Genomic DNA, 144,179 nt, shown 5'->3' on the forward strand with positions numbered 1-144,179 from the left:
CGCAGTCTTTAACACTGGTAGCATGCCGCGACAGCGTGGACGTGAACCGTATGTGCAGTTGACGGACTTTGAGCGAGGGCGTATTGTGGGCATGCGGGAGGCCGGGTGGACGTACCGCCGAATTGCTCAACACGTGGGGCGTGAGGTCTCCACAGTACATCGATGTTGTCGCCAGTGGTCGGCGGAAGGTGCACGTGCCCGTCGACCTGGGACCGGACCGCAGCGACTCACGGATGCACGCCAAGACCGTAGGATCCTACGCAGTGCCGTAGGGGACCGCACCGCCACTTCCCAGCAAATTAGGGACACTGTTGCTCCTGGGGTATCGGCGAGGACCATTCGCAACCGTCTCCATGAAGCTGGGCTACGGTCCCGCACACCGTTAGGCCGTCTTCCGCTCACGCCCCAACATCGTGCAGCCCGCCTCCAGTGGTGTCGCGACAGGCGTGAATGGAGGGACGAATGGAGACGTGTCGTCTTCAGCGATGAGAGTCGCTTCTGCCTTGGTGCCAATGATGGTCGTATGCGTGTTTGGCGCCGTGCAGGTGAGCGCCACAATCAGGACTGCATACGACCGAGGCACACAGGGCCAACACCCGGCATCATGGTGTGGGGAGTGATCTCCTACACTGGCCGTACACCACTGGTGATCGTCGAGGGGACACTGAATAGTGCACGGTACATCCAAACCGTCATCGAACCCATCGTTCTACCATTCCTAGACCGGCAAGGGAACTTGCTGTTCCAACAGGACAATGCACGTCCGCATGTATCCCGTGCCACCCAACGTGCTCTAGAAGGTGTAAGTCAACTACCCTGGCCAGCAAGATCACCGGATCTGTCCCCCATTGAGCATGTTTGGGACTGGATGAAGCGTCGTCTCACGCGGTCTGCACGTCCAGCACGAACACTGGTCCAACTGAGGCGCCAGGTGGAAATGGCATGGCAAGCCGTTCCACAGGACTACATCCAGCATCTCTACGATCGTCTCCATGGGAGAATAGCAGCCTGCATTGCTGCGAAAGGTGGATATACACTGTACTAGTGCCGACATTGTGCATGCTCTGTTGCCTGTGTCTATGTGCCTGTGGTTCTGTCAGTGTGATCATGTGATGTATCTGACCCCAGGAATGTGTCAATAAAGTTTCCCCTTCCTGGGACAATGAATTCACGGTGTTCTTATTTCAATTTTCAGGAGTGTATTTTAGCGCAAACACATTTTTCGTTCCATCTCTTGCGGGAATCAGGCAACGCTGAGAGCAACGAGGATAGTGGACAGGGCACACTGCATCTGTAGCGTGTGACATGTGAGAATTTGGATTAGACGGGAAGTGTGCTCGGATAACCGATGTTATCACATTCCGGCTGCGCGCGTCAGTGTAATAGGTAGTCCTTTAGTTTTCATGGATTATTGTAACAATGGTAGTTTCAAAGGAATCAAAATTGATGAGAAGACAATGACATAACCTGCGATGACGTATTAGCTGTGGTCTTTTCTTCTGATTTTTACCGAGTTCCTAGTCATTACCGTATCGCCGTGTGTCTTTCTTGTTTCCATTGTGCCGTGTGAGCACCTGAGCACGTTGTGCTGTTTGTCATCTAGTGTCTGAATTTTGTGCAGGCCTTTCGGATGCGGTGTTGTCTTACGCCATGATGTCCAACACGCTTCCCATGTCTGTTCCAGGTACAGGAACTGTTAGCTTCAGTTTTGAAAAATCCACGCGGTACTTACTGCCCGGCTCCTTTAGAGACACACGACTGGTTGGTAAACATGATCAAGGTTACTACAGATCAACTGCATACTGCGTACGTCGATTTGGAATTTTGTATGTGCGCTTTTTTTTTTCTTTTTTTAATTTCTTGATCCCTTTACTTGTCGCGATGGTTCCACTAGCATGATTCTTTTGATGAATGCAGAAGCAGTCTATACAAATGTGCAGGATTTTAATGTAGACGACAGTTTTCTGAGGTCCCTCCTGCTCCCTTGTGGGGATATAGGACACGTTTGAAGGGAACGCTGGTTTGCTCAGCACCGCTTACACTTCTATAGTACGGTCGGTAGAAATGGTGATTAAAAAAGATATTCCCTCTCAGTTGCAGATATGTGTTTAACGGGTTCATATTACTTATACTGGTTTATTTGCAATCAGAGCCACAACTTCCGTACCAAATTTCGACGTTGTGTAGTGGTATTAAAACCCGCTTACGATCAGTGTATAAGACTGATTTCAGCGGATCTTCTCCCACGGGATTCTGCAGCTGAGCCAACCCGATTATTGAGGCTCAAAGTGAATTTTTCAGAGATAATGCTCGTGATTTTCCCCCGGTACCCACGAGCAGGAACGCTAACGCCATCACTCACGCCATCCCGGCCGCAATTATTCGAAATAAGAGTAGCAGAACACAAGACGTTGAAGCAGTTGAGGGGCCTTTTCCTTCGGCTCACTCCCTAGAGAGAGCTCTGTTGAAGAATCCTCTTCTCCGGCCTCAGTTTGTAAGCGAGAAAACCATGGGTTCTTCAGCACATGATGAGGTGGTTGGTGATAAGTCACATGGCGATTCTCCTATCATCCAGGTCGCATCGTCGGTGCCATATGTTAAGGAATCTGGTTCAGGACCCCACTTGTCTCTCCCGGCTCTGTCAGATACCTCTCAGGTTGTCTCATCTTCCCACACTACTTCTGATTCTCCTGTCGTGGTCTCCACGTCACAATCTCTTGGTTCCCAAGGATAGGAGTGCCGCGCCGTTAATGGACAAATCTCCATGTGTGAGTCCCTATCCGTCGACCAGAGGGGTGAGGAGATCTCTCCCTCTCTGTCTGAAACTGATCTTTTGCATGATCCACCCACACAACTGCATGAAGTAATGGCATTGCCAAGGAGCCCCAGTAAACAACGTATCAAGCCTGAGAGAGTCGCATCATGGAAGAAGAAAATACTGTTGGAAGATGGGGGAGATCTTCACACTTCTTCTCCCTCTGCTTCATCAATTTGAAACAACGGTCTTTAATTATTTTTATCATCTTAAACACTGACCTACAAAATTTTCCCCGACAAAGAAAACTCAGACTTGACCTATTCCTTTACTACCCACAATATACAAGCCCAACGCAATCTGACTGCTATACAGTGACAGCATGACTTCCAATAACTAACACAAAAGAATGGTCCTGAATTGCAAGACATCCTGACAGTAATAAATATCCAAAAACTATGAAATTAAAGAAATGTGAAACTACCTCCAACTCTGTTAATTGCCTAAACTCATTTCAATCACGAATCCCATTTTTTTAATAAGTAACTTACCTCACAGAAAATCTTCATAACACGAACTACAGCATTTATAGCAAGCAGCAATTACAGCCAACTAAAAAAAAAAAAATTCTAACTGCTCTACACTCTGACTACGAGGTGGCATATGGCTTGCTAAAGAAAGATTTTGTTGCAGAGCAAACAATGTATTTATAAAATTTTACCTCATTCATGTGACATCCAGTTCTAAAAATGATATAGTTGTCAATAACTCCACAACCCAAACATTACCAACAACATCTATCCACATTTTACATTTCCTTGCTTTTCACTTTACAATGCATTTCCTACCAACACAGAGTTTAAGCTAAGAAAAACATTACCATACGCTTCTCTGTCCATTCGTTAATAGTCCGTCCAACCACAGAATCTCTTGCCTAGGGCACAGTGCTGTCAGCAATATTAACACAGTCTATAGCGCTGCCAGCATACTTAGATAGCATCCTGTTCCCTTCAAAAAATTTTGCAAAGTGTTTTGGGCAGTGGCCAAGACTAAGTTGTTAAAATTTGTATATTAAAAATATCAAATAGAGCAGATGCACACAAAGGTTAAGTAATGTGCTGTTAGTCAATAAAGTAAAAATTCTCCTCACAGTCCCTAAAGACAGTCCTAATATTTCATCAGAAGAGGAGTCTACGCCAGTTTTACGCACAAATGTTGAGCAGTATATGAAAACGCACAAGTAAGTAGTGGAAAACAAAGCAGTCTTGAAGAAGTAGTGTTGTCCTCTCCACGGAAACATAGTGCAGACTCTTGAATTGAAGACTTCAGGTGGTATCGTACAATTGCTAATGGGCCACAACAGCGCAGACCAACAGCAGTGTCAGTCGAAGTCTTCAAGAATAATGGTAGAAATGGTGGGTCACCACAAAGCGGACCCACTGTAGTTCATGTAGAGATTATGATAGCAGTGGGCCACCAAAGGTGCAGACCCACTGTAGTCCATATAGAGACTATGACAGTAGTGGGCTACCAAAAATGGAGACCCACTGTCGTCCTTGTAGAGATGGTCAGCAGCCATCAGCTGCGACTGTGTGGGTGCACGATCACAATTGAAGAGTCTTGAGGATAACATAGCAATCCCATGAACCACTACTGTGTACTCAGTACTGATGCATGTTACAAGACCCTAAACAATCTCTTGTGCACTCACTAATTTTTTTTGCAATATTCTTACAATCAACAATGCTGTTAACCAGTCCCTTGTTGAATTATCAACACACGTGCAAGCACTAACACAGTCATATAGTGTCTGAGAGTTGATACATGTAGTATGACCAACAGACAAATGTGTGCAGCAGAAATAATCCCTACCATTTACCTAACTTGAAAAACTGGTGTCTATACAATTACAATATTACAGAATAAGAATACAATTACAAATATAAAGAAAGCATCATTATAGTTAAGAACATGATAATACAAATAACATTTGTAGTAATACAGGCTTTACAAATGAGTATTATAGGAATTACAACATAGTAAATAAATGAAAAATGAGAATATCAGTAGAAGCATAACAGAATAAGTAATGTCTGCACATATTCCTAATGTAAAGAAAATGGTACAAAAATAGAGATTAAGTTTGAAGATAACAGCATTCCTTATCATGGAGAATGCAGCCTAGTATTAGAAGGAGAAAAATTCTACCGAATTTATCTTATTAGGTAAACACAAATAGATAGGAAGAACACAAAGACACAAGGGTACACATAAAAATAGTAGAATAACACAAAAGGAAAGGACAGGATCTGTCTTCAAGTGTAAATGTGTCAAAGTGTAAGTGTAACATTTTATACTACAGTACTTGTGGTGAGCATTTTATGCCTCTGTTTCATTTTTCTCATCTCAAGAATATCTATCATGCGCATATCTCCTTTACTTTCAACCTAAACTACTTCATTTCCAAGCAAAACTTCGTTTAATTCTCGCAGATCTCTCTTACTTCCAACATTTGTTTCCACAAAAAAAAAACCCTATCTAAGCATGATATCTGTATTTATACTTTCAACTAGTGCTTATACTTCCACATTTTTCTTACCTTATCATTCATTTCCAAGAAAATCCTACCTAAACCTGTTGTCACTACAACCTACTTATATCTGTTCATTTCCTCTTTCAAAATAATTGTTCCTCATTATACAATATTCTTTGCCCTGAACTTTTCCTTATAACTTCTCAATGCAGTTCTTCCCAACTCATCACAAGTCATTTTCTTATATAGCATACCCCCTCTTAAGCTAACTGAAATCTACTGAGCTCAGATACATAAACTAGAGAGTGAGGCAATGCAGCAACACAAAAAACACAAACAAAAATAACAAAAATGCAAGTTGGCAAAGCAAGTAGCAGCATATCTAAATTAGCAAAGCAAATGCAACATTACAACTCATATAAGGCAATACGCACCAAAGAAGAAAAGCAAGTCAGTGGTAAAACTGGCTTAGCACAATAATACAAAGAAAAATTCAGTAGGACATTGCCTGACAAATAGCTGCAGCAAATGCGACAACTTATACCTAAACATCACAAAGCACAAGTAGAAAAATATTACAGTAAAGACAGCAACACAGATAACAGAAATATATGTGTAAGCTTACAATGAAGATCTGTGATCATCAAAAATATGCAATGCACCAGCACAAGCAACACGATCTATACTATCCCCTATGTGAAATGCAATGATTCTATGTCACATCTTAAGACTAAAGTGATGCACCACAACAACTTATTCAACCAAAAAAATTACCAAGTCCTTGAAAAGAAAATTATGTATGCAGTTCCTGTTACTAGTCCCTTTTCCTTCTTATTGTTCTTTCCTTCCCAAGAGCTCTTTTCTAAGAATGTGGATCACAAAAATTTATTTAATGGATCTGTTCACATTAGCAAACGAAATGAATTTTATTTTATAAAACCAATGCTGCACCACAGCTAGAAATCAGATTTAAAAAAAGCAAATATGTCCAAAGCAAAACATAAAAACATCACCCCATAGCCATTTGGCATTTCATAAGTCAGTATAAATTCTCTCAACTCTCGCAGAGAGACACTTGTCATAATGAGGTGTTTAAACGTAAGAATATTTCTCATCAACTCATAAGCATTTCAGTAAGTAGCACAAAGTTCAAACTCCAAAGTGTAATAGTGTATGTTGTGTTTGTGGTGTGTTCTGCAAGAAATGACAATAGCGATGTGAATGGCCTCTCTGTTCTACAGCTAAGCGAGTGCTTGCAGGAGTGCAGCGAGCTTCGAAGCGTCTTGAGCGGCACCAGCTAAGTTGAAAGACAATACAACAATGTGTATATTTCAAGGAGGCTAGTGTGCAGCCCAGCACAGCAGAGCATTACGTCAAGGTCATATATCACAATAGTTCCAAAAATACGTGTGAACACTTCACAAAATGCAGACAAAGTACAATTTCATAAGTGCAAAGTAATCCATCTGCGTAGTTACGTAGACATGTGTCACGGACGTAAAATCCTCACCGTTAAATGACCAGATAGCTATGCAATTCTGTGTTAGAGAAATATGGTACCTATGCATAAAACTGTATAAGCAAATACCATATTAGCTAGAGCTCCTTGTGTTTGCCACATGCACGTTACACATTGCAGGTGTACCCCCATGAGGGATAATGTAATTATACCACAGATCTCACAGATTAAAATTGCGGAATGAAATGTATCACCAAAAACCTTCTATGTATCATTGTCGTTCAAAAATATTTCTAATAATGTTTCAAGTACAAAAGGTAATCACACAAATGTGTGTTATGTAGCGCTAAACTGTAATTCTTACTGCCAGTCGGGGTGGCCGAGCGGTTCTACGCGCTACAGTCTGGAACCGCGCGACCGCTACAGTCGCAGGTTCGAATCCTGCCTCGGGCATGGGTGTGTGTGATGTCCTTAGCTTAGTTAGGTTTAAGTATTTCTAAGTTCTAGGGACTGATGATCTCAGAAGTTAAGTCCCATAGTGCTCAGAGCCAGCCACTGTAATTCTTACTGTAAGAACATTTCTGTCATTACTTAACGATAAACATGTACCAAGTGTTGTAGTTATCTGTAGTTGTCTGTTCCCTACAAAAGTGTATTCATAAAATTACTGTCTTAATACGTTCCGTAGGTTCTTGACTGGATAGTTGACTCCAAAACATCGCTGCATGCTAACAGTTTATAAATCTGACGACGCGTAATAGTAAGTTGAAGAGAAAAAAATTTTATAGCAAAAACTAAGTCAGAAAGCAAATTATTTCTCAATAAACCGTTTCACGTTAGAAATGTGGTGTAACCCTTTACTTTTGTTATAATGCAGAGTTTCAGCTTCAATGCAATTATATTGTGGTATACGTCGTACCATATAAGGATCAGAAGGAATTTGTGACTCAAATGTTTCTTCTTATGTGACAATGAATGGGTTTTAATAAGAACTTTTTGACCAATGTGTAGTTTCTTTGCATTTGTCTTACCGTGTAGTTCTCCTTTTGTTTGCAGCAGAATTTATATTTTTAATAGCAATTCAATTATGTCTTTATGTCGAAGTTTACGTGTGCTCTTAAAGGTACAAGCTCTCTGATTCTGTTTGGTGGTTCCTCAATCTTCAGTACAAGAATAGGTGGTAAAGCAGTGGAGTCATGAGGCATTTCAATCTGTACATTTTGGAATAAATGTAAGTATCTGTCCCAATACTGATGCTTCCTGTGACAGTAAAGTCTGCAAAGCTTATTAATTTCTTTCATAATGCGTTCAGACGGGTTGCAAAATGGGGAGTACAACGAAACAAAAACGGGTTTGATATTACGATTCCGAAGCATTCGTGACCAAACAGCGGATCTGACGTCCCAGTGGCTTTGCGTAACGGTGTGAAATAAATTTTGAAGTAAGTTCAACAGCGACAAGAACGTACGAAAATCCATTCAGTGTTTTAGAAAGTGGTCCCAGAAGTCAGCAGCAGCTAATTCTTTCAATCTAGTAGGAATAATTCGAAACAATGGAGCACGATGTGAGATGGTAGACGGTTTAGCTTTTTGACAATGTTTGCAACGGACAAGACTCTCCTAATTCTGTTTTCCAAGTTGCTAAAATAATAAGTCGTCCGAAGAATATGACAGCATTTTCGTGGGCTAAAATGTGCGTAGCTGAAATGAATGAACCAGATGAGCTTATTAACAAAATCGTCAGCATAGCTTGTTATCAACAGTGTAACGTTTGAAGAGTATGTTATTTCTAAGCAGATAATAATGACGAATCTGCATGTTTATCTTTTCACGCCCCTTACTTTTAATATCTTTCTAAATCGGATCCTTGTCTTGCTCACGAGCAATGTCCTTTAAAGATGCAGGGACGAAGTTTTCAAAAGCTACTTTTTGAATGTAAATAATACTGACTTTTTTTCAAGGTTAGCTTCTGTGTTGCTTTTCACAAGGCCAGCCGGTGCACACGTGGAAGTGCGTCCGCAACAATGTTTTCCGTGCCAGGAATGTGGACTATCGTGAAGTGGAATTCTTGCTAAACAATGCCCAACGTCTCAACCTGTCAAGATTTAATTTTGAAGACATAATAAATTGCAATGCTCGATAATCACTATAAAATTTTATAAGCATGCCAGACAGACAGAAAATAAATTTGTAAAACGCCCAAACGATAGCTAAAGTTTCCAATTCAGTGACGGAATAATTTTTCTCAGATTTTGTTAGCACGCGGCTAGTAAAAGCGATGGTTTTCTGAACAGTAATGTCATTTTCTGTAGCTTCTTGAAATAAATGCGCACGAAGACCAACTTCAGAAGAATCCATATCAAGACAAAAATCCTGTGACAGATCTGGGGGAGTTAAAATTGGCGCGTTAAGTAGCGCATCTTTCAGAGAATCAAATTCCAAATGTGCCTGTTCATCCCAGTTCCAAACAATGTTTTTGCTAGTGAGAGATCAAAGTTTTGGAGTTACTAGAATTTGCATATTTAGGAAACGACGGTATAAATTCACGAGATCTAGAAAACTACGAACATTTATTTATTTATTGTGAATGGAACAGGAATAGCTCAGATTGCTTCCAACTTGTCAGGATCCGGCTGAATACCAACAGGAGAAATAATGTAACTCAAAAACTTCACCTTTGACCTGCCGAATTCAGATTTTTCCATGTTAAGTGTAATTTCAGAGTCATCAAATATACGTAACTAACAGTTGAGAATATGATTATGTTGTTCCCAAGAGGCTTCTGCTATTTTTTATATCGTCCACGTACGAGGTGATGTGTCGTTTTAAAAACTCAGGTAATATGTACTTTAGCCCAATAAATGAATGCTGCCGAAGAGATGTTCAAACCAAAAGGAAGTTCCCGAAATTGACAACAAACGCCGAAACAAAGAAAAGCCGTCCGTATATTTTCTACATTCTGGATGAAGTTCAATTTGATAAAAGCTGGATCTGAGATCAACAGAAGACGACACTTTTACGCCATTTTTGAAGAAGTTCTTCCAACGTTTGCGGCCTGTCTGTTTCAGGAATGATTATGATATTTATTTGTCTGGAATCTACGACAAGCCTAATCGTTCCGTTTTTCTTCTCAACACCCTGTAATGGATCATTGTATGAACTTATCGCTGGGTCAATATTGCCCTCGTCAAGCATAGGTTGTATTTCCGTTCTAACAAGGTCCGTATAATGTGTCACTAAGAAAAACATGTCCACACTCTTCTCCATCCACTTGGTAACTGCTAGTCCGTCCAACCACAGAATTCTTGCCGCGGGCGCAGAGCGCTGTCAGCGATATTGACACAGTCTATAGCGCTGCCAAGATACAAACAGGCTAAAGACACACTGACTCTGCCGTGGATAGTGGTACATAATTCCTTTCGAAGATGGTTTTATAATTTTGCAGTTTTTGTTCCAGTTCAGTTGTCTATGCAAGCATTTACTTTGACACTTTGAATGTAAAAACGATTGGTTCGGAACTCCGGCTCGCCGCTTTGCGACAGTTTGTATATGACTCTGACGCAGACGTAATATTTGTACAGGAAGTATTATTTGTCCCGTTTGCAATTCCTAGGTTCTCGTCCTTTCTTAATGGGGCTTCCGAACTTTCTAGGGTCACTGCCTTCTTTTATAGGGAAGGAATTCCATTATGAGATTTCGAAGGTCTCTGTGATGGTAGGAGTACAGGATGCATCTTTTGTGATCTCATTTTCATTCTTCTCTGTGCTCCTTCTGGCTCTGGTCGTTCTGTGGAACGTTTCCGTTCCTAGAAAGAGGAAATCATTTACCTTTGTCGTAAATCCCCTACAAAGATTCTATTGGGTGATGACTTTATTGTGTTCTCTGGCGGATGGATTAGTCTCCTACTCTTAGTTTTATTCGATGACATGGTGGGTTTCTCCGTATGCTGTACGATACACCTATTTTACTGCCACCTCTAGCAGTTGGTTTTATCACTTTTTTTCTTTCTGGTTCCTCGTGCGGGCAGCTTTTGGACGTTCATTTGATACCCACCTGTTTTACTAACGATTGTGCTGTAACTGTCACATTTACTTATGAATATCAGCCAGTAAAATTGTATTCCCTGGATGCTCAATCTAGCCTATCTACAAGACCATTCCCTTGGTGTTGTCAATCAGGAAGTATGGGCCCGTTGCTCTCGTAGTGTATAACGGTAGTCGTCTATTGTGGAATGGTGGACACTGCATGGCAAGTCACAAATTCGTAAGGCTCTCATGCGGTTTGGTTCCGTAAAGGCGATAGACGTCCGGCGGACTCAAATATTTCATTACTCCGTCTTGCATCAACTTTACGATAGCGATAGGCAAGCTCCCTTACGGATTATTGATGTACGGCGAATTAAAGTAAAACTCCCAGAGTTAAAACAATTTCAGATGGAAGAACACGGGACAAATTCGCAACCACATTTCGTTTTAGAAGATGAACTGACTTCACTATACCATCTTACCAGTATCTATTCACCTGCCTCGAGATGACTGGGTGTTTGTGTTGTCCTCATCATTTCATCAGCATTCATGAAAGTGACGAGATTGGGCTGAGCAAAGGTTGGGAATTTGTACGGGCGCTGATAACCGCGTAGTTGAGCGCTCCACAAACCAAACATCATCATCATCATCATCATCTTACCAGTATCTAGGTGCGCATGAAACGCGTTTGTATTGCGTTCCTCGCTAACGCCGTTGGTCGAATGTCAACGCCCCACCGTGACATTTTCAACTTCATTTTTAACTACTTCGCTGAATTTTAGGAGGCCCACATTCTGGCTGAAAATTTTCCTGATGACTTTTCCCCTTTTCTGGAATGCGTCGACACCACTGTGACTTTTTTGAGTGATTCTCACAAGGACGATATATATGATGTTACCGGGTCTCAGTCACGCAAATCACCTGGATTGGATGGTATTTCTAAAGAATTTTATCTTCATTCTTGGCCTCTCATAGGTGACACAATAACGTCGATAGTCGATGAAGTGATACGGGATGTCTCGCTTCCTACTCCTTTCAAGGAAGGTAAAATGGTCCTCGTCCCGAAAAACAATCTGATCTTGACTCTCTTCGTCCGATTACTCTGCTAAACTTCGACTGTAAAATTGTCGCTCGAGCTATAAATATAGGTGTCTCAAAGTTGCTCGGCAAAACCATTGCCGCTCACCAAAGCTGTGTGCCTGAAGGCATAGTACTAACTTCTATTATCGAACATCGAGATGTCGTATCGGTGGCTGCGGCCACTAATGTCTCGAGGGCCTTGCGCTTTCTCGACTTCCGCAAGTCATTTGACGGTGTCTGTCACAGTTTTTTAATGAGCGTCTTAACCGCTTTGTGTTTTACTCCAAGCGCATGCCAGGTCCCAAGCCAATCTTTTCATTGCTATCCATGTCTCACTGAACGGTCACCTTACTCCCCGGATTTCGATCCGAATGAATCTTCCCGAGAAGAAAAACATGATCCTGGTATAGAATGTATCAGATATGTTTCTGGTCGAAGTCACAGTTCTAGGGAGACTGGGAGAACACTTCTCAACCGTATTCGCGCATCTTTCCGGTTACAACATCTCTTAAAGTGCTGCAAGCGTAGCCCACCCTCAAGAAACTAGATCTGTGTTCAGTGCACCATTTTGTTCAGTTTTCTCGTGAGTTCAGTATAATGAAATGAGGTGTCTTTGTTCACATGGAACTATGTCAGTCAAGATGATTCCTTGGCGATGATTAAGGGAATGTGATCACTTGTTTGACTGAACTCATCGTAACGTTTCTGGTTGGTGGGAAAACAAACCTCGCCACTGGTTAGGATTAAACTACAGCTGAAGTGCCCACAATAAACAGTCGAGCACTGAGGCCTCCATCTTTCAGATGTGTTTCTCTTTTTTAAATCATTAGGAAGAATTCGGAATTTGGATGGTGGTGGAAAACCTGTCACCTCAGACTGTTCTTCAGATGCCACATGACGGTTCTCTTCATGACCATCTATTGCAAGTTTTAAAATTCCTTCCTCTGTTAAAGTTTTCAGCCTTCCTGATCTGGGATCATTGCTTATTCTCTTATTACCAACAACAAAATGATTAGACCAGCGATAAATTGTAGTACAGTCAATTCCCTACAACCTTTACTTTGACCATATTGACTTACGTTGCGCCTTTGCCTCGTAAATTTTCGATCTTAATATTTGGTATTTCATATTCAAAAGTCTCATCATCCAAGATTTCTGAAATTTTTATGTCGTCTATGTTGTTGTTGTTGTGGTCTTCAGTCCAGAGACTGGTTTGATGCAGCTCTCCATGCTACTCTATCCTGTGCAAGCTTCTTCATCTCCCAGTACCTACTGCAACCTACATCCTTCTGAATCTGCTTAGTGTATTCATCTCTTGGTCTCCCCCTACGATTTTTACCCTCCACGCTGCCCTCCAATACTAAATTGGTGATCCCTTGATGCCTCAGAACATGTCCTACCAACCGATCCCTTCTTCTGGTCAAGTTGTGCCACAAACTTCTCTTCTCCCCAATCCTATTCAATACCTCCTCATTAGTTACGTGATCTACCCATCTAATCTTCAGCATTCTTCTGTAGCACCACATTTCAAAAGCTTCTATTCTCTTCTTGTCCAAACTATTTACCGTCCATGTTTCACTTCCATACATGGCTACACTCCATACAAATACTTTCAGAAATGACTTCCTGACACTTAAATCTATACTCGATGTTAACAAATTTCTCTTCCTCAGAAACGCTTTCCTTCCCATTGCCAGTCTACATTTTATATCCTCTCTACTTCGACCATCATCAGTTATTTTGCTCCCCAAATAGCAAAACTCCTTTACTACTTTAAGTGTCTCATTTCCTAATCTAATACCCTCAACATCACCCGACTTAATTCGACTACATTCCATTATCCTCGTTTTGCTTTTGTTGATGTTCATCTTATATCCTCCCTTCAAGACACCATCCATTCCGTTCAACTGCTCTTCCAAGTCCTTTGCTGTCTCTGACAGAATTACAATGTCATCGGCGAACCTCAAAGTTTTTATTTCTTCTCCATGGATTTTAATTCCTACTCCAAATTTTTCTTTTGTTTCCTTCACTGCTTGCTCAATATACAGATTGAATAACATCGGGGATAGGCTACAACCCTGTCTCACTCCCTTCCATACCACTGCTTCCTTTTCATGCCCCTCGACTCTTATAACTGCCATCTGGTTTCTGTACAAATTGTAAATAGCCTTTCGCTCCCTGTATTTTACCCCTGCCACCTTTAGGATTTGAAAGAGAGTATTCCAGTCAACATTGTCAAAAGCTTTCTCTAAGTCTACAAATGCTAGAAACGTAGGTTTGCCTTTCCTTAATCTTTCTTCTAAGATAAGTCGTAAGGTCAGTATTGCCTCACGTGTTCCAGTATTTCTACGGAATCCAAACTGATCTTCCCCGAGGTCGGCTTCTACTAGTTTTTCCATTCGCCTGTAAAGAATTCGTGTCAGTACTTTGCAGCTGTGGCTTATTAAACTGATTGTTCGGTAATTTTCACATCTGTCAACACCTGCTTTCTTTGGGATTGGAATTATTATATTCTTCTTGAGGTCTGAGGGTATTTCGCCTGTTTCATACATCTTGCTCACCAGATGGTAGAGTTTTGTCAGGACTGGCTGATGCTGAAATATAGAGGACGCTGTGGACGAAACGAAATGCTCGCTTCTTCCTCGAGCTTTAAACTGAAACTTGCTCATTACTGTTACAAATGCAACCTCTGTATTGCCAAACTGCACATTATTTATGAAATAATCCTTGCATATTTCTAGGCACTGGGGGATACCAAATGGACTTGTGTGTTGAAGTCGCCACCTAGAGGTCCACAGTTCGGAGCTGTCGAAGGCACCTAAGATATCAGTGATGGAACAACGCTTTACAAGAGGTGTGCGTTCAATATTCATAGTGTTGCAGGTATGAGGAGCATTTATGTACGGGCAACATATTCTGATAAGTTGTTAATATAGCATTTCTGTGGCACTACACCATTAACAGCAACTTCTATATTGTTGAAACCGCTTGCCTATTGCGTGCTCCACTTCTGTCTATACCAGATAAAGGCTTACATAAATTTTTGAAGGCAAAGTCTATTTGCTCACCTTCGAGATGCTGTTGTTCTAAAAACGCTGACCCCTACGTCGCGCGATAAAAGGATCTTGATCTGAGAACAAATTTACTGCAACTCATGCAAGACGTGACTCACGATACCGATTACAGAGGCTGAAGTGGCACTTCCTGTGTAGATAACTATCTGATTCCTGCCAAATAAGTGGGAGATTTCAGGAGAAATTTCAAACATACATCGTGAGTCACGTCTATCGTGAGTTACAATACACTTACCTTTAGATCAAAGTTCCTTTATTGCACGACGTGAATCGGCGTTTTACGAACAAGGGCGTCTCGACGGGGGACATATAGAGTCTTCAAACATTCATGTAAGCGGTTAGAGTCTTCAAACATTCATGTAAGCCGTTCGACATCATACAATGTTGCACAATCTTGGCAATAGTACGATGGCATAGCGTGTCCTCCCAAAGTATCTGGTTCATTCCAAGAATTCTTGCTGGACATCGACAACTGCATAATAATGCATTGTGAGTGTGTACACTATTGTTGTTGTGGTCTTCAGTCCTGAGACTGGTTTGATGCAGCTCTCCATGCTACTCTACCCTGTGCAAGCTTCTTCATCTCCCAGTACCTACTGCAACCTATATCCTTCTGAATCTGCTTAGTGTATTCATCTCTTGGTCTCCCCCTACGATTTTTACCCTCCACGCTGCCCTCCAATACTAAATTGGTGATCCCTTGATGCTTAGTGTATTCATCTCTTGGTCTCCCTCTACGATTTTTACCCTCCACGCTGCCCTCCAATACTAAATTGGTGATCCCTTGATGCCTCAGAACATGTCCTACCAACCGATCCCTTCTTCTAGTCAAGTTGTGCCACGAACTCCTCTTCTCCCCAATTATATTCAATACCTCAAGCATTCTTCTGTAGCACCACGTTTCGAAAGCTTGTATTCTCTTCTTGTCCAAACTATTTATCGTCCATGTTTCACATCCATACATGGCTACACTCCATACAAATACTTTCAGAAACGACTTCCTGACATTTAAATCTATACTCGATGTTAAGAAATTTCTCTTCTTCAGAAACGCCTTCCTTGACATTGCCAGTCTACATTTTACATCCTCTCTACTTCTACCATCATCAGTTATTTTGCTTCCCAAATAGCAAAACTCATTTACTACTTTAAGTGTCTCATTTCCTAATCTAATTCCCTCAGCATCACCCGACTTAATTCGACTACATTCCATTATCCTCGTTTCGCTTTTCTTGATGTTCATCTTATATCCTCATTTCAAAACACTGTCCATCCCGTTAAACTGCTCTTCCAAGTCCTTTGCTGTCTCTGACAGAATTACAATGTTATTGGCGAACCTCAAAGTTTTTATTTTTTCTACATGGATTTTAATACCTACTCCGAATTTTTCTTTTTGTTTCCTTCACTGCTTGCTCAATATACAGATTGAATAACATCGGGGATAGGCTACAGCCCTGTCTCACTCCCTTCCCAGTCACTGCTTCCCTTTCATGTCCCTCGACTCTTATAATTGGCATCTGGTTTCTGTACAAATAATAAATAGCCTTTCGCTCCCTGTATTTTACCCCTGCCACCTTCAGAATTTGAAAGAGAGTATTCCAGTCAACATTGTGAAAAGCTTTCTCTAAGTCTACAAATGCTAGAAAAGTAGGTCCGCCTTTCCTTAATCTATCTTCTAAGATAAGTCATAGGGTCAGTATTGCATTGCTCTGTGTCTACTAGAAACAAATTATACATTCTCCAAGGATTCGCTAACAGACTAGCAATATTATCAACCTACAAACCAATTTATTGAATTTATTGGACAGAATAACATTGTGAGCATTGCGTGTGACTGTACACAACGGTAAGGAGAGTTGGGCGACAGAATAGTACTGCAACTCTCGTGGTAGGAAAGCTGGACACATGAAATGATAAGCGAACAAGGTAGGACAGTCTGTACTAAGGACGAAAGATGGCGTCGTAGCGATGAGGTTCCAAGTGCGTTGAGTGGACGCCACAGGCCATCCTGTATTGTGGTGGCAGAGGGCGCTCGTAGTACAGAGCAGAACCGCTAGAGGCGTGACGCAGTGGGCGCGCACCATTGGATCCGCCACATCCCGTGCGACCGCTATCGGCGTCTAACGGAAACTTGCAATTCCGTTACCAACTGTAGAATGTCACTGGGGTGGTATTGACACATAACACCACAGTGAGCTTATTCACTAGAGACGCTATAATCCCTAGGAAGAAATTCTCTCTCAATATTTTTTACTGAATTTTCAGTACCTTAAACAAAGAACAAATCTTTCACTCCCCCCACTTCCATCCTGTTTTTCCCCACCTACTGTGTCTCTGCCTCCCTTCTCTCACCCGAGTCTTTTTTGCTCTCCCATTGCCTACCTTTCCCACTCTTTCTCGCGGCCGCCCAGCCCCCCTTTTCTATGTCCCCTCCCTCTATCGGCTCCCCCTTTCTTTTCTCTCCTCCCCCCTTTCTTCCCCCTCTTAGGTCCGGCTCCCCCCACCCGAACTGCCCCCATGTGTCGCCTGTATAATGCTGTTATAAGTGAGTGTTCAGTGTCGTACGTCCCCTGCCAGTGTTGCCAACAGCCACCACACTGTCACTAGTTGTGTTTCTTATCTCGTGCGAACAGAAACCAGACTGTCGCCATGTTTTTTAAATGAGCCTGTCTCCTTCTTGTGTGCCTTCATCCGCATCGTCACCGCAGCGTTTTTTTATGTTTTAAATTCCACAACTTTCCGCCATTTCAAAATTTTTACAATGTGACCGTTTTATCGCCTGTTTCTCTTGTTTGTTTATGTTCTCATTATGTTTCTTAAATTTTTCTGTAGGCTGTAGAGCAGAATATTACGCTAATGCCAGCCCACCCCCACTCGAGGGGGGAAGGAAGGAAATTTGTAATCCAATAAAGAAAAAAAAAACTTTCACTCCACTGTAGAGAGATAGTTTCCTTGCCTTACATACAGAAGCTTTTTCTAAAATTAAAATTATCGAGAGACGATAATTTTGTATCGATTACGATGTTTCCACTGAATAAGATGTCATTCCTGCTTATTCTGCAAAGAGAAAGATTCATTCTGGAAACAGTCTGCCAGCCCATCTCTAGGCCATTTCTCCACAACATCTGTTCTTCCAAGAGTGCTATTCCAGCAAGGCTAGCAGGAGAGCTTCTGTGAAGAACGGAATGTAGCAGAGAGGTGAAACTTCCTGACAGTTTAAAACTGTGTGCGTGACTGGGACTGGAAGCTAAGACCTTTGCCTTTGGCAGCCAAGTGTTCTACCAACAGAGATATCCGAGCACAACTCACGATCCACCTTCACGGCTTTACTTCCACCAGTGCCTCATCTCCTACTTTCCAAACTTCCCAGATTCTCCTGCATATCTCGAAGGAGTAGCACTCCTGGAAAAATGGGTAAAGTGGAGACGTGACTTGGCCTGGGGGAGGGGAGATTGTTTTTGTCAAATCCTGCCTAGTCGTCGAAGATTGGGTGTCTAGTAATCCTGCTTTCTCGGATCGCTAGACAACACTCAATCTAATGGTATTAATGAGTTTTATTACAAAAAGGTAAATGATAATACTTAACTTTGAATATTACAGAGCTGTGTCGCAAGCAAAGGGCGACAGACAAAATAAACAAGCTTCTTCAGTATATACCATTTGTAAGTGCCTGATCTTGATGATGCTGTACAACTGCCCAAGACAGTAGGGCGCGGCGCTTATGTCCCCTTCGCATAGAAACCGCCGAGAGGGGTCGGTCAGCGTGCTATTGACTGACCTCTTCTCACAGCCCTCTCTGTTCTATCGTTCCCGGCTGGCCTGCCGGCGCTTGACTTTAGGCCGTAACAGTTTTCAGCACCAATTCATTATAGGAGAAATGTACTGGCAAAGTAAAATCACTGAGTGGGAAACACGAATCGTGCCTGGATAGCTCAGTTGATAAACTCATTGCCCACAAACGCCGTATTTAGAGGTAGGGGTGTAAATGTGGAAACCCAGTTTGTTTTTGCTGTATAAAAGAAATGTATACTTCTCTTTCAGTTTCAAAAATTAGACAAAGCTAATTCATAATGTTTTAGCAATGAATGTAATATCAGGAAACACAAAAACTAAATATATTAAAAACTAAATATGTTAAAAATTAAAAAAACATTTTGTGCTTGCACAACAACTCACAAATTTTTCAAGAAGTGCGGGTAATGTGGAAACGCCTTAAAACTGTGGGAAACGGACTACTACAAACGAAAACTATTGAAAATGTTAGAAACTATTTTATTTTATATTATATTTAAATTACACAAAAATATTTTTAAACGCAACTGTATTAGAAAAATGCTTCATAAACGAAGTTCACTTGCAAAAGTCGCATATGTAAATATCTCCTTCATTTCCGGCACACAAAGAGTGACTCCACTCCTCACACACTACACACTTAATCCACAATTCTCTCTGAATGTCTTTGGAAAATGCGCCTTCACAAAAAATACAAATTGCATCTTCTTCAGTAGGTTTTTCTTCACCAACTGCGAGATCCAAATGTGACTCACCGGAGAAGACAGTTGGTGCAATGTGCTCTTCATCTGAATCTTCAGATAACTTAAGCCGTTTTTTGCACGGTTTTCTAGGAGGAGCTTCACGTTTTTTCTTGCTTTTGGCAGATGCCTTAGGAAGCTTCTGTTTACCCTCTAGTAAGGAGTCTTCGAGGCGTGTTTTAGAAGGCGAAGATGTCCAAACAGCTGATGAACCTGGCTTATGACCTCTGTTGGAAACCATCCTCTTTAGAGGAGGTACTGGCATGATATCTTGTGGAGACACACAGGTATTTGCTGAGGTTTGTGACAACGATGTTGACCTGTTTTATCCATTTCAGCGAGAGCATCAGTGGAAACGTCCAAGTCTCAAAGAAACACATTCTTCAGGTGACATATCACTATGCACAAACCTTTGAAGTGTCGTCTGAGGTACAATGAAAGCTTTTACTGCTCTTCTTAACCCCACCTGCTTTCCCTTGAGGCTATTATAGCCTTAATCATGTTTTCAGCATCCCACTTCTTCACAATAGCTCTTGGTTTCCGATCAGTTAGCTTTCGTGGCATCTAGAAACAGACGCAAAACGTATTAGACATAATTTATTTGATGTTGGTATTGTGGAAACGTTTCCACAATGCCATCGTATGTATGCTTCCACATTATCTACACAATGGCCATTTTAAATTTCGGTAGATTACATTAAGCAACTATCCATTTAAGGTTGACAAAGGACTGCTAAAACCATCTATGCACCTCCCTTTATAAGCTATCAGACGTAAAGAAAGATAACTAGAAAGTATATAGATAAATATAATAGCACAACTTACCTCGAAAAAATGCGCGAACGTAAACTGCATCACTGTCACGGCGTCTGTTGCTCAACTGACTTCTAACCCTCTACCGTGACAAAAAGGAACTATTGCAACAATTTCTGGCTGCCCCACTACAGTGCAGCACTCTGCAGACCAGATACTAGACATTCCCACATTACCCACACGCTTCCACATTTACACCCCTACCTCTATAGGTTCGAGTCTACCCCTGCACAATTTTAATCTACACTTGGTGTCTGCTCGCCTTGTACGAATACGCATAAACACGAGGCAAAATCTTGTAGCTCCTGTTTACAGTATTTGTCAATTCTGTAGTGAGTTGGAATCATGGCTGTGGAAGATGTCTGAGTCCCTAGTGCCTTGTCGTTGAGGAGAGGAGCTTAGTGGTCTAACCTCCGCGACTACAGTCTTTTGTACTAATGACTGCATTAAATCTCAAGTCCTCCACAACGTGCTATGGAGTGAGAGCTTCTGATACTGTTGATAGTGATAGACGGTTTCACAGTCATTTCTTTGCCTTTTCTATAACCACTCTCATCAACACAAATATAACACTACTTGACAAAAGCTAACAGCAAAGGAATTCTCATGAAACAGATTCACCTGACTCACTACACTGAGACACGAAGAGAGGTTCTAGCTCAATAATTCGGTGTATTTAGCAACAACTACGAAAACTGGACACAGCGTCTGGGTCTCAACGAGAGCGTAGTTCCTCACGCACGTACATCAACGATATCACAGCGGGCAGATTAGTTTATTTGCGTAGATGCATTGTGGTTTAATAGACGGCATAGCTTGTGCCAACTATACAGCCTGAGCTACCGCCATCCTCTTCTTACCATACTAACAACAACGAATTGGGCGATGTGTTGTATGTACTCATGCACTGACAACGCTGTCCATGGCCATTAATAGTTATTGAACTCCTTCGTCATAAAAGACCCCCAACCTTGCATAGAGATGACTAAGGGGGCACAAAGTTGATTTCTCACGCCGGTCTGCACTGATTCACTCGGCTGGACTTCAACTACTCTTATCTAGATAGGAAGCGACTTGCTTTGCAGCTGGTTATTTCGAGAACTCGCTGAGCACATTAGGCAGATAGCTGTAAATGGGAATTATCACTGAACAGTGTCTATTTTTAATGATAATGCAATTATTTTAAATAATAGTTTACTCAAGATTTACCACTGTAGAAGGTAGAAATAATCTACCGTTGTTGGGAGATTTCGGAACAACACGGAACATCAGTGAGTTTCAGTTTTAGTTCGAACTGAGTCTTTCTGGAACAAATCAGCAATACCGCGAGATGCAGAGACAAGCGTTAACATTCTCAATGTCATCCACGGTACCAATTTTTTGCGAAGGCTTCCAAAGTGATTCGTCTTTATCTAACTGCAATGGGTATCCGAAAACACCCTATTTCCCTCATGACATCATAAAACAGAGGAAATATTGTTTTTCAATTTGGTAAATGGAAATTCTGACTCGAGAATGTTTCAAACGTCCGCAGTGATTCAGCTCGAAGACAAGGGTCGTAGCCGGACGAAGACCTAGCACAGGGCTGCTCAGGTGCGAACGATTTAGACGCCTCTGAATGTGGAGTGTTCTGCAACACCGCCGCCAACTTGAAAGGCCCACAACGAAACCCGGACCTTACCGCACCAGACAACTCGTGGGAAGAAATCAAGTCCCATAGGGTTCAACATCGATACAAGACATGAAGAACTGAAGTGTTGAGGAAACCTTCTGAAGCATTACTCTTGCGATGCTCCACGAGATGTCAAGGTCATGGACAGGTATAGATCTCTTTCTAAGGCACTATGGCTCACATACAGATCATACGGACAGGTTACATAGTTTAATATGTATGTACTCTAATATACGACATCGTGTTTTGGTTCAGGGGTACTGCAACCTCTCGGACACACTGTACATTCTGCTCCACGAAGAACCAGTATAATTTGAATACAAATTTTTCTATGCAACCATAGTTCGTCAAAATTAGCAGCTCAGGCATTTCCTTCGTGGTAACTCGTGCGTCATTTAGAATAAACAACATGGCACATCGTTTGCAAAGACAAAATAAATGCCACCCCTATCAACACAGAATATATTTCGCGAAGAATAAAGAATTCTGTTTCGCGTTATTCATTACTGACTCACTGAAAATAAAAAGATTAGTTCTGAACTGCTGAAACATCCCCTTAGGAAAATTTATATTTTACTGTGCCGGAAAACGTCTACGTTATTTGATTTTCAAACAGCTGAGGAGAACTGAACGTACTCAGACATTTTGCTCTTTACTTATTCTGATCAACACTAAACTGACACACAATATTTTTAGCGCAACGCAATCTGACTTTCAATAATCCCTACAAAAGAATGGCCCTGACTAACAATAACCTATACCTTTCATGAATCACTTACCTCAGAAAAATCTTCGTTACTCGAACTACGGCAATAAGCGAGCGCCAATACTGCCAGCTAAATAAAAGATTCTAACTACTGAAGGCACTAACTACTGATAGGCATAGTTAGCAAATGAAAGATTTTGATAGAGAACAAACAATGTATTTACCTTAATAATGTTTAAAAGTCATAATATATATATATATATATATATATCAGTTCATGATATCCAGTATTACAAATTTACATTTTCTGATGGACACACGTCCAGATCGTCCGCTCTCAAAATTCTGCCATCTCTCCCCCCACATCCACCACTGCTGGCGGCTCACCTCCAACTGCACAACGCTACGCGCTGTTCACATCCAACTCGCCAACACTACAATAGCAAATATTCCAACAATGCAAACCAGCCACAGATTGCACACAGCACAGTCAGTTATTTTCATACAGAGCGCTACGTGGCGTTACCAACATAAAAACCTAAACAGTCTACTCACATAAGAGCACTACGTGGCGTTACCAACATAAAAACCTAAACAGCCTACTTACACTGCCTTATCTAGAAAACTGGGATGAAGAAACAGTAAAAACACGACAGTGACTAGAAACAGTTTAGCGAACTAAATTTAGGAACAAATTATGCCGGGAACAGTGTGTGAACGACACGCATGCAATGTGAGAGAACACTGCCTCCCCATCTCCATTTTTAACCTTCCCCGCCCGTTCCCCTTATTCCCACGCACCAACTATATCCTCCATAGACGGAGTAAGAGATGAAGTCCCATACTCCTTGACAGAGCGTAGGGGACGATGCGGGAGACCCGCACCGCCGTACTAGGCAAGGTCATAGCGGGGGAGGTTGACCATTGCCTTCCTCCGACCGTAATGGGGATGAATGATGATGATGATGATGACGACGACGACACAATACCCAGTCATCTCGAGGCAGGTGAAAATCCCTTACCACGCCGGGAATCGAACCTGGGATCCCGTTCTCGGGCAGCGAGAACGCTACCGCGTAAAGGAGAGGTCAAATGGAAAATGAATTCCGTCATCCATTGTTGTAAACGAAAAAAAAGGGGCCTTATTGCTTCCAACTAAAAAGGAACATTCTTGACCTCCTGTACAGAATAATCGTCAAAACGTTGTGAAGGAGGTAAACGAATTACACATCTTCGCCCGCTTGTGGTCTGAATAATTATCCGAAGAATTAAAAACTTTTCTTATAGACACATAATATGGGTTAGTTTGACACAGTCCCTCCGCCACTTCGTCTCTAGTGTCAAACGATTCAGTTTTATCAGCTCCTCAACCGAATATACTTGATTGGCGGTGAGTGAGAAGCGTTTTCTTTACCCTGGAACAGGCTTGTTCCTTGTGTAACTCACAGGCTCTGGTTGGTAGATCGAAAGGACGTCCATTTTAATCTGAAGGTAGCTCTTGTACAACCGTGTGAACCTGAGAACTGTTTACTTTTAGGGGTAACTGTTGTGAATCATACACTCCTGGAAATTTGAAATAAGAACACCGTGAATTCATTGTCCCAGGAAGGGGAAACTTTATTGACACGTTCCTGGGGTCAGATACATCACATGATCATACTGACAGAACCACAGGCACATAGACACAGGCAACAGAGCATGCACAATGTCGGCACTAGTACAGTGTATATCCACCTTTCGCAGCAATGAAGGCTGCTATTCTCCCATGGAGACGATCGTAGAGATGCTGGATGTAGTCCTGTGGAACGGCTTGCCATGCCATTTCCACCTGGCGCCTCAGTTGGACCAGCGTTCGTGCTGGACGTGCAGACCGCGTGAGACGACGCTTCATCCAGTCCCAAACATGCTCAATGGGGGACAGATCCGGAGATCTTGCTGGCCAGGGTAGTTGACTTACACCTTCTAGAGCACGTTGGGTGGCACGGGATACATGCGGACGTGCATTGTCCTGTTGGAACAGCAAGTTCCCTTGCCGGTCTAGGAATGGTAGAACGATGGATTCGATGACGGTTTGGATGTACCGTGCACTATTCAGTGTCCCCTCGACGATCACCAGTGGTGTACGGCCAGTGTAGGAGATCGCTCCCCACACCATGATGCCGGGTGTCGGCCCTGTGTGCCTCGGTCGTATGCAGTCCTGATTGTGGCGCTCACCTGCACGGCGCCAAACACGCATACGACCATCATTGGCACCAAGGCAGAAGCGACTCTCATCGCTGAAGACGACACGTCTCCATTCGTCCCTCCATTCACGCCTGTCGCGACACCACTGGAGGCGGGCTGCACGATGTTGGGGCGTGAGCGGAAGACGGCCTAACGGTGTGCGGGACCGTAGCCCAGCTCCATGGAGACGGTTGCGAATGGTCCTCGCCGATACCCCAGGAGCAACAGTGTCCCTAATTTGCTGGGAAGTGGCGGTGCGGTCCCCTACGGCACTGCGTAGGATCCTACGGTCTTGGCGTGCATCCGTGCGTCGCTGCGGTCCGGTCCCAGGTCGACGGGCACGTGCACCTTCCGCCGACCACTGGCGACAACATCGATGTACTGTGGAGACCTCACGCCCCACGTGTTGAGCAATTCGGCGGTACGTCCACCCGGCCTCCCGCATGCCCACTATACGCCCTCGTTCAAAGTCCGTCAACTGCACATACGGTTCACGTCCACGCTGTCGCGGCATGCTACCAGTGTTAAAGACTGCGATGGAGCTCCGTATGCCACGGCAAACTGGCTGACACTGACGGCGGCGGTGCACAAATGCTGCGCAGCTAGCGCAATTCGACGGCCAACACCGCTGTTCCTGGTGTGTCCGCTGTGCCGTGCGTGTGATCATTGCTTGTACAGCCCTCTCGCAGTGTCCGGAGCAAGTATGGTGGGTCTGACACACCGGTGTCAATGTGTTCTTTTTTCCATTTCCAGGAGTGTATTTAACACCTGTCAGGTGAGCATTTTTCGGTATTTCCGGACACGAGCTACTTTGCAGGAAGGCTGTGCCAGTCATATGTTTCAGTGTTGACGGAGGGGCTCATTTGGCACGAGAATGTAGTGAATGTAGATGGGCTCTGTAGTGTAAATCTGGTGTCAATCACTTTTGTACTATATGTTTCCTTTTTTTTTTTTTTGGCAATATTCTATACAAGATGCCGGTGCTGTGTACCAAGGTGTAGCACGTAGTAGCCCAGGGGCGTCCAGCCTCCCAATTTATCTCTACCACATTGGAAGAAGACGAGTATGGGCTGTACATATTATACGTAACAGTAACAATAACCGCTGAGGAAAATAAAAAAAAGAAAAGATGAACCAGTAGTTGCAGACTGAAAATATTGAATTTATCATAGGTTATCAATCAGTCCACACACTTTCCCAACTGAAATACGTGTGTGTTTCACACATTAGTATTGCGACCTGAGAGATATTGTGTAGTCCACTAAGAAGGGAGTTTTTGTGGAGATCGCGTAGTGAACAAATTGACCGAAGAGCCAAATGTGACAATTGGTGTTTGCTTCGAGGTATAGGTTATGTTCGGGTTTGATTATATGCCTTCTACCTATCGTTGATTCGGTTGTCCTGTTTAGGACTGCAAATTTCTTCCTCATCCAGCTCCAAATTTCCCTTTAGTTTCTGCAGATCAGATGATTCAAATGACTCTGAGCACTATGGGACTTAACATTTGAGGTCATCAGTGCCCTAGAACTTAGAACTACTTAGACCTAACTAGCCTAAGGACATAACACACATCCATGCCCGAGGCAGGATTCGAACCTGCGACCGTAGCGGTCGCGCGGTTCCAGACTGTAGCGCCGAGAACCGCTCGGCCACACCGGCCGGCTCTGGAGATCGGTGCATGTACAAATGTGTCTACCAAGTGACATTGCATGCAATACGGAGCAGTTATTTATTTCATGTAGCTTTTCTCTCCTCTGGGTATCGTTTCGTTGAAAATATCGTACCGTAATGCATGTATCCTGGTTCCTAGAGCTGGAGTGTGGATATATTCCCAGATTTGTTTCAAGTTATGGCGCGGCTATTTTATATTTGGTTCTGTTCATGAGCCATAGTGAGCGCTCCGAAAAGTTTAACATTAGTGCAGATAGGTTTGTGGGGATAATGTGCTGGATTACAGATCAATTCTAAGTTGACTTTTCGTACATGAAATAGATCCGAGTTAACTGTCCTATATTTATCGGTACATCCCGTACTGGAGGTGCTAAGCACATAACAACAAGTTGGTAATAGTATATTGATTATCTTGTAATATTCTTAAACGTTCTGCCGATTAAAAAAGTAGTGCATTATGATTGTACATCCTTGCTTCCTGATCCTCTTAGTGCCGTGCTAACTCCACGGTTTTGAGGGGTACCGGTACTGTGAAAATGTTCTCCCTCCAAATGTACCAGCCTGCACACGCTAAAACACTTTTAGCAACGTCACTAGGTATATATACGAGTATAATTATGTAGTAATTGCACTTATTGCGTGCGGTCTAAATTTCTTCCTGCGTGTTCTTTGAACGCGGTGCGTACTGCATTGAGTTATTCTTACTAATTGCGCCTCATCACTGATTTGACGTCTGCTGTGATAATCAAGCCTAATTGTTTTCTTGCGTCCGTTTGTTGCAGCGAACTGATTTGACTGTGCGGAGAGTGGACATCCTTGTGCTATTGTTCTTTATATGTTGACAGGATTCGTTAACTGGCCATTAACTTTGCATTTAGAGTGTGTTCTGCATATGCATTTTTGTATTATTTGCAGAAAGGCATAGTTAAATCCCATTCGTTTCATCACCTGCAGCAAGAAATCGTGATGCAATCTATCGAACGCGTTATTGAAATCAAGAAATTCAACAGCTGTTATGGTCTTGCATACTCGCGTGATGTGCGTGATGTCTCAGTACCCTGCTAGTGCAGTTAGCATTCAGCGTCCGATCACAGCACTGGATTGATAAAGCCCAGTCACTTGCCAGAGTATAGGTTTTGTCCTATTATTCATTACGTGCGTAAATAATTTGAAATATGAATTCAACAGAGTGATTGGTCAATAGTTTTACAGGGTGGTGGAGCGAGGCTTTTTGGCGTAAGCACTATTAAACCTTCTGTGAACTCCGGAGGAAAACTTTGGTTGGATAGTAATTCGTTGAACATCTTTGTAAGTTCTGCACCAGAGATGTGCCAGCAATGAGCATGGAATTCAATTGGCAGCCCTTCTAAGTCAGCCGCTCTTTGATTTGGAGGACCGGCAATTACATATGTCCTCTATTTCCGCGGACGTTACACTTGCAACCAATATCGCATTGTCCACAGGCGTAATGGTTGTCGCTACGCTACATAACATATTATGATGTGCGATGTCACTAGTTTCTGGATCTGTAAAAAACTCAGTAAAATACTCTTAATTGACATTATAGTCTCTGTTAGCGGCCTGGGTGTTATATACTTTATTCTGTGGGTCCGTAAGTTTGGTAACTGCTTTCTGTTTAGCTCGTTTAGTTTCGCGGGTAATGTGACATATGGAGGTCGGTTCATTAGAAACATCACTTAAATGTCGTGCCCTAACTTGGATGCCACCCAAGGATTGTCTAGCAAGTACAATTAATTTGGCTTTAGTACGCTTAATCTTTTTATATTTAAATTCGTTTCATCCTTGTACAGGTCTCGAAATAGTGCAAAATAATACTCTTGTATATGTCGCCTCCAGGGCGATTCTGTTTTGCAAAGCTCTCAATGCATTTTTGTTGGCTTGGTTCAGTTAGCTGCGTCCACCGTATTATACGAGAGGTATATGTTGGTAGTCGACGGATTGATATGTTCCAAATTACTTCCACTGCCAGAGTCAGAGAAGCATCTTTTAAGAAGGAGACATTCATGTGCCACACGTCCCTCCCAATAAAAATATTTTATCGGCGAGTTTCAGAGATATATGATAGACACTGCGGTCGGAGGAACTAATTTGCCCTACCTCACAACTGGTAACTTGACTTGTGAAGTCTTTATGAACATAAAACCTGTCGAGTCTGCTGGCGGATTCATGGCTGGCATACGTAGAACTGTGTGTGTTTGGCTAGAGGTGTATGCAAGAGTCTTTTAGTTGAAGGCCTTCGACATGTGGTTGTAACTCGTAGCAGTAATTGAAATTGGGGATTTGATCCAATTAATTTAACACACAATTAAAATCTTCCCAAATTAGTATGGTAGTGTGTGGTCTGATAAAAAAAAAACACTTTTTTCGTCTTGGAAAAATGATCTTCTACTCGTATGTCTTCGTCCAATACTTCCCGAGGGTGCATACACGTTCACCAACAAAATTTCCTGGAAAACCATTGAGATTCCTCTGCCTGAAAGTAAAAGTGCTTCTGTTTTGGTTTCTATGGCTTGCATGAATAAAAAATCTGTGCCACTTCCAGTTCTTATATCTAAAACCGCGTTGAATCCTACGATATAGAAAATTTTATAGGTCACCACTTCCTGGATAAAGCTGATGTTCTAATCCGCAACATACAGGTAATCTGTTAATTCTCTATTTTTAATACACAACTCGATTCTATTAACATTTATCTTCGCAATTTTGTAATCCTACATGATGTTAACTCAGCTGTTTAGTGAAGCCATAAAGGAATAAACGACACGTAGCTACGTAATGGGCATTGATTTTCATCAACGGGGAAAGTTGAAGCACGCCACCTGTCGGACCCAAATTCTCAACTTGTCCACACACTACTGACATAGTGCCCCTGTCCGCTAATCACATTACTCGCGGTTTTTCGCCGATTCCCATAAGAGTTAGAACGTGGTGTGCGTCTGCACAGAAGGGATCTTTGGCCGTCACGCCTTCCTTATGTATGTCGTGAGCGAATGAACGGACACCACATGCATATATTTGTATGTCCATCCTTTTGACTGGAGGTCTCTGGGACCACGGCCGTTCACTATTGTAAGAAAATGATACGGCTACAGGCGTCCTTATGATCTTATTTAGTGTGTAGCTACCAGTTTCGGCGCTTCAAAGCGTCATCTTCAGGCCGTTGTTGATGCTGAAGGGATTAACATGATCCATCTATACCCGGATGAATCGGCAATATAACTAGTTTACGCAGACTATCTGTAAACTTTGGTGGATAAGTTGAGAATTCGGGTCCGACTGGAGGTGTGCTAGGGTAGTCCGTACAGTGGCTCAAAATGGTTTTGAGCACTGTGGGACTTAACATCTGAGGTCATCAGTCCCCTAGAACTTAAAACTACTTAAACCTAACTAACCTAAGGACATCACACACATTCATGCTCGAGGCAGGATTCGAACCTACGACCGTAGCAGTCGCGCGGTCCCGGACTGAAGCGCCAAGAACCGCTCGGTCACAGCGGCCGGCGGTACAGTTGCGCTGAGAACTGTGTCCGGGTGGCTTAGTGGTCAGAACATCTGCCCAGTAAGCACGACTGAGTTAGTTGTCAGTTAAAGGTTGGAGTGCCGACACCAAAATTTACAAATAGTCTGCGTAAACCAGTTATGTTGGCCACTGATGAGGGTATATATGGATCGTGTTAACCCCTTCAGCATCAACTACGGCCTGAAGATAGAGGATTGAAGCACCGAAACTGGTAACTACTCAATAAATAAGATCATAAGGACGGCTGCAAGCGTTCTATTTTCTTAAATGCAGATTTAGTGAAGTTGTTTATCCTCCAATGTCCTCAGACCAATTCTGGATAGTGCGTCCGAGTCAGTCGTTGCAATTTTCTCGGTTTCCTGTCCGTCGACGATCGCAGCGTCGTTCTCATCGTCCGTATTTTGGTAATGCCTCACGTCCTTTTTTCCGTGTGACGTTGCCCACCTTTTTCAGAATTTTACTTGTCCGTTGTAATTTATTGTCTATGGTAAGTCTTGCAACTCATCGAGCGTTTGGTAGCGCGCATTTCGTTTTGGTCTTTTACATTCTGAGATGTGTTGTGATTTCTTCATCGGTGACGTTTTTGGCTTCATCTGTTGGTATGGCATCTTTTGATGTTGCCGTGGTAATCGATCTCGTTGTTACTTGTGTTTGAGACTCTTGAGGAACGTCGGTAAGCAGTCTGACAGACCTGTTTTCGGGTTCCTCTGGAACGAGTTTTGTGAGTACAGCCAGGGAGAGGGGTGTTGTACTTTTTCTGGTTCGCACTCGGACGCACGCATTACGCCGTCCACTGTTCATATAGAAATTTCAATTACTGGGCCAACCGGAAGCGTCCCAGCACTTGCAGGCCGGAGTGGCCGAGCGGTTCTAGGCGCTACAGTCTGGAACCGCGCGACCGCTACTGTCGCAGGTTCGAATCCTGCCTCGGGCATGGATGTGTGTGATGTCCTTAGGTTAGTTAGGTTTAAGTAGTTCTAAGTTCTAGGGGACTGATGACCTCAGATGTTAAGTCCCACGGTGCTCGGAGCCATTCGTCCCAGCACTTGTTGTTAAGGTATTTGTTTGTACCAGAGCTACTACCTGTTGTTCCGGAGTGGTGATAGTCACTTTGCTGACCTCTCCGTTTGTATGCATAAAGTCCGCAGTTCGTTGTGTACTATCCACAATTCTAGCATAGGTTTCGTCATCACATATTTTAACATATGGGCCATTTGATACAAAATCATACTAAAAACCAAGCAGTTCATTGTCACACAAACCGATCTTTTCGTCAAAACACTAATGTAATAGGGACAAAAATGGCTCTGAGCACTATGGGACTAACTAACCTAAGGACATCACACACATCCATGCAGTAATAGGGACAGTTTTGGAAGTTCAAAACCGTATGAGAATGCAAGCTTCAAGTGGCATATGAAAATACTGGATTCCATGGTCTTATCAATCAATGTACTGACAATAACACTTCCGCTGTGCAGTAAACTCTGGCGGCGAGGGCGCTGGAGAGCTCGTTAACACAGCCTTCCTCGGCCGCGCCAGCGACGGAACTGTAGCGGAGCTAACCAGGCACGACTCACGACTTGCTCTCATAGCTTTTCTTCTGCCAGTATCTCGTCTCTTACCTTCTAGACTTCACAGAAGCTCTCCTACGAAACTTGCGAGATTAGCGGTTTTAATCTGCCAGCAAGTTTCATATCAGTGCACACTCCGCTGCAGAGAGACTATTTCGTTCTGGGAACATCCTCCAGGCTGTGGCTAAGCCATGTCTCCGCTACGTCCTTCTTCCCAAAAGCACTAGTCCCGCAAAGCTATGAGAACGGGTCGTAAGTCGTGCTTGGGTAGTTCAGTTTATAGAGCACCTGTCTGCCAAAGGCAAAAATCTCGAGTTCGAGTCTCGGCCCAGCTTACGGTTTTAATCTGCCAGGAAGTTTCAGTCAGGCAGTCAGCTGAATGTTAATGACTGCAGTATCGAAAGCAGAACAGCACTCTCTTTTTCGGGGAGAACTTGAGTAAGTCGACGCAGATGTATAACGAGTCCGTTGAATCATTCACGGACAGCATCCGAAAGATCAAAGTCCAAACTGATGTGGAATTTGGAAAGAAGCAAGAATACGGCTCTCGAACCTTTTTTATGCGGCATTCCCGCTGAAATGTCCCGTAGAATTAGGATGGAGAACCCATGTGGCTTTGCCACAGCTACTAGGATTGCCACACAGTTGGAAGAGACTGCCATGTTTTTGCTTCAGTTACAAAATGTCACAGTATGGAAATGAGGTTCACATCTAACAACGCTGTCATCAGCCGGAATGCTACGAGTGTGGACAAGAGGGTCACGTAGCACGAGAGCGCAGGAGTAAGAACCGGGAAAATGTGTGTCAGCGCAAGCGTTCCAGAAACGCCAACGGGAATCTGTCAGCCATCGGAAAAAGTTCCCATTAAAGTGTAGTACCGCATGGACAGATGCAGACACGGAATGCTGCTTGTTGAATTTGGTTAATGGCAAGGAACATAGGTTTTTAGAAGATACAGAGTTACATGTATCAGTTGTCGTGTTTGATCTCTTCGGTAGATAGAGACTGGGGTCTCCACATTACAGGTTGCGTGGAGTTGGTAATAATGAAATACGCCCATTGGGGACAACACTGCTCAAGTTTAACATTGGGGCGAAGACTTTTTCTGAGTAAAGGAAGTGTTGCCACAGGTTGCTGAATGGTATTCTCGAATTCTCGGGTTTCATTTGCTTACTAAACATCATGCTAAACTTGATCTTTCGCGACATACCGTTGAGATTGGATTGACTTTGTTTCCACTGGTAACACCGTTACAAGCAAAGAAGTGTCACAAAACATACTGACCATAAAGCTGTTGCCGTTTGCTCTGTCGACACACACACGCACACTAAAGATGGGTACCCATGTTATGTAGTGCCACATACACAGAAATTAGTTTGGGTCTCTGTGAAAGTAACGAGAATTTGGGTACAGCGCACTGCTTTGTAGGCACAAGTCTAGCATTTATATGTAACGTGGTTACTGAAAGTTGGTTTCACTTAACCTGGACAATTTCGATGTGGAATACGCGAACCTACCGAAGGGTTTAATGATCATCACATTGGATATTGTTGGTGAAGAGGCTATATAGATAGGTCAAGCGCTGACCACAGCCATAAGCATACTGTCGACGATTCTGCATATGTGAAACAGTGGGTCCTTCGTAGGCAGTGAGCAGAGAGCTATAGAAGCACTACTTTCATAATTGTTTAATGCACAGGGTCCATTATCTATGACCCTGATTACCCTACACCACACTCTGACTGGAAATAATGTCCCAGTTTGTGGGAACCATACTGTATACCAAACAATTGCAACCACACATGGAAGAATTCATCATTTGACAGCTGGTAGATGGCGTCATAGAACCTAATGATAATCCCTGGTGGACACCCGTGGTCCTGGTCCTGAAAGAACTGACAGATGACACAAAGAGATATCACTTTTGTTACGAATGTAGGTACCTGAAAGCTGGAACAACCACCGAGGTCTATCCAATACCTAATATCACAGACACACTTGTTAACTTAGCAGATGCAAATACTTCTTCACATTGGATTTATGCAGTGGTTACCACCACTTGGATGTACTGCCAGAGGACAAATCTAAACAACTTCTTCAGTTCCTTGGGGGCAGTTTCAATATTTCAGGATGCCATTTGAGCTTAAAAGTGCACCAGCCAGATTCCGAGGATTGCTATGTGGGTTTTAGCGTCTCCTAAAATCTGGAAAATGTATGGTATATCTCGATGACATTATAGGTTTTTGGAGGATATCAATGGACATGTAAAACTGTTGGAGGAAGTGTTCCATAGACCATGGGAAGCACACCTGACGCTAAGTATTGAAAAATGAAATTTTGCACAGACTTAGATCAAGTATGTGGGCCATGTTATTAGTGAAGGGATGTATGAACCGACCCCTGTTTAGTGTCAGCGATATCTGAATTTTCAACCCATCACACAACGAAACAGTTACAGGCTTTTCTGGGGCTCTGTAACCATTACCAAAAATTTGTCACAATCCTGGCATAAATTGGTCATCCATATTAAATAGATCGCTGAAAAATGACATTAAATTTGAATATGAGTGTGCCTTTCAGATACTGCTAAAAGCATTAACCAAAGACACTGTGGTGGTGTTTCCTAATATCTGACAAAGATTTCATCCTTTCCTGTGATCCTAGCAATAATGCTCTTGTTTGCATTCTCAGTCAGAATACATATGGTAAAGAACATCCTGTAGCATACGCATCTCAACAGCAAAACAGAGCAGAATGCAATTACTGGACCACAAAGAAGGAAATGTTGGCAGTCATCTATCATCTATGGGATCACTTACTTTCGGCTTTACCTGTACAGGCAGAAATTTTAATTCGCAACAGTCCACACTTCACTTAAATAGCTATTGCGTTTAAAGGATCCCTCTAACAGGTTGACAAGATGTGTTCTTAAGTTGAGTGTCTTCTACTACCAAGCTACTCATAAACCTGTGAAGAAACACAGAATCGCAGATACTTTGAACTGCAAGGTCGCAGTGCCACGAGCATTTGGGAAGAGTGTGAGTGAGTCGCAGACAGAGCAGACAGATGACTCGGACTGTCGGGAATTTAGGTCGCAGCCACAGTTCCTAATGCATGATGGCTTGCTGTGCAAGTCAACAAATTGACTGACTGACTAGACTAAACATAGCGGTTCCGTTGTTGCTGAGGAATAAAGTGTTGCAACAGGCACATGACCATATGTTATCAGGTCATAGTGACTGAAGAGCGACGGATAAATACAGTTTTCCATAATTCCTTCAGGAAAGAAGACGAAGTAAATATTCCATAATTCGAAACCAGAACATCTGTTAGTATGGGTGACATAAAAGTAGATATCTTCGGTGTTGCGAAACAAATCACTTAAGAAAGTCAATTCTTCCAGTCCCGATGGTATACCAATCAGGTTTCTTTCAGAGTATGCAGACAAAATAGCGCCCTTCTTACCAATGATATGCAACCGCTCACTTGACGAAAGGTCTGTTCCTAAAGACTGGAAAGTAAACAGGTCACACCAATATTCAAGAAAGGAAATAGTAGTCCACTGAATTACAGACCCATATCACTGACCTCAATTTGCAGTAGGATTTTGGGGCATATACTGTACTTGAACATTATGAACGACCTTGAAAAAAAATGACTTATTGATACATAACCAACACGGATTCAGAAAATATCGTTCTTGTGCAACACAGCTAGCTCTTTAGTCCCATGAAGTAATGAGTGCTGTCGATAAGGGACCTCAGATCGACTCCATATTCCTAGATTTCCAGAAGGCTTATGATACCGTTCCTCACAAGAAACTATTAATCAAATTGCGTGCATATGGTAAATCATCGAGTAGAGCAGAAATGATATCTGGCGTTCCGCAAGGTAGTGTCATAGACCCTCTGCTGTTCCTGATTTATATAAATGATCTGAGCAGCCACCATAGATTGTTTGCAGATGACGCTGTAATTTACCGTCTAGTAAAATGATCAGACGATCAATTCGAATTACAAAATGATCTAGAGAGAACTTCTGTATGGTGCGAAAAGTGGCAATTAGCACTAAACAAAAAAAAAATTCCGAGGTCATCCACATGGTTACTAAAAGAAATCCGATAAATTTTGGGTATACGATAAATCGCACAATTCTAAGGGCTGTCAATTCGACTAAATACCTAGGAGTTACAATTACGGCAACTTAAATTGGAAAGACCACATAGATAATACTGTGGGGAAGGCGAAACAAAGACTGCGCTTTGTTGGCAGAACACTTAGAAGATGCGACATCGACAAACCCACTAAAGAGACAGCCTACATTACACTTGTCCGTCCTCTGCTGGAATATTGCTGCGCGGTATGGGATCCTTACCAGGTAGGATTGACGGAGGTCATCGAAAAAGTGCAAAGAAGGGCAGCTCGTTTCATGTTATCGCGCAATAGGGGTGAGAGTGTTACTGATAGTGGGGGTGGCAGTCACTGAAACAAAGGCGGTTTTCTTTGCGGCGAGATCTATTTACGAAATTTCAATCACCAACTTTCTCTTCCGAATGCGTAAATATCTTGTATGGAGAACTGATCATCACAATAAAATAAGAGAAATCAGAGCTCGAACGGAAAGATTTAGGTGTTCCTTTTTCCCACGCGTATTCAAGAGTGGAATGGTAGAGAAGTAGAATGAAAATTGTTCGATGAACCCTTTGCCAGGCACTTAAGTGTGAATTGCTGAGTAACCATATAGATGTAGATGTAGATTTAGAAGAAAATTTTGTTGGCAGATGAGAAAACATTATGTGGATCAGTGTGTGCGAAACTATAGACCATATACACAAAGAGCCAGTCCTAGCTATAAAGAAAAATCCCCTCCAAATGTTGCCAGTGGCGTCAAAACCTTAACTGCTAATGATCCACTTCACACATCATGATTCTGATTAAGGCCGGTGTTACACTATCATATTTCTTTCTTAGATGTTCGCGAAATGTCTTTGACAAAGATCGTTGACGTGGCGCTAAATTGGTGTATTACACTGTCGTCATACTTTTCGTCAAATTTCAACAACTTGTGTGTTATGCGCCGCAGTTACTAATACCACAATTGCATTGTGTGTGTACTTGGAAGACAAGCGGCGGAAAAAAGGAAATATGCTTCGATTAACCCATAGGTATTACTTCGACATAACAAAAGCATTAAGCAAAATTTGATTCGAGAGCTGCAAGTGGAGGAAGTCAAGTCTTAATATATAAATTACTTATGAATGGATGAGAGGGTATTTCAGTATTTGCTCAATAAAGTGGTTTCTCTTATTACAAAACAGAATACTCTCTTGAGAAATGATGTATGTGCAAAAGATCAGCAAACTGTAACACTACTATTTCTAAATACAGGAGAGAGATACTCTAATTTACAACACAGCTTTCGAATATCACATTGCACATTAACCAAAAGAATTCCAGAAACGTGCGAAATGATTTATAAAGCACTAAAGGGGGACTATGTGAAGGCAAATAAATGTTTAGTACACCATATGGCCAATAAGAACTAATTTTATTTTTGAATAATTTAATTAATGGAATTAGTGTTCCAACAACTAAAAAAATTAATAAAAAGTATGAAACAGATGAAGCGCTTTTCAACTTGTTGCATTCAGGGTTTAAACATAGACAAAGTAGAATGGAAAGTGTAACATCCACGAGATAAATTTTAGCTACACTGCGACGAGAGGAAATTACGCGACGAGAGGAAATTACGCCTGTAACAGCTATAAACATTATCTATCCGACATATAAAAAAAAACCCAGTGAAAACAATGTTAAATATTAATTATTTATATAATATTTTGTGATGTAATTGGACATATCGATGTGTATCATACAAAGACAATGATCATTGTAAATTCCTTTCATGATCTGCGTTTGTCTTCCTTTGTTTTTACCTTTTGTTGGTTTGCTTTTGTAGGTTGCGGACGCAAGACGCATATCAAACTGAGATCTGAATTGTAATCATTTGTTAATTATTACTTGAGAATAGAGCTCATTATTATTATAAATATGAGTGAATAATTATTTGTAACTTTAATTTCTCTCTCAATAAGCATTATCAGTGTTAATTACTTCTTTCCGCTGCAAAGAGCGCAGCCATTGATGATAGCGATTTGTATCGCGTTTTTATATGTGTTTCTTACGAAAGAATCAAAGGTTTGCTTGATGAAAATTAATCTATGTAGTGCACAGTATGAATGTAAAGTTTAATAAGCATTTCAAATACTTATCCTGTTAAAACGAAATTTGCTCTAACAATAGAAAGTCTTTATTAATTGTCTGCCACCATCCTAACAATTATCTCAGCGGCAAATTCAAATTACGCAACTCTGCAGACATAAATGCTGAAGGTAATAAAAATGTGTAAAAATAAATGTGCATCGGTGGTTCCGAACTCATTTTAATGAAAATAACTCGAATCAGATTGGTTCTTTAAAAAACAGTGCTCATAGCACGATCCATATCATAAACTTTTCTTGCTGATGTCTGGAGCCGAAATTAATTACGCACGAGTTGCGAAGAATATTGTTTCAGGTAACATACGTCAGTGTTGTGCGAGGCTGATATTCGGTGGTTTTAATGATCATTTTGCTGAAGATAACTGTCTCCATCATAATCAATAGTTGTATAGAATCAGTTGTATGAACTGTGATTTAGTGATACTTACACAACTTACAGACAACACTTTAACACAACGTTAACTTGGAGTTCTTTAGCAACTTGACCAAATCTTTAGCAGGGAGAAAAATTATTTAGTAATTACTCTCTGTAATAAAATAAGATTATAATTTTCATTTACAAATTAGTTAAACACCAAACCACTGAATAACACAGCGAACGCCACAAAAGCTAAGAAAGAATTTTTTATTTTAGAGTGTGACCACCTCCCATATTCTGGCTAGTTGAAAAGAGCTGCCAGGATGTTTCCAGATGTAGAGGTGGATGGCTGTAGCTGTGATTGTGGACATGAAGTCGCCTGCAGAATATTCCACCTGCCTAACAACACACAATTAATACCATGCGCAGTGCCCTTTGCTCACCCTCCACCTTAGTCGAAACGAGTTTATTTAGTAAGAGTCGAAGGAATACACCAACTTTGAAGCCATGTTTACAAAAACACTACAGAGACATCAAATAGCTGTAGCGGCGCCAGCGCTGTGAACGAATTTTATGATCACATCTACGACGAGGCCCTAGATTTGATCATATTTATTTGACGACAGGCGAGATTTGACAAAGTTCTCTATTACACCATCAAATTTATTTGACATAAATATTTGACATATCAACTTTGACAAAAAAATATGATAGTGTAATATTGGCTGTAATGACACATTCCAACGCAGAGACATGCAATACCTTAAAGGCTGCGCCAAAGATTAAATTGAGAGGCATGTAGGTTATAATCTTTGTAATGTTCACATTGGATTCTCTTTTGTTTCATACTCCAAGAAGGAGCTAAGGGACACTTTCGATTGTTGCCTCGTGGAGGATGGACGTAATTTTTGGTGTCTGCGGAAAGGCAGCCATATTGTTAGTAATTATGGTTTGTGCGACGAGCAGAGCAAGTCTTATTGTCTTGTGAATAAAAAAAATAGTGAGAAGTATCGAAGTGTTACGAAAATTATTTAAAGCAACGTAGCATTGTTTTCCTTGGTTTCCACCGTCTTCGTGAAGTGAACCGATGCCGACTTAGGAAGATACACACGGTCAACAAAGAGAAGAACTTCGATGGCGACTGATGAATTAATATTGTGGCAGAAGGACTAATTCTACGTCTAAGGTGAGAACTCTGATTAAATCAACAATGACGTAGAATTCAAAATGTAATTAATCGGAATGGTAAATTATATTACAGGCATATTTCACGCAGCACTGTATTTGTCCGCATTCAAGCCGGTCAATACAATCCGTAAAAAAGCCTTTCAAAAATTCTATAGTTAAAAAACACAATAATTTGACAAATATTTTTTTATTTATTTCGCCACACGGCCTAAGATCCACATTTTCTTTCCTCTGCAACGCACAGGCCAGTTTTGATGATTTAACATTGACAAGAATACGGTGTATACTACCTTCCATAGTACTGTGGATGTCTGAGACTTTGTGTGTGAGCTTATGTGCACCCAAACTGTGGCCACCGACCCAGCCAATCACGAATAATGATGATTTATACTGTTGCCGTTGGTCCGCAGCTCGTGGTCGTGCGGTAGCGTTCTCGCTTCCCGCGCCCGGGTTCGATTCCCGGCGGGGTTTGGGATTTTCTCTGCCTCGTGATGACTGGGTGTTGTGTGATGTCCTTAGGTTAGTTAGGTTTAAGTAGTTCTAAGTTCTAGGGGATTGATGACCATAGCTGTTAAGTCCCATAGTGCTCAGAGCCATTTTTTGTTGCCGTTGCGGAAGCATAGTGTTAGGATTTTATGTGTGTTCCACGTTTAATGCAGTTCAGGAGTATGAACCAATTTGTTAATAAATGTCCCCTTAGTTTCAATTTAGTTAATTAAATTTTTCCCATGTGCATATTCACATGCCAGTGTTCCTCCTATGATCGCGACTTCATGTATCTGTAAGAGAGAATGACTAGGATGCACTTAGTGAAATTCAATCATTGATCAGTCGCTCTGGAACCTGGTAGTCAGATTTTCGTTAGACGTTTCTTTCTTGGTGTAGAAGCCACAGCTAAAGTCCGCTAATATTTCTGAGACTTCAAACGACTCGGCACTCAGGGTAAGGTAGAAATTGTAAAGCACTGTATTTCTTCATTAGGAAACACACAGCTACGGAAAGGCCCTGTTATAGGGCGAAAAATCGTCCCACGAAGAATTAACGAACAATATTTAGATGCTTTCTATAGTTAAGAAGCAGTGGGCATCATTGGATGTTACTAGCTATGTTGCACAACAGTGTCACAACGAAAACTCCGGCATTCATTGTTAGTTTGAAGGAGGTAATATATGATAGGATGCCAAGTAAACACAAGCGATAAAAAACCTTACCTACTGTTACCCCTTTTTCATGGCGACATTTAATGTTGTTAATTATAATAAAGCAATAACTAATAATTAAAATGGCATAAAAGCAATTATTTCTACAATTAGGAATTTATTTTAAAAAAGGTAACATAAAACTGTATCGTTTCAATCACAAATATGGAAATCGTGCAGATTCACATACAAATTACGGATACGTTTAACATATCTAAAAAAAAGGCAGTTTAACAAAGTTCCAGTTTCTTGTTTTCAAATATACTGTTTGTATGTTTTAGAAAAGATTATAAGCATCTGCAACTGGACATGTGAAAAACAAAGCTGGACCAGTAATTCTAGGGAGATTTCAAAGAGAACTAAAGTGAACTGTTTAGCTTTTGAAGGCGATTTTGCAATATTTTTGGAAAATCTGACAGAGGTAGAAACTCGAATATTCTAGATAAAATAGCCAATAGAAGAACTGCTCTCAGAATTTCAGCTAAAAAGAAACAAATTACATAATGAATATAAAAAGTGTACAAAAATTAACATTAACAGATGCAGATAAAATAGAATGAATTAATGAATTTCCATATCTTGGAGAAACGACACCACAGAATGGACAAGAAGGATTTGCAATAGATGAAAGAATCAGAAAATGGAAGAAGAATATACTTTAACTAATAATATCTACCGGTACTTCAAGAAATGCATCTCTATAAATAAAAAGCTAAAGCGCTATAGCATAACGTAAGACCAAAACGTTTATGTACTTAACAATTGTCTACAGCCCAGACAGAACAGATGCACTTGAAAGACATATAGCTAAAAAGTTAACAGGTGCAATAAAAGGAGTGAATCGGCCAAAAAAAATATTCGTCCTATTTCATGGAAAAAAAAGTCAACAATGGCACGGATTGCAGAAAGAACTAGGGAGAAACAAAATCAGAGAACTGTAAAAAAAGAAACAAAAGAAAAAATACAGGGTGACACAGAATAATGGGAATGTTTGAGATGAGTTGTGGCAGCTGTGGACAGGTGGCAGCACTGCACGTTCGTGACAGCGAGTAAACAGTACGCTATTTCAGTAATCATGGATCAGTGGAGCGGAGAACAGCGTGTGTTAGCCATAAAAATGTTTTATAAAAACAATGATAGTGCTGGCGCAGAGGGAGTTACGACATTTTTATAATTTAGGACGTCTGATGCTATTCCGTCGAAACACGCAACAAAATTTTGGATTAAAAACTTTGAAGAGACTGGATCTGCCCTCAAGAAAAAACCAACAGGACGACTAAGAAATGTGCGTTCTCCAGCGAACATTGATGTTGTACGCGTGTCTGTCTGAACGGATCCCACGACATTCATTTATAAAGAAAGCAGCAGTGATTGGAATGTCCCAGGTGACTGTCCACAGAATTCTTCTTGATTTAAAATTTCATCTGTACCAACTACAGATGATGCAACAGTTGAAAGACAACGATTACCGGTTACGATTAGGATTCTGCCGACAAACGATAATAAAAATAAACAATGATGAAGAATTTCTAAACAAGTTGTGGATGTCAGATGCACATTTTCATCTCACAGGTATGTGGATAAACAGAACTACCGTTACTGGGCAAACACAAATCACAATGACGTTTTGAGCGCCCTTGATACGCTAGTAAAGTGACATCATATAGGATTATCGGACCGTATTTTTCGCAAATGAACAGGGAAACACAATAACCGTCAATGCCGATCGTTACGTGGAGATGTTACGAACTTTCGTTACACGTGCATTGAAGAACTTTCCAAACGTTCAAGAAGCCTGGTTTCAACAGGACGGAGCGACATCACACACTGCACCGCAATCAATGGCATATGTGCGAGAATTGTTTGGCAACCGTGTGATCTCACGATTCGGTAACATCCCCTGCCCCCCTGGTTACCTCAAGAGCAAAGTTTACACGACTCGACCAAGAACCCCGAATGAGTTAAAACAGAGAATTCTGGATGCAATTCACAGTATCCCAGCTGAGATGTTGCAGCGGTCAATGAGGAATCTCAACAGTAGATTTCATGAATGTATTCGTACAGGAGTACGCCGTCTAAAAGACGTAATTTTAACAAAATGATAAATGCCATCAATGTTTCGTAAATGGCACAGTTGTATGGTTTCAATTACTATGAATGAAATTTCTTTGCTTCATCATTTCTAGTTTTATTGTGGAAATGTTCCCGGTTTTCTGTGTCACCCTGTACTTAGTTTGCAAGGCTTTCAACACAGAAGTAAGAAAACTCAGATAATATGGACGGAAGAAAGAAAAATATAACGTGAGGAGAAGATGAAGGATTACTGCGAGAACATGGATAAGTGCTGAAAAAATAGGAAACATTAAAGAAAGAGGAGACATTAAATCTGTGACGTAATCCCAATCACTCAACACGAAGATAAAGAAAAGTAGCAGATACTTAGTATGAACGAGTTAAGAGCAGATTGTTTTGGAGAAGTGCTTCCTACTTCATTTTTGTGTGTTTGCTTACAGCCTGCCTAAGCACAAGACAGTATACAGCAGTTTAACAACAGTTTAATGTTAACACAATTAGCTCCTTTCTAGTATTTCTCTCCATCAATATTTACCTTCAGGTATCTCTCATCTGAGTTATCCTCCAATAATGAGATCCACAGAATACAATTTAGTAGGATAGTATCAATTCGCAACCGCTGAAAATGAGCAACAGTACTGTGCTGTGTAGTAATTTCAAAACTGAGATTTCTTACTTAGGCAAGAATTTTCATCTGAAAATTCTTGCCTAAGTAAGAAAACTCGTAAAAGAATCAAGGAGAAAGTACGCAGACAATTATGTTATCGGATCACAAACGAAATTACATGTCACGAAAAGGTGTCGAGAGTACACTGCTGTGAATCATTTGCACCGGAAGTTTATGGTTTAATTACCAACGCTGCTCAATCTTGATACCCTGCGTTTCTGTCGATTATCTTATCAGGATCTCTTCTTATGCGCAATTACGTTTTTCACGCAGTATTTACGGACGCGCCTTATCAGATGCTGTTGCTTATAAGAGAGGGGACGACAACGACAGGTACCAGAGTGGTTGGCCTCTTCGCCATCGGCTACAGAGGTAAGAAAATTTCCTACACATATTTGCAGTGGTCGCTGACATACCGTAATGTCGCTATACTGCTGATACTGTTGTCATGAGGTGGCACTAAGTTGGGTAGAATACAGTAAAACATGTCAGCAATCACACTTTCTAAACCAGAATAGAAAAATTTGTGCTCTGGGAACGTGCACATGCCTACATTCTCTCATAGGGTATTGTTCTGAAACGATGTTTTGTCAGAAATATCGTGGACTGTCTCTGTTAAATCTGTACAGTTAGTTGTAATGCAAATACCTATTAGGTAAGGAGATACAGATTATTTCTAGCTTTACGTTTGGGAGCCTGGAAACGTTGCGTACTGGTGGCATATATTCGTACTTGGCTTCGTAGGTAAGATATGAATCGGTGCATCAGGAGAGCTTAGTTTAATTGCACTGGCCTTTTTGAAGGTAAATACTTCCGTAATTAATCATTAAGTTATGTTCTGAAAAATACGGGGGTGGGAACTTTAATTGTGGCAACTATTTATTTACAGATTGTACAAAATAGATACGTGTTTCAAAGTTTCACTGACCTTCATATTGGTCACCAGCATTGTGTATAACCCGTTGCCAGCGATGTGGATGTCGTAGAATACTTTTAGCAGTGCCAGTTGAGTTGACAGTTCGAGCGGCGCGGTCTTTGCCCGACGAATTTGTAGTAGTTCTGAAGCGAATGCCGTGAAGTGTTTACTTCAGTTTAGAAATCGAGGTGAACTCACGAGGGCTTAAGTCAGGGGAGGGCAGTAGATGGTAATCCACTTAGCAACCCTATCAGTCAAACAAATCAGTAACAGCTTGCACTGTACGTCCTTGAGCATTGTCCTGCAAAATGATGGTCATGTCCTGCATAAAGTGTCATCACTCGTAAGCTGGTCGTAGGTTGTGTTTCAAAAATGAACAGCATACAGTGTAGAAAATGATTTCATCATACGAAATTTTATCACCGGTTTAAAAAAAAAAACAGTGATTTTTTATGGCTTTCGGAGGAGGGGCAGCGAGAGATGATTAGAAATTAATACTGGAGGCAGTGTTGTCAAATAAGCTTTTTAGGTCTAGCCCTAGCTTCTTTCTGATACCATTTAGCTGGCAAATAAGTGATTTAGCTAGCATCCGGAAGTGTTGCTTTTTCTAGAGTTATTTCTTGACCATAGGAAAGAATTAAAATCCATGTTTATTAAAGGAAAATTGTTTGCATTGGACTAAGAGTTCAAAACACACTTCAGTATTTTATCAATATATATTATTAGACTGCTGACATCAGCAAAGTATCGCAAGTCAGATGTTCTAAGCACAGCAGCAAAACTGAATTACATTCCTGATATGAGTAAATGTGGGTAAATTATATTGCAGGATCATGATTCCAAAGAAAGAAAGTCCCATCAAACAAATTCCATTGTTGATTACATTTTGGCTTGTCTGTGTATAACATTTGATCCAACTGTTCTTCATAAAAACGGACTTATCTAACAATATCTACCTTATCGTTTTTTCGTATACAATCCCTATCCCTCCTCTTCTTAAATTCCTCGCACGGTATAATCATTGCAAAAATAAATCAGCACAATTTATACCCTTTTTTCATTCCAGCTTTTGCGTGGCTTTTTTGTAGACACATTTAGCTTATTTCATTTTGGAGAGTTGTCAACATTAACTGGAGGGCTCCCTAGTTTTGGACTGGCAGAAGTCTGTAAAAGTTGGTCGCCTTTGGCCCCCTCATGTTTTGTCTCCAGCCACTGCCAATCACAGTGACGTGTTACAGAGCCTGCGCACATAGCTGTTGCAAAGTGATTGTGTGACTTATAGTGTTGTGTCGCAAATTAATACATCTCTTGATGAATGGCGAAGAGTTTTCTGGTTCATCGTGGGCAGCACCAGAAACCTTTTCACTCTCCTAAGAAGGACAAGGAGTACTACTTTACGGAGTATACCTAGAAAAAAGACCAAAGATGTCGCTGAATGCTGCGAACAGGAGACCAAAATTGCAGAGTTGCTCCACCTCTCTTAGTCGATGAGACTGACAATAGCGTACACAAGAGCGAGCTTCAGCACATGAGAATAATTCGGAATCTTGCAATTTGGAATTTGATTGCGATGTGACTAAATGTCATCCACTTTCGTGGTCCTCGAACTTTTCTTTTCGCTGATACGGCCCCCATGCATTTGAAGTCGACCACTGGGGTTCGATACAGACCTCTTTGGTAATCGCTGGCTTAGACGATGCTGCATGCGGAGTCACTGTAGAGTCATTCTAGTTTATTACATTCAAAATATATTCGTCAGTTATTTAAACTGCACAGATCATTTCAACAATAAAGTATTTCAACTTCGTTTTTGGCAAAATATTAAATTCCTCACGTACCACAAAGTAATGATTTTGACATGACAGCGGAATCACAGTACTCTCTGCTGAAATCAGTTCATGAAAAGTGAAGTGCGTGACGTAAATAGGTTTGGAGAAGATGGCGCTGACCACTGAAAACAATTGTCACAGGTTGCTCAATTAATGGCAGTTGTGAATCCTCCATATTACGTCTACGTTCAATAAATCCCTCTGAAGATGGAAGTCAAATTTTCCGAAAAGCTTACTACGAAAAGTAAATAAGAACGCCAGATGTTTGTGCATTTCAGTTGCTAGTCGAAAGTCAAAACTAGGCCTTACCTGATATTTTTGCATTCGGTCAGAGTTCCTGTGAATGCCACTGCTGTAATTAGTGTGCTAAACTACCTTCTGTGTAAATCGTTGGTAACATGAAATATTGCCGTCAGGCAACATATGCACCGTAAGTAATTATATTTGTTTTGATGCTGTCTATCTCCTGAATTAATTTGAACGAATAGTTTCTGGACCTTTGCACAATCTGAGGTGTTTGTGATTAGTCCAAAGGCTCTGAGAATATAATAATCCAGGTACAAAATCTTCATTTGTGTTACAAGTCACAACACGCCAAATTATTCCTTATAGTCTCTGCGGCGCCTATACTATCACTTAAGCCTTCCAGTCTTCTCCAAACACCTTTCTAAGGACGATTTAACCGTCTCCCACCCATTTTTCACGGGACTAGTCCTGAGATACATCCGCTGTATCAGCTGTAATCTGCACCATGTGTTCATACCTTGTCAAGGCTGCAACCCAAGCTCTTCCTGCCCGACTGATATCTCACCATCTCTTAATTCCCAATTCTCAACGATCCAGCCCCCACATACATGCTACACCATAATGGATGTAGTCAAATACCAAATAAATCAGTAAAAAATAAAGTCCAGTGCTGGCAGGTAATAAATTATAATAGTCACACTGAGGGTTTGTCTCCGCTACCAACGCCCCCTTATTTTACAGTACAAAGTAGTCCTGTACTAACCAGGGATTGCAATCAGCACCTCCTCACTTCTATTCCGTAATATTACGGCAGAGAAAATCTCTTCTGCCACCTCCTACCGAAACGAGTCTGGAAAGCCTTAGGTTGGAACAACTAATTCACAGAAAATGAATATAGGTAGGCTTAAACACCTAATGGTGTAGTGTATTACTTTCAGTTTCTTTGTTTTGCTTGTGCTTCAACAGATCGGTTGGAAATTTCCGACGACTACCAGATAACCCTAGTTGTGGATAAGCTCGGTCTTGCCATGGGCCTGTTTCTGGAATCATGGCTGAGTGAATTCCTGGCCGTAGCCCTGGTGGCGGCGGCGGCTGTCTACTCTTGGTACTCTCACCGCTACAGCTACTGGACCAAGAAGGGCGTATCGCAGGCACCAACTGTGATCCCATTTGGCAATATAGCGAGAGTGTTTCTTGGACTGACTCGTCTGGAATTCATCTTCCAAGAGCTCTACAAGCGTTTCGGAGGTATTATGGAGCAATACCTGTCTGAACTGCCTTTTCTTTGTATTGTTTACAATTTTAATTGTAACTTTATTTGATAATACAGAATATATTTTCACCCACTGTTAATGTCTCATACATTTCAGATCAGAGATACGTGGGAGTATATCTCTTCAGCAAACCAGCTCTGTTGCTGGTCGACCCGGATCTCATCCGACTGGTGTTAGTCAAGGAGTTTGATGCATTCTCCCACAGAAATGTTCATTTCGATGAGAAAGACCCACTGAGTTATCATTTATTCAACTTAAACGGAGGCAGATGGAAGAGACTGCGAGCTAAGATGTCGCCTGCCTTTACGACAGGAAAGCTCAAAATGATGTGCCAAGTAAGTAACAAAAATGGATCTGTCAATATTATAGATAGATATTGTTCACAGCTCACAAACATTCCTCTGATTTCCTTAAAGTACTGTACTTAGTTGCAAATTAATAGTATGCACAATTCCCTATTTGTCATAAATACCTTAGTCCAAGAATGATTTTGTAACAACTACAATTTCACACAAAGTATCCAATCTGAGTCATATTCTCCTAAATACAAGTAAATGGTGACACATTATTTGGGATTCAAACAGAAAATTGTGACCTACAAATATCTGAATGAGACTTTAGGACCAAGGCCGTATTCGCTAGGCCAAAATTTCAGTCGAACTTTCTGTTTTAGCAGTGAAATTTATACAATTTACTAACAGCTAAGTTTCGCGGATTCTCGAAATCTAGTGCGCACGTCAATGTGATATGCTTTTAATAGTTTCCACAATGAAATATTGTCTCAAAATATGGTAGAAAACCCAAAGAGATTGTGGTCGTATGTAAAGTACACCAGTGGCAAAAAATAGTCAATACCGTCACTGCGCAATAACGATGGTAATGTTACCGATGATGGTGCCACTAAAGTGGAGTTACAAAATATAGTTTTCCGTAATTCCCTCACGAAAGAAGAAGTTAATATTCCAAAATTCAAAACCAGAAAAGCTGTTAGCATGAGTGACATAAAAGTAGATACCTTAGGTGTTGCGAAACAACTCAAATCACTTATGAAAGGCAAGTCATCCGGTCCAGGTGGTATACCAATCAGGTTCCTCTCAGAGTATGCAGACACAATAGCGCCTTTCTTAGCAATCATATACAACCGCTCATTTGACGAAAGGTCTGTTCCTAAAGAGTGGAAAGTAGCACAGGTCACACCAATATTCAAGAAAGAAAATAGGGGTAACCCATTGAATTACAGACCCATGTCACATTTGCAGTAGGATTTTGGAGCATATACCGTACTCGAACATTATGAATCACCTTGAAGAAAATGACTTATTGATACATAACCAACACGGATTCAGAAAATATCGTTCTTGTGCAACACAGCTAGCTCTTTATTCCCATGAAGCAATGAGTGCTGTCGACAAGGGATCTCAGATCGATTCCATATTCCTAGATTTCCAGAAGGCGTTTGATACCGTTCCTCACAAGCGACTATTAATCAAATTGCGTGCATATGGAGTATCGTCTCAGTTGTGTGACTGGATTCGGAATTTCCTCTCAGAGAGGTCACAGTTCGTAATGATAGACGGTAAATCATCGAGTAGAACAGAAGTGTTATCTGGCGTTCCGCAAGGTAGTGTCATGGGCCCTCTGCTGTTCCTGATTTACATAAATGATCTAGGTGATAATCTGGGCAGCCCCCTTAGATTGTTTGCAGATGATGCTGTAATTTACCGTCTAGTAGAATCATCAGATGATCAGTTCCAATTACAAAATGATCTAAATACAATTTCTGTATGCTGCGAAAAGTGGCAATTAGCACCAAACAAAGTGCTAGGTCATCCACATGGGCACTAAAAGAAATACTATAAATTTTGGGTATACGATAAATCGCACAAATCTAAAGGCTGTCAATTACGAGCAACTTAAATTGGAAAGACGACATAGATAATATTCTGGGGAAGGCGAAACAAAGACTGTACTTTGTTGGCAGAACACCTAGAAGATGCGACAAACCCACTGAAGAGACAGCCTACATTACACATGTCCGTCCTCTGCTGGAATACTGCTGCGCGGTATAGGATCCTTACCAGGTAGAATTGATGGAGGACATCGAAAAAGTGCAAATAAGGGCTCGTTTCGTGTTATCGCGCAATAGGGGTGAGAGTGTCACTTAGACGCGAGTTGGGGTGGCAGTCACTAAAACAAAGGCAGTTTTCTTTGCGGCGAGATTTATTTACGAAATTTCAATCACTTACTTTCACTACCGAATGTATAAATTTTTTTGACACCCACCTACGTGGGGAGAAATGCTCATCATAATAAAATAAGAGAAATCAGAGCTCGAACGGAAAGATTTAGTAGTTCCTTTTTCCCACGCGCCATTCGAGGGTGGAATGGTAGAGAAGTAGTATGAAAATGGTTCGATAAACTCACTGCCAGGCACTTAAGTGAGAATTGCAGAGTAACCATGTAGATGTAGGTGTAGATGTAGACAGATATAGTAGTGTGTTAGCTCTGCAACTGTGAAAACTCAGTGTCACCAAACCCTAATAGTGTGACAGATGAACTCTGAAGGACGTCAGATTACGTCATCAGATATAGCTGAGCAGTGCGCCGTAATAATTAGTTTGGAGGCAATCAGTCATGTATCTAAACTTATCACTCAGAAAAACCTTGCAAGCCGGCCGAAGTGGCCGAGCGGTTCTAGGCGCTACAGTCTGGAACAGCGCGACCGCTACGGTCGCAGGTTCGAATGCTGCCTCGGGCATGGATGTGTGTGATGTCCTTGGGTTAGTTAGGTTTAAGTAGGTCTAAGTTCTAGGGGACTGATGACCTCAGAAGTTTAGTCCCATAGTGCTCAGAGCCATTTTTGAAAAACCTTGCAATTGGAGTGTTGTGGTAATGGACTCAGCCCTTGAGAGGCCAGTTGAGGAGCTGTTTGACTGCGAAGTAGCTGCTTCTGACACGAAATCTGACAACGACTGGGAGACCACATGCTCCTCTATATCCGAACCAAGTGATGCTTTATTCTGCGGACGATACGGTGGCCGGTCGGTACCGTTGGGTCCTCCGAGACGTGATCGGACGGAGTCTTTTTTAGTTTATTAAAGTAAGACCCACCAGCAGTAATGTGTTTCATATGCATGCCAGCGTCGACATCGACTTTCAGTTTATTGGCGAAAGCTTCCGTACAATACTCAATTCCGTTTCTCCCTATGCCCATTGAACAGCTGAACGTATCGCAGTTACGGAAATGCATCCACTGACTCCAGGATCACTATGGAATCTTGAAAGGTTTGACGCTCATCACTGCAACGACACTTCATTGGAAAAGCGCTTATCAAGCATTAGTTTATAAATGCCTCCTTGGAGAACATATACACACATGACTGTCTAGCACGGGGCAGGTTGAACCATCAGTAATATCATATGGACAGTCGAGGCGTCAAATTAGTATTTCCGAGACACCAAAACCATCCATTTGAACACGACTTGCCCTTCGTGGCAGAAACTCCATCACTGGCACTCCGTGAATTGTCAGCCGTGTAATCTGAAACAGCAGCGAGGTCCTAGCAAAGTGAACCTGTGGACAAGGCGAACAGCATTTTACGAATCTTCCTGATGGATGATGTTGCTGTGGTGCGCGGAAAGGTGTCGTCGCTGAGTGATTGCAGAGGGATACAAAATAACTTACAATTTCTAATTGTGATGAAGGACAGCTTACTCTAAACGTAGGAAAAAGTAAGTTAATGCGGATGAGTACGAAAGAAGATCCTGTAACTTTCGAATACAGCATTAGTAGTGGGCTGCTTGATGGAGTCCCATCGATGAAAGATCTAGGCGTAACACTGCAAAGTGATATGAAATGTAATGAGCACGTCAGGCTGGTAGTCGAGAAGGCAATGGTCGACTTCGTCCCTGGCAGCATTTTTGGAAACTACAACGCATCTATAAAGGAGATAGCATATACAACGCTGAAACTGAAAGAACGAGAAGTTGTAGGGAGTTTCAGGGAGAGCATAAGGGAACAATTGACAGGAATGAGGGAAAGAAATACAGTAGAAGAAGAATGGGTAGCTCTGAGGGATGAAGTAGTGAAAGCAGCAGACGATCAAGTAGGTAAAAAGACGAGGGCTAATAGAAATCCTTGGGTAACAGAAGAAATATTGAATTTAATTGATGAAAGGAGAAAATATAAAAATGCAGTAAATGAAGCAGGCAAAAAGGAATACAAACGTCTCAAAAATGAGATCGACAGGAAGTGCAAAATAGCTAAGCAGGGAGGACAAATGTAAGGATGTAGAGGCTTGTCTCACTAGGGGTAAGATAGATACTGCCTACAGGAAAATTAAAGAGACCTTTGGAGAGAAGAGAACCACTTGTATGAATATCAAGAGCTCAGATGGCAACCCAGTTCTAAGCAAAGAAGGGAAAGCAGAAAGGTGGAAGGAGTATATAAAGGGTTTATACAAGGGCGATGTACTTGAGGACAATATTATGGAAACGGAAGAGGATGTAGATGAAGATGAAATGGGAGATACGATACTGCGTGAAGAGTTTGACAGAGCACTGAAAGACCTAAGTCGAAACAAGGCCCCGGGAGTAGACAACATTCCATTAGAACTACTGACGGCCTTGGGAGAGCCAGTCCTGACAAAACTATACCATCTGGTGAGCAAGATGTATGAGACAGGTGAAATACCCTTAGGCTTCAAGAAGAATATAATAATTCCAATCCCAAAGAAAGCAGGTGTTGACAGATGTGAAAATTACCGAACTATCAGTTTAATAAGTCACAGCTGCAAAATACTAACGCGAATTCTTTACAGACGAATGGAAAAACTGGTAGAAGCGGATCTCGGGGAAGATCAGTTTGGATTCCGTAGAAATGTTGGAACACGTGAGGCAATACTAACCTTATGACTTATCTTAGAAGAAAGATTAAGAAAAGGCAAACCTACGTTTCTAGCATTTGTAGACTTAGAGAAAGCTTTTGACAATGTTGACTGTAATACTCTCTTCCACATTCTAAAGGTGGCAAGGGTAAAATACAGGGAGCGAAAGGCTATTTACAATTTGTACAGAAAGCAGATGGCAGTTATACGAGTCGAGGGGCATGAAAGGGAAGCAGTGGTTGGGAAATGAGTGAGACAGGGTTGTAGCCTATCCCCGATGTTATTCAATCTGTATATTGAGCAAGCAGTAAAGGAAACAAAAGAAAAATTCGGAGTAGGTATTAAAATTCATGGAGAAGAAGTAAAAACTTTGAGGTTCGCCGATGACATTGTAATTCTGTCAGAGACAGCAAAGGACTTGGAAGAGCAGTTGAACGGAATGGACAGTGTCTTGAAAGGAGGATATAAGATGAACATAAACGAAAGTAAAACAAGGATAATGGAATGTAGTCGAATTAAGTCGGGTGATGCTGAGGGAATTAGATTAGGAAATGAGACACTTAAAGTAGTAAAGGAGTTTTGCTATTTAGGGAGTAAAATAACTGATGATGGTCGAAGTAGAGAGGGTATAAAATGTAGACTGGCAATGGCAAGGAAATCGTTTCTGAAAAAGAGAAATTTGTTAACATCGAGTATAGATTTAAGTGTCAGGAAGTCGTTTCTGAAAGTATTTGTATGGAGTGTAGCCATGTATGGAAGTGAAACATGGACGATAACTAGTATGGACAAGAAGAGAATAGAAGCTTTCGAAATGTGGTGCTACAGAAGAATGCTGAAGATAAGGTGGGTAGATCACGTAACTAATGAGGAGGTATTGAATAGGATTGGGGAGAAGAGAAGTTTGTGGCACAACTTGACTAGAAGAAGGGATCGGTTGGTAGGACATGTTCTGAGGCATCAAGGGATCACAAATTTAGCATTGGAGGGCAGCGTGGAGGGTAAAAATCGTAGAGGGAGACCAAGAGATGAATACACTAAGCAGATTCAGAAGGATGTAGGTTGCAGTAGGTACTGGGAGATGAAGAAGCTTGCACAGGATAGAGTAGCATGGAGAGCTGCATCAAACCAGTCTCAGGACTGAAGACCACAACAACAACAACAACATATAGAACGCTACCGTGACCCTTTCTCGAATACTGCTTGAGTTTTTGGGAGCGAAGCAAATGAAGTAAAAGAAGACATCGAAACAATTTAGAGGCGTGCTTTGTTACTGGTAGGTTCGATCATCAGTTCGCAGATATGACGGGTATGCACGTGAATTTAAATGAAAACCCTGGATGGATTTTTTTGCGAGGCACTATTGCGGAAATTCAGAGAAGTCCCATTTGAGGCCGGCTGCATAACGATTCTACTGCCACCAAGGCACATTTCGCGCAAGGACCCGGAAGCGTATAGACAGTTGTTTTTCTCTCGCTGTATTTGCGAACAGGATAGGATATGACTGGTAGTACGTGGTACCAACCGCCTTGCACCGTAAACTAGCTTGCTGAGTATGCATGTAGACGTAAACGTATACATGTCCCGGTGTGGGCACACCTGTCATTCCCATTCTGTCTGAGACACTTGTAACGATTGACGTTGCTTTCAAACAGCGATGTACATGAATCTGAAATCTAACGTTTGTAAATATAGTAGCATGGAAAACCATTGATGTGACTGAAATGAAGTTTCCAGCACAGATTAGATAGTGTACACAACACAAATAGGACTGAAGAACTGTACGTGTCCGACTTTCAGAATTACGTGTGGTATGAAATGCCCACTTGACACAGGAACGTTATACTCGAGTGCCTGCAGCAAGAATGGTTGGAAGAGACAAAGACGAATAAGTTGTCAACGTCAGTGATGGGAACAACTGAATGAAAACAATAGATAATTCGGTTGTTGGAAAACAATCGACTCATTCGGTTGTAGTTATACATATCGGTTGAATTCTTCATTCATTATTTTGAATGAAACCAGACTGTGGTAGCAACCGAATGAAAAAAATCGTTCCGTTGGTCGGACTACTCATTCATTCTTTTGAATAGAACCAATATGTGGGAGCAACCGAATGAAAACAATCGTGTCATTAGGTTGTAGTTTTACCTGTCGGCTGGATTATTATTCATGATTTTTTTCGAGTGAAAGCAGTTAGTATGAGCAATCGAATGGAAAGATTCGACATAGTTGTAGCTTTGCATATTGACTGAATTACTCATTCTTTCTTTTCAAGTGGAAACAAAGAGTAGTTTTTCTATACGTTGAACCAGGTACTGATTTGTTTAACTGAAACAACTCTTTAGTGTTTTAGATGGTTAGATGGCCGTGCTACCCATTCATTCTTCTGAGTAAAACCAGCCTGCAGTAGTTCAGTTAGTAGAGCTAAATCAGTGCTACATTATACTGACAGACGGTAGGCCTAACCGAAGACACATCTCTGGGGCATGGCAAAGTTAAAATAAGCGGTACACATGTCCGATCAATTATGTACAGAATGGATAAATTTTATTATCATTTAAAACTGATACATATATCGATGTGGGATAAATAATTCCAGGTTCCATTAACGCGTAACTAATTAAACTGATGTATCGCTAAGGTACGCCTGCCATTGCTTAAATTGCGACACCAGACAGAAACTTAAACCGTGAAAACTCGGGTCAAATTATTTTTCCTAACACACACAGTCTGTGGACGATAAGTTGGCCGATGACCACGATGTTCCGGGAGGAGCGGGGGACATGAGTTTCAGTGCTGACAATGTCAGCGGGCGCGCGCCTCCTACAGATCAGCAGACATAAATTACACGTGGGAGTAACAAGGATTTGCGAAAGCTCGTTATAGAGAATTTCGTGTCAGACTTAGTACTAATCTGGAGTAAGGACTATAAACGTAAAAGACATCAATTTTATACGTGTCAATGAGTATAAGGTAAATGACATTTAAGATATTCAGTTGTCTGGCGGCCTGGGCGGCGTCGCGGTGTATGTGATCGCCCATTCTTGGCGGCTTCTCATTGTATCAACAGGGAAGTATGGAAAATACAGGGTGTTCCAAAATTGTCTGTATAACTTTTATCACATATATATACCAGAAATGTGGATAGGTAGAAAAGCGCAGTTTGAGGCATAATGCCGGCCGGTGGGGCCGAGCGGTTCTAGGCGCTTCAGTCTGGAACCGCGTGACCGCTACGGTCGCAGGTTCGAATCCTGCCTCGGGCATGGATGTGTGTGATGTACTTAGGTTAGTTAGATTTAAGTAGTTCTAGGGGACTGATGACCTCAGATGTTAAGTCCCATATTGCTCAGAGACATTTGAACCAATTGAGGCATAATGTTCATAAACACCTAAGGTTCTAGTGGCTGCTTAACAGAGATAATTGTGTTAAGGTGATCATATTTTCTACTGCCAAACCCCAAACACATTAAAAAATTTTGATATTGCAAATAGAAATCTTAATTAAATATAATAAATGCAGCAAACTTTTACCTTAATTTGTTACAAGAAGTACTTTAATTTAGATTTTATTAGTACATAAGATGAAGGAGTGTGAACAGACATACAGTATTCATCAGTAGTGTAAATTATCTTCAGCATGTCTTTATTCTTCAACAGCATAATTAAAACATTCAGTTCAAGGTTGTTCATAATTCACTCTAGTCACTAACATTGCTTTCGTAGTTTCTACAACAATCTGTGGTTTGTCGCTGTTCCATACATCACTCATTTGGGAAAAAACCCTTTCAGTAACAGCATACGGATACAGATTAAATGAATATATAATTCGGGATAAATCGTGTCACAATTGTTAAATTCGGGTCAAATAGGTGTCCCGAATTACTTTTCAAACAATTCAGGACACAGCTAGAAATATCGTGAATGTCACGAGAAAATGAGGGTCGGGGGTTCGATGGTCACCTTAAACGTGTGCGCCGTCTGTAGCACAGAGGTTATCTAAACGGTATTACATTTCCAGGAATTTTTAACATGTTGCAGCCATGTCAGCAACTGTGATAAATTAATATGTCAAAAATCCGCCTCAGTTGCTAAATGTTACTGGTCTTTACCCAGGTTTCAGCTAGAGTAATCTAGCCTTCTTCAGGTCGTTGGATGTCCTTCTCCAACAGAAAGAAACTGGAATTATACCTCTTTTTGATCCGATGTGTAGTTTTCGACATATTTCAATGTCTTGCGTTAAAATGAACACCGTGTGTAATTGTTGCATGATTGAAATGGTACATTTCGATTTACAGATAATTACTTTTAGGCAAGTTGTAGCTTTTATGCAATTGTCATTTCGTTTGCTTCACACCAGTTCCTTGTCCGCACCACATGTTCTGACACTGACTAACCAGTACGTTCGTTATGAGTATACAAATCCGATTTCGATAATCCTTTCTTGTTGCCATACTGCATCACCCACTATCCGCTCATCGCTGGGAATAACCCTTTTCTGTTCACTGTGACTTCATACGTATTATCATTGCAGCTAATGTGCCGTTTGCGAGCCGAAAGATAACATTACCCGGTGGCCGAACACCCTGCGTCATTCAAATTTACTCAGACGCTCTATTGCTTTCACGACGCATACGTATATTTCTTCCAAGCTTCCATTTCCTTTGATTGAACTTCACTGTAGGTGTGGTTTAAAAGAAATGCATTTTGACCACCCACACAAGAGAGCGCTCAGCCATGCTTAAGTGTACACCATCTGTATGTGAGCTTAACCACTTACTGCTGTTACACTGCTATACACATACCATCCGAAATGGACTCATTCGGTTCATTCCTTCTGAGCGTTGACATTTTCACAAGTATTTGTTAATGTAGGACGCAAATGGCAGTAGCCAGATTATAGTTGTATTGTTAAGTATACAGGGTGATTCAGAAAAAACGTTTACAAGTGATAAGGCACATTGGGCACACAACTGCGGTCTGTAATCATATAGGAAGCGGGGCTCGCAAACGGCACGAGAGGGCGCTACCGTTACATGTGGACTGGCATCGTCGAAAACTGTTTAATTGGGACGTGCATTCCTCCAGATCGACTTGATTGTCACACGTATCTAGAATTCCCTCGAGAGGTTATGCCATACATGGTAATTGATGTTCTCCGGCCTATTCGTCGCCGCATTCGATTCCAGCATGGTGGAGCCCCTGCGAATCTCAGTAGGCAAGTGAGGGCACATCCGTAGGCGACCTTTCCCAGCCACTGGATAGGTCGCGGTGGGCCACTCACATGGCCACCACGATCGCCCTGTCTGGCCCCAATCGATATTTTCCGGGGAGGGGGGGGGTATCTGAAGAACCATGTGTATGAATCATCCTCGTAGCACCTAGTGGACAGGATAGTTGTGGCAGCAGGATGTCTTCGAGATAAACGAGGTGTCTTTGAGAGTGTGCGCCGTTCAATGCAGCATCGATGTCAGGCGTGTCTCGATGCATCTTAACCAACTTTGAGTATCTCCTGTAGTGGGCATCCAGTTGTAGCACACTGACTAAACAAATGCAACGCAATTTAGTAGCCGCGGATGGTCTTTGCGACAGCCGGTTCCTGTGTGATTACTGATCCTTGTTGTATGCCTGATATACCATGTCGGATTGTAAACATTTTTTTTAACCGTCCTGTATATCGGAAAAAAATTGTATGAGAACCTTTACAATCAACGGTCTCTACTTCCTTGCAGACAATGCAGGACTGTGGACGCGAATTGGTGAAGGTGTTGGAGGAGCCAGCGAAGAAGGGCCAGATCCTGGAGATGCGGGAGATAGCCGCCAGATTCACCACCGACATCATCGCCTCCGTCGGTTTCGGACTCGAGAGTAATTCTCAACGAAACCCGGACGCAGAGTTCCGCCGCTGGGGACGAAAATTATTCGAATTTTCGATTAAGACGAGGATTACCGATCTCATGTACAGGTTCATTCCAGTTGTGGCTAAAGCTCTAAGGTGAGTGGTTGAAATGTGTATTTACTCTGTAAAACGTATCACATTGTAACAATAACAGAGAAAAATCTGTCAGCCCCATGAGACTTACTAAAACAGTGTAACACACTCTTTAACTTGATAAAGACCGGGGAGGAACAGACCCCATGAATTTCTTCAAGCCGGCCACGGTGGCCGTGCGGTTCTAGGCGCTCCAGTCCGGAGCCGCGCTGCTGCTATGGTCGCAGGTTCGAATCCTGGGTGTGTGTGATGTCCTTAGGTTAGTTAGGTTTAAGTAGTTCTAAGTTCTAGGGGAGTGATGACCACAGCAGTTGAGGCCCATAGTGCTCAGAGCCATTTGAACCATTTTGAGTTTCTTCAAGCATTGAACATCTACATGAAGCCACTCATTGATAATTAGAACCAGTAGTTAACAATTGTGGGGAAGTTGACTGGTGAGTTACAGCCGCTGTTTAAAAGGAGGACAGTCATTTCCATGTGATTAGAAGTGTAACGAACTGGGGACCCTCGGGGACGAATGACTGGTGGTGACTGGCCGTGAGGTATGGGGCAAACACTGTTAAGAATTAGAAAGAACTTCATTGATCTTGGTACATGGCGTAGCTCGACAGGCTCTTCTCGCTGACACTGACTTAGGTCAGTGAACTGGTGGCGGCTTCTGACTGGTGCTGCTGTGCTGTCACATTGTGCTGCTAAGGCCGGGAGCCCCTGCAGGCCATGGGCGTTGACGTCAGTGGCACTTTGAGTTGTGCTGCGATGGCACCGCACATGGGAGGCGGCCCCTCGCTTCTGCACGCTACCACCATGGTGGTGCGTACATCACTTCCCTCGAGGTCCTGTAGGCTTGGCAGCCCCTTGCCCCACTTGCACCATTGCGACGGAACGCAGCTGTGAGCTGCCTGCTACCCTTGGACGAAGTCGGCTGGTCACTCGTGTTGTGGCACTGAACCCCACTAGGAACTCAGTGCAGGTGGCAGATTGCCAGGGCTGAGACACCAAGTCCTGTGAAGGACTTACTGCATATGGCAGGTGCAGCCCAGTCTGAAACGCATGGCTGCAGCTAGCAGAGCCCATTGTCTCGCCTGCCCGGTGTTGCTCTGCTAGCTTCCGGCGATGACGAGTGTTCCCGCCTTAAAATCCAGACATTTATATGCCTCTAGTGTCTAACATTCTGCGTGGTGTCTGTTTGTTCAGAGTCGTGTCTCCCTACCACTTTCGCGCAACGACGCTCTGAGCGTGTTTTTTAGGGAATTGACTAGTTTGAACCTGGGACCAGCTGCTGGTAAGGAGACGCCAGACCACACACGACATGTAGAGTTCAAAAGAGTTCAGTGAGACTAGCGACGATATAATCAAATACTTAATGATTTCAGCGTCAGTTCCACTGCACTCCCTGTAAAAGAATCTTAATACTAACTAAATTTAGTGGAGGGGGTTCAAGGCTTTCCTATTTTTAGTTAGCTGGTAAAATAACGTCGAAAAAGCAGTTATGTTTACCATTGGAATTTTTATTCTACTCACAAAACATTGTTTATAAATTGCACTATTGATAAAAGAAAATATTTTAATACAGGATGATAACAGCCAATTGCGTTCAACAAAAATGTGAACGAATATTCCCTGAATGGGTTTCCAAGTTCTATAATAGGTCGAAGGATGACCTATGCCATATCACATCTATAATCTAGGTTGAAATTAAGTTTCATAAAAGAGAAAACTATCAAAAATGGTCTACAGTGAACCTCAATTATCTTTAATTACTTATTTAACTTGTCATAAATTACAGTGGCTGATGTGGCTTCTCAATAATTATATAACAGAAAAATCATAGCAGCTCCACAAACCTCGCCGTCTCGGTAGCAGCTCTCACAAACTTCTCGTTACTACAATTTACCGAAGTTGGTTTAAGAAAAGGTATCTGGCTGCGTTTTCAATTGACCAATCAGCGTCTGAATGTTAACCTTAAGCTCCGCCTACAAAAATTCTGTCTTTCGAACGAGAAACGTTATACTTTTCGTGGTGGGGCAATGTTTTTTAATGTTTGCTACGTAACAGAGACGCATATAGTCTCACGCTAAAACTTGCAGCTGGCGTGGCCATTTTAGTGTTATCGTAAGGTCTATTCTTCTGGAGGGCTCTATCTTTTAACATGGGCTGGGGTGTGGACCTCCCGGAGATCGGCCGGCGATGTGGGTGTCCTCCCTTATCGTAGGGCCTTCTAGCACACACGGCTCTGCTCTCGGCTTCTGTTCTCGTTTCTCCCTTCGGAACTGCGTCTGTTTCACGGTGGGAAGGTATGACATGCATTTAGGCGTTCTTCTGTTAGTCTGTGGTACTCCATTTGCTCACTCGTTGATCGTATTACTTTGGTTAATTTAATGTCAGGATTTATTCAGAGCTATGTGACATACTGCCGGATTTGCTATCATGTCAGGGTTTTCATGGAAGGTGTTGGGTTTGCCTGACACCTTACAAGTGCCCATTTGTTTCATTAAAACCTTGCGCTTCGTTACGTTGCAAAAAAAGTGACTCTCCCTGGTGTGCTAACACCACCCCACTCGCTACATGGCTATGGCTGCGCAGCGCCGTTTATCGCTACATCCCCGCTGCACAATCCATTGGCGTGTCTGTTATTGTAACCCACGTGTCGCCACACTTTCAGCTACCGGCTCACGACTGTTAACGGTACGTTGTTTAGTGAATCGATGCTATTTTTCATCACATTTGTGAAAGACAAGTAATTTTTCGTCCAAAAACTTGGTTGAAGGACTATATAAGAAAGGGCAGTACTTGGTCACCGAGAATTATGGAATACACGAAATGGTTCATGCACACCGTAACCTCAATAAGTGGATCCAAACGATGGTATGAGAAACATCCCCCAAACATCAGACAACTTCCTCTGGCCTAAAAGTCACTCTCCACTTACTGCGGGTTAAACGCCTCATTGGGCAGTCAGTGCTCTTGACTTCTTGCATCATTTACAAGAAGAAAAATGGTGACTTTTCCGGCCACCCTACACACCTTTGGTGAGCTACTGACCATTTTCTGTGTTTTTTGGCCCATTGACGAAATACAGCTTTCTGTTCCCCTGTGAGGACACTCCTCTTGTGAGGAGACCCTACTCTAAACGTACGCTGCTTGCTTCTCTCTCACACTGGTTGATATGATACTGCACTCACTCTTAGCAGGAAACAACGTCGGGTTTGAAACCCATAGTCATTCCCAAGGCGTGACAATCCTCTCCAGTCCCTGTCGGTTTGTATCTTTTTATGACCACTGTTCTCATGCCTTGTTACATGGCTGCGAGTGATAGACAATTCCTTATAGACACACTCGACTGTAAGCATTGATACACCATCAGATCGAGCAACTTCACTAACCATATTGTCCCGGACGTGTTAAAGCATGATAATTCCTTTATCCTGTGAAACGTATCACATTATAACGATACCAGGGGAAAATCTGTCAGCCCCATGAGACTTCCTAAAATAGTGTAACAAAGTCTCTAACTTGATAAAGACCGGGGAGGAAGAGAATCCATGAGTTTCTTCAGGCATTGCACATCCACCTGAAGCCACCCAATGACTGGGTGTTGTGTTGCCTCTATCATCATCATCTCGTCCCCATCGACATGCAAGACGCCGAAATGGCGACAGGCGACGGGAGGCCCTAGCGACACGACATTTGCATTTGTACAATCCAGTTCAGGCAGTATGGTGTCATAAACATAGGTTTTGACTTGTTCATTAGTCTATTAGTTGAATAGTCCAAAGCTAATAAAACCGACATAACTACAGTCTCAGTTTTCAGCCATAAAGATTTTATGTGCTTAACATCAAGTAGTCCTTATCATAAGGTTTGAGTCCTGATGTTTAAGCGTACTTGAAGCTCTAGTCATTAAATTTACCAGATACCAACGCGAAAGAACTTACCCCGCTTCCAACAGCCGTGTACCGCAAGTCTATAGAGGAACGGAAGGTTTCAAATGATTGGAAAAGAGCACAGGTAGTCCCAGTTTTGAAGAAAGGCCGTCGAGCAGATGCGCAAAACTATAGGCCTAGATCTCTGACATCGATCTGTTATAGAATTTTAGAACACGTTTTTTGCTCGCGTATCATGTCATTCCTGGAAACCCTGAATCCACTCTGTAGGAATCAACATGGATTCCGGAAACAGCGCTGGTGTGAGGCCCACATCGTTTTATTTGTTCGTGAGACCCAGAAAATATTAGATACAGGCTCCCAGGTAGATGCCATTTTCCTTGAATTCCGGAAGGCTTTCGATACAGTTCCGCACTGTCGCCTGATAAACAAAGTAAGAGCCTACCGAATATCAGACCAGCTGTGTGGCTGGATTGAAGAGTTTTTAGCAAACACAACACAGCATGTTGTTCTCAATGGAGAGACGTCTACATTCGTTAAAGTAACCTCTGGCGTGCCAAGGGGAGTGTTATGGGACCATTGCTTTTCACAATATGTATAAATGACCTAGTAGATAGTGTCGGAAGTTCCATGCGGCTTTTCGCGGATGAAGCTGTAGCATACAGAGAAGTTGCAGCGTTAGAAAATTGCAGCGAAATGCAGGAAGATCTGCAGCGGATAGGCACTTGATGCAGGGAGTGGACACTGACCCTTAACATAGACAAATGTAATGTATTGCGAATACATAGAAAGATATTGTATGATTATATGATAGCGGAAAAAACACTGGTAGCAGTTACTTTTGTAAAATATCTCGGAGTATGCGTACGGAACGATTTGAAGTGGAATCATCATATAAAATTAACTGCTGATAAGGCGGGTGCCAGGTTGAGATTCATTGGGAGAGTCCTTAGAAAATGTAGTCCATTAACAAAGGAGGTGGCTTACAAAACACTCGTTCGACCTATACTTGAGTATTGCACATCAGTGTGGGATCCGTACCAGGTCGGGTTGGCAGAGGAGATAGAGAAGATCCAAAGAAGAGCGGCGCGTTTCGTCTCACGCTTATTTGATAAGCGCGATAGCGTTACGGAGATGTTTAGCTAACTCAAGTGGCAGACTCTGCAAGAGAGGCGCTCTGCGTCGAGGTGTAGCTTGCTGTCTAGGTTTCGGGAGGGTGTGTTTCTGGATGAGGTATCGAATATACTGCTTCCCCCTACTTATACCCCCCGAGAAGATCAGGAGTGTAAAATTAGAGAGATTCGAGCGCGCACGGAGGCTTTCCGGCAGTCGTTCTTCCCGCGATCCATACGCGTCTGGAACAGGAAAGGGAGGTAATGACAGTGGCATGTAAAGTGCCCTCCGCCACACACCGTTGGGTGGCTTGCGGAGTATAAATGTACATGTAGGTGTAGATGTCATTCAGTCACGTCTCCACGTCACTCCATGTTATTGTGGTCTTATTCCGTACAATTGAATAAGACCTACGCGTATTTCACTGTGAAGAAGCCCGAATGCAGAGAGACTGTTTCGTTAATTTTCGAATCCCTTTATTACGGCTCTCCGACGTGATTCATAACAAGCCGCGACAGCGCAGTTGCCTGGCCGCTTTTGTGTGCGTGATATCCAGCAATGTTGGTAGAATGCAGCGTGGCCGAGCGGTGACATAGCGCCACTGCTTCTGTCAGTGGCTTCCCCAGACTCGGCAGCGGCGGCCGACGTGTGGCTGATCGTTGCAGCACTGCCTGGCTGGCTGCAACGGGTGTCGCAGCGACCGTGACTCACGGCAGAAGCGCAGTTGCATCTAACTAGGGACAACGTGCAGCATTCTGGATGGCGCCCCTAGTGTCACAGCCCCACGGTGATAGTTCTGCGATACTAACAGCACACGATTTCAGTACAAATGTAGCTAGATGTTTATATGCTCACGGCTGTACTTGATTGGGCTTTTCTATGCCTTGCGGCATGTATACTAATCACTGCTGTCGAAACTATTTCCACACCTCGCCTTGCGGAAGTAGCAGTTTTCAGTATTGTCGTGTGCAGGCTGCAAATTAGAATTCACCTACCTCAGAACGGCGTCTGCTCGATTTCCGTCCACTTTGCAACGTAGATACTTAGAAGATGATCTAAAAGCAGCGTTGATAAAAAACACCATCTAATACCTACAATTACTGAGGCCGCGCAACTATAGTAATGAAATAACGTCCTGTAGAAAAACTGTCATTAAAAAATTTATCGGGCGGTAACAAAATGGATCGGCTTCTGGAAAATAATGTCCGAAATTTCCACACAAACAGGTTTATTTTGTCCATCTAGCCAAAAATGTAAATGTCTTGTGACTAGGGCATCCTGTCAGGTACACCGGTCGCAAGTCTTTCGTTTTTGACGCCACTTCGGCGACTTGCGCGTCGATGGGGGTGTAATGATGATGATTAGGATAACACGACACCCAGTCCCTGAGCGCAGAAAATCTCCGACCCAGCTGGGAATCGAACCCAGGTCCTTAGGATTGACATTCTGTCGCGCTGAGCACTTTCTTTTTTTTTTTACTCTCATTTTCTTCGTTTTTTCGTTCGTTGTATCTGCTCTGGGCGGACATCGAAAGACACCCGTTTCAGTTCGTCGTTGATCTATTACCTCAATTTTTTTTTTATTACAGAGGGCAGCTAACCCTCTGACCGAACACGCTGAGCTACCGTGCCGGCTGGCCACTCAGCTACCGGACTCAGCTACCGGAGGCGGACATCTAGCCAAAGAAACGGTACTATTCAGACCACATTTAAACTATTGGTTATTTTCTCCACATCCACAATTCGTACACTCATTTCACACGCACAGCAGCCAGAAATCTGTACAAACCCGACACGAATTACACAACGTTCTCACAGTCATTAATTTCGCTACTAACAAGAGTTATTACACTCGATCCTTCTTGTGGTTGTCTTAAAAAAGAAACTGCTCTCCAAAAAAATGCTCAGTCTTTGAATACTGCAACATTGCCACGCGGATACTACACTCCTGGAAATTGAAATAAGAACACCGTGAATTCATTGTCCCAGGAAGGGGAAACTTTATTGACACATTCCTGGGATCAGATACATCACATGATCACACTGACAGAACCACAGGCACATAGACACAGGCAACAGAGCATGCACAATGTCGGCACTAGTACAGTGTATATCCACCTTTTGCAGCAATGCAGGATGCTATTCTCCCATGGAGACGACCGTAGAGATGCTGGATGTAGTCCTGTGGAACGGCTTGCCATGCCATTTCCACCTGGCGCCTCAGTTGGACCAGCGTTCGTGCTGGACGTGCAGACCGCGTGAGACGACGCTTCATCCAGTCCCAAACATGCTCAATGGGGGACAGATCCGGAGATCTTGCTGGCCAGGGTAGTTGACTTACACCTTCTAGAGCACGTTGGGTGGCACGGGATACATGCGGACGTGCATTGTCCTGTTGGAACAGCAAGTTCCCTTGCCGGTCTAGGAATGGTAGAACGATGGGTTCGATGACGGTTTGGATGTACCGTGCACTATTCAGTGTCCCCTCGACGATCACCAGTGGTGTACGGCCAGTGTAGGAGATCGCTCCCCACACCATGATGCCGGATGTTGGCCCTGTGTGCCTCGGTCGTATGCAGTCCTGATTGTGGCGCTCACCTGCACGGCGCCAAACACGCATACGACCATCATTGGCACCAAGGCAGAAGCGACTCTCATCGCTGAAGACGACACGTCTCCATTCGTCCCTCCATTCACGCCTGTCGCGACACCACTGGAGGCGGGCTGCACGATGTTGGGGCGTCAGCGGAAGACGGCGTAACGGTGTGCGGGACCGTAGCCCAGCTTCATGGAGACGGTTGCGAATGGTCCTCGCCGATACCCCAGGAGCAACAGTGTCCCTAATTTGCTGGGAAGTGGCGGTGCGGTCCCCTACGGCACTGCGTAGGATCCTACGGTCTTGGCGTGCATCCGTGCGTCGCTGCGGTCCGGTCCCAGGTCGACGGGCACGTGCACCTTCCGCCGACCACTGGCGACAACATCGATGTACTGTGGAGACCTCACGCCCCACGTGTTGAGCAATTCGGCGGTACGTCCACCCGGCCTCCCGCATGCCCACTATACGCCCTCGCTCAAAGTCCGTCAACTGCACATACGGTTCACGTCCACGCTGTCGCGGCATGCTACCAGTGTTAAAGACTGCGATGGAGCTCCGTATGCCACGGCAAACTGGCTGACACTGACGGCGGCGGTGCACAAATGCTGCGCAGCTAGCGCCATTCGACGGCCAACACCGCGGTTCCTGGTGTGTCCGCTGTGCCGTGCGTGTGATCATTGCTTGTACAGCCCTCTCGCAGTGTCCGGAGCAAGTATGGTGGGTCTGACACACCGGTGTCAATGTGTTTTTTTTTTCATTTCCAGGAGTGTATGAAGGCCAAATTTCACACGCGAATATCTGTCCAACTAAACAGTTCTAGAACTTCCAAACATCATAAAACTGTCCGTAACTACATCAGCATTAGTCTCGCCACGTATGAAACGCGTGGAACTCAATATTGCTTCATTTTACACATTATGGAAAACGGGCACTAGTAACATGACCGTCCGCGATCAAAGCTAGCGGGCGGCTCCCCTCTTATGACCGCTCTCCCAGTATAACTATCAGGTAACGAGTGGGAACTATCTCAGTTCTGATTGGCTAACCGTACTCCCAGCCAAACAGAATGCTCGCTCATGGTCATATTCGCGCCAAAACTGGCCTGCACCAATCCTCCTTACATACAGACGCATCTCCGTCATTCTGATGTACAAATATTAAAGTAATGTTTAATAAACGAAAACGAAAAGGCAATAAATCTGGAAATATCCTTTAGATGCATATAATACTCCAGCTGACTTTCGGGCTGCTCTGTTCCAATAACAATCACACCTAGACATACGTCATCAGCAAAGTGGGTAAATTCCCTATGAACGTTTTCCCACGACAGGCTTGCGTAACTCTTGCAGGTTACTTAAGACGGTATATAATGCAACATTAAAATTTTACGAATGTCCCATGTACACACTCTCATTCACTCACATATACTCCCACAACAATCTTAGACATCAATAATAATTTTGTCTGATTTTTATATTACAAAAACGAAAAATAATTAAAGTTTTAATATGAAAATCTCAATTAATTAATTCTGCACACTGAGTATTCTGTTTATGTTTTTAGATAATACCAAAGGATAAACTATTATATTTCCAAACAGAATTTAGTTCCCTAAGTGTCGGTTTATTACTTTTTTAGCAGTTTTTTCTATCTCTGAAACTATGATAGCTATACAGCTAAAATTTGGATACAATCTTCTCCTGAATGTCAAAAGGTAGTGTAGCGATTCTGAAAATGATTGAATAATATTTAATATCATTTATTTAGGTTCTTATAGGTGGTGAATGTATGCGTCCAGTAAGAGACATTGGACAGCATTCCAAAGGACAGGTTGTGACAGACGTGCGGGTTTCTCCCGTTTAGGCCGGCAGATGTCATCTCCCGAAGTTACATGCAGCTAGCTATCCTAAAACAAACGTTCGCTCGGAACAAAGTTGCGACGCTACAGCCTGGCCAGCATGCCTTGGAATGTAGAACAGCTGCGTTGTGTTTTATAAGGCATAACATCCACGCTCGCCTGCAGCTGGCTGGCTCTGCTGTAATTTACTTCCTACTTTGTGCCTTTGTGACTGAATATGGTCGGTGCGCTACAGCTGCTGTGACTTACTTCAGCGGTGAAGGATCACACAAATGCCTCGTACCAGTTCTAAACTCTCTGGAATACTCGAAAAGGACCAGTGTGGTCTTTTAAGGGCTTGGCTAATATTTTACTCCTTCCCTTGGGCATTCATAGCCTGGACGAGGATCTCGTTAGTACACTCCTGGAAATTGAAATAAGAACACCGTGAATTCATTGTCCCAGGAAGGGGAAACTTTATTGACACATTCCTGGGGTCAGATACATCACATGATCACACTGACAGAACCACAGGCACATAGACACATGTAACAGAGCATGCACAATGTCGGCACTAGTACAGTGTATATCCACCCTTTGCAGCAATGCAGGCTGCTATTCTCCCATGGAGACGATCGTAGAGATGCTGGATGTAGTCCTGTGGAACGGCTTGCCATGCCATTTCCACCTGGCGCCTCAGTTGGACCAGCGTTCGTGCTGGACGTGCAGACCGCGTGAGACGACGCTTCATCCAGTCCCAAACATGCTCAATGGGGGACAGATCCGGAGATCTTGCTGGCCAGGGTAGTTGACTTACTCCTTCTAGAGCACGTTGGGTGGCACGGGATACATGCGGACGTGCATTGTCCTGTTGGAACAGCAAGTTCCCTTGCCGGTCTAGGAATGGTAGAACGATGGGTTCGATGACGGTTTGGATGTACCCTGCACTCTTCAGTGTCCCCTCGACGATCACCAGTGGTGTACGGCCAGTGTAGGAGATCGCTCCCCACACCATGATGCCGGGTGTTGGCCCTGTGTGCCTCGGTCGTATGCAGTCCTGATTGTGGCGCTCACCTGCACGGCGCCAAACACGCATACGACCATCATTGCCACCAAGGCAGAAGCGACTCTCATCGCTGAAGACGACACGTCTCCATTCGTCCCTCCATTCACGCCTGTCGCGACACCACTGGAGGCGGGCTGCACGATGTTGGGGCGTGAGCGGAAGACGGCCTAACGGTGTGCGGGACTGTAGCCCAGCTTCATGGAGACGGTTGCGAATTGTCCTCGCCGATACCCCAGGAGCAACAGTGTCCCTAATTTGCTGGGAAGTGGCGGTGCGGTCCCCTACGGCACTGCGTAGGATCCTACGGTCTTGGCGTGCATCCGTGCGTCGCTGCGGTCCGGTCCCAGGTCGACGGGCACGTGCACCTTCCGCCGACCACTGGCGACAACATCGATGCACTGTGGAGACCTCACGCCCCACGTGTTGAGCAATTCGGCGGTACGTCCACCCGACCTCCCGCATGCCCACTATACGCCCTCGCTCAAAGTCCGTCAACTGCACATACGGTTCACGTCCACGCTGTCGCGGCATGCTACCAGTGTTAAAGACTGCGATGGAGCTCCGTATGCCACGGCAAACTGGCTGACACTGACGGCGGTGGTGCACAAATGCTGCGCAGCTAGCGGTATTCGACGGACAACACCGCGGTTCCTGGTGTGTCCGCTGTGCCGTGCGTGTGATCATTGCTTGTACAGCCCTCTCGCAGTGTCCGGAGCAAGTATGGTGGGTCTGACACACCGGTGTCAATGTGTTCTTTTTTCCATTTCCAGGAGTGTATTTTGTCCGGTTATCTTAATTGGTAATCGAAACTTCTGTCTCACGATGTGTTTATGCCATCTCTGCGTTGTACTACTAGTTTCACAGGAATCAATGCCTCACTCGATAATGTCGAAGACTGATATAGATTGGTCGCAGATATTGCTGCTTTCATAGAGAAGTTGTCTCATGAAAAAATATGTTGCGACTGCTGAGGAGGCCTATAAAAAACCAGTCAACAACGTCCTGGCTATCCAATCGCAATAAATGTGATCATACTCAACGTCACTTGAATATGACAGGCCGGCCGGTGTGGCCGAGCGGTTCTAGGCGCTTCAGTCTGAAACCACGCGACCGCTACGGTCGCAGGTTCGAATCCTGCCTCGGGCATGGATGTGTGCGATGTCCTTAGGTTAGTTAGATTTAAGTAGTTCTAAGTTCTAGGGGACTTATGACCTCAGTGCTCAGAGCCATTTGAACCATTTGAATATGACAGTTCAGCTTTCTGAGTGTTTCTTAAGTGGAAAATCAGAACGTTCGCTCTCCTCAACCAGCTAATACTGGACTGTAGTTCCAGGTGATAACACCATCACCAACCCAGCAACATTCTGCTCCCGAGGATGAACGCAAATCCAAAGAGCTTTCGGAGGAGAATGAGTAGGACAGTGTAAAAAACTTTCGTGCAATCCAGCTAAAAGTTGTAAACCCACAAGAGATTCTACAAAAGGAGCTATCCGTCCCGCGAGTCCTGTTGTCGAAGACCCGGAAGGCCTGTCGTCACACCTACTCAAGCAATACGCCTTTTGCAATATTCTTTTCACTCAGCGTTTCCAACCGCCGAGCTCCACCACCTGAACTCATCGTCTGCCGAACCACTCATAATATCCCAATCTGGCCATCAAGAGCTACATTTACTGTGTTTTCCCTAAATTTCCCCAAAACCAAACCCATAATGATTTTCCTCCATACCTCTCAATTTTGTTTTCTGTAATTAAATCCACGTCGATAGATCATAAAAGCCTAACTAATTTCCTTTTACTTGCACACAAACACTTTATTGGTAGCTCACTGTGGACTTCTTAAGGAGCACTTCTTCATAATCCAAAGTACAGCTGTTTCTGAAATTAAAAGGGCTTTCTGAACAGCTGTTATTTTTATCCGTCGCTGACGTTTAGAACCCGTTACTGTTTATTCGATATAAGTGCAGAATACTAGAACCAGTCACTTTTTCTGAAATACTTGCTGATTTCACAAACCTGTCTTCGAACCTTTCCAGGCTCATCTTTAGATGGTGCACAGGGGGTTGCATCACAATTTCATAGCGTAACGCTGGGTGCTGTTGTCTGTGCCACAAGCATGTTCTACCTTCTTACGCTGTGAAACGATCATGTAATATATTGTGCACCATCTGAAGATGAGCCTGGAAAGGTTCGGAAACCGGCTTATGGAATAAAAAAGTATTTAGAGAAAACATTTGGTTGCAGTTTTCTGTATTTAAATTGGCTGTGTTTGTATGTTGAGACTAAAAAGTGGCTTCCCCTACTCGTTCTAATGCCGATAGGAATTTCTAGTACATAGATCAGCTCAATATCTAATCTTAATTCGTTCGGTATGGTACACACTGGCTTCCGTCTCAAAAAAATGATGGCTGAAAAGAAAAGTTCATTTAAGACGTTTGCGCCCCGGAAGATACGAGGCGTGTTTTTTAAGTAAGGTCCGTTTGAACATAAGTACACAATGAAAGGTTATTTCAAAAAAGTAAATATATTTTCAGAAAGTACATACGTCACTATATTTTTCGACATAGTTGCCACGTTTGTTCAAACACGTATCATACCTCTCAACCAATTTTAATGTACTCTGTTCATAAAACCTTGCCCCCTGCTCCGATAACCAAGACTTCGCAGCCGTTTCCACGTCGTCGTCATCATTGTAACTGTTACCAGTGGAGTGTTGTTTGAGGTGAGGAACATATGGTAATCGCTCGGCGCAAGATCAGGACTGTAGGGTGGGTGGTCTAAAACTTCTCAGCCAAAACTGTCCAATAAATTGCATGTCTGACCAGCAGTGTGAGGTCTTGTGTCGTCATGGAGAAGGACAATTCCCTTTGTCAGCATGCCATGTTTTTTTCTTTTGAGTCTCTCTGCGTAGCTTTCTCAGGGTTTGACAGTATGCTTCTGCATTGATACTGGTTCCTCGTTGCATGAAGTCGGCCAACAAAACGCCATGCATATCCCAAAACACCGACGCCATGATTTTGCGCTGGGACAGAGTCTCTTTGGCCTTCACCTTTACAAGCCAGTGTGCTTGTCTCCATTCCCTGCTCTGTTGCTTCGATTCGGGCGTGATACGCGAAACCCGTGTATCGTCTCCAGTTACGATCTGTCTCAAGAAGCCGTCACCCTCTTAGTGATAAAGAGTCAAGAACTACATCGCACACTCAAATCTTTGGCTTTTGTGGTCCTCTGTTAGAAGTTTCGGGACCCAATTGGAGCACAGCTTTCTAAACTTTAGGTATTCAGAAACAATGCCGTAAAGCACGAATCTCGACTCGTCAGGAAATTCGTTTGAGAGACCTGTTATTGTGAAGCGCCTGTTCTCACGAACCCTCACTTCAACTGAAGCCGCCAAATCGTCTGTAATCAAAGAAGGGCGACCGGAGCGGTATCATGGACGTTGTCACGACCATCTTTGAATTCTCATACCCACTTACGCACTTTGCTTTCACTCATAACAGTATCATCGTACACTTCGCTAACCTGTCGATGAATTTCTGCAGCAGACAGGTTCCTTGCTGACAAAAACCGTATCACTGGGCGAATCTCACAGCTACAAAGCTGAAACTCAGCACAGTTGTTCCTGAGGTATGCCGGTACACGACGCACGCGCTCTTTGCCGTATGCGCGCGAACTACTAGTGTCTACAGAAAAAAACGGACCTTACTTAAAAAACACGCCTCGTACACTGCCTAGCAAAAAACGTGAAGACCCGGAAGAGCAGGAGGAAACGAAAGGTATATGATGTTTTTTCAGTGATTACAACACAGAGTCAAATTTATGAACTTAGCAGCAGGCGCCCGCTTATCATCATGGCGTTGTACCTCTCCTGGCCTATATGTATGCGCTGATTCTATTGGGAAGGAAGTCATGAAGCCGTTGTATCCTCTCCTGGGACAAACTGGCCCTCAACTTTTGTAACTGGTCCTCGACATCCCGGATACTGGCAGAATTGATGTCTGAGCTGGCCCCACACGTGATCTACTGGGGACAGATCTGGAGATCTTGCTGGTCATGGGAGTGCCTCAGCATCACTCATACAGTTCGTAGAGACACGTACCATGTTTGGATGAGCATTGTCCTGTTATAAAATGACACCACGGTACTGTCACAGGAGAGATAGCACAAGAAGTTTCAGGACGTCCTCGACGTAACGTTACACCATCTCAGTTATCACCAGTCGTGACCTCAAATATGCCAAATGGCTTCCCACTCTATGACGCCAGGATAATACCGCGCCGGCCGAAGTGGCCGAGCGGTTAAAGGCGCTACAGTCTGGAACCGCACGACCGCTACGGTCGCAGGTTCGAATCCTGCCTCGGGCATGGATGTGTGTGATGTCCTTAGGTTAGTTAGGTTTAAGTAGTTCTAAGTTCTAGGGGACTTATGACCACAGCAGTTGAGTCCCATAGTGCTCAGAGCCATTTGAACCATTTGATAATACCGCTCTGTCTCTCCAAAACATTGGAAGAATGAGACCTCTTCCTAGAACACCGCCACACTCGCCGACGATAGTCATCCAGGGTGAAACGTCCCCTTAGAACAATTTATACAAGACTGTGCTTAAACTGTCACACAATATTTTTTTTTAGCGCAACGCAATCTGACTTTCAGAAATCCCTACAAAGGAATGGCTCTGACTAACATTAACCTGTACCTTTCACAAATCACTTACCTCACCAAAAATCTTCGTTACTCGAACTACTGCAATACAGCGAGCGCCACTACTGCCAGCTAAATAAAAGATTAAAACTACGGAAGTCACTAACTACTAATAGGGATAGTTAGCAAATGAAAGATTTTAATAGAGATCAAACAATGTATTTACCTTAATAGTCATAATATATATATCAGTTCATAATATCCAGTATAACAAATTTCAAAACTCCGCCATCTCTCTCCCCACATCCACCACTGCTGGCGGCTCACCTCCAACTGCGCAACGCTACGCGCTGTTCACATCCAGCTGCCGCTGGCCAACACTACAATGGCAGACAACAATGCAAACTAGCCACAGACTGCACACAGCACAGCCAGTGATTTTCATACAGAGTGCTACGTAACGTTGCCAATAAGAAAACATAAACAGCCTACTTACAGAAATCCCTATAAAGGAATGGCCCTTACTAACATTAACTTGTACCTTTCACAAATCACTTACCTCACCAAAAATCTTCGTTACTCGAAATACTGCAATACAGCGAGCGCCACTACTGCTAGCTAAATAAAAGATTCAAACTACGGAAGTCACTAACTACTGATAGGGATAGTTAGCAAATGAAAGATTTTAATAGAGATCAAACAATGTATTTACCTTAATAGTCATAATATATATATCAGTTCATAATATCCAGTATAACAAATTTCAAAACTCCGCCATCTCTCTCCCCACATCCACCACTGCTGGCGGCTCACCTCCAACTGCGCAACGCTACGCGCTGTTCACATCCAGCTGCCGCTGCCAAACACTACAATGGCAGACAACAATGCAAACTAGCCACAGACTGCACACAGCACAGCCAGTGATTTTCATACAGAGTGCTACGTAACGTTGCCAATAAGAAAACATAAACAGCCTACTTACAGAAATCCCTATAAAGGAATGGCCCTTACTAACATTAACTTGTACCTTTCACAAATCACTTACCTCACCAAAAATCTTCGTTACTCGAACTACTGCAATACAGCGAGCGCCACTACTGCCAGCTAAATAAAAGATTCAAACTACGGAAGTCACTAACTACTGATAGGGATAGTTAGCAAATGAAAGATTTTAATAGAGAACAAACAATGTATTTACCTTAATAGTCATAATATATATATCAGTTCATAATATCCAGTATAACAAATTTCAAAACTCCGCCATCTCTCTCCCCACATCCACCACTGCTGGCGGCTCACCTCCTACTGCGCAACGCTACGCGCTGTTCACATCCAGCTGCCGCTGGCCAACACTACAATGGCAGACAACAATGCAAACTAGCCACAGACTGCACACAGCACAGCCAGTGATTTTCATACAGAGTGCTACGTAACGTTGCCAATAAGAAAACATAAACAGCCTACTTACAAGGATAGTACAGAAGTATTATTCATCGCTGAACATAATGCGATGCCGTTCACCAGCAGTACTTGCTTCCCGGCCGAGGCGCTACTCCAAACGCAGCCATTTGTGTTCTGGTCTTAAAAGGCAGCCTATGCAGAGGGTGGTAATTCAGTGTCCTGGCTGCTGCTTCTCTCACAGCAATTGTACGGAATGGCACAATATGCTACGGGGAGTCCCTTTCTTGTTTTGGGACGTCAGACGAAGAAGAGAAAGGGACTGCAAAGCGTTCGGGGCACAATCTGGCGATCTTCTCTTGTGGTGGTCAGACGCGGTCGATCGGAACACTGACAATGTGTATGTCTTCCCGCATAGTCCCATACAGTCCAACACTGGGCCACTGTCACGTCCGAATGCCCCATTATTATAGATGTTGAACGATTCGAACAGCTGGGCAAATGGAGACGGACAATGAGGCTCCTTTCAGACACTGCAGGTGTTGATAATACTGTCTAAAACGAGTACGCGACATCACCGTGTACTTGACAATGATCACTCAACATCGGATCGTGTTCACACCTTTTACACAGTATTGGAAATCAGTATAAAGGCAGGGTTCCACGAAAGTGTCTGAAGTAGGACTGTTGATCAAATATCGATATATTTTACAGGAAAAGTAGATACGTAAGTAGATGTATATGTCGACACACAAAAGGCAATATCAAATGCCGATATTTTTATTTTATATTATATATTTTTCGTTATTCGCAGTTTTGGGCAAATATTTGAAATTGTAGTGGAACAAAAGTTTACTTTCATTGTGTGAAGCAGTCTTACTACTTTTTGAGCCTTCATCACGTCCAGTCTTCCTCTGTGACTGTGTGAAGCAATTATAGGTGGCTCAAAGAAGAAGACCGATACACTGGGCCGGGGGAGTGGGTGTGTGAATAGAATAACAAGATTTCCGATCGGCGTTCTTCAAAATCAGTTGCTGAAAACGATGAACAAAAGTCTAAATGATGGCGGGCGGAGACGTGGGAGGGGAAATGCTGACGTAATCGGCGCTCCGCGCCACCAGCAGAAACTGCAACGTTTAACTCCACCACGCAACTTTGACACTACAATTGTTAGGTCGCTGGAGTTTCCAGAAATGAAAAAACAGGGAAGTTGACATGAGGTGTTCCGGACAAATCCGATGTATGGCGAAGCCGAACGACAGACCTATCTTACAGTCGCGCGGGATTAGCCGAGTGGTCTTAGGCGCTGCAGTCATGGACTGTGCGGCTAGTACCGGCGGAGGTTCGAGTCCTCCCTCGGACTTGGGTGTGTGTGTTTGTTCTTAGGATAAATTAGGTTAAGTAGTGTGTAAGCGTAGGGACTGATGACCTTAGCAGTTAAGTCCCATAAGATTTCACACACACACACACACACACACACACCTATCGGACACCTGTTAATTGCGCCACTTACATGCAGTTACCATTTTTAGCAAAGTGGTTATCGCCAAGCGTAAACGTGCATCGTTTTCCTTTCAACTCTTCTCTAAGGGGGTGAGCAGGCTGCTAGCTTGTTTACGTGCAGAATACCTAATAATAAATCAATGCTTAAATATACAGCTCTAAACTCGGCAGTATATTTACAACGTGCAGCCAATATGTTTCTAGGTCTGTACGTCGATACTATTTGTCGATGTATTGATACTTTCTTAGTTACATCGATGGTCAACAATAATACGTTTTTTAAATATCGATGTATCGGATTCCCGATACTTTTAAAATGATCAACAGTTCAACTCTGAAGCACACACTTACAGAATTTACTATGAATACATATACATATGACATAAATAATCATGACCGGGTTACATACACTCCTGGAAATTGAAATAAGAACACCGTGAATTCATTGTCCCAGGAAGGGGAAACTTTATTGACACATTCCTGGGGTCAGATACATCACATGATCACACTGACAGAACCACAGGCACATAGACACAGGCAACAGAGCATGCACAATGTCGGCACTAGTACAGTGTATATCCACCTTTCGCAGCAATGCAGGCTGCTATTCTCCCATGGAGACGATCGTAGAGATGCTGGATGTAGTCCTGTGGAACGGCTTGCCATGCCATTTCCACCTGGCGCCTCAGTTGGACCAGCGTTCGTGCTGGACGTGCAGACCGCGTGAGACGACGCTTCATCCAGTCCCAAACATGCTCAATGGGGGACAGATCCGGAGATCTTGCTGGCCAGGGTAGTTGACTTACACCTTCTAGAGCACGTTGGGTGGCACGGGATACATGCGGACGTGCATTGTCCTGTTGGAACAGCAAGTTCCCTTGCCGGTCTAGGAATGGTAGAACGATGGGTTCGATGACGGTTTGGATGTACCGTGCACTATTCAGTGTCCCCTCGACGATCACCAGTGGTGTACGGCCAGTGTAGGAGATTGCTCCCCACACCATGATGACGGGTGTTGGCCCTGTGTGCCTCGGTCGTATGCAGTCCTGATTGTGGCGCTCACCTGCACGGCGCCAAACACGCATACGACCATCATTGGCACCAAGGCAGAAGCGACTCTCATCGCTGAAGACGACACGTCTCCATTCGTCCCTCCATTCACGCCTGTCGCGACACCACTGGAGGCGGGCTGCACGATGTTGGGGCGTGAGCGGAAGACGGCCTAACGGTGTGCGGGACCGTAGCCCAGCTTCATGGAGACGGTTGCGAATGGTCCTCGCCGATACCCCAGGATCAACAGTGTCCCTAATTTGCTGGGAAGTGGCGGTGCGGTCCCCTACGGCACTGCGTAGGATCCTACGGTCTTGGCGTGCATCCGTGCGTCGCTGCGGTCCGGTCCCAGGTCGACGGGCACGTGCACCTTCCGCCGACCACTGGCGACAACATCGATGTACTGTGGAGACCTCACGCCCCACGTGTTGAGCAATTCGGCCGTACGTCCACCCGGCCTCTCGCATGCCCACTATACGCCCTCGCTCAAAGTCCGTCAACTGCACATACGGTTCACGTCCACGCTGTCGCGGCATGCTACCAGTGTTAAAGACTGCGATGGAGCTCCGTATGCCACGGCAAACTGGCTGACACTGACGGCGGCGGTGCACAAATGCTGCGCAGCTAGCGCCATTCGACGGCCAACACCGCGGTTCCTGGTGTGTCCGCTGTGCCGTGCGTGTGATCGTTGCTTGTACAGCCCTCTCGCAGTGTCCGGAGCAAGTATGGTGAGTCTGACACACCGGTGTCAATGTGTTCTTTTTTCCATTTCCAGGAGTGTAGTTTATTTCATAAAAAAAGTAAAAAAATAAGGATTTTGCATTTCCTGTGTGGAAATTGATATAAAGACATTCACCGTGCTCTTATGTTATTACATTGTTAGTACTCTGGCAACGTCCTCTCTTCTTAGCTACCTAATTATCTAAAAAATTCTCTTCGGCATTGATTTTGTAAGGGGTTGCAGTTCTTGCACTGAAATTGTCGACTACTCTTGTCGTATCGCTCTTTCAGCTTACATACAGCCTCAGATTGCCTTCCATTGCGATAAACACGCTTGCAAGTATTCTCCAAAGATTTTCCACGAGGCTCAAAATCTGGGCTATGTCCGTTCTGTCCATATCGTGCGCCCAATCTCACGTAAATTACCCATCTGACCAGTTCAACTTCTTGTTAATTTGACGGTTAGAGAGTCCCATTTCCTTGTACGTAAAGACTTTTGTTTTTTCGCCATCTGATAACTGTTTTCCGCGTAGCACAGTCATAATCGTGGTTTATGTACAGAGCATGCATAGTCACTAATGGCGTATGTTTACTATCTGCAATAAAGGCATGTACGCAGACACTAACACTGCATAGAACCAACTGCCTTTATACCTACTTCCACCCTCTACCATCTGAATCGTTGATGTCTTCTTATATATTGTCCTACTGGTGTGAAATGCGATACCATTTGACTGCATTTGTCGGTATACTGTTCCAAATACATTGTGTACAACTATTCCAATGGACAATGTTAATTTTCCAGCAAATATCCATACCTTTATACTGATTTCCACCACTGTATTCTCTACCAGGCCTGCTAACGCTAAAGATGAACAAGACTAATTCACTCGACTAGTCGTTCTACTTGTCACTGAGAATTGCAGCTCTAAATATTTATATACCCATGTGCATGTATGATGAAGTTACACACATCAAAAAAGGTTTTTCATCACTTCGATTCCGAGAGTTCCGGTACCTGTACAGAAACCTGGAATAGAGATCAACATAAACATCATTTCCGCCCTTTTTATTGCTCATCAAAACCACACATTGCATGTTGTACCATCATACAGCGAGACCTTCAGAGATGTTGGTCCTGATTGCTGTACACACCGGTACCTCTAATACTCAGTAGTATGTCCTCTTGCATTGATGCATGCCTGTATTCATTGTGGCATACTATCCACAAGTCCATCAAGGCACTGTTGGTCCAGATTCTCCCACCCCTCAACGGCGATTCGGCGTAGATCCCTCAGAGTGGTTGGTGGGTCACGTCGTCCATAAACAGATCTTTTGAATCTATACCAGGCATGTTCGATAGGGTTAATGTCTGTAGAACATGCTGGCCACTCTAGTCGAGCGATGTCGTTATCCTGAGGGAAGTCAATCACAAGGTGTGTACGATAGGGGCGCGAATTGGCGTGGATGAAGACGACTGCCTCGCCTATATGCTGCCGATATGGTTGCACTATCGGTCGGAGGATGGCATTCACGTATCGTACTACCGTAACGGCGCCTTTCATAACCACCAGCGGCGTACGTCGGCCCCACATAGTGCAACCCCAAAACAGCAGGGAACTTCTACCTTGCTGCTCTCGCTGGACAGTGTGTCTAAGGCATTGAGCCTGACCGGGTTGCCTCCAAACACGTCTCCGACGATTGTCTGGTTGAAGGCATATGCGACACTCATCGGTGACGAGAACGTGATGCCAATCCTGAGCAGTCCATACAGCATGTTGTTGGGCCCATCTGTACCTCGTTGCATGGTGTCGTGGTTGCAAAGATGGTCTTCGCCATGGACGTAGGGAGCGAAGTTGCGCATGATGCAGCCTATTGCGCACAGTTTGGTTCACTCCGAGACACGTAGACACTTCCCTTGTTTGGATAGCCGTTCCTAGCACAAAGTAACAATGCGGACGCAATCGGACCGCGTTATTGGCGGTCTAGGCATGGTTGAACTACAGACAACTCGAGCCGTGTACCTCCTTCCTCGTGGAATGACTGTAACTGGCGCTGCTCATTCGTGGTTGTTTACATCTTTGGGCGGGTTTAGTGCCATCTCTGAACAGCCAAAGGGACTGTGTCTGTGATACAATATCACAATCAAAGCCTATCTCCAGGGGTTCTGGGAACCGGGGTGATGCAAAAGTTTTTTTGATGTGTGTATGTTCACATCCAAGCATGTCTTCTGGGTCATCACTGTTTGGAATATACTATTAAAAACATTTCTACCCAAGAGAAAATTGGCTATGTGTAGTGTATTTTGGCAAACATGTGAGCATTACATCACATTTCATGTATATTTGATTAACGAATTCTGAATACTACAAAAACGATCGATGACCATTGTTATCGATTGAGCATCATCAAATAAAGTTGGGGAAAGTACCTTCCTTTGGTTGAGATGTAACCTTACTACTTACTTCATGACTTTGAATGTACATTTGTTTCCCTTATTTTCAGGTTAAAGGGAGGCGCTAGAGACGTCATAATGTACTTTCAGGATGTGGTGAAGAGTACTGTGGAGTACCGCGAACAACACAGCGTTGTCCGCAATGACTTCCTGCACCTGATGATACAGCTCAAGAACAAGGGTTTCATTGACGAACAAAGCAAAACGGGATCCCAAGAAATTGATAACTGGAGTAAGTATGAACATATAACTCAACGAACGTGTGGCCAGATAAGTTTGTCACTTCTTCAACAAGTATCTGGAATGTTATTTTATTCAGAAACAGCTGAAGACGCGAATCGCACAAATATTTTTTTTATTATTTTTACGCTCTTATACCGGAAACGATATTCATAAGATGGAGCCAATGTGAATATCCCACACATCATCATAAAGAGAAAGAACAGGATAGTGCCTAATTACGAGATTAGTAATGAATATTTTGAGCACTTCGTATCATGTAAGTATTTAGCAGTAATAGTAACAAGGAGATCACACAGTAATCGCATTATTGTAATTTTTTATACTTGCGATACATTAACTGGGCTGGTACTGCCAACGGCTGAAAGCAAGGAGAAACTACAGCCGTAATTTTTCCCGAGGGCATGCAGCTTTACTGTATGGTTAAATAATGATGGCGTCCTCTTGGGTAAAATATTTCGGAGGTAAAATAGTCCCCCAATCGGATCTCCGGGTGGGGAATACTCAAGAGGACGTCGTCATCAGGAGAAAGAAAACTGGCGTTCTACGGATCGGAGCGTGGAATGTCAGATCCCTTAATCGGGCAGGTAGGTTAGAAAATTTAAAAAGGGAAATGGATAAGTTAAAGTTAGATATAGTGGGAAGTAGTGATTCAGTCTGTATATTGAGCAAGCAGTAAAGGAAACAAAAGAAAAATTCGGAGTAGGTATTAAAATCCATGGAGAAGAAATAAAAACTTTGAGGTTCGTCGATGACATTGTAATTCTGTCAGAGACAGCAAAGGACTTGGAAGAGCAGTTGAACGGAATGGACAGTGTCTTGAAAGGATGGTATAAGATGAACATCAACAAAAGCGAAACGAGGATAATGGAATGTAGTCGAATTAAGTCGGGTGATGCTGAGGGAATTAGATTAGGAAATGAGACACTTAAAGTAGTAAGGAGTTTTGCTATTTGGGGAGCAAAATAACTGACGATGGTCGAAGTAGATAGGATATAAAATGGAGACTGGCAATGGCAAGGGAAGCGTTTCTGAAGAAGAGAAATTTGTTAACATTGAGTATTGGTTTAAGTGTCAGGAAGCCGCTTCTGAAAGTATTTGTATGGAGTGTAGCCATGTATGGAAGTGAAACGTGAACGATAAATAGTTTAGACAAGAAGAGAATAGAAGCTTTTGAAATGTGGTGCTACAGAAGAATGCTGAAGATTAGATGGGTAGATCTATAGAATAGAATTGGGGAGAAGAGGAGTTTGTGGCACAACTTGACGAGAAGAAGGGCCGGTTGGTAGGACATGTTCTGAGGCATCAAGGGATCACAAATTTAGCATTGGAGGGATAGCGTGTAGGGTAAAAATCGTAGAGGGAGACCAAGAGATGAATACACTAAGCAGATTCAGAAGGATGTAGGTTGCAGTAAGTGCTGGGAGATGAAGAAGCTTGCACAGGATAGAGTAGCATGGAGAGCTGCATCAAACCAGTCTCAGGACTGAAGACCAGAACAACAACAACATCAACTCCAGAACTCACATATCAATCAACCGAAGCAGTTAGATGCAGCTCTGAAATATTCTCGAGTAAATCGATTTTGAAGTTTCTGTAGCTTTAATACGCTAATGTAATGTTTGTATTTCGGCAGAGAGGATGGCTCTGTGGTAGAATATTTGTCTGCGTCGTGGGGAGCAGGATTCGAGTACCACCCAATTCCACTTTGTAAACAAAGGTTCATGTACTACGATCATTTCTCTGAAGCGAAAAACGCATAAAAGTGGGAAAAAAATCAGTAGTGCTCGAAACTGGTGACTGCTATTTCGAGTCTCTTTCCGGTCATTATTTTTTTCTTTATTTTTCCTTTCATTTCGAATACATTCGCTATTCAAACATCAAATTCATCAAATAGGTGCTAATTAACACATAGCGATTTACCATTTTTATGAAAGCTGCGCGTCTTCTTTTTCTAATTACATGTTGCACAAAAATCTAATTTTCATTGAAATTATAAATTCTTAAATACCAATATTTTATAACATATTGTTAATAAGGATTGTTTAAATTTAAAAAATAGATGTTAAACTTTTTTCATATAAACGTATGTTACACTAAAAAAAACTGAACTGCAAAGATGTCTCTGTACTTAGTAGCGTCGACACGGAAGTGACTTTAGACTACTTCGAGCGACCTTTTACATTTGATCTAAAACTTGAATGATCAAAAAATGATAAGGCAGTACACTTCTCCACGATCAAATGACTTATGTTAACAGACAGCATCATTTCAGCAACCTTTATCTGGGAAACTTGGTCTGACACAAGGTTCGAAGTCTTTACAAGTGAACGAATTCGCTGTGATAATTACAACAAGCTCCCAAATTGCAGCAAACTACGTCCAACTCTAGGACTCTGAAAATAGCAGGCTACTTTCGCTAGCTCATGAAAGAAAGAAAGACATTGGACACGGATGCAGCAGAACATACGTCTCAGAATAAGACTATCCAAATGGAATAAGAAAAGGTCTGAGGAAATTTAACAATAGTCTGACTGCAGACGATTGAAAACAGCCGAAATTTTGAAGACCAACATGTCTATAGGTAGATGTACAATTATGAAACTCAAGAAAAGGAAAGGAGAGATAGCCACAGATGGACGTAATGTTACCGAAACTGTTAAGGTTTCTACCAAGACCTGCATTCTCCATCCATTGAGAGACCACCTGAAGAAGAAAAAGTAGCGTTGAATGATACACAGGAAGAAGCAATGGAAGTAATCGCTGCTGAAGTGGAAAATGCACTCAAACAACGAAAAGCAAATATCCTCGAGGAGGATATGATGAAAAATGAAATACTGGAACTAGGTGGAAGTAACCTGCTGGAAGCTGTGAGGATACTAATCAAAAAATGCATCAACTCTGGAAGAATACAAAAAATGGAAAACTGCTGAAGGGTGCTAAGGAAAACGTTGAGAACTATCGTTCAGTTAGTTTACCACATCTTTAGAAACTCCTGATTAAAATTGTAACAAACCGCCACACAAGAGAACTGGATTTCTGTCAACCTATTGAGTAAGCGGATTTTCGGGAAGTTTTCGACTATGTGTCGAATCCAGACTATCCGCCTTCTTCTTGAAGAAACAACCGTGTGTAACATTGGATTTCATTTGGCCTTCTAGACTGTCGAAAGGTTTTCGACTCCGTCGAGATTTTGGCAATCATGGAGGCTCTCGAAAATAGCAGGGTAAATTCTAGGTATACAAAATTCCTGAAACACGTTTATGAACAGGCAACAATTACAGAGTGGATGAAGACTTTATTACCAGTAAGATCCCAGTCGGCAAGGGAGTCCGCCAAACTAACCCCATCTCTTCCAAACTGTTCACCTGTTCACCCTTGCATTGGAGGATGTATTCAAATCACTAGACTGGAGTAACAGAGGAATAAAAACGATGGCTCATATCAGAACCATCTGACGATGATGTTGTCGTCATAAATGAAGATTTAGAAGAACTGAAGACTGTGATAGAACTGCTAAATCATGCCTCTTCAAAGATTGGCAATAAAACAAAAATTAAAAGCCCAGAAAATCAATCACTTATAGTAGGAAACGTGCCTACAGATGCTGTTGATGAATACACCTGTCTTGGAGACAAAATTACACTAGAGAAAAACGATCAAAGTGCAGAAATATCTCGCAGAGCGGGACAAAGTTGGGCAACATTCCAGAAACGAAGATTTGTCCTGACCAACAAGGATGTCCCAAATGAGGTCTGTAATATGTGCGTAATGCCAGTTAAAACCTACGTTCTGGAAACTAAGACTCTGTCTAAGGGTCTAAGGTAACTGCTCATAAACTGCAGCGCACACAACGAGACATAGAAGGAAAGATGCTCAGAGCTAGCCTCAGGGTTAGGATTTGATCAGGGGAAATTAGAAGGAGAACAAATGTGGTAGGGTTGGATACATAGCTCGACAAGGTCACAGCAGGTGGAGCCCTGGAATTGTTCACTGGAGAGCATGGGATCACAAGAAGGCACTAGAAGACCTCAAAAGAGATGGCTTGATGACGTGAAGCTGGTGGTTGGAACACTAGGGTACCTCGTGGCTCCAAATCGAAGACAACAGAAACGTGTGGAAGAGACCTATATCCAACAGTGGATTGGGATAGACTGGAGGAGAAGAAAGATTCGAAGACAACTGTTCCCATTATGGTGCTGCCAAGGTGTGTCTCTCGTAACGATCATAAGGAAAATACACTCCTGGAAATGGAAAAAAGAACACATTGACACCGGTGTGTCAGACCCACCATACTTGCTCCGGACACTGCGAGAGGGCTGTACAAGCAATGATCACACGCACGGCACAGCGGACACACCAGGAACCGCGGTGTTGGCCGTCGAATGGCGCTAGCTGCGCAGCATTTGTGCACCGCCGCCGTCAGTGTCAGCCAGTTTGCCGTGGCATACGGAGCTCCATCGCAGTCTTTAACACTGGTAGCATGCCGCGACAGCGTGGACGTGAACCGTATGTGCAGTTGACGGACTTTGAGCGAGGGCGTATAGTGGGCATGCGGGAGGCCGGGTGGACGTACCGCCGAATTGCTCAACACGTGGGGCGTGAGGTCTCCACAGTACATCGATGTTGTCGCCAGTGGTTGGCGGAAGGTGCACGTGCCCGTCGACCTGGGACCGGACCGCAGCGACGCACAGATGCACGCCAAGACCGTAGGATCCTACGCAGTGCCGTAGGGGAACGCATCGCCACTTCCCAGCAAATTAGGGACACTGTTGCTCCTGGGGTATCGGCGAGGACCATTCGCAACCGTCTCCATGAAGCTGGGCTATGGTCCCGCACACCGTTAGGCCGTCTTCCGCTCACGCCCCAACATCGTGCAGCCCTCCTCCAGTGGTGTCGCGACAGGCGTGAATGGAGGGACGAATGGAGACGTGTCGTCTTCAGCGATGAGAGTCGCTTCTGCCTTGGTGCCAATGATGGTCGTATGCGTGTTTGGCGCCGTGCAGGTGAGCGCCACAATCAGGACTGCATACGACCGAGGCACACAGGGCCAACATCCGGCATCATGGTGTGGGGAGCGATCTCCTACACTGGCCGTACACCACTGGTGATCGTCGAGGGGACACTGAATAGTGCACGGTACATCCAAACCGTCATCGAACCCATCGTTCTACCATTCCTAGACCGGCAAGGGAACTTGCTGTTCCAACAGGACAATGCACGTCCGCGTGTATCCCGTGCCACCCAACGTGCTCTAGAAGGTGTAAGTCAACTACCCTGGCCAGCAAGATCTCCGGATCTGTCCCCCATTGAGCATGTTTGGGACTGGATGAAGCGTCGTCTCACGCGGTCTGCACGTCCAGCACGAACGCTGGTCCAACTGAGGCGCCAGGTGGAAATGGCATGGCAAGCCGTTCCACAGGACTACATCTAGCATCTCTACGATCGTCTCCATGGGAGAATAGCAGCCTGCATTGCTGCGAAAGGTGGATATACACTGTACTAGTGCCGACATTGTGCATGCTCTGTTGCCTGTGTCTATGTGCCTGTGGTTCTGTCAGTGTGATCATGTGATGTATCTGACCCCAGGAATGTGTCAATAAAGTTTCCCCTTCCTGGGACAATGAATTCACGGTGTTCTTATTTCAATTTCCAGGAGTGTATAAGAGAGAATGGATACGTAGAAACTCGATTAGACAGATACTTCTTCCTCGCTCAATACGAGAATGGAACAGGAGTGACAATCGATAGTAGTAGTACCCAGCGCACTTCGCCATGCACTGCGCGCTGTCTTGAGGAGTGTTTATGTAGATTCATTCTTGATTCTAAAAATTCGAAGTTACTCATTTTCAAAAACCGTCCTACCCAAACCGTAGCTAATTAAGACCAGCGGAAAAGAGCTACTCTCAGTATCACGTCTGTAAAATATGTCTTTTGTAGTTAGACATTAAGAGACGGTAATTACCGAAATCCACAACAAACAAAACAACGGATCTACCTCCGTAACGATGGAAATCTACTTTTAATTTTGACAGGTTGTCGTACGGCAGACAAACAAAACGTTTGCTAAAATTACTGTCAGTTAATTCAGAAAATGCATTTTAACCACGAAAGTTAAATAAAAAAGAGGATGCTTAAACTGCGTTTTCTAAAGTACTTAACAGCTATTGGTTCTTATCTGATGAAAACATTGTCAGTTAATGTCTTATTATAGAGCACCGACTTGTCCTGCACTGCTTTAAGACACAACGGTAAACGTAAAGTACTATGTGATAACTACTGGGTTTTAGAAAGTCACTAAATATCACAAAAATTACAGTGAAAAAACTGGCAAGAAGAAACATTTACATTTAGGAAAACCTGTAAGTAAGTCTTAATTAGCGAGTCGCCAGCTCCATAGAAAACTTGCATGCGATCCCAGCTGCTTCGCCTTCTAACAAAACCGTCTAGCAACCAAAAGAGTCTTTCTCATCCTGCATTACTGCGTTGGTAGAACACGATGTTAGTGAGATGAACTCACTATTATCAGATACAGTAACTGAACTAATGGCACTACTTCTTTTCACAGAATTTACGATCGACGACGTGACAGCACAGTCGATCCTGTTTTACGCCGCAGGATTCGAAACATCGTCGACCACCATGAGTTTCGCCCTCTATGAACTGGCTCTCAATCAAGATGTACAGAAGCGACTGCACGAGGAGGTGGACGCGACGCTGAAAGGGAACGCAGGGCAGTTGACGTACGAAGCCATTTCCAGCATGAAGTATCTGGACAAGGTCGTCGCAGGTGAGTTTCTGCAGAGCAGCACAACATAAACCGACATAACTAAAGTGACAGCCTTGTTTTCTTTTTTACACAGGCAATCTATATTTGTAGGACCCAACAGATTCCACGGAACTACCCTAAAATAATTTTTCACTCTGTAGCTCATTGTAAGCTGCCGTTAGATTTCGTGTCAGAGTAAATCTGTGTACAAGACACGGACGCCCACACAGACCTCTCTATACCGAATGAATTAATTAGAATTCCTAGAAAATGGCACATGTCGATGTTTCAGTATTGATCCGAAAGCTTCATTACATAGACGTCTTTCTAGATTATTTACGTGAAAAGGTGCACTATTTTCAATGTCTATATATAAATAATTAGCACTCCGTCTACAGGCCACGAGTGGCATACCGGGGCCATCCGACCGCCGTGTCATCCTCAGTGGAGGATGCGGATAGGAGGGGCGTGGGGTTAGCACACCGCTCTCCCGGTCGTTATGACGGTATTCTTGACCGAAGCCGCTACTATTCCGTCGAGTAGCTCCTCAAGTGGCATCACGAGGCTGAGTGCACCCCGAAAAATGGCAACAGCATATGGCGGCCTGGATGGTCACCCATCCAAGTGCCGACCATGCCCGACAGCGCTTAACTTCGGTGATCTCACGGGAACCGATGTATCCACTACGGCAAGGCCGTTGCCCTAATGTCTATATATACAGGGTGTAAATTTTAGGTTGACAAACCAGAATAACTCGAAACATAAGCTTCACACAAAAAATGTGTAGAATCCAAAGTTGATTATTTTCGAGGGGGACACCTGCTGGTGCTAAAATTAGCCCGCCACTCCAGCCTCCTGGGGATGGTGCGGGAGGCAACTTTGAAATTTCAAATGGGAACCCCCATTTATTATAACAGAATCATATTCTACATAAAAAACTACGTACGTTTTCTCTTAAACATTTGTTTTGATTCTTGCCCCCTTTCTATCAGCAATTTATCGTAGATCGCTGGAAGAACGTAAAGTACCTAGCGACTGGAAGAAAGCGCAGGTCGTTCCCATTTTCAAGAAGGGTCATAAATCAGATGCGAATAATTATAGGCCTATTTCGCTTACGTCAATCTGTTGTAGAATAATGGAACATGTTTTGTGTTCTCGTATTATGACGTTCTTAGATAATACAAATCTCCTTCATCATAACCAACATGGATTCCGCAAACAGAGATCATGTGAAACTCAGCTCGCCCTATTTGCCCAAGAAATTCACAGTGCCATAGACGCTGGCGAGCAGATTGATGCCGTATTCCTGGACATCAGGAAGGCATTTGATACGGTTCCGCACTTACGTTTAATGAAAAAAATACGAGCTTACGGAATATCGGACCAGGTTTGTGATTGGATTCAGGATTTCCTAGAAGAAAGAACACAACATGTCATTCTTAACGGTTCAAAATCTGCAGATGTAGAGGTAATTTCGGGAGTACCGCAAGGAAGCGTGATAGGACCTTTATTGTTTACAATATACATAAATGACTTAGTTGACAACATCGGTAGCTCCGTGAGGCTATTTGCAGATGACACGGTTGTCTACAAGAAAGTAGCAACATCAGAAGACTCGTACGTACTCCAGGAAGACCTGCAGAGGATTAATGCATGGTGCGACAGCTGGCAGCTTTCCCTAAACGTAGATAAATGTAATATAATGCGCATACATAGGGGCAGAAATCCATTCCAGTACGATTATGCCATAGGTGGTAAATCATTGGAAGCGGTAACGACCGTAAAATACTTAGGAGTTACTATCCGGAGCGATCTGAAGTGGAATGATCACATAAAACAAATAGTGGGAAAAGCAGGCGCCAGGTTGAGATTCATAGGAAGAATTCTAAGAAAATGTGACTCATCGACGAAAGAAGTAGCTTACAAAACGCTTGTTCGTCCGATTCTTGAGTATTGCTCATCAGTATGGGACCCTTACCAGGTTGGATTAATAGAAGAGATAGACATGATCCAGCGAAAAGCAGCGCGATTCGTCATGGGGACATTTAGTCAGCGCGAGAGCGTTACGGAGATGCTGAACAAGCTCCAGTGGCGGACACTTCAAGAAAGGCGTTACGCAATACGGAGAGGTTTATTATCGAAATTACGAGAGAGCACATTCCGGGAAGAGATGGGCAACATATTACTACCGCCCACATATATCTCGCGTAATGATCACAACGAAAAGATCCGAGAAATTAGAGCAAATACGGAGACTTACAAGCAGTCGTTCTTCCCACGCACAATTCGTGAATGGAACAGGGAAGGGGGGATCAGATAGTGGTACAATAAGTACCCTCCGCCACACACCGTAAGGTGGCTCGCGGAGTATAGATGTAGATGTAGATGTAGATTCTTGGTAGTTCTCGCTGTAATTAAAAAAAATCCGTGTTCTCGTTTTTGCGCGGAAAATGGTCACGGATAGATGAAAAACTTATTTACTTCGTAAATGAGAGAGAGGAATTAAAGTTTTACAAATGTTGACCCGAATATTAATTTTTTCCGCAGATTCGGATAAATTTTGTTTGTTTCGTGGTCATGAGGCCAAACAATTTTTAAGTATCAAACAAATCATCTGACTAGCTAACGAACTAACCAAACATTTTTCATATTTTTGACCAGTTAAATACCCACTCCTGCAATCAGACATTAGTCACCAATCACTTCGTAAGAAAATCTGTCATCTTAACAGCCAATGTTGGTGTTTCGTATTTTTTCCCCAGTGTAGCTACTACTTGCGCACTGCTTGAAGAATTCGGTGCAGTTGCCTCATGCAGGCTACCTGAGACAACGGAAATCGAGGGAATTCGCCGTGTAGTGACAAGTTTACCTCGCTACAAACGTAGTTTGACTACGTAGGTAGGCGAATTAAGAATGGCGTTTGCTTTTCTGTAGGAAACCAGGCGTGACACGTGGAGTCAACGGCACACAAATAGAGACGACAGTGCCAGTGTATAAAGGTTATTTGCTGGAGTGACGTTGATAGCTATCTGAAACAAGTAAACATCGGTCAGAAGTCGTAACATTGTTCCGACGTTTGTCGTTTCTGCTGCTCGCATGAGTTACCAAGTGCCTTATTTGAGTGCAAGACTTATAGGCAGCTGGCAACGCGCGTTACGTGCCCAGACATACAGAAATCAACACGTTGAGAGCGGAACTGATTTCACTGGGCTTTTCGCTGAGGCGTCAGTGCTGCTTGACGGCGGTCACTTGTGTTGAGTTGGCGTATAAAGGGATGTGTCAAGCTGCGCCTGCCGCCAGCAACCCATCCGACGACTGCTCACAAGGGAACCTCCCCATCGCACCCCCCACAGATTTAGTTATAAGTTGGCACAGTGGATAGGCCTTGAAAAACTGAACACAGATCAATCGAGAAAACAGGAAGAAGTTGTGTGGAACTATGAAAAAATAAACAAAATATACAAACTGGGTCGTCCATGCGTAAGATCAGCAATATTAAGGAAAACGTGAGACGAGGAGCTACGTGGTCCCGTGGTTAGCGTGAACAGCTCTGGAACGAGAGGTCCTTGGTTCAAATCTTCCCTCGACCGAAAATTTTAACTTTTTATTTTCAGTTTATGTGAAAAACTCTTATGTTTTCATCACTTTTTTTGGAGTGATTATTACATCCACAAGAAAACCTAAATCGGACAAGGTAGAAGAAACTTTTCACGCATTCGCCAAGTGTACTAGTTAGGTGGGTCGACAACATATTCCTGTCATGTGACGCACATGCTGTCACCAGTGTCGTATACAAAATAACAGACGTGTTTTCCTGTGGAGGAATCGGTTGACCTATGACGTTGCGATCAAATGTTTTCGGTTCCCATTGGAGAGGCACGTCCTTTCGTCAACTAATCACACGGTTTTGCGGTGCGGTCGCAAAATACAGACACTAAACTTATTACAGTGAACAGAGACGTCAATGAACGAGCGGACAGATCATAACTTTGCGAAAATAAAGAAAGCAAAATTTTCAGTGGAGGGCAGATTTGAACCAAGGACCTCCCGTTCCGCAGCTGTTCACGCTAACCACGGGACCACAGCGCTCCTCGCTTACATTGCCTTTAATATTGCCTATCGTACACATGGACGACCCAGTTTGTATATTTTGCTTATTTTTTCATAGATCCACACAACTCTTCCTGTTTTCTGGATTGATCTGTGTTCAGTTTTTCAAGGCCTATCCATTGTGCCAACTTATAACTAAATCTGAGGGGGGGGGGGTGCGATGGGGGGGTTCCCTTGTCAGTAATTACCGCCTAGCAGACAGGCCTTACCGTGGAAAAAATTCCCTCGCAACTGCCGCCGGTGTGGCCGATCGGTTCTAGGCGCTTCAGTCCGGAACCGCGCTGCTGCTACGATGGCAGGTTCGAATCTTGCCTCGGGCATGGATGTGTGTGATGTCCTTAGGTTAGTTAGGTTTAACTAGTTATAAGTCTAGGGGGCTGATGACCTCAGATTTTAAGTCCCACAGTGCTTAGAACCATTTGAACCATCTGAACTGCCGCCGTGCTGGATAACTCAACAAAATGTATGTACTCCATCTCACGGTTGTTCAGTTGGAGTTAGGGATGGTAAAAATGACCGGTTAAACCGATACCGGGATTTTCGTTCTGAATAAACGGTATTTTTCTGTATTTGTTTGGTCTCGGTTATAACAGATTTTTTTTATTTTTTACTAATAACTCTGTAAAAAATCGAAATTTCAAAGGACCCTAGCAGCAGTGCTAAAGTTTTTCGTTTGTAAGTAAACCTCTTTTTGAAAAAGGAGCAATTTTTATTTGTAAAATTTACATTGATTTGAAATACTGCGTTACTGTAGAAAATGGAAAAAGCGATGAGTACTACTTTAATAACAACGCCGACAGAAACGAACAACATGCACATGCCGTGAAAATTTGTACAGCATTAATGATACAATAATGTCCGTGTTGCCTTGTGTCGTGGCTTAAGGTAAACGTGTACGTGTAGTGTGCAAGATTTGCCCCCACGTGGTCTGCTTCTCGCTGTCGTTGCTGGATATCCGTTGTATTGCAGAATGGCACGAACCCTAGTCTGGACGTATTTCTCCGAAGTGACGTAGCAGAGAAGTACAATGCTTCGCTTGCTTTGAAAGATTAAAGATTTGTCTGCCATTTCTATGAAATAATAATAGAGGGAAGATTATAGGGCAACAGCAATAAATTAAAAACTATCTATAACTCATTCATAGTATACAATAAGAACAGAAAGTAGCTTCACTGCTGCCTGTGTTCTCATTGTACCGTCTTTATTTGCTAGTAGTCCCTGAAAATGGACGAATTAACACAAAGAAACAGAGTCAGTTTTCACCCTTTGCTACTCACTATACGTAACGCCAAAACAGTGGTATGATCCCCAATTACAACATGATTTTTGAGCAGAGCTTCAAAAATTTAGAATCAGTCGGAGAATATGCTAAGTTCTAGGGGACAGATGACCCCAGATGTTAAGTCCTATAGTGCTCAGATCCATTTGAACCAGGGGTGGACGGGCTTAGTTTTCAGTTATTTCTCTATTTAATTTAAAATTTTGAGTCTGTGTATTTTGAAACCGAGAGAGTCGATTTTTTAAATCTTTCTTAGAGTTCTACTTTTATTACAGGAAATATTGGGAATAAAAAACCGAAAATCGATTATTTCAGAAACCAATTATTCTGAGTGGTTTTAACAATCAGGTCAAAATAGCGTGGAAAAGTCGATAAAATCGAAAACCGATTGTTCCTGGGCTAACCGCAATCCCTAGTTGGAATATAAAAAGGCGTGGTATGACAGTAAGACAGCCTCCCACGGCCGACCATTTAGAGAAAGTCACAGCAATTACATTCAGAAAATTTGGTTCCTTATAGCAGCAAGAACGTCGAAAGGAGAAGACCGTGGTTTCTTGAGTGCGTAAATTGTACCACGTATACGTCGCAGTACGATACGACTGCTCATCCGAAAGTGAGAACTCGTCTGATGGCTCAGTAAATGATCAGAGAGTGTGATTTGATCCTCTAGGCAATCAGCAGAATTTTGTGTGTTTTACGACTGACCACGGTGCCAAAGTGAGCGATGAAGATGTGCAAAAGTGTTCCAAAATTGATGATTTCTGTCTACTTTTTGTCACAGATGAATACTCAAGCACATAAACGAACAAACAAATGTTTGTACTACACAAGCGACAATGGTTTCCAAAAGTTTGAATCAGCGGGTGCCAACAAACAAGAACGAAATAAAACGGTGTTTGAATTAATTTTGAGGACTGGATTGAACGAAATGAAACGGTGTTTGAATTAATTTTGTGGATGCGATTGATGAAAGTTCCATCTACACTGTGGTCCCAGGATCCATTGTTTATTCAAATATACCCGGTAAACGAATGATAAGAGATCATTTCGAAATATCGTTGAGAATGCTGCATTTCTCAGACAGTACAAAAGTTGGTGCTTTACATCATCTCTCAAAAGTTCAATTCATTATTGACGGATTGAACCAAAATTTTAAAACTATTATGATCCTTCTGAAAAACTATGTATCGACGACCACGAATCATATTCAGGAATATTTGAAACAAAACAGACACAAATATTATATCAGATGGTTTAAATTCTCCTGCGATAATGGATACTGCTGCACTTTCCGGATTTACTCTGGTAAACTACTTGATAAATAAAATAACACAGCAACAAATGTTATGATGAGTTTATGTCAAGATCTATTCAATAAACTCTATGCATTATCTACCGATAATTCGTATACCAGTGTAGATTTGGCAAGCAAACTCTTAACAAAGAATAGGCTTTTGGTTTGTACCTTTCGACTAAATCACGAAAGAATGCCCAAGGAAATTGTAACGACCAAACTGAAACTCGGGAAAGTGATTGCAAAAGAGGACGGTCAAGGAATTTGGGTCCTGAAATGGATACACAAAAGAGACGTTTCCGTTCTTTCCATCATACATGCTAGAGGGAGAGGTATATCGAAAGCCAAAAATTGTTACGAAATGTTACGGGGATAATCTGCTATTGGCCTTTCTGATCAGATGAGTGCATATGACAGTCCACTGAGAATGACAGTAAAATTGTATCGGAAGTTAACAATCGATCTTTTCCTGAACGCCGCTGGTGTGATTGCGTTGTATGTATTGCAATATGTGATGGGACAGAAAATGTCAAACAGAATATACCAGAACCAGTTGACAGTCAGTGTCGATACAAAAAGAAGGAAACATCAGTTGGAAACAGAAGAACGAAAGGCGCATGAAGTGCGTAAATATTTTTATGAAAGTTACAAGACAAACACAGAAGCACTCGGGCGCAATTCACTTACAAAATTAACTGAACAGGTGCTTGATTAGCTTTTGTAATAAATGCAAATCTGGCCCCATCTTTGTACTGAATGTTTTAATAAAGTCCATTAAAATTATGATGTGGGTTTTTTAACGTTGATACTGTCGTTCCCATGCACTGATTTTGTCCACACGAAAAGTACACTCATTTCCACAGGACTGGAGGCGCGCTTAGCGTGTTAAAAAAAGAAAAAGAGCACGAAAGGCAACGAAAGGGACAAAAAATTGTAACCTCACACCCCTACCTCTATTTATTTGACTAACTCGATTTTAGCGTTGCTAATGAATACGTTAGATTTCTTCAAAACAATCGTGCACTAGTGGCTAATAATATCTGGATGTTTTTTAAGAATATGTCAAATAACTGTCACAGTGGTACAAGTAAGCGTCATGTGTTGCATGGAAACAGTGATTTTACCGTCGGTTACGTTTCAGTGTCCTCATACTATCTACTGCAATGCATATTATGTGACAGATTCTGCTAGATTCTCTCCTAATCACTGTAACTAACACCGGCATTGTGTCAGTGAAGTATGAACCTGAAGCGCACCGAGCATGGTGGACTAGTTCGCAAGGAACAAAGTTCATATCTCCGTCGGGAAACCTGATATACACTGACTGTAGATTCCGTTATCAGGCCAGGCTACAACCAATGGTACGTCACTCGCGTATCCTTCCCAGCCCATTGAGCAAGTGATATTAGAATTAGCTTCTCTACTAGATTAGGATAACGAACAAACGGTGGTTAGCAAGATTCCTCAAAACTGGGAGTTCCGGCAGCCATTTCCCTTGTTTATAAACTACTTGTGATATTTTCGAAAGTGTTTCAAAATTTTATCGCTTCTCACAGAATTCAGAGTTCCGCGAAATGATGTAAATTGATTGACTGATGATGACACACATAACTAAGAATGCGGAAGCAGGGAAAAACAAAGTGTAAGAGACTTAACAAAGCTTAATACCTCGCAGCTAAGCTGCCTAGAACACTTGTCACCGAACTTAACATTTTAAAGGGTTCATATGTTTCGTATGTGTTACGAGGTAGATAGTGATGGTCTAATTTTATTCAGCTCTTTGGTAACAGCAACGTCGAGATAGTGTACTAAAGCAATGTGAAACAACGAAAATGGAATAACATATTTCATCACAACCAAATACATGAAAAAAAAACTTTGATCACGCTGAGATGTTTAATTGGGCAGTGGTTGTCGAAACGGCCATCTGATGAGATTCTGTAATAAATTAATGAACTTCTGTAGGAAGATGGAATTATCATTTTAAAGGGTTCATATGTTTCGTATGTGTTACGAGGTAGATAGTAATGGTCTAATTTTATTCAGCTCTTTGGTAACAGCAACGTCGAGATAGTGTACTAAAGCAATGTGAAACAACGAAAATGGAATAACATATTTCATCACAACCAAATACATGAAAAAAAACTTTGATCACGCTGAGATGTTTAATTGGGCAGTGGTTGTCGAAACGGCCATCTGATGAGTTTCTGTAATAAATTAATTAAACCTCTGTAGGAAGATGGAATTCGTATTTTTGTGCGACACAGTAAAGACAGATTAGGTTTAAATATTCGCTTAATTTCCGCCTTCGGTTCCGTAGAATTAGAATTTGTGCGAGATTCACTAGTTCGAAACCGAACACGGTTTTATAACTGCGACGGGCATTCAATAGCCAGTGCCACACACATTTTTTTCGGCCAATTTCGGTTGAAATAATGCGGACTTTGTTGTGGGTCATCGTGGAATAGTACCGCCGCAGCCCCTGTAGGTTCATGTAGTTCCGATAGGTGGCTCCGCCATCCGTGCACGTAGCCTTCAAAATGGAGTCTGTAACGGACATGCGTTCTAAACAGAGAGCTGTCACTGAGTTTCTTTTGGCGGAAAACCAGAGCATCCCAGGTATTCATAAGCGCTTGCAGAATGTCTCCGGAGACATTGCAGCGAACACCGGCTGATGGCACATAGCTGTGACTCATGTAATGCTGGAACGTGCGGACACTCTCATTCCATACTATAGTGCCTGTGTTGTTCAGAAGTACTGCGTACTTCAGAAGGATTGCGTGTCCGAAGCAACAGTGCATCGTACTCGTGAACAACACAGGCACTATCGTATTTATCCGTCGGCACCGAGCAAGCGGCTTTCAATTAAAATGTTTCCCCTGTACTGGAATATTCATAATGGATGTACGAGTGCACGACTGACGACATGTGGAAATTTTGATCTGGCCGTGAAGTGTGCTCAGATAGCTTAACGGCAAGGTAATAGCTCGCGATTAGCGGGAAATCTGGGTTCGAGTTCCGGTTCGGCACAAATTTTCACTGTCGTCATTCCGTTATACAAGTGATGGTTGTCCATATTCGCAGCTGCGAATATATTTTATGACTCTCAATCGAGGTGATCGACGGATCGGAATTAAACAACTCGCTGCTCAACTGGCTGCCTTTGTTTGTACAGCTGACGCATTCGTCCACTATTTCGGGTACTCAGAAGTGTGTGCCCATTGGATTCCACGCCGCCTAACATAAGAGCGTAACGAAAAACCATCCGTGCGGAATTCCTTGTGCGTTACGAGGCTGATGGTAAGGACGTGGCGACGCTGGCTCCGACGGTGGTACCATGCGGGCATACGGGCCCTCCGAGTAAGGAGTTACACGGTATTACACTATCAAATGTCTTCGTCAAAGATTTTATCAAAAATGTGATCAAATATTCTTCAAATATATTTGACAAAGATCTTTGACGTGGTGCTAAAAAGGGATATTACATTGTCATCATATTTTTCGTGAAAGTTGAAGATGGCTGACAACAACTTGTTGTTAACTGCAGCAGTTGCATGTACCACAATTGCACTGTGTGCACATGCGGAAGAGAAGCTAGGGAAAAAAAAAGGAAACGTACCTGGGTGAAGCCGTGAGTTTTACGACGACACGATAAAAGCATTCAACAAAACTTGTTATGTGAGCTTATAGTGGAGTAATTCCAAATTGACCACATAGCAATCAGCTGGACAAATGCTAAACAGATCATGAACACAAAGGTCAGGGAGAACACAAGAATAGAATTGGATCACTATCTTACAGACGTTAAGTGCCTTTGGATTCCAAACAGGGACAGACTGCCACAGACGAATAGAAGAACAGAAAATATAAAGGTAGACAGAGACAAATTAAGACACAATCGATCCAGATATGAGGAAGGAATTGAATCATTCAATGAATGGGACGACATGAAGCGAAATATGGCGAAACAGGCTGAACTATGGGGAAAGGAAGAAAAGAAACGGAAGCACTGGAGGTGGAACAAGGAATGTGAGGAAGCGATAGAGACTCGCAGGAAAGCCTGGAGAGACTGGAGCAGCAAGAAGGACCCGGAAAAATGGGAAGTTTTCTTAGGAGCAAGAAAGGAAGCGGCCCGAGCAATAAGATGGACCAGAAGACAGAAGATGAAGCAGGAACTGGGCTAGATTGAAACCAACTTTAGGAAAAACAACAGCAGACACTTTTTCGGGAAATTCAAAAAGAGTCTGAATGGATAATAGGGTATAGAACTGTTTATAAGAGATAAGAAAGGGGAGCTGGCTGTTAGTGCAAAGGAGAACTGTCGGATTTTTGCAGAGCACTTTCACGACCTCCTGAACTGTGAACCACCTGAAGAAGAGCTGGAACTGGGGACTGACGCAGAAGAGAGAGAGCCACGCCCTCCAACGAGGGATGAAGTCGCACATGCCATAAGCGATCTAAAGAATAATAAGGCAACTGGAGATGATGGTATAGCAGCCGAGATGATAAAGTGGGGAGGGAACAAAGCAATAGACAACATGACAAACATAATTCACCAGATCTGGAGAACAAAGAAGTTGCCAGAAGGATGGAAGAATGCAATTGTAATACCAATACATAAGAAGGGGGACGAGAGAGATGCAAACAACTACAGAGGAATATCGCTACTACAGGTCGGATACAAGGTGCTGTCAAAACTATTGCTCAAGAGAGTAGAAGAACTGGTAGAAAGTACAGTTGGCGACTACCAAGCGGGATTCCAGAAGGAAAGAGGCTGTATAGAACAGATATTTATCCTGAAGCAACTGATAGAATATAGGGCCTTAAAAAACAAAAAGACAGTAATAACCTTCGTGGACTTCACAACGGCATATGACTCCATCGACAGACAGACTCTTGTTAGGATCCTGAAGAACAGAGGACTTGATGGAACTACACAAGAACTCATAGAAGAAATTCTGACAGACACAAAAGCAAAGGTGAGATTCAGAGAGCAGAAGAATTTGAGATCAAGACTGGTGTTAAACAGGGAGATAGATTGTCACCATTGTTGTTCAATATAGCTCTGGACGAAGTGATCAGGCAGTAGAGAGCAATAAACGAGGAAATGGGAATGCCATAGATCCATGTGGGCGACAAAAAGGACAACAGGGCTCAAGTGGACTGCCTAGCCTTTGCAGATGACATAGCAATAGTAAGAGAGACGGAAGAAGACGCAAAGACACAATTCGACAACTTAAGTAAGGTAGCCAGGAAGGTGGGACTGAGGATCGCCTATAGCAAGACAATGACATTGCCGGCCGGAGTGGCCGAGCGGTTCTAGGCGCTACAGTCTGGAACCGCGCGACCGCTACGGTCGCAGGTTCGAATGCTGCCTCGGGCATGGATGTGTGCGATGTCGTTAGGTTAGTTAGGTTCAAGTAGTTCTAATTTCTAGGGGACTGATGAACTCAGAAGTTAAGTCCCATAGTGCTCAGAGCCATTTGAACCGTTTGAACAAAGACATTAAATACCACTGCAGACTTGGAAACACCGGAAGGCACCAATGGTGGACAAATTTAAATATCTGGGAGAATTTATAACAGGAAGGAACAGGAGCAAGGAGGGAATAACACAGAGGATAAAGAAGATGAGGTCAGCCTTCTGCATGACGAGAGACATATACAATAAAAAGAATATATCCACAGAGGCAAAGATACGCCACTACAAGGCAACGGTAAGGATTGCAGTATTATATGCTGCTGAGACGATAACACTAGGAAGAAATGGGGCAGAACAACTAGAGAAAGAAGGGAGAAAAATACTGAGAAAAATACTAGGTCCCAAAAGAAGTGGATGCGGAGACCCAGGGAAGAGTTGTACCGGAACATGAGAATAATGTCTGGGGAAAGGGCAAGGTTTTCTGGACATGTAGTTAGGATGAGTATGGACAGAATGGCGAAGAGAGTGTGGGAAACAACAGGGAGCACAAGGGGAAAGACAGGAACCAAGTGGGTTGTTGAACTTCGGAAGGACTGGTTGGAATTGGGGATCAAGGTCGTAGGAAAGGAAAATTGGAGGAACAAATATACACAGACCAATATGCCGGAGATCAGTGACAGAGAAGAATACAGGAAAAGATTAGAGTGTTACCAGTGGAGCCGACAGGAGAAACGGAAACTGAAGATCACGGAAGAAGAGCGGGAGAGAAGAAGAGAAAGAATGAAGAGGTTCTGGGAGAAGAAGAGGAAAATGCAGTCCACGAAGGGGCTACCCGTGGTCCTACAGAGGCCGTAACGCAAGAAGAAGATGAAGAAGAAGAAGAAGATAGTGGAGGACGTCAAGTCGTACATCCATTAATTAAGAATGGATGAGCATATATTTCTGTATGTGCTCGGTGACGTGATTCCTCATATCTCAATGCACAATACTCACTTAAGAACTGCTATATCTGCAGAAGACAGGCTCACTGTAACACTCCGATTCCTTGCTGCAGGAGAGAGTTAGGTTAGATTAGGTCAGGTTAGGTCAGGTCAGGTCTCCAATCTTCGTAATCTATTTTTGCATTCAGGGCGCCTCACGTTGTAAAGCGCATCATCAGCTTCGTAAATCTCTATTAATTTTGTGGTTGTCGGTACACACCAATTGTATTTACTGGCAACGTTTATAAAAACAATACAGATGACATAACGCTGCAGCGATGCTAGCGCCCCACGTGATAATACGTCACATTGCACTGAACAGAAGACAAGCGACTTCTTTGACCAAATCTACAGTGAGGCTCTAGATTTGATCAAATATTTGACGCCATTTGACAAAGTTCCCTATTACACCATCAAATGTCTTTGACAAAGATATTGGACAAAGAAATTTGATAGTGTAAAACCGGTCTAAGGCAGTCGCATTGAACGGAAATTATGTTGAAAAATAGGATTTAGTAGTCAATACAGTCGGGAATAATATGGTGTATTGAAATCCTGAAGAAAACCAACTTGCTGTCAAAAAATAAAATAAAAACATATGTTGCGTCACTTATTGAACGCCCCTCGTCCAACGAACCTGTCTAAAACTGAGTTACCGGTAGTTCATACTTCGTCCGATGGTCGAAAAGTATCAAAATAAAACAATGTAATGCAACTGTAAGAAAGACATTTTGGAAGCGAATGCATGTAGCGCTTCGTTTTGATTTTAGCGAAGTCGCTGAAAATCTTGAAAACTATAAATTTGTAATCGCCATTGCGTGTGTCAGTTACTTCATTTCCTATACACATTCATTTCGTTCCACAGAGACCCTCAGAAAACACCCACCGGGAGCTGGCACTGACCGGAGATGTGCACGCGACTTCCAGCTTCCTGATGGTGGACCTCTTATTGAGAAAGGAACGCCTGTTTTCGTCCCGATTTACGCCCTGCACCACGACCCCAAGTACTACCCAGAACCACAACGCTTCGACCCCGAGAGGTTCTCAGAAGAGCAGAAAGCGGCGAGACACCCATATGTGTACATGCCGTTTGGTGAAGGTCCTCGGAACTGTATAGGTAAGTCCTCAGACTCTTACTATGAGTACAGTAGACAAGGCATACGAAAAATTTACGATAGTTTGTTTGCAACATATTTGAAGCGACGCATTTCTTTATTAACAACGGCTTCATGTAAGATAGTTGTTTGATAACCGATGTCGGTTACGTTTTCTTAGACAACTGGGTTTCGTTTTGTAATAATCGTGATTTTGAAGCTGCTTCTTTCCCTCTATGTATGTTTCCTTTGGAAAATAACCGCCGGTTCTAGGCGCTTCACTCCGGAACCACGCGGCTGCTACGGTCGCAGGTTCGAATCCTGCCTCGGGCATGGATGTGTGTGATGTCCTTCGGTTAGTTAGGTTTAAGTAGTTCTAAGTCTAGGGGACTGATGACTTCAGATGTTAAGTCCAATAGTGCCTATAGCCATTTGAACCAGTTTTTTGAAATAACCTTAGCGTGATTAGTTATACACGAGACTACTGGAAATCAAAATGTGGCTCATACGACTGGACTAATTTTTGTCTCTCAGGTATGCGGCTGGGTCTTCTTCAGGCTAAGATCGGTCTGGCGTACATGATGTCCAAATACGAAGTTCGCCGATGTGAAGAAACCAAGGTGCCTCTTCAGTACAGTGCATGGTCCGCGGTTCTGATGTCTACTACTGGTATACAGCTGAAACTAGTCCAGAGGAAGTAATCAAAGATATCTCAGTGGTTACTCTCAACCGTCTTTCGCATTGTTTGTTTGTCTGTGTAACTTTTTATACTATTTGTTTTGTAAATATCACCTTTGTGGTTGGAAATGGTGAGGCCACAATAAATTATTTCATTCCAGCTACAAAATGTTGTTTGTAGTAATTTTTTTATTCACCTGTTGCATAGCTCGTCAACGTTTCATGCAATTCAAGGTGGATTCAGAACCTTCAATCACTCTTTGATACTTAAAGTCTTCGGAAAAAATGAAGTGCAGCTACCATTTATGCGACATTGTTGGGCGACTGTACGTATTCGAGGTAAAATGTCGTGTGGCTAGGGCCTCCCGTCGGGTAGACCGTTCGCCTGGTGCAGGTCTTTCGATTTGACGCCACTTCGGCGACCTGCGCGTCGATGGGGATGAAATGATGATGATTAGGACAACACAACACCCAGTCCCTGAGCGGAGAAAATCTCCGACGCAGCCGGGAATCGAACCCGGGCCCTTAGGATTGACAGTGTGTCACGCTGACCACTCAGCTACCAGGGCGGACACGTATTCGAGGTGACCACCATCAACAACGAAATAATGCCATTGTCGCCCTCTTACAAAACTGCCGTTGTGACTGGTACGATTGCTCTTCTCGACCATTTGAAGAGTATTTTTAGCTTCTTTCAATAATCTTCCCCCTTCGGCATTTCACACTGAAGGAGACTAAAAGGTGTTAGATGCTGAGACGATGCTGTGTACACAACTGTACGTCTCCGTCGTATCTGTTTTGTTTCTAGAGTGTTATTCAATTACTCTCTGGCATCATGAGAGTATTGAAGTAGAACAGCATATTGTAGTACCAGTGTTTAAAATCTCTTACCACAATGCAGCAGTTGAATTTCTTTAACAAGCTAGCCAGTATAGATATTTTTCGTAGAAGAACATATATGCAATAAAATAAAGAGTGGAGCAATTAATTAAATCTCAACAAAATAAAGTCAATGAAAAGAAAAAGAAAATGGTTGCAATGGCGCACAGGAGGGCTACGTGAGATAAAACTGAACACATTCTACATAAAAATAGCGTGCGATTGGCTTTTAAGGTAACGAGTAATCTAAAATTAAAATTATAACGTAACATTACAATTAGGACACAAGAGTTCGCAGCAATTGGAGTGGTGTCAAGACAGCAAGAAAGAGTACAAAGTACAAACTGGTGGATCTCTCGATGTTCGTATCAAAAACAAAAAAATCAGCTGTGGGGCACCACAGTAATAAGAAAAACATCAGTATTATTAACAGAATGAAACTTTTAAAATCCTGCAGAGAAATGCTACAGGAAAACGTAGGGAATCCTTTGATGTATTAGAAACTTACGTCGCTAAACGAAAAGACCCGGATAAATCGGTAAATTGCCGCAGTGGGTCTGCACGGAATGCGTATTTCAATAGTTTTGCCGGCTTTTTGTAAACACTTTTACACCATCTTCCATGTGAAGCTGCTTGTAAGTACCGCGAATACGCGATGGGTCGAGTTTGCCCGTTGTTTGCTGTCTGCCCGTGACGTCCGAATGAGAGCTCTGTCAATGAGGATACGAGCGAGTGCGTGGTGGGCAGACGATGGAGGTGAAAAGTGACCATAGGTGAAGTCGTACGTGGCTCGCTGATAACCTGCGATGCCACGTGTCTTACACGTGTGTCCTTCGATTCATATCGTCAGGGTGCTTTCCAGTGTTGGAATACTGTTTTCAAGACGTGTGGAAACGACTACAGTGTACCTGAGTTACGTATTTTCGGATACGTTACGCGCTCCGTATCTGTTCTGTTCGCACATCGGTCACATAGTAAATTGTATAGCTTTTACACCTGTGAGTGTAAATACGAGTTTTCACCTGACAAGGGCACCATACTCACTGGCACTCTTCTATTTCTCTTCAAATCTAAAGAATTTGTCGTTCAATGTTCGAACAATAATCTCGTCAAACAGTGCGACACAATTCTAAAATCAGTTTAACTCAAAAGACCGCCTTCGATTCTTAGAAGATTGCTGTGTTAATTACAACTCATATCGACGCTGTTAATATAGTCGACAGTAGCTTAGTACGTAGAGGCAAAATGTGATGATTGTGATGTTGCTAGTTTGTATCTCACTGGTAGCAATTTTGTTTTCAATTTTATTTAAATTTCACGTTTATTACTAAATGGAAATGCTGAAAAACGAATATGGAATCGTAACTTTCGAATAAAAATAACGTCTTTACATTTTTAATTACAGGCCATGTGAAGATAAATTAAAATTTCATGCAAACATGCGAAACATCTTATAGTTAAATGAAAAAATTATGTTCATCAATAATAGTGTTAAATCTTAAAAATGAAAAAAGTGCTGTATTTTCTACACTATGTTTTGTATTTATGTACTAAGTTTAGATTTATCTTCAGCACTCAAATTATCATGTGAATAGTAATTAAGAATGAAAGTGTTATGTTTATTGAGAAATATGACTCAATATTTGATAATTAAATTTCATTTGTTAATAAATATATTATTTAAATAGTCATACAAGTAAAAAGGAAGTTGTTAGTGAAGAAAATAGAATCAGTGACTTTACAGTTCAAGACTTTTACAGTGGACTTTAAACTACCAGCAGCTATCTTAATAAAATAGAAGTATTTTGTCCTTAATAGCATTCAGAAATCTCTTAATTCTCAAAGACGATTGTTTGGAAAGTGCTCACGACTTCAGGATACTGATACTTAGGTACTCATCTTCAGATACTCCAAGTACAAAAAAAAAAATAAAAAAGGAGAGGGCCACTGCATAACATCCCGTTGTGAGACCTATATCTTCGAATGCAGCTTATCTAAAGGGTCAGATTACCTCAACGTTGTCCTTCCTTCTCTCCCTCACCTCACCATCAAGCTTACCCTTCAACGTCCACCCCCCTATTCTCAGTTCCTCATCCTCCTCCCACTCCTCCCACAACTTCCCCACTACCTCTTTCCGCTATCCCTCCACTCTATGAGTGCCTATGCTTTTTACTTAATTTAAACAATTTAGGTGTGCAGCTGCTGCTCCGAGATAAAGATTCAGAGTTATGTTCCCTATTATTTTTTGTTTACACTACTGTCCATTAAAATTTCTACGCCAAGAAGAAATGCAGATGATAAACGGGTATTTATTGGGCAAATATGTTATACTAGAACTGACATGTGATTACATTTTCACGCAATTTGGGTGCATAGATCCTGAGAAATCAGTACCCAGAAAAATCACCTCTGGCCGTAATAACGGCCTTGATACGCCTGGGCATTCAGTCAAACAGAGCTTGGACGGCGTGTACAAGCACAGCTGCCCGTGCAGCTTCAACACGATACCACAGTTCATCAAGAGTAGTGACTGGCGTATTGTGACGAGCCAGTTGCTCGGCCACCATTGATGAGACGTTTTCCATTGGTGAGAGATCTGGAGAATGTGCTGGCCGGGGCAGCAGTCGAACATTTTCTGTACCAAGAAAGGCCCGCACAGGACCTGCAACATGCGGTCGTGCATTATCCTGCTGAAATGTAGGGTTTCACAGGGATCGAATGAAGGGTACACGGGTCGTAACATATCTGAAACGTAACGCCCACTGTTCAAGGTGCCGTCAATGCGAACAAGAGGTGACCGAGACTTGTAACCAATGGCACCCCATACCATCACGCCGGGTGATACGCCAGTATGGCGCTGCCCAATACACGCTTCCAATGTGCGTTCACCGCGATGTCGCCAAACACCGATGCGACCATCATGATGCTGTAAACACAACCTGGATTCATCCGAAAAAATGACGTTTTGCCATTCGTGCACCCAGGTTCGTCGTTGAGTACACCATCGCAGGCGCTCCTGTCTGTGAGGCAGCATCAAGGGTAACCGCAGCCATGGTCTCCGAAGTGATAGTCCATGCTGCAACAAACTTCGTCGAACTGTTCGTGCAGATGGTTGTTGTCTTGCAGTCGTCCCCATCTGTTGACTCAGGGATCGAGACGTGGCTGCACGATCCGTTACAGTCATGCGGATAAGATGCATGTCATCTCGACTACTAGCGATACGAGGCCGTTGGGATCGAGCACGGCGTTCCGTATTACCCTCCTGAAGCCACCGATTCCATATTCTGCTAACTGTCATTAGATTTCGACCAACGCGAGCAGCAATGTCGCGATACGATAAACCGCAATCGCGATAGGCTACAATCCAACCTTTATCAAAGTCGGAAATGTGATGGTACGCATTTCTTTTCCTTACACGAGGTATCACAACAACGTTTCACCAGGCAACGCCGGTCAACTGCTGTTTGTGTATGAGAAATCGGTTGGAAACGTTCCTCATGTCAGCACGTTGTAGGTGTCGCCACCGGCGCCAACCTTGTGTGAATGCTCTGAAAAGCTAATCATTTGCATATCACAGCACCTTCTTCCTGTCGTGTTATATTTCGCGTCTGTGATATGTCATCTTCGTGATGTAGCAATTTTAATGGCCAGTAGTGTATTTACACAATTGTGCTGGAGCAGAGCATCGTGATCATTGAAGCAAGTAGTATCTGCCACAGCTATACAGTGCACTCACGAGCCTGGAGCTTCCAATTGAAAGGAAGCCTCTGATCATGACGTACAGAATTCCCGTTAAATACTCCACAACCCTTCTCCTACTTCGGCTGAACAGGAAACGGTACTGATCGATCGCCACATCATCCTCAGCCCATTGGCGTCACTGGATGCGGATACGGAGGGACGTGTGGTCAGCATACCACTCTCCCGGCTATTGTCAGCTTCGCGACTGGAGCCTCTTCTCCTCAATCAAGCAGCTCCTCAATTTGCCTCACAAAAGTTGAGTGCATCCCGGTTGCCAACAGCGCTCGACAGACCGGACAGTCACCCATCCAAGTGCTAACCAAGGCCGATAGCGCTTAAGTTCGGCGATCTGACGGGAACCGCTTTTACTACTCCGGAAGGCCGTTTTCAAGTGCTCGCAGGCGGCCGAAGTGGCCGAGCGGTTAAAGGCGCTACAGTCTGGAACCGCACGACCGCTACGGTCGCAGGTTCGAATCCTGCCTCGGGCATGGATGTGTGTGATATCCTTCTGTTAGTTAGGTTTAAGTAGTTCTAAGTTCTAGGGGACTTATGACCACAGCAGTTGAGTCCCATAGTGCTCAGAGCCATTTGAACCAAGTGCTCGCAAATACCCCCTGATAATTTCGCTTGCTGATGGACGCACACAATTTGAAAAATCTTACATCTGTGGCACACTAATAATTAATTCCAGTTACGTGCACGAATTTCACAAGCTGCTGCATGCGCAACAGTTATACAGAACGGCGTCTGCCAGCGTCAATTCAGGTATGGCATCGTCGCACAAAGTTCTGTCGTACTCGTTCTGATATCCCCAGTGTCGTTTGAACAGTGTCGCAGTCAGTGAGAATTCTTGCCAGGAGATCCTCTTCGGTTTTGAGAGGCGTCTCGTACACAAGACCTTTCACACAAGGCGAAGAAATCCACTACTGTGCGATAATCTAACTGTCGACAAATTAATGGAAACAGTAACTACAGTAAAATACCTAGGAGAAATCACAGAAAACAAAATTAATGGATAGCAGATACCAGGCCGAGATTCATTGGACAAGTCTTAAGGAAAGGTAACTCCACGAAAGAAGATCCTTACAAAACTCTTGTTCCATCGATTATTGAATATGGTTAATTAATCTGGGACCCTTGCCGGGTTTGATTAATGAAAGAGATAGACAAGATCCAAGAAGAGTGACGCGTTGCGCCACAGGATCGCTCAGTCGGCGCGAGAGAGTTGTGTAGATACTCAACAAACCACAATGGCAGAGGCTACAAGAGAGACGTTATGTATCACGGTGAGGTTTACTATGGAGATTCCGAGAGATTGTGTTCTGGGAAATGCCGGGGAACATGTTACTTCTGCTGTGTCGTTCAAACAAGACACAGCCAGGGCAAAAGCACCACAGGTGCAGAGGTGCGAGCTGGCGCCAGTACCACAGAGACTCGCCACTTGCGTGAGTTCCACCAGCGCCAGGGGCGGCGCTGAGGATGAAGATATCGACTTTGCATCGGCCAGTTGCCGCCTGAGTACAATCCGCCAATGACCGGACGACAAAGGGCAGAAACCGACTCAGAAGATAGAAGAGCAGATCTCGACCACATGGTTATAGACCATCGTCCAGGGCTGACATAGACAGGGAATGTCGTTTAGTGAACTCTTAGAAGTGAACAGACAGTTGTTGTAAATTGCATTTTCTATGTACTGTGAAGTGTACCTTCGATTATTTGCGCTTATCCAGGGCTTTTTTGTGTTATATTATAAACAGAGTTGCAGACTACTTCATTCAACAAGTCACAAAGAAAAATAAACCTTGCAACTCATTTGTGTGACTCTGTTAGTAATTTGTCAGAGTTTTGTAGAACCTTCGTTTTCCTATCCTGTTGCCCGACTCTGGGGCATAGCTGTGTGACGGTGTGAGGGACAAGTTGTCTTAGTGGTGTACTACACCAAAAGCCGTTTCACAAACTCACCGACTCGGCCTACGGAAACAACAGTGGCAACTCTGCCTCGACAGTAGTAACGCCAAGGCCCTTAAAAAACTGGCGACGAGCGTTTACAAAAAAGTGTGATGAGATCAATTGAACGTGTTCGCCATGAATCTGGACCTTCTGTTCCCATCCACTTTTCAGGGATTGTCTTATCCACATGTAGTTTAAAGTGAGGTGGAGCTCCATCACGTTGGAACGACATTTGTTTATGAATAACAAAAGGGATATGTTACAGGTACCTGGATACCCTACAGTTTTATCAACCAGTCTTATCAGCAACAGTAGTGGTACGTGTGTACCATTATCAGAGATATCACAAAAATTTTCGCTTAGAATGTCCAACTCGGTCGTTTCTGCACGAGGGTCCCATACCTCGTGTTGTTAGTCTGTTTATCACGCTTCTCCATCATCCCTGAAAGTTTGCAACGTCATAACGGAATCAACAACATTATATATACAGTATATAAATTGTATGATAAGCAGGTCAGAGTATTCCATATACGTTACACACACACATTTATAACACATATATTCACTAATTAAAGTTGAAACAAATGAGCCCTCGGTCACAATTTTTAGTCTTATTAACCAGGTTTCAACACTTCTAAGAATACCTTCATCAGAATTTAAATATTTAAAGTTACCTATAACATAATTACAAATTTATGGGAAAAGAATTTTTTTATATAAAAGTCTAAGTAACAATACAAGACAGTGACAGTACTTACAAGTCATGTATAAAATAATTAACGGGCCAGAAGGGTTTTAGTCACAATTTTTTTTAAGATGAATGCATGAAGGCGAGCCACTATGGGCTGCTCATATCTGTAAACCCACAGGTAGCAACGGACTAAGGTTCCCGCGTTAACAAGTGCGGGCAGGTGAACATGACACCAAGAGCCCCATCTGGTAGCCGTAAATATAAGTAATATAGACTGCCGAATTTTAAATTAACAGTATTTAGTACTTGAAATCACAGGCAAAGTTTATATGACAACAGCAGACATGGTAATATTTTGTTTATGTAAAAGCATAGAAATACAGTTTGAAAAAAGAAAACTGATTAACAGTACAAAAAGTAGTAGTACTTACACGTCACGTATAAAATAAATATAAAGCGAAACAGCACTATTCACAATTTAAAGTAAAATGTGTGGAAGGCGAGCCACTGCGGGATGCTCGCATATGTCGTGCTTCAGACTGAGGCGCCCGCGTTAACAACTGCGGGCAGGTGAACATTGCACCGAGAGTGCAATCTAGTAGTCCCAAATACAACCTGGCTACTTGACTTTCAAATATAGGCAGACGAATATTATGATGAACATTATTCAGTACATTATGTGAAACGCAAAATTTTTTTTCAACAGCTATAGAGAAAGTGGCAGTTTGTCTACCTCAGAGCTTAGAAGTACAGTTTGAAGTATGAAAACGTCACTATAGAAAATACAAAAAAGGCTGAATAACACAGCCTGTAGAAAACGAGCTAACATGAATACAGCCAATAAACCACTCAATAAGGGAAAAATTATGAGTTGACTTTGATGCCAAAAACACATTTCGGTAACTGCACGAGGAGACCTGAAATTAAATGGCAAGTAACGGCTTCATACCGTTGAAGAAATTTTTATTACGCAACTGCAGCTGCTCATTGAGAATGAGGCTATCGTTTCGAGAAAGATGTTTAAAAATCTCTAATTCTTCAAGAATATCTAATCTACGCCCTTTCTTCTTGGTGTGCAAAATGTTGATATCGTATAGCTTTAGGCGCGTGACCTGTAATCAGAAGATGATAGGCAAAAGACGAATTTTGAGTGCTAATCCAATTTTTTCTTAAAAGGTCTTAAAACCAGATATAAAGAGATTACTGGAGAATGCAGATATGCCGGGTAGTCTTCCTTTGTCGAGTTTTGCCGTACTATCCAGGCAACTCACATGACAAAGCCCCCTTCCTAGTCGCAAGTTGAAAGTTTGTGTCATCAAGAACTGCATCTAGGATGATGCATATGTCGCCTCGATACATTGTTTCAACAAGTTTCTCGACTGATGCCTACATAAAACGTAAAAAAATCGAGGAAGCGCAGCGCAATTCTATGTGTCATTCGTTTGAAGAATGATATATATTTATCGACGCTCTCAGACAGGACGATGACCTGATCGTTCTTCTAACCGCAATCAGCCAAGTTCTCAACAAGAAAGTGATCATTATACCTCCTCAAATTACTTCAGCTGGCATGCACTGTGAGCCGCAATGCGGAATATACCCACTAGGTGGCAATATTCCTTATGGGGAGTTTCGGCTTTCCAGTCTCACGCCAACCCACAAATATGGCAGCCAACAGCCTTCTTGTACAAATCATCCTTCTTCTCCTTTGTTTAATTCGTTCATGGGGATAATATTGCTTTAAAGCTTACCGACCTCCCATGTAAGTTACTTGAGCTCATTGAGCAACCAATTCCCAGGATTATCCCTCACGTATGATTTATTATGACTGAGGCTGGAATAAAAGTTTCATACCACCCGTTACGCGGCCACATATGGTACATGTTTCTGCGTGAAGATCATATGTGAGGCAGTGGGATCACCTCCACAGCGTGCCACAGGGGCGAGGAGGCCCTCAAAGTCAGCATATACTAGAAATGGACATCGCTCCTGGCGGTGGCTCTTATTAACTTTAAGAATTTGTTTTCCTTTGTTGGCATTGTAACACATACCGGTTTACTGGCTGAGCAATCAACTTGATGTTTTGTTAACTGCTCACATGAAGAAAAAGATCTGAGTCACTTGTAGCAAACATGCTGTTTATGCCCATGTTTACTCAACTGGGAGGAAAAGAGCCGGGTCATATCCTTGCCATACAGGTAGTGTTGGTTTTCATTGTCATCTGAGAATGTTAATATACAGCTTGCACTGACATGAAAAACTTCTAACGTCCTTATATCAACCTGCCGGATTATCCATCCTTACAAACGAGATTCGCTGAATAAATGGAAGCGTCCAACACCTTTGTAGTTGATTTTACCATTGCCAACTGGCTTCATCTACTTCAAGCCAAATACGTTAACCGAAATGCCCTCATTCTGCCTATCGAATCTGGGTATGTCCTGACATTTAACGGGGAATTCAATACCCTCAACGTTGTAACATACATTACTATCATGAACGTTGTATTTGTCTGGACAGGCCGAATGAATCTTATAACTTTTCCCACAAGCTAGGATTGATCACGCGAAACAGGCGTTGCCTGTTTTATTCTTGACATTAATACTCGCCTGTTTGGCTGCTGTATCTTTCGGTAGCTCGATATAGCTGGACCTTCCATTTCTTGGGACATGGTGATGTGAATGGATGTCTATATGTAAAATACAACTGATTGCTTTACCAGATCCTCTACCAGTCATCTCCGAAAGCGTGGTAAAAACAGGACTCAAGGTGAGGTCGTGGAACTACTCAGCGATAGAGGTGCTCCATGATATCACACCGTTTTCCCCCCAAGATATACTTTTCTCTTGGAGATCGGATTCTCTTTGTGAAGAGGTGATAGTTCGCAGCAAAATACACTGCTGTATTTCACGGAGAGATCTCGCGAATCCTTTGTGAGTTTAATGAGCTCTCTCTCTCCGTGACACGGCGGCGCACAAACACGAAACTTGTAACATCTTTACACCATCCTACCGGACTCTCGATCCTTACAAATGTGATGCGCTCGTCAAACGCATCCTCGATCACTACATAGTCTACTTCTGGCATGACGTTTGTAATCTGATGTCCTGTAACAGGACAGGGAATGAGGCTGCCACTAGCCATGTTACTATCACTATTACTACTACTAGAACTAACCGAAGGCAGCCGCAGCAGCGACGGCCGGCATCTCCGCAGCCTGGCTGTTCGTTCTGGTCGCTCTAGGTGGCCAATCGTCCGCACCATGCCCTGCGCCACTGCCACCACTATGGCCTTCGGTAAGTGATTGATGATGATTTGATTCTCTTCTCGATCTCCTTGAATGTATGAGTTGCTATCCGTTGCACTCCGTAACAAAATAAGTTCCTGTATAGCATTTATAATAATTTGATACATGTCCCCGAAGCACCCCATAAGCATTTTTAGAGGTAAGCAAGCAGTAAATCGGCGTTACCCTTCTCCTTTTCTGCCCACAGGCTCGTCTAGGAACCAGCCTGCATTTTCGAAACCATTCAAAACCGAGGATGATGATGGTGAAACAAATGTGGGCCGTGTTCTTTGGCATTTGTCACAATCAAGTGGCGTCCTATTTCTCCTTGAATTACTGCTACAACGAGTTGCTGACTTGTATGCATCAGTGGCAGCAGCAGCGCTTATCGATACTAGTACTGCTGTACCATCTTTGGTGTGACCGCTATATTTCCGTGTGAGGTGTGTGTGGCAGTCGGTCGGTTGGGACAGAGCAGCGAGGAAGTCGCCGTGGCGCGAGATCATGCTGGGGCCGTTGGCGGCGTGCACGCGCGGTCCGATTTGTGAGGGGCTAGCTGCAAAAGCTACAAATTCCGTCGACCACCGAACCTGGACATTGAAGTTGAGTGATCAGTTAACCTGTGATGAAACCTCAACTACTGTGACATCTCTTCGTTCATTGTGGGTTGTTGCTTCCTGGGCCATTCCCGCAAGTAGCAATGTATAGTGTGTTGGAGACGGCGAAATTTTGCAGCCGTCTGCCTGTATGGTGTTTAACTATTGAATTGGTTGGTACTTATTAGTGAAGTGCACCAGCGGTATCTTCGGCCTTGTGGCCAATAACGTTCCAGTTACCTGGCGTGGTCGTTATCATAGTTTTCCGACTGTGTTTTTCCTCACCTTGTTGATGCTGTCTGACACGACGTGTAGTTCAACAGCCTTTAGTTTTGTTCATATTTTTTAGTGGTTATTGTGTCTCGACTGTATTTAGATGCCAATTTTCATGACGTAGTGCTGCTGGTATATTCGTCATCGCTGATTTTTCCGTTGTTGCGCTGTTGGTCGAGTGGAAGGGAATTGATTAGGTTGTTGGTCTGTCCTTCAGCCGTCCCTGGGTCGGGTTGCCATCCGATTATTTAGTATTACGCTTCGCTGCCTGTCTCACGTAAACTTATATTGGTGTTACCTCCTCAGGCCGACCCTTGGAGTATTTCTGAGTACGACCTTCAGCCGTCTATTAATTTAGTCTGTTTTAATGTTAAAATAAGGCCTTCAGCCGCCTTTAATTAAAACCTTGAAGATTCTTTTTTCTCTGTGTGAAATTCTTCTTATCCAGGCCTTAAGACTTGAGCTGTTCTATGTTCAGTATGTTGCCTTCAGCCAAACTATACGTGAAATATTTTAAGATAAGGCCTTCAGCCATCTTAAATTAAAATTTGAAAGTCACATGTTTAAAACCTTTTAAAATTTTGTTCTCTATCTGAAATTCTTGTTATCCAGGCCTTAAGCCCTCAGTTCTTCTATCTCCAGTGTGTGGCCTTCAGCCGAGTTTTTATGTAAAATTCTGTAACTAAGGCCTTCAGCTGTGTGTATTCCTTAAGGCAATTTTAGTAACTTGTGATTGGGTCTTCAGCCATGTTGTTTTTCAATGCTTCTAAGTGCATGTGTGATTAAGTGTTTTAGGAAAATAAAGTTTGTATGTTTTATGCAACTGACAATAACTGATTATGGCCCCTTTCCACAACTATAACCTTATCCGCTCTGTCCGGCAAAACCAGATTTCACTCTGTTTAAAGGTTTATGCTATGCCCACATCATGTGGACGATCAATCTCTACCCTAGTAAGTTCATATCGCATTTCCTGGAATAGGAATGCCAAAGCATTAAGTGTAAGCTTTGATCCCATTGTATGACTACCATCCGTTTTCTTATATGATCCATTGAAATATATGAAACTCTTGGATGAAAGAGTCTTGGTGCTGGATAACAATCATAATTTTATCGTTCTTGTTAAATGTCGTTCAAGCATAAGGTTTATGTGAGAAGTATTCCTGGGGTATGGTTCGCTCATCATACGCTCAGCTAGTTACAGTATATGACATAGCTCCATTCAGTAATTCAAAACAGCCCTCCAAAGTTGTGCGTTCACTTAATGACTCAACAATTACAAATTTCAGAGAAAATCTTCAGCAGTTACACTGGGATGAGGTGTACAAGGAACCCGATGCTAATTCAAAATATAACTTATTTCATGATACACTTGTAAGAGAATTTGAAAACTGTTTCCCCAAGAAAGTAGTTAAATCTAATTATAAGAAACTATGCAAAAAACCTTGGCTTACTAAAGGAATAAAAATATCTTGTAACCACAAAATGGAATTGTATCTAACAACAAGAAAGAGTAATCACCAGAAGCAGCCAAATATTATAAAAACTACTGTGCTACATTAAGAAAGGTTATTAAAAAGTCCAGAAGCATGTGCATCATGTCTGAGATTAATACCTCTGATAACAAAATCAAAACAATTTGGAATATTATTACAAGGGAGACAGGACAACCAAGAGTACAGGATGACGTCATCACCATCAAAACGAATGGAAACTTGATAAACGACAAGCGAGAAGTCGAAAACATTTTGAATAATCATTTTTTAAATGTTGTAGAGAAAATAGGATCTAAATGTTCATTAGAAGAAGCAAGACAGTTAATGGAAGAGGCCTTACCGACACCATTTGACACAATTGAAATTCCACTCACCTCTCCATCTGAAATTAGGAAGATAATAAACTCTCTCAAGAATAAAAGCTCACATGGGATTGATGGCATTTCCAGCAGGATAATAAAAGCTTGTTCCCAAGAAATAAGTGGGATTCTTACCCACATATGTAATAGCTCTCTGAAGCAGGGTATTTTCCCAGACAGACTGAAGTATGCCATTGTTATACCACTGCATATCACTGATATCAACTGATATCAACAACTACCGCCCAATCTCTCTTCTGACTGCCTTATCCAAAATTCTTGAAAAAGTAATGTATTGTAGAGTAGCTTCACACCTTTGTAAAAATAAAGTTTTAACAAAATGTTAGTTTGGTTTCCAGAAGGGTTTTTTCAACGGAAAATTCTATATATACTTTAACTAATGAAATATTAAATGCTCTGAGTAACTGGAAGTCACCCGTTGGGATGTTTTGCGATCTATCAAAGGCTTTTGATTGTGTAAATCATGGAATACTTCTAGAGAAGCTCAAGTACTGTGGTATGAATGGGACAGTGCTCAAATGGTTTAAATCATACCTAACTGGAAGAGTGCAGAAAGTTGAAATAAGCAGTTCACATAAGATGCAAAACACTGGTGATTTCTCAAACTGGGGAACAGTAAAGAATGGGGTGCCGCAAGGTTCGGTCTTGGGTCCTCTGCTGTTCTTAATATATATTAATGACTTGCCATTCTATATTCACGAACATGCAAAGCTGGTACTTGTTGCCGATGATACAAGTATATCTATCACACCCGACAGACAAGAATTAACAGATGAAATTGTAAACGATGTTTTTCAGAAAATCATTAAGTGGTTCTCTGCAAATGGGCTCTCATAGCCCATAGTAAGTGGGTAATTTCCCAAACTCCACAAAAAGTATATATATATTATTGAGTGTCGTAATATTTTGTCTAATGTAATATCTTGTATAGACACCTTTTATTAACCTGACACGTTCCACATCATTACGAAGTGTCGTATTCATGATCTATGGAACAAGTACTAATCTAATCTATTTCACTGGCTGAGATGCATTGAGCGACGACGTCATTGCGAGGTTTCAAGCCTATTGGTATAGCGGAACTCGTAGCTCGCACGTGTTATCACCTTGCGCTTCTGTTGCGAAGTGCTGTGGAGTGTGGTGTGTGCGCTGATTTCATACCTTACGCTCATCCTGCGTTGGATGTAATCGTCCAATGATTTCCTCACCACGAAAGTCAGCAAGTAGGTTGCCCTGGTCCACAATACGCGGCTTCAGGTAGACAAATGTCTGAACTGTCACTGGAAGGTATATAGCGTTGGTAGGAGTCTCAAAAATCTTGTACCTTGTTCCAAGTGATGCGAAGAATCCGTAAGCTGAATGAATCACTCTGTCGTCGAGATATGTGTTCGTTGCAATGTTACACTCAACACGGACTGCACTGACAGGGAAAATATTCACTGTCTGATCAGATGTGTAAAATTTACTGGGTTCTATTTTCAAAACCTGTCCCTATTTGAAACCCAGTGGTGCGACTATTGAACCTTTCTCCTTAAAGCCAATCGATGCATTCACCGTCCTTATTTCAGATTCAAGTGTACTGATGTTTGCACGGATCTCAATCCCTTTCACAAACTGCTTTAAAACCTCGTTTAAAACGTAAATATCGTGTACATCATGTTCAATTTCCACAATTTCGTTTCTACCATTAATTTCCAGATGCAGTTCATTGTTAGCCCCTGTGATATTTGAGATGGTGTTGTATGTCTCAAGTTTAATCAGCGCAATACTCAATCCCCAATGTCTAATCAATTGGTACGAAGTAATTCGCACGTAGTACAGACGATCGTTCTTTTAAAGTCAGAGTGTACGGCACTGCGACTAAACATCAACTGGTGAATGCATTCTTAAATCCCGTCCTTACATATCACTCAGAAGGAACATGACGCATAGATGACCACACAGGAACGTTTTAAAGTCTTGGTAGCGTCGAAAATTGTAGAACACATGTCTTCTGCCCGTGAGGAATCGTTGTAATTCTTGCGTACGTTGCAGGTCGCCGAATGAGTCGAAATACACTCCTGGAAATTGAAATAAGAACACCGTGAATTCATTGTCCCAGGAAGGGGAAACCTTATTGACACATTCCTGGGGTCAGATACATCACATGATCACACTGACAGAACCACAGGCACATAGACACAGGCAACAGAGCATGCACAATGTCGGCACTAGTACAGTGTATATCCACCTTTCGCAGCAATGCAGGCTGCTATTCTCCCATGGAGACGATCGTAGAGATGCTGGATGGAGTCCTGTGGAACGGCTTGCCATGCCATTTCCACCTGGCGCCTCAGTTGGACCAGCGTTCGTGCTGGACGTGCAGACCGCGTGAGACGACGCTTCATCCAGTCCCAAACATGCTCAATGGGGGACAGATCCGGAGATCTTGCTGGCCAGGGTAGTTGACTTACACCTTCTAGAGCACGTTGGGTGGCACGGGATACATGCGGACGTGCATTGTCCTGTTGGAACAGCAAGTTCCCTTTCCGGTCTAGGAATGGTAGAACGATGGGTTCAATGACGGTTTGGATGTACCGTGCACTATTCAGTGTCCCCTCGATGATCACCAGTGGTGTACGGCCAGTGTAGGAGATCGCTCCCCACACCATGATGCCGGGTGTTGGCCCTGTGTGCCTCGGTCGTATGCAGTCCTGATTGTGGCGCTCACCTGCACGGCGCCAAACACGCATACGACCATCATTGGCACCAAGGCAGAAGCGACTCTCATCGCTGAAGACGACACGTCTCCATTCGTCCCTCCATTCACGCCTGTCGCGACACCACTGGAGGCGGGCTGCACGATGTTGGGGCGTGAGCGGAAGACGGCCTAACGGTGTGCGGGACCGTAGCCCAGCTTCATGGAGACGGTTGCGAATGGTCCTCGCCGATACCCGAGGAGCAACAGTGTCCCTAATTTGCTGGGAAGTGGCGGTGCGGTCCCCTACGGCACTGCGTAGGATCCTACGGTCTTGGCGTGCATCCGTGTGTCGCTGCGGTCCGGTCCCAGGTCGACGGGCACGTGCACCTTCCGCCGACCACTGGCGACAACATCGATGTACTGTGGAGACCTCACGCCCCACGTGTTGAGCAATTCGGCGGTACGTCCACCCGGCCTCCCGCATGCCCACTATACGCCCTCGCTCAAAGTCCGTCAACTGCACATACGGTTCACGTCCACGCTGTCGCGGCATGCTACCAGTGTTAAAGACTGCGATGGAGCTCCGTATGCCACGGCAAACTGGCTGACACTGACGGCGGCGGTGCACAAATGCTGCGCAGCTAGCGCCATTCGACGGCCAACACCGCGGTTCCTGGTGTGTCCGCTGTGCCGTGCGTGTGATCATTGCTTGTACAGCCCTCTCGCAGTGTCCGGAGCAAGTATGGTGGGTCTGACACACCGGTGTCAATGTGTTCTTTTTTCCATTTCCAGGAGTGTAGCAGACGTTATTTGTATTTCTTTTTGTAACATATGCTACCCAGTGAGTTACAGGCCCTCCTGCTACATCTATACTCGAAATTCCGCATGTTCTTGATTTTTAGATAGTCTTCGGTAATGTAATCCGCATAAATCTCGGAATACTGAATTTCTTCTTAACAGACTTAAGCAGATCCGTATTTGTAAGCGCCCTCTCAGATACAATTGTTAGTAGGCTTTTTTGTTTATAAAAGGACCTAGGCAGTCCTGGCAATAGCCGTAGCATCCCCAACTAGTGAACCCATCGTCGAGAGATCGGCTAGGGCAGGAATGAGGAAAGGAATCATTCCACCAGGCGTCTTGGGTGTTTGTAGAACCTGGGTGGTTTAATAGATCTCCTTTTTCTCGTTCCTTTCTTCATCAGGGCGCTTTGAACTGCATACATCTCTGTCAGGACCCTTTTATTTGATTATTAATGGGACGTTTCATTTTGCTTAGAAGAAGGAAAATAGGCCATTACTTGTAAATTTTAATAAGTAAGCAAGCAAAATCAATTTTTACCCAAAAATGCAATTATATGCACTTTATAACTGTACCAGTAACCTTGTAAAAGTGAGAACGGTAAAGATTATATCTGACGCAAGCATTTGGACTATTCACAAACTGAATGCATTTTGCATAAAAATCTGGGTGGTGTCTATGACATGTCGTAATTCTGATATAGCGATCATTTGATATCATGGGAATGACATCACTAAGTCGCTAAAATAAATTGATGGAGGTGATGGGGCACTTGGCGCCTGGACAGTCGTGTGGGCGGTTGTTGTTATGAGAGTCATGGCAGACGCTTTAACGGACAATAGTTGTGCCGCTGTTTACAAGAAGGCTCCTTACTGAATTTCCCTAGTGTTAAGGTGGCAGCAATGACTCGCTGAGACGGCACGATGCTTCAGGTGATCAGTCTCGTAATACTGTTTATGTAGGGAATACTAAAAACAAAGATAAGCATTATTAGAAGTTTTTTCGTTATTTATGAAGTTAAAAGACAACTCAGTCAACATATGACGCCGTGGAGCTCCAACTCTGGATAACAAAGGACTGCAAGATAAGTATATCGACGGAACTTGTGGGTTTGGAACTCTATATTACACTACTGGCCATTAAAATTGCTGCACCAAGAAGAAATACAGATGATAAACGGGTATTCATTGGACAAATATATTATACTAGAACTGACATGTGATTACATTTTCACGCAATTCGGGTGCATAGATCCTGAGAAATCAGTACCCAGGACAACCACCTCTGGCAGTAATAACGGCCTTGATACGCCTGGGCATTGAGTCAAACAGAGCTTGGGTGGCGTGTACAGGTACAGCTGCCCATGTAGCTTCAACACGATACTACAGTTCATCAAGAGTAGTGACTGGCGTATTGTGACGAGCCAGTTGCTCGGCCACCATTGGCCACACGTTTTCAATTGGTGAGAGATCTGGAGAATGTGCTGGTCAGGGCAGCAGTCGAACATTTTCTGTATCCAGAAAGGCCCGTACAGGACCTGCAACATGCGGTCGTGCATTATCCTGCTGAAATGTAGGGTTTCGCAGGGATCGAATAAAGGGTAGAGCCACGGGTCGTAACACATCTGAAGTGTAACGTCCACCGTTCAAAGTGCCGTCAATGCGAACAAGAGGTGACCGAGACGTGTAACCACTAGCACCCCATACCTTCACGCCGGGTGATACGCCAGTATAGCGATGACGAATACACGCTTTCAATGTACGTTCACCGCGATGTCGCCAAACACGGATGCGACCATCATGATGCTGTAAACAGAACCTGGATTCATCCGAAAAAATGACGTTTTGGCATTCGTGCACCCAGGTTCGTCTTGAGTACAACATCGCAGGCGCTCCTGTTTGTGATGCAGCGTCAAGGGTAATCGCAACCATGGTCTCCGAACTGATAGTCCATGCTGCTGCAAACGCCGTCGAACTGTTCAAAGATGGTTTTTGTCTTGCAAACGTCCCCATCTGTTGACTCAGGGATCGAGACGTGGCTGCACGATCCGTTACAGCCATGCGGATAAGATGCCTGTCATCTCGACTCCTAGTGTACGACGCCATTGGGATCCAGCACGGCGTTCCGTATTACCCTCCTGAACCCACCGATTCCATATTCTGCTAACAGTCATTGGATCTCGACCAACGCGAGCACCAATGTCGCGATACGATAAACCGCAATCGCGATAGGCTACAATCCAACCTTTATGAAAGTCGGAAACGTGATGGTACGCATTTCTCCTCCTTACACGAGGCATCACAACAAAGTTTCACCAGGCAACGCCGATCAACTGCTGTTTTTGTATGAGAAATCGGTTGGAAACTTTCCTCATGTCAGCACGTTGTAGGTGTCACCACCGGCGCCAACGTTGTGTGAATGCTCTGAAAAGTTAATCATTTGCATATCACAGCATCTTCTTCCTGTCGGTCAAATTTCGCGTCTGTAGCACGTCATCTTTGTGGTGTAGCAATTTTAATGGCCAGTAGTGTATTATTGGGAAAGGGGGGGGGGGGGGGTGTAGGAATTGATGTCATTTACAATAAACCGAGTGCTATATGTAGACCTCAATACCACAACACATTATCTTGTCATGGCCTACTACTAGAATACTATGTCTGCAGCCTTTCTGTTACAAAAATTTGTAAACATTTAGTTGTGTTTAGGAACCCATGTAGCCAACGTAGACATTTACGCTCAGAGTTACTTTCACCCCGCAACCTGCCTAAACCTCACTATTAGGTTAACAATCCTTTACACAAGAATTACATTTTAGGCTCTGTCTTGTCACAAAACAGTTCTGATTTCAGGTGTGTGGAACTCAAATTAATGCATACCTACAATGAAAACTTTGTACTTCTCCATAATGCTCAAAACGCCGAAGAATTACGCTAAGGTAGGCAAGAAATATGATAGAAACTGTCAAATAGAAGACAGGTCTTCTAATTACTGGGACGAACAATAACAGTCTCATACTTCATCTACACCAATTGTGTGTTCATTGTATTATTCAGTAGCACATGCCACTCATCAGTTATTTATGGATGTTGTTACTTACAAATTCTACTTTATTTCCTGTGGCAATTGAATTCAGTACGTTAATAAAAATAAATTGTCTCAGTACTAATTACTGTCACTCACTGTTCAGTGATTTATAGCTTTCATTTTTAGCAATTAAAACTTTTGTGACCCGCCTTCGATTTCTCCTTTACAATTTAAATGTACTTACCTGTGAAGATTGTAAAACTCCACCGTTATGAGTTTTTGTGTGCAGAACAGTGTTGCTTGTGTTGCGTATTAATACAAATGCACTATGCATTGATAATCAAGTACTTACGCTGTGTATAATATCAGCTCGTCTCTTTGCGCTGTGTAATGCCGTGTCTGTGCTGTATTACTTCCCAATTCGATGCTGATGACATTTCATAAACGTACAACGTAGTCATTTCGGCGACAGAGACGCTACGGTTTTATCACCACCTCTGCCGCAGAGCTCACTTGCACGGACTAGGAATATCTGTGAAGTTAGCATTACGAAGTGCAGCACAGAAATTTTTCGCAGTATTAGCAGCGCATATTGCCTCTAATCGTCCCGTGACGTCGCGACGGCGTATGTTTTACCCGTGAAGCGCTCTAAACACAGAGGCGATTGTAGAAGTCGGTCAAGTGGGTGGGGGAGGGGGTTGGAGGGTTGGGGGAATGGAATATCGCTTAACAAAAGGAGAGTTGGGGTCCTCGAACGACAAATTGCAAAAATTTAGTGTTGCTTAAAGTAGTTTTTGGTAACTGTTTTGAAGTTCAGGGTAAAAACATGTCTACAGAATGTGTGTAGCCGTGAAAATAATACGATTTTACCAAGATGTCGGGCGATTTCGAAGTTTTTGTATGAGGTCAGCAAATTAAGTGTCGGCAAGCATATCCCCCATATTTAGGTTTCATGATTATTGTAAGTGGTACTCGTACGTTAGTATACATCCAGTGTACATTAGTAATAATAAGACGCCCATTTTAAGTTAAATGATACTTATTGGTTTGGATAGTAAGCAATTTGCCGCTCTTATTCTTTATCTAAAATGTATTTGAAATACATTGCAACCTATATTGCTACATAATTAAAAGAAATTGAGTGATTCTGTTAAGTAATATATTCGCTGATTTCTGGAGTCATTTTATCCAGTCTAATATGATACCCCATTTGGGGGGGGGGGCTATAGCATCCTCCTCCCCCTTGCCACCTACTCTGTCTGCACAGTTTTCTTATTTTATTTTACACATCTAGTACAGACAAATACCGTTAAAACGCACGCTGGAAATTGTGTACAACTTTGGGGAGTGGAACTTAGGTAACTTCCATCGATCCCAGGAGTGGCACAGATTTGGTTCTTTACTGCCCTTAATTTTATGGTCGAGTCTGCGCTCTAATCAATTATGCTGCATTATCCTCCGTAGTATGCCACTGACATTGTTAAGAGTCCCTAATAACTTCTAATCTGGAGCTATGACGTTCAGCAAGTTAGCCATCTACAACATATGTTTATGCCTCGCTTTTAACTCGAGTTTCTTACGTAGTTTTTCAGTTTATTAAGGGTGTACGTAATGGATTTTGGTCCATAAAACGATTTTTCAAAACTATTATTTTCTTGGTCTACACAATTTAATCTACAATGTGTGTGAATTTTATCGTGATAGCAGCTTTAGAAATGCCTTTAAAATATTTAACTGATGAACTGTGCACTGGCGGTGACCCCAACCTTTCCCGACATTGGGGAACTGCTTGCTTCAGTGGAATTTTTGACAGTGTGAAGGCTGTTTTCTTTCGATATCTTTGGATAACATCTATATCTCTGGCTGATGTGTATATCTTTACCTGAAAGCTCTCTTTCGTGTGGTTTATACGTGGAGGTCAAATTTATGCACAATGGGTGGTGGAAAAACTGTGTTTAGGAAACGGAGGTTTCATGTTAATCGGTTTACCAACAAAAAAGAGGAAGCAGCTCGAAATGAAGAGCATCGAAACTTGGGACAGGAGAATTGCACAGGTGCGCGAATGATGTTGTTATGGTTTCCACTGGATTCAGACTTAATCATTAGAGCTTCTCTGCCAGGCTATAAAGTTTTCATGTTCGTGTGTTAGCTGTAAAAATATGGAATTAATGATTGTTGTTGAAGAAAGAACAGTGGGAATAGCTTGTGATTTTAAATTAATTTGTAATTCGTTTGACTATGAATTTTCATTTTCCTCCTCCGAGAGAACTGATACTGGTACCTACGAAAGCAATTTTTGGTTAGCATATGCTCTGAGATGCCTTAGAGAATGCAGGAAAGGAGGTAATTTGTTGTGTGGTTTTCTGAACATGCCTCCACCTTGAACAAGGCTTGAAAAAATAAATAAAGAAATGTCTGATGCTGTATGCGATACTGCCAAAGTTTCTATGAAGAAAGCAGTGGAGGAACTGGTGGAAATAAACCAAAAAGATCCTGGGGTTGATACTCATGCCACAATCTCCTTTAAATGTTACTGACCTATGTGTGTCTGTAGATGGGACCTGGATGAAAAGGGGCCAGACATCCCTGTATGAGTTGCATCTGTTATTGGTATTGACTCAGGGAAAGTTTTAGATGTAGAAATTATGTCCAAGTACTGCTAACACTGTGCAACAAGGAAAATGTCCTACAAAGAATACAGTGAGAAACTGTGGCAAGAGAAGCATGCATTAGCATGCTCTACAAATTATAGTGGCTCAAGGGGGGGCATGGAGGCTGTTGCAGTTGTGAGGATGTTCTCCAGACCTGAGGACCAGTATGGTGTTAAGTATACTAAATACCTTGGTGATGTGGCCTCCTCTTCGTTCAAAGCTGTAGCTGATAAAAATTCGTACAGTGAAACAATAGAAAAGTTGAAATGTGTTGGCCACATCCAAAAGAGGCTTGGTGGTAGGCTTCGTCGCTTGCTGAAAGAGAAGAAAGGTGAAGTACTTGAGGATGGAAAACCGCTAGGAGGAAAAGGCAGGCTTACTCTGAAAGAAACTGATTCTCTTTAGTTATTTTATGGGAGAGCTATCAGGAAAAATACTCATAATTTAGAGGCATTGAGGCGCGCTGTGTGGGCAGTTTTTTTCTACAAACTATCCGCTGACCAAACACCAATGCACTATCTGTGTCCGAAAGGCGATTGGTGTCAGTTTAACAACAGAAATGTGACGTATTCGCATAGACACTAATTACCATAACCTGTTATGAATGCAATTAAGCCCACATTCAGGTTTCTTGCAAACCCTGATTTACTGGAAAGACACAAAAAGCAAATTAAAGCCTCAATAATTTAATTTGGACTAGATGCTCAAAAAGGACATTCTGTGGACTTGAAGTACTCAAAATAGATGTCTGTGATGCAGTTTTGTGCTACAATAACGGAAATAACGGCAGAATTGAAGTCCTGAAGAGGGATGATATAGATTCTGGTGTGTTTACAACAAAAGCATTCTACACCATCAATGAGAGCAGGGTCAAGAAAGCTAACAGATCAGTGTCTTACCTGCTAATACAGGCCAGGCAGATTCGAGGAGGAGAGAAGAGAAACCTGAGGGATGACGAGTATCAGTATGCAAGATTTTAGAATTGAGGTAAGCTTATTACATATGAGAAGAAGATCTTTGAAACTCATTGTCTCTGTTTTACATTTTTTACTTTACTAGAAGCCTTTTCTCAGAAAGTACATGCGCTACTGCTATGAAATTTTCAGGAACTGTTTGCAACGTGGTGCTGTCTTCCTGGAACTAAAAAATACGAGATCCTGGAACAAAATTCTAGTTTTTAGATGATCGCATGTAGAAAAAAGTTCTGTTAATGCTAAAGTTTGTACCATAAATTAATAGCTGTAGTTCAGTGGTCTTATAACCTTTTCAGGACACTACAATAAAATTTTCAGATTAGTTGCATGATTAGAATTTGAGTTACAGCTTTTTATAAAAAAAGATAATAAAAGATTAAAATTTAAAGTTTCTGGGAAAATATTAATCCTACGTATTTCATTATATTTTTCCGTTAAAACATAGAATTTTTGCTTTACACATGATAAATTTTAGTGTGTCATGCAAAATTTTATTCATGCAGTGTCAAGTGTTACCTGAAGTGGCTGTGCGACAGCAACAAAGGATAATGAATAGAATGACTCTCATGAAGAACTTAGCTGACCTCTTATATACTAGCATTTTACATATGTTAACCGAATCGAGAAGGCAATAATCTGGAGTAAAAATGTGGAGTAAAAATCAGTCAAATTTTCTGACATGCTTACATAGATGTTTTTTTTAAAAAAAACTTTATTCCAAACAGAGTCCAATATTATGCATCTTAACCTACTACCTAAGCTAAGTGGTGAGCCTTATAATTTATTCATTAACAGTTGCAACTACAAGCATTCATTACTGGCTGTCACTATGTACAAGGGTAGTATGTTTACTATTCTACTCTACAAATATACAAAAGCTGTAATTTCTGCAGCGTTGCAGGTGTGCCAGAAGAACTTATAAACCTACTGTTGCTTACTTGCCCAACCAGCTAATCTCAGTGGGAGTGCCCCTCGCACTGAGCTAGCCCAAATTAATTGAACTCGCTGCAGTCCCTGTCATGTTAGCGTTTGCTAATTGGTGTCTACATTCTGTTCTATAACTACTAGTACCTAATAATTACTATATAAGTGCTGCTCTCAGATCTGTGTTAGTGACACACCTGCCTCTCTAATCCAGGAACACGGCGGATCTCGACCATAACGGCGATCGGGCAGCTGCTGTGGCCGAGCGGTTCTAGGCGCTTCAGTCCAGAACCACGCGGCTGCTACGGTCGCAGGTTCGAATCCTGCCTCGGGCATGGATGTGTGTGATGTCCTTGGGTTAGTTAGATTTAAGTAGTTCTAAGTCTAGTGGACTAATGACGTCAGATGTTAAGTCCCATAGTGCTCAGAGTCATCTGAACCAAAACGGCGATCGGCTATTCCGCGCCCAACGGTACTGGGCAGGTGCATCTCAGTCTCAGTCCGTTCTTTTCATTGAAGTTCTTTTGTGATACCTCGTTTTCCAAGGTGTTGAGTATCTGAAAGGTATCGTCGGGTCTTAGTAAGGAAAAGGTCTCACAGTTGGGTAGTTATTATCGTAATCCGGTTGGCACATCGTTGTATGTCGGGCACTCATAGACCACGTGATCAGGAGTGCCTTCTTCAGTGCCACAGTCACACGCAGATGTAGCCCGTTTTCCAAAACGACAGAAATATGTCGTATATGATCCATACCCTGTAAAGAAGTGCAGCAGACCCCTACTCGATTTAAAGTAACCCATCTGTAACCTTTCCCTATTGTCTGGCAACAGTTGAAACCCCTCCGCTCTGTTTCCTCATTTTCCCATGACCCTTTCCATAATTTTTTCCATAATTTTTCTTCTGATTGCAAATTTGTCACCCACGTGTACCCACGTAATCTCCCTAGTCTTTTCAATTTTTCTTTGGTTACCCAATAATGTGCTGCCTGTTCGTGGATTCCAATGCGTAGAGGACATAGCCCCATAAACACCAGCAAAGCCTCCCCCCCCCCCCCCGCCCAGCCGCCCGTCCAGGAGGTGTTCTGAACACCCCAACAGAGCTTAACACCGTATTCCGCTACAACCTCCTCACAGCCACGGCAGGCATCACCCTCATGAGCCTTTGCGCCCAATCTCCCACCCCATATCCTACTATAGAGGTTAATATGCTGTTGTGGTAAAGTTTAATTAAGATGGGTGGCAAATGGAATCTTATGTGCCCAGTCTTAATTAGATTACTTAAAACTTCTAAAGATAGTTGGGCTACGACATCTGCATGGGATTTGTTGTTCCATTTTTCGTCTGTAATTACTCCTAACTATAGAGCCTCACGGCGCTGAAGAACTGGTGTCCCCTCTATCCTCACAGAGGGATTCCTAATTAGGCTACCTTTAAGTAGTAAATATGTCGACTTATTTGGTGTGATATTCAGTTTGGATTTGTGGCACCATTCAGCAACTGATGTCATGGCCCGTTCCACTTAGGTTCTAAGTTCTCATGGCCACAAACCAGCAGGAGGAGGTCGTCTGCATAGGCTATCACGTCTAGTTTTTCCAGCAAGGGCTCCATATTTATATCCCAAAGTAGTGGCCCCAGGACAGAGCCCTGTGGACACCCCTTGGTGATATTTTTACTTATTTTTCCGCTAGCGATGGTAAGCAGACCTCCCTTTCCTCACAATAGCTCCTCAGACAGCCACAGAGTGGCCCTGGACACTCCTCTGGCAAGCAGAAGAAGATCGAAGGCTACTACAGGTTGTCAAAGGCGCTGTGGGGCGGCGGGTGGAATTATGTTGTTAATAATATAAATGTAGAATTGTATGTAGTAAAGAATGCAGAAAAGATGCATTTCCCGGCCGATTAACCATATGTGGGTCGGCGGGTGGAATTAATTGTTATATAAATGTTCCTATTATTTATGCTGTCTTTTGCCGTTCTCAACACTGGCTCTCTAACTACAATATTGGCAACCAGAAAGTGATTAGCAAAACGTGAAGCCTGTACTTAGAATTCCAAGTGCCCACTTCATCTGAGAAATACACTTATAGCTACAGCTTAAAGCTCTGAGGAATTAGGAAATTGTCTGGGATTCATAATCAAAAACGATCGTGTAAAAACGTTCGCTATATTCTGAAAGTCACAGATGAAAAAAAAAAAAGAAACCACATAATCCAACTACCAGAGCAGTTCAGAGTCTAATGCGCTGATGCAACTATAACTGTCCAAATTAAATGTTTAAGTGAATGCTCGCCATAATTTGATGATAATGTTCATCAAACGCCACACTAAACAATGGTAGAATGTTTGTCCCGCGACGGCACGTGAAAATACGACGTACGCAAACTGAAGATATATCATTAAAGTCATCCCAGAATTAATACTTCACTCGAAAATGATTTCATGGTTACGCGTATCCCGAGTAACTTAATACGGCATCCGAGGCTGTTTATAGCAATGATACCGACGCGACGCGACTCCCGACACAGATGGTGTGTTATTCAGCGTCTGGAGAGAACTGGGGCTTTTTTCCTCGTGCAGCGTTCTTATATAGTATAAAGCCGCGGTGCGGACGGCTAAGGGAACGCCTGATCAAAACGGCTCTCCCGACTAGCCGCTGGGCTAGTAATGCACCACATTAAGTTATTGAATAAATCATCGCTTCCTTTGCTGATGGCCGATGAGGCTCTCAATTTAAATGTGCAATCAGCACACAGGTAAGTAATCATAATAAAAGTCTGACGTGGCTAAGTAAAATATTTTGGGTGAGAGAATTAATTTAATTACACTACACGCAGTAGACGAGCTCTGAACTTGCCCTTTGGAGATACGCTATCGCTATAGCTTTATATTTACTCAATTGAAACTTCTCACATCTTTATGATTATAGCGGATCTCCATTCTACTTAAATATAAACATCCTAACCTTATTTATTAGCCTACTTAATCTATCTTGCTTCCTTAATTTTTAAGACAAAAACCAGAAAATCATGAATTTCCACTAAAATTTTAATTTGTGAGATCCAAAGTACTGTTTCTATTAAATTATTATGAAAGAGGAATCTAAATATAAATTTTTAAGTCTCTAGCTCTTTTCTGTTGCGCCAATGATTTTTACAGAAAAACGTCCAAATTTCGAAAATGGTTAAAGTTATTGAACTGAAATACAACACATATTAATTTATTATTACTCCTGACATGCTAGAAACGTTTCAGATTATTTACTTGATTTTTAAAGTATTGCACAACATTTATGACGTCAGAGCTAGGCTGGCACACAATGGAAAGACTGATGAGAATTTTATAAGGCGTGAGTAGGCTGCTTCCCTACAGCGCCACTGATGTTCACCATGATGCCCACCATATACTTATGCGTGGCTGAGCTGCAGACCCCAGCTGCCAGGGCGATTGTGTCAGACGCCAGTCGCCCCAGCCGTAAGCCAGACCTGCCTGTCGCTCATCCCACACAGCACCCAGTGTGCCACCGATCTGTCAGATAATAGCCTTTCAACTATCATCCCCAAAACATCTAGAAGACATATTGGCCTATACGGCTTGGCTTCCATTGGATTTTTATCTTTTCCCTTCTTTACGATCACAACGTTCGCCTTCTTCCAAGTTTTTGGAAATTTGCCAAGCCTCAAACCTAGTAAGAGGTGCACTTAGCTGAGGGGCGAGGAACTGCACCACCTCCGCTAAAATGCCGTCTACCCCAGAGCGTTCCCCCTTATGAATTTTTCTTTCTCAGTGAAAGGGCACACCCCAGTGTTGTTGATGTACTCAGCAATATCATCCACGATGATCTGACGCTGCATTTGTGTGTCCTCATGCTCGTCATCATCTGGCAGGAGAGACCGAAGGAGGACTTCTGCAGTCTTCTGCCAGGAGTCTGTCACCTGGCCGCAGTCGCTGATGGTCGACAGAACTGTAGGAGGCCTTATTTTTTCGCTGACCAGTTTAAAGGGGACTCCCCAAGGGTCATGCAGCACATATTTTTCCCAGCTCTTGATCCTTTTCTCCTTTAGTTCCTTCTTGAACCACTCTTTCGCGTCACGATACCTTTGTAGCCGGAAATGCTTTTCCTGCCAGATGATACTTCACTGATAGTACATCGCCCTTCTTACAGACTGACACATACGTCCAAGGTCGGCAGTCCATGTGGATGGGAATGCCACAACGTCTCTCGTTCTGGTTGGTACAACAGCGTTCACCACTCTGACTATTGATCCCACCAGCTCCTCGACATATCTACCCACATTTTCATCACCTTCTGGCAATGGAGGAACTTCACACTCCCGAGCTAGGCGTTCCCAATCGGTTTTGTTAAACTTGAATTGAACCTCCCATCCCATGTCCCAGTGGAACTCCTTGTCACTTAGGGTGAACAAAATCAGGTTGTGGTCACTTGTTGTGATCTGATCAAGGACTCTCCAATTCCTAATAGTGCCAATGACACTGGGTGTCGACAGAGTTACATCTATGTTGGTTCTAAAGCCACTTCCACCCCTATAGTTGTGAGGCCGTTATTAGTTCTTCGGCTGTCTCACCATTTGCGTCTCGAGTGCCACTGAACCATAGTGGGGATTTAGTATTCATGTCAGATGATACAATAACCTTGCGCCTCCACAATGTCATGGTGACTCATGTGAGGTAATCTACGTTATCTTTAAAATTACCTCCATACTGGAAGTACATATTTACAATGTAAATGAGTCCAGCAGGTGACTGAAGCTCCACCACCTTGCAGTGGCTGTTCAAGAGTCGTGACAGGACTGTGACATGTAACGCCTTAATAACTACAAATAGAGCTGCCTTTGGCTCATCGCCGTTGCTTATTATCTGCCAAGTGGCAGCCATAAACGAAATTTGCCCAGCTTGGGAGTATAGCTCCTGCAGGCAGATTACATCCAGCCTCCACTCCTTCACCACCCTTCGCAGTTCCTGCATCACCAAACAACTGTTGTGTGTATTTACTTGTCCAAATGTTTATTTTGGGATGCATTATGGGACATACGTGTGCACATTGCACTCAGGCCAGTTCTTTTTCCAGTCTAACGCAATGCGCCTATTAGCTAGTGCGGACTGTACATAAATTTCGTCTAAGTCGAACCTTTCGCCTCTTCTTTCAAAAACTTTTTTAACAAGGTCACGTAGGGCTTCGAAGTCAGTGGTGAGATTCATCGACATTAACTGTATTCTGTCCACAGCCTCCATTGTCGAGAAGATGATGTTTCTTCCATACTTGTGTCCTGTGCAAACGACATGTCTTAGGGCAGTTGTCAGGACATCCAGCTGCGCCAAGTGCGAAAACTGCATGACGTGCTGTAGATTGTGGTATACCCTTCTTGTGTCTGCACCCGGAGCTCGCAATTGTGGCACTTCCTGTACTGACATCGTCCTAGTTACAGTGCTATCTTGAATTCGTTGCTGTGACTGTTTCATGTGCACAGGTAGGGTACTGTTGATTGTGCCTGCTCGCAAGTGGTTGTCCAAAATTGCGCTGCTCTGAATTACCACTGGCCGGCCAACTGCCACTGGACGCCCCACATGTCTCTCGCCTTCCTCTATCTGGTTGTGTCCTCAGTTGTGGGAGGAGGAGACGCTTGGAGGAGCCTGAGCCACTGGCTCGATCTGAATGCAAGAGCCCACTATTACTGCTCTTCGAGCTCTAACTTCTGACAGTGACTTCAGAAAATCTTTAAACTTGCATGCCCTCTCAGCATCTTTCCTCCTTTCATTCGGGGACTTCCTCTTCTTTACTAGCCGAGTCTAGATGATGGCAGCAGCCATATTCAATTCGAGTTTTTGTATGTACATCCTTTTGGGAAGAGGTCTTTGGGACGACGGCCGTTTCCTATTGTGATACAGTAAAACACCTATAGCCGTCCTTATGATTTTATTTTATTTTGTTGCAACCAGTTTCAACGCTTCAATGCGCCATTTTCAGGCTGTTGTTGATGCCGTACGGGTTGATATGATCCCTATTATTATCACACCACTTGCCAGCATAACTGCATACGCAGATAATATGTCAGCACTCCAACCATCACATAATGGCAAGATTGAAGTGCTGAAGGGATTTTGTATACATCCTGGTGTGTTTATAACAAAAGCATTTTACACCATCGACAAGAACAAGTCAAGAAAGCTAACAGATCAGTGTCTTACCTGCAAATACAGTATTTATGGTTGGAGTGCTGACACATTATCTGCATATCCAGTTATGCTACCAACTGGTGTGATATGCAGGGTGGTCCATTGATAGTGACCGGGCCAAATATCTCACGAAATAAGCTTCAAACGAAAAAACTACAAAGAACGAAACTTGTCTAGCTTGAATGAGGAAACCAGATGGTGCTATGGTTGGCCCTCTAGATGGCGCTGCCATAGGTCTAACGGATATCAACTGCGTTTTTTAAAGTAAGAAACACCATTCTTTATTACATATTCGTGTAGTACGTAAAGAAATATGAATGTTTTAGTTGGACCACTTTTTTCGCTTTGTGATAGATGGCGCTGTAATAGTCACAAACGTATAAGTGCGTGGTATCACGTAACATTCCGCCAGTGTGGACGGTATTTGCTTCATGATACATTACCCGTTTTAAAACGGACCGTTTACCAATTGCGGAAAAGGTCGATATCGTGTTGATGTATGGCTGTTGTGATCAAAGTGCCCAACGGGCGTTTGCTATGTATGATGCTCGGTATCCTGGACGACATCATCTAAGTGTCTGGACAGTTCGCTGGATAGTTACGTTATTTAAGGAAACAGGAAGTGTTCAGCCACATGTGAAACGTCAACCACGACCTGCAACAAATGATGATGCCCAAGTAGGTGTTTTAGCTGCTGTTGCGGCTAATCCTTCACATCAGTACCAGACAAATTGCGCGAGAATCGGGAATCTCAAAAACGTCGGTGTTGAGAATGCTACATCAATATCGATTACACCCGTAACATATTCCTGTGCACCAGGGTTTGCATGATGACAACTTTGAACGTCGTGTACAGTTCTGCCACTGGCCACAAGAGAAATTACGGGACGATGACAGATTTTTTTGCACGCGTTCTATTTAGCGACGAAGCGTCATTCACCAACAACGGTAACGTAATCAGGCATAATATGCACTATTGGGCAACAGAAAATCCACGATGGCTGCGACAAGTGGAACATCAGCGACCTTGGCTGGTTAATGTATGGTGCGGCATTATGGGAGGAAGGATAATTGGCCCCTATTTTATAGATGGGAGTCTAAATGATGCAAAGTATGCTGATTTCCTACGTAATGTTCTATCGATGTTACTACAAGATGTTTCACTGCATGACAGAATGCAGATGTACATCCAACATGATGGATGTCCGACATGTCCGTGCGGTTGAAGCGGTATTGAATAGCATATTTCATGGCAGGTGGATTGATCAATGCATGTGCGAATATTACGGAAGGCGAACTACTCGCTGTTGAGAGGAATGTCGTTACACGTATTGCCAAATGCATTGAGGTTGACGGACATCATTTTGAGCATTTATTGCATTAATGTGGTATTTACAGGTAATCGCGCTGTAACAGCATGCGTTCTCAGAAATGATAAGTTCCCTAAGGTACATGTATCACATTGTAACAACCGAAATAAAATGTTCAAACGTACCTACGTTCTGTATTTTAATTTAAAAAACCTACTTGTTACCAACTGTCCGTCTAAAATTGTGAGCCGTATGTTTGTGACTATTACAGCGCCATCTATCACAAAGCGAAAAAAGTGGTCCAACTAAGACATTCATATTTCTTTACGTACTACACGAATATGTAACTAAAATGGGGGTTCCTATTTTAAAAAACGCAGTTGACATCCGTTTGACCTATGGCAACGCCATCTAGCGGGCCAACCATAGCGCCATCTGGTTTCCTCCTTCAACCTAGACAAGTTTCGTTCTTTGTAGTTTTTTCGTTTGATGCTTATTTCGTGAGATATTTGGCCCGGTCATGATCAATGGACCACCCTGTATAAGCTTTGTCTCTTATCTCCGTTTTAGAAAAGAAACATATCTATATGGCCACCATATTATGTATTAACATGTAGCACTTTGAGATGCACTTGATAACGGCTTAATGTGAAGACCGAAATCGGTCGCGTGAACTTCATGAAGTTCTAAAGAAAAGCAACTGCAGCGGCTTTTCATTAAATGTTCTTCATATGTCGCACGATGATTCTCTTCACAAACATCTGTTTTAAGTTTTACAGTTCCTTCCTCTGTTGATGTTTGCAGCGTTCCTGATCACTCTCACCCTACCAATAGAAAAATGATTACACCAGCGATAAACTGTACCACAGTCCATTGTCAGTTCCCTACAACCTTCATTTCGACCCATGTCGACTTATGTCGTGTTTATGCCTCGTAGAATTTCGATATTAATGTACGATCTTTTATATTCATGAGTCTCAGTACGCAAGACCCGAGAACTTTCTATTTCGGCAACAGGATACTTACAAAGCCAGGACACTGTGAACGAAACAAAATACTTACTTCTTACTCAAGAATTAAACTGAAACATACTAGTTATTGTTGGAAGATTTAACTTTTGTGTTGTCAACCTGTGTATTACTTAAGAAATTATTCCCGCATATTGCTCCCCACTGGAGGATACCAAGTGGACTTGAGTATTTAAGTCGCCGCCTAGAGTGTCCACAATGAGGAGCAATCGAAGTTGGATAAGATATCCACGATGGAACAACGCATTATGATAAGTGCACGTTGTATCTTCATTGTGTTGCAGGTATCAGAGACAGTAACGTACGAGCAACATACACTGATAAGTTGGTACAGGGTGTTTCAAAAATGACCGGTATATTTGAAACGGCAATAAAAACTAAACGAGCAGCGATAGAAATACACCGTTTGTTGCAATATGCTTGGGACAACAGTACATTTTCAGGCGGACAAACTTTCGAAATTACAGTAGTTACAATTTTCAACAACATATGGCGCTGCAAGTGATGTGAAAGATATAGAAGACAACGCAGTCTGTGGGTGCGCCATTCTGTACGTCGTCTTTCTGCTGTAAGCGTGTGCTGTTCACAACGTGCAAGTGTGCTGTAGACAACATGGTTTATTCCTTAGAACAGAAGATTTTTCTGGTGTTGGAATTCCACCGCCTAGAACACAGTGTTGTTGCAACAAGACGAAGTTTTCAATGGAGGTTTAATGTAACCAAAGGACCGAAAAGCGATACAATAAAGGATCTGTATGAAAAATTTCAACGGACTGGGAACGTGACGGATGAACGTGCTGGAAAGGTAGGGCGACCGCGTACGGCAACCACAGAGGGCAACGCGCAGCTAGTGCACCAGGTGATCCAACAGCAGCCTCGGGTTTCCGTTCGCCATGTTGCAGCTGCGGTCCAAATGACGCCAACGTCCACGTATCGTCTCATGCGCCAGAGTTTACACCTCTATCCATACAAAATTCAAACGCGGCAACCCCTCAGCGCCGCTACCATTGCTGCACGAGAGACATTCGCTAACGATATAGTGCACAGGATTGATGACGGCGATATGCATGTGGGCATCATTTGGTTTACTGACGAAGCTTATTTTTACCTGGACGGCTTCGTCAATAAACAGAACTGGCGCATATGGGGAACCGAAAAGCCCCGTGTTGCAGTCCCATCATCCCTGCATCCTCAAAAAGTACTGGTCTGGGCCGCCATTTCTTCCAAAGGAATCATTGGCCCATTTTTCAGATCCGAAACGATTACTGCATCACGCTACCTGGACATTCTTCGTGAATTTGTGGCGGTACAAACTGCCTTAGACGACACTGCGGACACCTCGTGGTTTATGCAAGATGGTGCCCGGCCACATCGCACGGCCGACGTCTTTAATTTCCTGAATGAATATTTCTATGATCGTGTGATTGCTTTGGGCTAAACGAAACATACAGGAGGCGGCGTGGATTGGCCTCCCTATTCGCCAGACATGAACCCCTGCGACTTCTTTCTGTGGGGACACTTGAAAGACCAGGTGTACCGCCAGAATCCAGAAACAATTGAAGAGCTGAAGCAGTACATCTCATCTGCATGTGAAGCCATTCCGCCAGACACGTTGTCAAAGGTTTCGGGTAATTTCATTCAGAGACTACGCCATATTATTGCTACGCATGGTGGATATGTGGAAAAAATCGTACTATAGAGTTTCCCAGACCGCAGCGCCATCTGTTGTTGAAAATTGTAACTACTGTAATTTAGAAAGTTTGTGTACCTGAAAATGTACTGTTGTCCCAAGCATATTGCAACAAACGGTGTATTTCTATCGCTGCTCGTTTAGTTTTTATTGCCGTTTCAAATATGCCGGTCATTTTTGAAACACCCTGTAATATAATTTTTCTGTGCCATTACACCATGAACAATAATTTTAATATTTTTGAAACCGCTTGTCTACTGCGTGCTCCACTCTTGTCTGTAAAAGGTAAAGGCTTACATATGTTTTTGAAGACAAACTCTATCTTTTCGCCTTCTAGCTACTGTTCTTCTTAAGACGCATACTGTTACGTCACGCGATAAGAGAATCGTGATCTGAGAACAGGTATACTGCAACTCATGCAAGACGTAATTCACGATGACTGTTTGCATGTGTGTAATGTAGAACTTCCTGTGTAGATAACCATTTTTTCTTGCAAACAAGTCGTAGATTACATGAGGAATTTCAGACACACATCGTAAGTCATGTCTATTTTGAGATGGAATACGCTTGTCTTTAAATCAAGATTCTCTTATTTCCAAGACATAAGAGTCAGCGTCTTACTAACAAGAGTGTCTCGAAGGGTAACGAACAGAGTAAACCTTCCAACATTTATGTAAGCCATTCTACATACACCGATGTAACATCTAGAATGCGTAGCGTGTCCTCCAAACTACTTGATTCATTAGAAGAATTCTTGCTAGATAAGGTCCACTGAATAGTCACGCATGGTGAGTGTGTCCACTAAAAACTAATTGCACATTCTCCAGAGATTTGCCGGCCGGAGTGGCCGAGCTGTTCTAGGCGCTACAGTCTGGAACCGCGCGACCGCTACGGACGCAGGTTCGAATCCTGCCTCGGGCATGGATATATGTGATGTCCTTAGGTTAGTTAGGTTTATTCTAAGTTCTAGGGGACTGATGACCATAGATGTTAAGTCCCATAGTGCTCAGAGCCATTTGAACCATTAACTTCGAACATCATCCGTTATTTTGTTCCCCAATTAGCAAAACTCCTTTACTACTTTAAGTGTCTCATTTCCTAATCTAATTTCCTCAGCATCACCTGACTTGATAGGTCGGTAATTTTCACATCTGTCAGCACCGGCTTTCTTTGGGATTGGAATTATTATATTCTTCTTGAAGTCTGAGGGTATTTCGCCTGTCTCATACATCTTGCTCAACAGATGGTAGAGTTTTGTCAGGACTGGCTCTCCCAAGGCTGTCAGTAGTTCTAATGGAATGTTGTCTACTCCCGCGGCCTTGTTTCGACTTAGGTCTTGCAGTGCTCTGTCAAACTCTTCTTCTGTTACCCAAGGGTTTCTACTAGCCCTCGTCTTTTTACCTATCTGATCCTCTGCTGCCTTCACTATTTCATCCCTCAAAGCTACCCATTCTTCTTCTACTGTTTTTCTTTCCCTCATTTTCGTCTTCCTTCACTACCTGAATAATTTCTTTCATCTCATCATACATTTCATCAATTTCTTCACCTTGTACTACTGTAGTAGGTGTGGGCTTCGAGTCTATCTTGGCCACAATAAAGCGTTCACTATGCTGTTTGTAGCAGCTTACCCACACTCCTATTTTTTTTATTCATTATTAAACCTACTCTTGCATTACCCCTATTTGATTTTGTATTTATAACCCTGTATTCACCTGACCAAAAGTCTTGTTCCTCCTGCCAACGAACTTCTCTAATTTCCACTATATCTAAGTTTGACCTATCCATTTCCCTTTTTAAATTTTCTAACCTACCTGCCCGATTAAGGGATCTGACATTCCACGCTCCGATCCGTAGAACGCCAGTTTTCTTTCTCCTGATAACGACGTCGTCTTGAGTAGTCCCCGCGCGGAGATCCGAATGGCGGACTATTTTCACTCCGGAATAATTTACCCAAGAGGACGCCATCATCATACAGTAAAGCTGCATGCCCTCGGGAAAAATTACGGCTGTAGTTTCCCCTTGCTTCCAGCCGTTCGCAGTACCACAACAGCAAGGCCGTTTTGGTTAGTGTTACAGGGCCAGATCAGTCGATCATCCAGACTGTTGCCCCTGCAACTACTGGAAAGGCTGCTGCCCCTCTTCAGGAACCACACGTTTGTCTGGCCTCTCAACAGATACCCCTCCGTTGTGGTTGCACCTACGGTACGGCTGTGTGTATCGTCGAGGCACGCAAGCCTCCCCACCAACTGCAAGGTCCATGGTTCATGGGGGGGCAGCGTCTAATGGAAACTTACAATTCCGTTACCAACCGTGGGACGCCAATGGGGTGGTATCGATATGTAATATCAAATGGTTCAAATGGCTCTGAGCACTATGGGACTTAACTTCTGAGGTCATCAGTCCCCTAGAACTTAGAACTACTTAAACCTAACTAACCTAAAGACATCACACACTTCCATACCCGAGGCAAGATTCGAACCTGCGACCATAGCGGTCGCGCGGTTCCAGACTGTAGCGCCTAGAACTGCTCGGCCACTCCGGCCTGCTATGTAATATCACAGTGAGCTTGTTCACTAGAGAAGTTGTAATCCCTATGAAGTTATTGTCCCTCCGTAATTTTTACATACCCTGTTTTATACACTCATGCTCATAAATTAAGTACAATGCTGATACATTGTGAAACAACGCTCTGGTGGGCGGTTTGCTGGTTTAAATCACCTCGGGGTATGACCATGTGGTGCATTTGACCTGAGGACGTCGCACAGTGGCGCTGGTAGCAGTCCACATACGCAGAGGTGTGTTTGTGCATGTCAGAGTACGGTGCAACGATTAAGTGTGCAGACGTTTTCAGACGCGCTAATGGTGACTGTGTGTTGAAAATGGCTCAAAGAACACATATTGATGAGGGGTAGAATACTAGGGTGACTGGAGGCAGGTCAAACACACCAGGTCGTGGCACAGGCCCTCCGTGTGCCACAAAGTGTGATATCAAGATTATGGCAACGATTCCAGCAGACAGGAAACGTGTCCAGGCGCTACAGTACGGGACGTCCACAGTGTACAACACCACAAGAAGACCGATATCTCACCATCAGTGCCTGCAGACGGCCACCGAGTACTGCAGGAAGCCTTGCTCAGGACTTTACCGCAGCCACTGGAACAGTTGTATCCAGTCACACAGTCTACAGACGACTCAAGAGACAAGGTTTATTCGCCTGGAGACCTGCAAGGTGCATTCCACTGAACCCTGGTCACAGGAGAGGCCGTAAAACCTGGTGTCAAGAACACAGTACATGGTCATTGGAACAGTGGTCCCATGTTATGTTCAAGGACGAGTCCAGGTATAGTCTGAACAGTGATTCTCGCCGTGTTTTCATATGGCGTGAACAAGGATCCTTATACCAACCCATTAATGTCCTTGCAAGGGACCTGTATGGAGGTCGTGGTTTGATGGTGTGGGGTGGCATTATGATTGGTGGACATGTACTCCTGCATCTCTTTGACAGACGAACTGTAACAGGTCATGTGTATCGGGACGTCATTTTGCACCAGTATGTCCGCCTTTTCAGGGGTGCAGTGGGTCCCACCTTCCTCCTGATGGATGATAACACACGGCCCCACCGAGCAGCCATCTTGAAGGAGTACCTTGAAACAGAAGATATCAGGCGAATGTTCTCCAGACCTGCCTGTTCTCCAGACCTAAACCCCCTCGAGCACGTCTGGGATGCTCTCGGTCGACGTATCGCTGCACGTCTTCAAACCCCTACGACACTTCAGGAGCGTGTTGATCATATCCCATATTGATGTCGAGGTACATACGCATAAAACAGAGGCGTTTTGTAGAATATGTGTTTCGGGACTGATTTCTCTACCGTGGACTTACAGATCTGTGTTGTGTGTGTTCCCTAAGTGCCTCTGCTGTTACCGCCAGTTGTTTGTAGTGCCACGTTGTGTGGCACCACATTCTGCAACTATCCTTAATTTATGAGCATGAGGGTAGATTATAAGACGCATGCTTTTCTTCGAAAAATTGCCTCTAGAATTTATGTGCGTCTTGTACTCGAGACTAATATAAAAATGTATAGCGTCTAATTTAAAATTCCCGCCAGTCTTAAAAGTAGCCATATATTCGATGCCTCGGGAAACCTCTCTCTATCTGACAACATTGGATTCAACTAGCAGCTGCAGTGCACTGATGCGACGAACATGAGTTCTGGGGATTCACAAGCTTGATAACACAGTCTCCCCCCCCCCCCCCCCCCAGCCACCACCACAAACTCAGAACACTGTCTAGCCTATGATGCGTCATTGCAGTGATGGTGCCAGTGAATTGAATGTGATTTGTATTATCAGTAACAGTACAATATTTTTGTTAGTAGCTATTTTCGTAATGGAAAAAAATAAAAGGTGTTAATATGATGCGGGCTATAAATTTAAAGTAATAGCATATGCAGAAGAACGGGGAAACAGAGTAGCTGAGCGCCATTTCGATCCTACGCCAGCAGAAAAGACCAATCGTGACTGGCGAGTTAGTAAAGAAGAAATGAACAAAATGAGGAAGTCTAAGTGTGCAAATAGAGGATTGAAGGCAACATGGCCAAAACTAGAACATGAGGTGTTGAAATGGATTCAAGGACATCGTCAAAGTGGTATTGGAATTCGTACAAAAATGATTCAAATACTCGCTCGTAAACTAGCTCTACAGTGGAACTTAGACTTTAGGGGTGGAATTGGTTGGTCTTAGGGTTTATGAATCGTCATGGAATTAGCATGCGAACCAAAACCAAAATATCTCAGAAAATGCCATTAGGGCATGAAGAAAAAATATTATCTTTCCATCACATTATTAAATGTAGAAAGAAATCCAGTGTGGTACTAATCCAAGTAGCGAATATGGACGAAACTCCTGACATTTGAGGTGCCAAGGAACAGTACTATTGCCATGAAGTTGCTAAATTGTAACTATAAAAATAGGTGTACATGAAAAAAATGCATTACACTGTTCTCCTTTCATCTTAACCCAGTGATCATTTTCAAGCGCAAAGCAATGACAAAATCTTCTGAAATACCCAGGTATTGTCGCTCAAGTACATGACAAGGGTTGGAAGGACAGGCTGGCTTGAAATTATGGATTATCAGAGTGCGGCAGAAAGGGAAAGGTGCTTCATCGAAAAAAAGTCCTCGTCTTGTGCTAGATCATTTTAATAGTCATTTGAAAAATTCTGTGAAAGAGAAACTGAGACGGGGAAATACAGAACTGGCTGTTATTCAAGGATGACTTACTTCACAATTGCAACCTCTTGATGTCTCGATGAATAAACCATTTAAAGTGTATTATGAGAGAGGAATGGAACAAATGGATAATGGAGAAAACCCAACATGAATGCAGGCTGAAGGGAGCATTAAAACGACCTACAATCAAACAACTTGTTGTTGTTGTTGTTGTTGTGGTCTTCAGTCCTGAGACTGGTTTGACGCAGCTCTCCATGCTACTCTATCCTGTGCAAGCTTCTTCATCTCCCAGTACCTACTGCAGCCTACATCCTTCTGAATTAGCTTAGTGTATTCCTCTCCTGGTCTCCCTCTACGATTTTTACCCTCCACGCTGCCCTCCAGTACTAAATTGGTGATCCCTTGATGCCTCAGAACATGTCCTACCAACCGATCCCTTCTTCTGGTCAAGTTGTTCCACAAACTCCTCTTCTCCCCAATTCTATTCAATATCTCCTCATCAGTTATGTGATCTACCCATCCAATCTTCAGCATTCTTCTGTATCACCACATTTCGAAAGCTTCTATTCTCTTCTTGTCTACAAGGATAATGGAATGTAGTCGAATTAAGTCGGGTGATGCTGAGGGAATTAGATTAGGAAGTGAGACACTTTAAATTTGGGGAGCAAAATAACTGATGATGGTCGGAGAGAATATAAAATGTAGACTGGCAATGGCAAGGAAAGCGTTTCTGAAGAAGAGAAATTTGTTAACATCGAGTATAGATTTAAGTGTAAGGAAGTCGTTTCTGAAAGTAGTCAGTGGATAAAACAGTCGTGGTATAGAGTGAGAGAAGACATTATTGTTAAATCTTACGAGAAGAGCGGCATAAGCACCGCTTTCGCGGAAATGAATACAATCTTACATATATGAAGAAGACAACGATGACGACGAAGAGCAAGAAGAAGAAGAAGAAAGTTCAGATGACGATTTTAAGGGATTTTGAAGATCAGTTCGGTTTTATGAACTAAATTTACTTTTTTAGTCTGGCTTTGAAACCTAATAATAAGAATGGTAAAAACGTTATTTCTTTTAAAATGCTTAAAAATTAAGGTGCGTCTTACAGTCCGTAGCATCTTATAGTCAGTTAAGTACTGTAATTCTCAGTATCTTAAACACAGAACAAATCTTTCACTTTGCTGCAGAGAGAAAGATTCATATCTTGCCTTACAAACTGAGAATTTTTGTTAAATTATCGATAGATAGATAGATAGATAACAATCAGTTTAATAAGCCACAGCTGCAAAATACTAACACGAATTCTTTACAGACGAATGGAAAAACTAGTAGAAGCCAACCTCGGGGAAGATCAGTTTGGATTCCGTAGAAATACTGGAACACGTGAGGCAATACTTGTCTTACGACTTATCTTAGAAGAAAGATTAAGGAAAGGCAAACCTACGTTTCTAGCATTTGTAGACTTAGAGAAAGCTTTTGACAATGTTGACTGGAATACTCTCTTTCAAATTCTAAAGGTGGCAGGGGTAAAATACAGGGAGCGAAAGGCTATTTACAATTTGTACAGAAACCAGATGGCTGTTATAAGAGTCGAGGGACATGAAAGGGAAGCAGCGGTGGGGAAGGGAGTAAGACAGGGTTGTAGCCTCTCCCCGATGTTATTCAATCTGTATATTGAGCAAGCAGTAAAGGACACAAAAGAAAATTT

At 43.0% G+C, this 144,179-nt stretch overlaps 1 protein-coding gene and 1 pseudogene across 1 annotated transcript; one reads left to right on the forward strand and one right to left on the reverse strand.

Annotated features, from left to right (window-relative positions):
- Positions 1-43,773: 43,773 nt before the first annotated feature.
- On the forward strand, positions 43,774-102,814 carry LOC126191068 (cytochrome P450 6k1-like). The gene is made up of 8 exons (XM_049931787.1): positions 43,774-43,794; positions 47,380-47,661; positions 47,784-48,022; positions 58,303-58,565; positions 80,868-81,049; positions 87,626-87,847; positions 101,776-102,027; positions 102,539-102,814. The coding sequence occupies exons 2-8, from the start codon at positions 47,442-47,444 to the stop codon at positions 102,703-102,705; spliced, it is 1,545 nt and encodes a 514-aa protein (XP_049787744.1). The 5' UTR covers positions 43,774-43,794; positions 47,380-47,441; the 3' UTR covers positions 102,706-102,814.
- LOC126089982 (5S ribosomal RNA) lies at positions 88,411-88,528 on the reverse strand (annotated as a pseudogene).
- Positions 102,815-144,179: the final 41,365 nt, after the last annotated feature.

This window comes from Schistocerca cancellata, chromosome 6 (assembly GCF_023864275.1).
Source record: "Schistocerca cancellata isolate TAMUIC-IGC-003103 chromosome 6, iqSchCanc2.1, whole genome shotgun sequence".
In the NCBI taxonomy this organism is placed as follows: Eukaryota; Metazoa; Arthropoda; class Insecta; order Orthoptera; family Acrididae; genus Schistocerca; species Schistocerca cancellata.

Excerpts from the sequence above, each read along its gene's own strand:
- LOC126191068 (XM_049931787.1), top strand. The coding sequence starts at position 47,442 with ATGGGCCTGTTTCTGGAATCATGGCTGAGTGAATTCCTGGCCGTAGCC. Across the intron at positions 48,023-58,302 it reads AGCTCAAAATGATGTGCCAA|ACAATGCAGGACTGTGGACG; the intron begins GTAAGTAACAAA and ends ACTTCCTTGCAG. Across the intron at positions 81,050-87,625 it reads CCAAGAAATTGATAACTGGA|AATTTACGATCGACGACGTG; the intron begins GTAAGTATGAAC and ends TTCTTTTCACAG.